The 108,197-nt window shown below is 45.9% G+C and overlaps 3 protein-coding genes and 1 non-coding gene across 6 annotated transcripts; all 4 read right to left on the bottom strand.

Annotated features, from left to right (window-relative positions):
- Window positions 1–970: 970 nt before the first annotated feature.
- Window positions 971–47,041, bottom strand: BAZ2A (bromodomain adjacent to zinc finger domain 2A). 2 transcript variants are annotated; one of them, XM_066258378.1, is made up of 30 exons: window positions 46,863–47,041; window positions 41,561–41,626; window positions 24,550–24,684; window positions 22,008–22,601; window positions 20,942–21,127; window positions 20,109–20,327; window positions 19,178–19,630; window positions 18,976–19,036; window positions 17,310–17,418; window positions 17,046–17,147; window positions 15,953–16,163; window positions 12,489–12,589; window positions 11,637–11,702; window positions 11,228–11,455; window positions 10,832–11,086; window positions 10,247–10,461; window positions 9,873–9,947; window positions 9,480–9,660; window positions 8,060–8,119; window positions 7,717–7,861; window positions 6,549–7,201; window positions 6,174–6,396; window positions 5,913–6,068; window positions 5,646–5,797; window positions 5,174–5,463; window positions 4,952–5,084; window positions 4,703–4,849; window positions 4,074–4,300; window positions 3,814–3,957; window positions 971–3,726 (listed from the first exon to the last, which is right to left on the bottom strand). In XM_066258378.1, exons 1-30 carry the CDS (start codon window positions 46,864–46,866, stop codon window positions 3,561–3,563), a joined length of 5,757 nt encoding a protein of 1,918 aa, XP_066114475.1. In that variant the 5' UTR covers window positions 46,867–47,041; the 3' UTR covers window positions 971–3,560. The 2 variants fall into 2 exon arrangements, with proteins under 2 accessions (XP_066114475.1, XP_066114476.1); XM_066258379.1 differs by having other exon boundaries at window positions 4,074–4,297.
- Window positions 47,042–48,667: 1,626 nt separating this feature from the next.
- Window positions 48,668–59,253, bottom strand: ATP5F1B (ATP synthase F1 subunit beta). The gene is made up of 10 exons (XM_066258380.1): window positions 59,089–59,253; window positions 58,454–58,636; window positions 58,038–58,212; window positions 56,035–56,156; window positions 54,857–55,041; window positions 53,209–53,367; window positions 52,827–52,949; window positions 51,441–51,653; window positions 50,814–51,015; window positions 48,668–48,920 (listed from the first exon to the last, which is right to left on the bottom strand). Exons 1-10 carry the CDS (start codon window positions 59,213–59,215, stop codon window positions 48,823–48,825), a joined length of 1,587 nt encoding a protein of 528 aa, XP_066114477.1. The 5' UTR covers window positions 59,216–59,253; the 3' UTR covers window positions 48,668–48,822.
- On the bottom strand, window positions 58,315–58,389 carry LOC136327449 (small nucleolar RNA SNORD59). The gene has a single exon (XR_010729663.1). It is a non-coding gene; the product is annotated as a small nucleolar RNA SNORD59 (small nucleolar RNA).
- Window positions 59,254–78,705: 19,452 nt separating the features above from the next.
- Window positions 78,706–107,936, bottom strand: PTGES3 (prostaglandin E synthase 3). Of its 2 annotated transcripts, XM_066258377.1 has the most exons (9): window positions 107,567–107,936; window positions 106,976–107,174; window positions 86,194–86,307; window positions 85,978–86,047; window positions 85,401–85,499; window positions 84,748–84,837; window positions 81,074–81,136; window positions 79,880–79,904; window positions 78,706–79,600 (listed from the first exon to the last, which is right to left on the bottom strand). In XM_066258377.1, the coding sequence occupies exons 2-9, from the start codon at window positions 107,023–107,025 to the stop codon at window positions 79,581–79,583; spliced, it is 531 nt and encodes a 176-aa protein (XP_066114474.1). In that variant the 5' UTR covers window positions 107,026–107,174; window positions 107,567–107,936; the 3' UTR covers window positions 78,706–79,580. The 2 variants fall into 2 exon arrangements, with proteins under 2 accessions (XP_066114474.1, XP_066114472.1); XM_066258375.1 differs by lacking the exon at window positions 106,976–107,174 and having other exon boundaries at window positions 107,567–107,932.
- Window positions 107,937–108,197: the final 261 nt, after the last annotated feature.

Below are 108,197 nucleotides of genomic sequence, written 5' to 3'. Positions count from 1 at the left end.
GGAGGGTTAGAAAGCTGGGGGCTAGAAAGGATTCATGATCAAGTGCAGGGTTGTTTCTGGTCACCCTAGAATAGTATGAACTCTTCAATTAGGCATCTCTGTGGCAGGCCAGGGAGACCAACCGTGTAATGATGGCCTGGACTAGGATATTAACTAATCCTTGGGAACCACCCCAGGAACACCAAGATTGGAGCAGAGCTCTAAGCAGATGTTCCTTCTTCTTATTCCAGTTAGAGGTTTCACCAAAATAAAACTTCTGACCTGGAGGGTGGTAAGATTTTCTAGCCTGAGTAAAGAAAGTCCTCGCCCATTACTGGTGTCCTACCCCCTAAAACACATACTTTTTGGGTGGTGGGTACTCTCTGGTGTGCACTTATGACCTTAGACAGGAAAAGTTTAATTTATACTCAAGTACATTTTGTACATTATTTATCCAGGGGCTTCTAGTTTTATAACCTCCCCATGTCTATGCCAATGTGATCCATATTCTTCTTTATCTGACCCTTGGGATTTTCATGTTCCTTTCCTACAATTTGGTGAAACTTCATTTAATCTTATTTCAATCTTTGTTTTGAAATAAAACACAAACATCTACCTCCTGGTTCCTTATCCATGGATGGAAGCTGTGGATGGGCCCGTGTGTGCTACTACAGGAATATGGCTGGCAGCTCAGGAAACTGAAGCCAGCTCGGCTCACAAGGTAGAGACTAGCACACTGAGCCCACATTGCTCTAGCACCAACCCAGAGACACCAACAGCCCTGCCAACCACAGGAGCAAAAACTCCATTCTGGATCCTCTTGCACAGGGAAGACAGGCAAACTTTAAGTTTTGAGATAATGGCCATATTGGTCTCCTGCCTGCTATCTCCTACCTATACCAAACCAGCCAACCCCCCCTAACTAATGCCCAGTGTTCCTTTTAGGCAAGTATGAGAACCTATGCTGAAGGAAAGAGAAATACACAGAGTCTTTTCAATCTCTATCAAATGTGGTTTTTATTCAACTGACAAGCACTTTTCTACAGCTGCACTTGTGGAACATCACATGGCAAAAACAAGTTTTTTCTCTAGATTTTTTTTCCTTTTTTTAACCTTATTAAAAATGAGATTGGTCCTAAAAATATAGAAAGAAATAAATTTAAATTCACAAAAAACTGTACATTATCAAAAAGTCACTAAAACACCACATTTGGTTATATAAAAAGTCAAGTCCCTTTTGATGTAAAAGAAACATGGAAACGTGTTGGTGTTGATGGTGTGGTTTCTTTTCTGTTACTAAACTGACGGGGGAGGGAAACAAGGGGTAGGTGTGTTGCTTCTTTTCACCTGCCTTCCCTACAAATACTCTTACTTATCAAGAAGAGAAGACCACCTCGCTCAGGAGGCAGTGAAGGTGAGGAGAGAAAAGTGAGAAATGGCCCCTCTGCTCATGCCCTCCCCCCCCCCCAGCCCCCACACTTCTTCAGACTGAGGCTAGGACTCCATCCCACCTTAAGAGTGCCTGGTCCCTCGGGAAAGAGATGGAGCTGGGAGAGGAACACAAAGTAGGAACAGTCAAGATTTCACTTCCCTGTCCACTTTGCCTCGGACAATAAAATTAATCTAGTATACCTTCTACCAGGGGAGACTGCTGTGGGGGAGAGTCCCAACTCTAACAATTCCAAACGTTTGACTAACACAGGGTTTGTTACAGCGCAGTTATTTAGATAAAATATAAATATTTATGCATAATATAAAGTCAATTCAAATATTCTTCAATCCACATCTTATTTTAAACAAAAAAAATCTCAAATAAAATTAAGTTTTGAGGTTTATCTGACAGAAAAGGCGACTTTAGAAATAGGTTATGGGGGAGAAGGGCCTAAAGGAATAAGAAAGGGGCTGCCCCAGGACCTGCAATGCCCCCCAGTGGCTATTCAGTGCTGCCAGATGCACAAGGAATGCTCCCCTCACCGGCACCCCCTTCCCTACCTATGGAACATTTCTTGGGTGCCTTAGCTCTCTGCTTGGGCCAGCCAGCGGCCACCTCCCCAGTGCAAGTACCCGTAATTCTGATGGGAGGGGCTCTGCTGAGCAGGAAAGCAGGGGCCAGGGGCCCATGGCTATAGCTGGGAGTTAAGCAGCTTTCCTCTCACATGCTGGGATTTAATCTGGGCATAGTCACATGTAGGGCAGTACCCAAAACCCCTCCTCCCTACTTTCTTGTGCTCCAGGGTCTCTGCTGCTGGGGAAGGGGTCCTTGGGTATGAAGTACAAAGGAGGGAAAGCACAACTAAACCCACAGAAGCTCATGGGATTAGGAAAAGATCCAGTTCTACCCCTCTCCTTGCAAAAGCTCAGAGCTATTGAAAGGAGAGGGAGTTCCTGCTGAAAGATTGCACAGTTTAGAGGCTGGAACAGAAATAACTGGGAGAGAGAGAGAAGAGACACAGCCTGTACCTGGGAAAACGGTTCCTGTGGTTTCCCAAAAACAAAAATATGATGGTTTGAAACTATGGGGAAGGCGGGAATAAAAACAGATACTTGGGGAAACTGAATGGATGCCTTCAAACAATACAGGAGCACAGGTAACAGCGCCCCCCCCCAAATACATTCACACTCACACACCACTCTCTTCCTCTCTCTCTCTCTCTCTGGCCAGTCGACTGCTACCTGGCCTCCATCTTGGGGTGTGCCCAAACTCAGCAGTAGTTGTCCCTGAGGAGTTCCCAAGAAGGAGGTTTGGGTAAGAGGTGGGGGAAGGAGCTGCAAGGTCCAGGGTCAAGGATGCCGCCCTGCCCTCCCCCAGCTACTGAGTTTCAGAAAAGGCTAGAAACTCACAGTGTGAGGAGTATCCAACATTATAGAGGAGATAGTTATTAGCGGAAGATGAGGACAGAGAGAAAGACAGGGACCTCTGACTTTTTTTTTCTTTGAAGGGAAAAAAGATTTGAAGAAGAATGAAGGAACCCGTACACGATAGTCTTACATTATTGGATGACAGAAAGTCTGAAAGGTGGGAGGGAAGATGAAGAGCTGAGAAAGAGGGAAGGGGGACTGAACATGGAAGCAGCATGTTCAGGGCCCAGTGTCCGGCTCGACACACTCGGGAATTAAGTCCACTTTACTGGCCGTCACTGCGGGTCCACACACAGTACAGAGTGTTTCTCGGTTTCACACATTCACTAGAACTATTGCTATTGTTAAACAGCCCCAGATCGCTGGGGCACAGACAGGGAAGGGGAGGAAGCGGGGGGGGGGGGGGGGGGGGGGGGTTCTTTCCTCCTCCTCCTTTTAAATTAGGAAATAAAACAAAAAGGAGAAATCATTTTTTTTCTTTCTTTTTTTGGCTTTCAGTCCAGAAGGACCTCATCTCTGCCCCTCTTATTTGAGGAGCAAGAGGAGGAAAGGGGTCCAGGGATAAGAGGACGTGGGTGCTGCCAAAGGTAGAGTCAGATATCAGGGATACATCTCTGACTTGAGTCAAGACTCAGAGGGCAGCATCAGCAGGTGAGAACGGCAGGGCTTTTTGTTTGGAAGGTGAGGGGAGATGCCACAGGTAATTCCCCACCACCTTTGCCTCACAGATTAGTCTGTTTTCCCTGATAAAACTCCTCCCAGCGGCTCTCAAAGAAGCGTCGCATGATGTGCCCAGCTTTGCCCACTTCAGAGTCATCCTCATTGAAGGTCTGGCAGTTGTCAAAGACCAGGAGCGCATCAGCTGCAAACTCCTCTGAGCTGGTGTACCTGGGCAAGGGAAGAGGCCACGCTGTGAGTCGTGTAAGAGTTAGAGCAGTGACAGAGGAGCTGGGACAGTTGCTGATGTCTACTCACCCTCCCCGGAGCAGCCGCTCTCGCATGGTGGAAAAATCCATAGGGTTTTTGATAATGCGCCGGTACCCACTCACCAAACGTGGGTTCACGGGCTCCAGAAAAGGCCAGGCTGCATCATGGGACTCCATCTCCATCAAGATAATCCTACCATTAAAGGGAAAGTAATGGCTACATCTCTGGAAGCAAATACACTGACTGCTCCCAGCCCTCTACTCCAGTAAAGGGTAGAGCCAATTGTCCCCAGAACTCACTGAACTCACTCGCAAAATGTGAGATCACTGTGGTGGTTCCGCATGGAGAGTCGCCGCCGCTTCGAGGGGGACAGCCCTTCCTCTGAGTACCGAGGTGCTGCTGGGCTTTCTCGGCCTCTTGACAACACCCGGCGCTGGCGGCCATCACCCTCTGGGAAGTTCAGCACATAACTGCTTTTCCGCTTCTGACCTCGTTTTGGGAGACCAGGCTTCTGAGTGAATTCTCCCTCTACCTGCTAATTACAGGAAAAAGATGAGCTCAGCAACATCCGATATGTACTCAGCTTGCCCTCTAGTTCATGACCATCCCGACACGTCTAAATGACTGAGAAGGCTTTCAAATACTTTCATACATAAGCCAGTACGTGTATTCATTCACATAACTCACTAGGTAGATAAAAGGGAAAGTATAATCACTCCTAATTTGTAGAATTGATGAAGCTATAGAATTTATGTGAATTGTCCAAAGAAGGACCAGAACTCAGGAACCCAGGTGTCCTAGCACACAGGCCAGAGATCCTTCCAAGGGAGGACTGAAGGCATGGCAGAAAGTTCTATTTGTAGGACTGGTAGTAAGTAGAAAGAGAAGAAAACCTGACTTCTGCTTGGGAGTGGGCATGAGAGAGCAAAAGGCTTACCTGGGCCAAACAGACAGCACAGAACCAATCTCCCTCTGGAACAGCCTTCATCTTGGGCTGATGGCAGTATATGTGGCAGCCACGGTCGCAGCCATCACAAAGCAGAAGAAACTCATCGTTGTCACCTTTCCGGCAGACTAAACAGATCTAGACCAAGGTTGTGAGGTGGCAGGGTGACCTGTCTGCCAGTGACCCCATCCACCAGGCTGCCTGGTTCCCCAGCCTTCCCAGGCTCTCCCAGCCTCTTACCACTTTGTTGACAGATTTCTCCCAGGCAATGGACCTCTCCAGCTGGCCCAGACACAAACACACCTGGGCTGCACTCCAGCACCGCTCAAGCGTCTGGCGCCAGGCCCGAATGCGAGGAGTGATCTCATATGATCTGAAGGGAGCAAGTGGTGATCTCTGGATGAACAGACTCCATTAAACTTATCCCTTTCTCCCCAGGACCAAGAATGGGGGGTCACTCACATCTCTGTAGTGGTGCCCTGAGGGGCAGCACTGGGTGTGCTGAGCAGGGCCTTCTCCAGTACAACCTCATGAGCTGGCCAGAGGGGCTCCCGCAGGTACCGCCGCTCCACATTCTGCTCCAGGGCAGCCAGTCGCATCACAGCCAAGTCCAGAGGGTTTGTGGCTTTACGCTGGGGTGCCAGTCCTTCCCTGACTCGACCTCTCCAGGTGATATCCTCCTGGGAGTTGGGGAGATGATCACAGTAGGCCAAGTCTTCACGAACAGAGTCTGGGCTAGGACATGTCCAACCCTGCAGAAGGGAGAGCAAAATAAACTCCTCATTTTAATAGAAGAAAATTAAGCATGGAAAAAAATGTGACCCATTAAAGTCATGGGAGATGACTTGTGGAGGAGGGACCCAATGGTTTTTTTCTTACAAAAGATTAACATCCTCCCTTCAAAAGCCCCTCCCCAGTGCCAGCCCCAGGGTACCCGAATCTGCAGGTCAGACAGGATGACCCGCTGTTCCAGCTCCTCTACCCACTGAAGCACAGCTAGGTCTGTCTCATACGTCTTCTCTTTGGGGGACCAGCTCATAATCCCTTCTTGAAAAGCAGGTAACTTACTGAACTCAAAGATGGAGTCTGAGGAGACAGAAGGCAGAAGGAAAGGCCCATGGGGCCATTGTCCATAGAAGCAGTTCAACATTTACCCTGGGCTAAATCTTTAGCTCAGGTGGGGTCTAATTATCTATCTTACCAGTTGAGGGCCGTAGGCAGACTTCTTTCAAGAAGTCCCTGTGCTTATTTAGGTGTTTGTGAAGTGCCTTTTCTCGGATGCCTCGGGGGTGCAAGGCCTTGAGCGTGGCATCCAGTGTCTCAGGATCTCGGATCCACCACCAGCCTGAACACATCTCTGCGAACAGTTTATGTATGTGGGGTGGGAACCAGCATGAACCATGTGGCCCACATCTGATGCTACTCCTGTCTTCTTACCCTACTGTACCCCAAGGTCACTCACCAGGGGGAACAGGCTGGGCTGCCAGCTGGTTTAAGTAACGCTGCTCCATCTGTTTGAAGAACTTACTGGGAGGTCTTCCTCTCCGTTTTGGCTGTCCCAGCCTTGTGGGACTCTGTGGTGTTTCACCAGGGTCTCCTGCTCGCCTCTTAGGAGCCACCCCAGGCAACGGGGCTGAAGAGAGCTGCACTGGAGAACAGGGGTTGGCAGCACTGGGTCTATTCACCTGTGCATGAGATGAAACATAAGAGGATGAGGGTTTATCGGACCCTAATAGCCCTCCATCACTATCCCCAATGTTAACAACAGCCCATAGCCAGGCAATGGAGCCTGTGGTAAGATGAAGTCAGGTGCATACCACTAATTCTGGCTACTTACTAGCTTGGAGGAGACAAGTAGCTGAAGGGAGGGAGTAGGTTGGTCCTCCAAAACTGCAGGGGGTGGTGTAGGGGCAGCATTGCAGGGCATCTGGGCTGAGAAGTTAAACCAGGGGGCTTGAGAATCAGGGTTGGATTCTGCCTTTTCAGGCTCTGGCTCCTCTGGGGGCTGTGATGGGGTTGGATCCAGTTTTCCAGGGCTGCTATCAGGTGTGAGGACTGAGCTGCTCAGCAGGGAGCCATGACTCTGAGTCTGACTTAGCCAAGACAGGAAGGCTGACTGGCTGAGGTCGTGTTGGCTCTGACCCAGAGATAAAAGGGAGCCTTCTGGCTCCAGGAACCCATTATGGGCTGGAGGATGGAACGGAAGCTGGGGTTGTGCATAAGCCTGAAGCTGAGGGTGGGTCTGAGTCTCGGGCTGAAGGTGGGCTAGGGGCTCTTCTGAACCCTGATCCTTGACAGTGGATTTAAGGTGCCTAGGTTGCATAAACCCAGGCTTAGTTTTCCGAGGTCGACCTCGGGCCCGGGCAGGAGAACTGGCAGAGGTGCTGGAGCCAGCTAACTCCCTCTTCACAGAAAAGGGGGCTGGGCTGGATGCTGAATGGGCTGCCACTTTCAAGGAGTCAGTTTCCTGCTTTATCATATCCTCAGGAACTGTAAAGAGAAGTAAAGAGCTTAAGACATACACTGATACATAAGGGGAAAGAAAGGGGGTGTATAAATACAGGAGACAAACTTTCTTTTGATTTTAATTCCCTTTTTTGAGGTTTTATTAGAACAACTTATATGTCAATGAACACAGTACCTGGGAAAGAAACACTATTCTCCCAAGTATTCATCATCAGCAGCACAATGGTAAGCTAACATTTTTGAAGAACCAACTTTGTGTTAAGCACCATTCTAAGAACATTAACTCGTTTAAGCCTGTCAGTGGCCCTGAATATACATAATATTATCATCTCTATCTTTTAAATTAAAAAACTGAACATATAGGTGATAAATGGCAGAGCAGGTAGGTAGGCAGTCTTTCTCCACAGCCTATGCTCTTAACCACTACGCTATGCTGATTCTCATAAAATGAAAGGCGCCTAAAATGATTAGGCAGAGAGAAAGGAACCATTTAACTTCTGTTCATTAAGTCTCAATTCATGCTCCGACAACACACCTACCTAAGCTCCCCTCTGTTCCTTCCACAAAGATACCAGCCAAGTAGGGCAACACCCAGTAGTGGCGCCTGTAGCGGTCCTGACCCAGGGAGAATGCCCGCAGCATCTGGGATGAGTGAAGCAGCTTTTTGCGAAAGAAGAGGTGACGCTGGGTAGACAATAGAAAAGGAAGATAAATAAAAAACACATTCCCAGAGTGACAATGGTGACTTCATCCAGTATATGGGAGAAGGGCAATGTCTCTCAACTTCCCTGTGAAGTTGATACTACCTGGGCCCAACTCATAAAGTGATCAATTCTCTCCCAGCCCATATCTCCAGCTCCTGGGAGGTTAGAAGCACAATACCTTGCTGAGTTTTTCTATCTGGCGTTCTAGCTCTGGGATACTAGATGCTGTGACATCAACCTGGAGAACAAGTAGACATCAAGAGAAAAGGAATTATCAGATTCGAGAAAGAGAAATGCAGTTGACCCTTGAACAATGAGGCGTTAAGGGGTGCTGACACCCTCCCCACCCACAGTCAAAAAATCATATAATATTTGACTCCCCCAAAACTAAACTACAATTGTCCCCAGGATCTGTAGGAGATTGGTTCCAGGATGCCTTCTGGGTACCAAAACCCATAGATGTTCAAGTCCCTTATATAAACTGGTGTAGAAGAATGCATATACTACTAGGACTCCCAACTGTGGATTGATAACATGTACTAAGCCTGACCAGGTGGTGGAGCAATGGACAGAGATTTGACCTGGGATGCTGAGGACCTAGGTTCAAAACCCCAAGGTCGCCAGCTTGAGCAAGGGCTCATCAACCTTGAGCATGGGATTATAGACATGACCCCAAAGTTGCTGGCTTGAGCCCAAGGTCACTGACTCGAGCAAGGGGTCACTGGCTTGGCTGAAGTCCCCCAGGCAAGGCACATATGAGAAAGCAATCAATGAATTAAGATGCCACAAGTTGATACTTCTCATCTCTCTCCCTTCCTTCCTTCTTGTCTGCCTCTTACTTAAAAAAAAAAGTACTGTTTTTGAACCACAGTTGGTTGACTCTGTAGATATAAAACTCCAGGCCCTGGCCAGTTGGCTCAGTGGTAGAGCGTCGGCCTGGTGTGCAGGAGTCTCGGGTTTGATTCCCTACCAGGACACACAGGAGAAGCGCCCATCTGCTTCTCCACCCCTCCCCCTCTCCTTCCTCTCTGTCTCTCTCTTCCCCTCCCACAGCCAAGGCTCCATTGGAGCAAAGATGGCCCGGGCACTGAGGATGGCTCTGTGGCCTCTGCCTCAGGCACTGGAATGGCTCTGTTGCAACAGAGCAACGCCCCAGATGGGCAGAGCATCGCCCCCTGGTGGGCATGCTGGGTGGATCCCGGTCAGGTGCATGCGGGAGTCTGCCTGCCTCCCGGTTTCCAACTTCAGGAAAAAAAAAACTACAAAAAAACCAAACAAAAAAGCCAAACAAAACCCATGGATACGAACGGCTGACTGTATACTTATTTTTAAAAATCTGCATGTAAGTGGACCAGCACAGTTCCATGTTCAATAATCAACCCTAGCCTTGGCCATAGTTCTGTTGGTTCCAATACACCAAGGCTGCAGGTCTGATCCCCAGCAAGAAACACACAAGATCAACCAATGAATGCATGAGTAAGTGGAACAACAAATCAAAGTTTCTCTCTCTTTTCCTTCCTCTCTCTAAAATCATTAAATAAAAGAGTTTACTATAGTCCATTTTCCAAGTTTAATCTTCGTTGGTCTGGAGCTAGTACCTCTCCATCTCTTCGACCCCTACGGCCATGGAAAGCTGCTGTACTCTCCTCCTCTTCATCCTCTTCCATGCCACTAGTCTCCTCCATGATCCGAGAACTGCGCCTTCGCACCAAGCCTTCCTCTGGCCCTTGCACCTCTACCTCAGTCCTCCCAGTTCTCTTGGCCAGAGCAGTTTTCAGTCTTGAAATAGAGATTAAGGGAAACTATAGTGAAGAATGTGATACTACCACAAATGAAACATCTGGAATCTAAGCCATTCTGAGCCCTGGGATTAGGTCCCAACCCCAGGGGAAAGACCAAGAGCATCAAGTTCCAGGCAAAAGTCCTGGCTATGCTTCACCCTTTCCCCCTTCTCGCCTCTCTCGGGACCCTGCCCTCTGTCCCATCCCTACCTCCGGAGCCGGCCTTCAACAATCCACTTGTTTTTCCTGTAGCTGGACATACTCTCCAAAGTCTTGTCAATCTCACTGCAGGGGAATAGGGAATGGGATTTTGAGGTAGAAGTGGCAGCACACACAAAAAAGAAGGGAGGCTCAAGGATAAAGGGGCTGAAGCTGAACAGGAAGTTTCAGCCTAAAGCTGAAAATGAGTGGCGGAGGAAAGCTTGGGTTCTCCCAGGGAAGGCACCGAGATTCGATTCCAAGTCACTCCAGCATCTCCAGAGTATGCAGCAGACACATTATCACCCAAGACTCTAGATGGCTAAACCCTCCTCATCGGATTCTAACCAAGGCTTACAATAACCATTCCCACCCTTGCCCCTCACTTGATGATAAGGGTGGAGCCACTGAGCTCATGTACAAGGAGGGCCAGGACAGCGGCTTTCTGTTGGGGAGGCTGAGCCTGAAAAGGCTGGGTGCGCAGGTTGTCACAGAGGGCTGGCTCCATTCCATAAGCCATGAGGAAGCAGCGTAGGATCTCAGATACATTGTCTCTTGTCAGTGAGATCTCCGACACCTTTTCCCCCAAGATCTTTAAGGACTGTTTGGAAGAGAACATAAAGGAAGAGTGAAAGTGAAACAATTCAAGTTGCATATATCTGGAACAAGAAAATAGAGGTGAGAACTGGGGTTTAATTAGGAAAAAAATCAAAGTTGCTACAACAAGATGAGAGAAGACAAAGGAAAGGTGCAAAAGAAAGAGTAAAAGGAAAATGAACAAAATAAGCAGAGGGAGGCCAGGAAGAAAAAGAAATAAGAAGGAAAAATATAAGGAAAACAGAAATTCCACTTCTCTTCACTTGTCCCAAACACTTTAGGTAGGGGCTTACATGTGTTTAACGTAAAAAAGCAAAACTGAGACAAAGCACTGGATCCCAGGCCCTCCCAGCCTGCCTTGCAAAGGACCTCACCTGACAGTAGGAGGGCAAGCCAGGATCACAGAGTGCAGCCTGCAGGAGCCGTACCAGCAGATCTTGCACCTCACCCATGCTGTCACCTTGACACAGGAGTCCCTCTTGCAGGACCCCTAGGCTAGGTACATCTTTGGCAGGGTCAAAGCCCAACACCTTGCCGAAGCTGTGCAAGAACTCCACAATGGTCAAGCAGTCTGAGAAGGCCTCACTAGGCAGGATCAGACCAGGGATGCGTGAGAAGTCAGGAAGAGGCTGGAAGGATAAAAGTGATAGGGGTTGGTCAAACAGACTGGAAGACAACAGTTTGGATATCTAGGAGGTCCTTCCTTAAATCCAAGTGTCTTCACAACTGGCCCCTCCAAGACCCAGGCCCCATTATTCTCCCCTCGCTACCTGGTGGTCAGTTAGACACATATCCTCTGTGGGTTTCTTCATCTCCTCCAAGATCATCTGCTGCCTCTGCTGCTCCTCCACACACCTCTGCGTAGCCAGGGTTCTATCTGCTTTACAGGCTAGCTTAGCTTTGGCTACTTCTTCCTTTTCCTTCCTTTTTACCTTCTCCTTCTTCTCCCTCTTGACTTTTTCCTTCAGTTTTTCCTGCTTTGTCTTTACCTTCTCAGCCTATGGACCCAAGGGAGAAAAGGAATCAAGAGTGCCATAAAGATTCCAGTCCCTACCTTCCCTGGTCCCCATCTTCCCACCCCAGAGCCAGAAACATTACTTTAAAAAAGACCAACTCACACATGCCTTGCAAAATCAGTTTGGTGACTTCAGAGTTACACTTATGAGTACATGCACCTACCTTGCATTTCTTCTTAGCTTCTTTCTGCTTTAAGCTCTTGGTCTCTTGTTTCCACTTGTTTCTGGCCTGTAAACCATAAGGGAAGGAAGTCATTTCTCCTCAAACTCTGAAAGGATCTCTGCTTGGGCTAGGACTCAAAAAAGACTTAATAAAAAAAAAAGAGCCCCCCAAAAAAGGAGTGGAGCGAGGGGGAGAAAGTAAAGAAAAACAGTAAAAAAAAAAAAAAAAAAAAAAAAGAGCCCTGGCCAGTTGGCTCAGTGGTAGAGCGTCGGCCTGGCATGCAGGAGTCCCAGGTTTGATTCCCGACCAGGGCACACAGGAGAAGCGCCCCTCTGCTTCTCCACCCCTCCCCCTCTCCTTCCTCTCTCTCTCTTCCCCTCCTGCAGCCAAGGCTCCATTGGAGCAAAGTTGGCCCGGGAGCTGAAGATGGCTCTATGGCCTCTGCCTCAGGCGCTAGAATGGCTCTGGTTGCAACAGAGTGATGCCCCAGATGGGCAGAGCATCGTCCCCTGGTGGGCATGCCGGGTGGATCCGGCCGGGCGCATGCGGGAGTCTGTCTGACTGCCTCCCCGTTTCCAACTTCAGAAAAATATAAAAAAAACCAACAAAGGTCCTGGGGAAGAGAGGTAAGAGTTGGGATAAGGGGTTGACAATGGATCACTTCTCTCACCTTGGAGATGCCCCCATTATTCTTGAACAAGCCCAACTCCCTAAATCAAGTCCCCCAGAATTCCAGGTAATCAAGGTGTGCTTGCTACATGGGGGGTGGCAGATGCAGGAAAAGGAAAAAGAGATAGACCTGGCTGTTAACAGGAAATGTTAACCCAACGTGTAATCTCTGATGTCCCTCACCTGCCCTTGGATAGTAGCCTGACGCTCTCCACGTTGTACCTTCTGCTTCAACTTCTTCCTGATTTTGCTTATCTTTATTTTATCTTCCTCACTCAGTGTTTCTGTGAGAGCAAAAAGAAAATTGGTGAGGCAGGCAGGCAGACCTATCTCCGGCATCCACAGCAGCACATGCCTGTCACAAAGCTGGCTTCCTGAGCAACTCCCTGAAGAACATAGTTCCCTGTTTCTTTTTTTTAAGTATACAAAATAAAACATTAGAGGGAGAGGGAATGTTGGAGAGGCACCTGTTATAGGGTAGAACAAAGAACTCAAATGCTATCTCTGGGCCAGAAGTACCAGTGCCTGGAACAGATGGCACTGCCTTAGAAGGGGTCCTAGAGGCCACGATGGCAGACCAGCCACATAGCCTCTCTCTCACCCTGGCTACCTGATAAGGGCAGCAACCCATAGACTGATTTTAGAACAGAAAACTAAACTGGCAGGGAAAGAGAGTGGTCTCCAGAATTCGAAGTACTGATTAACGAAGGAAGTACAAGAAAGTGCAATCAGATCAACACTGACATAGCTGTTGATTATGTTTAATTGCTAGATCTTGTTCCACAAAAAATTCTGAATTTCTTCCCCTTTGGAAGACTGAATATTGAAGTGTGATTCTGCAAACAATAGTGTTTTAAAATTGATGTTTTTGGGCCCTGGCCGGTTGGCTCAGCGGTAGAGCGTCGGCCTAGCGTGCGGAGGACCCGGGTTCGATTCCCGGCCAGGGCACACAGGAGAAGCGCCCATTTGCTTCTCCACCCCTCCGCCGCACCTTCCTCTCTGTCTCTCTCTTCCCCTCCCGCAGCCAAGGCTCCATTGGAGCAAAGATGGCCCGGGCGCTGGGGATGGCTCTGTGGCCTCTGCCTCAGGCGCTAGAGTGGCTCTGGTCGCAACATGGCGACGCCCAGGATGGGCAGAGCATCGCCCCCTGGTGGGCAGAGCGTCACCCCTGGTGGGCATGCCGGGTGGATCCCGGTCGGGCCCATGCGGGAGTCTGTCTGACTGTCTCTCCCTGTTTCCAGCTTCAGAAAAATGAAAAAAAAAAATTGATGTTTTTGATATGACAGTACCTATTCTATTTTGGCATAGAAAACACTACCACATCTGTACAACAACCCTCTGAGTTAGACATTTATTATGTGCAGATGAGCCATTATAAGGCTTCTCTTAAAATGTAAGTCACTTGTTCTAGGTCATACAGTCACAATCTTTGAATTAAGAGTCAGAAGACTCCAAATTTTTTCAAATTCTTCATACTATATAAGGGTAAATGCAATATTAACTTAAAAATTAGATATTTCCTGCCTGACCTGTGGTGGTGCAGTGGATAAAGCGTCGACCTGGAAATGCTGAGGTCGCCGGTTCGAAACCCTGGGCTTGCCTGGTCAAGGCACATATGGGAGTTGATGCTTCCAGCTCCTCCCCCCTTCTCTCTCTCTTTCTCTCTCTCCTCTCTAAAATGAATAAATAAAATTTTAAAAAAGTAAATAAATAAATTAATTAAAAAAAAAAATTAGATATTTCCTACCTGTCTATCCCATTAGCGATGCTGCCAATTATCTTTTGGATTTACATATGAATTATATTAATTCTGAACTTCTGTAATGGTGACAGTGGGTAAGAGTGTATAACCAAACCAGTAAGATAAATAAGAAGCTGAAACATGGTAAAAAGGCCCGCTCCTCTCTTAACTACTGGGGGACTGCCCAAGGCTCCACTAGTAAGAGCAACTCAAGGGAGAAACCGGCTGTTAAAGAAGTGCCACAAAAAAGTTGGGACCCTGCTGCTGCTTTCCAATGAGGGGGAGCATGATTCAGATTCACTCTGTCTAGACAATGTCAACCATGCTGAGAAACAGAGGCATTAGCAATTTAACAACATTTCAGAAACCTCATTAAGCAAGCAGAATCTCAAAGTAAGAAATGTCACTGACGATTCAAAATATTTTATTTTATTTATTTATTTTTTTTATTCACTTTAGAGAGGAGAGAGAGACAGGGGGGGAGGAGCTGGAAGCATCAACTCCCATATGTGCCTTGACCAGGCAAGCCCAGGGTTTCGAACCGGCAACCTCAGCATTTCCAGGTCGATGCTTTATCCCAAAATATTCATGTGGATATAAAGTACAGCACAGGGCAGCGATTTTCAACTGGTGTACTGCAAAAAAATTTTAAACATGCAGCGCCTGATTATTTACTCAGGGGCACTGACCTCTTTTCTCTTAAACTGTCAAATAAAAAATGACAACAGCCAACACAACCATAGCTCTTCAGTGTGAATGAATCAAAATTATACCTATTTATTTTTTGTCAGGTCTATAAAAACTATGCTTTTGGTGTGCTGCAGAATTTTAGTACATAATTTATGTGTGCCATGAGATGAAAAATGTTGAAAATTGCTGGCACAGGGAATATTGTAATAACTGTGTATGATGCCACGTGGGTACTAGAATTATTGGGAAGATCACTTCATAAATTGTTAACTGTCTAAACTAGTGGTTCTCAAAGTGTGTGCCAGGGCACACTGGTGTGCCCTAGAAGATTTCCAGGTGTACCCTATGGTATTCCAGAGAAATATGTGCCTGTTGGGGACCAAAAAACCAACAGGGTTTTTGGAGCTTAGATTTTTGGGGGACAGAATGTGGAGAATTGGCTGTAAGCTGACAGTCTGACCAACCCCTCACCTCACTTGCCTGATTAGGTTGCAAAAGGCTGTTAAGCTGTGGTGCTAGACTGTTTACACTACCCCCCATGTTCCCCGGAAAGACTGGAGGCAAGTTTCTTCTATCCTTTGTTTGGTTTAAAGTTACGATGATATGTATGGTGGGGGTTTTCTGCACTCAACACAATTAAGAATAAAAAGAGAGGAATTCTTCAATGTATTGACGAGAAAATGTGAGTTTCGGCCTTTCAAATATATGCCCAAATATTGAAGAAATAAATCACAAGAACACATCAGGCTCATGTTCCTCATAAACACAAGAATGAAAAAACACATTCGTGCTGGGACCTGCCAAATTTACTTAATCTTACTAAGAATGTAGCTATATATAGAGAAAGATAATTTGTCATTATTTTATTTTTTAACCCCTCTTTTTTATGAATTTTAAAAAGCATAATAAAAAATGTAACATAAAAATGTTTTTTAATGTCAGAATAACTTTAATTTTGTCATATTTATTTCATTTAATTATCATAAAAGCATGCTTGAACTTTATTTTTTTTCTTTAATATTTGACTTAATTATTAATAACATATTTCTCAGAAATTTGTATATAGTGTGCCTATAATTATTTGTAGGATTTTAAATGTGCTCCAACAATAAGTTTGAGAACCATTGGTCTAACCACTGTGCTGAACACTGAACCCAACAAAATAATACTGAATGTCAACTGTAATCGGAAAAAAAAAAGAGAAACATCACTGTACCTTGGGCCTCCAATTTCTTTAGGAGGCGGGTATCTGTCTTATTCAACAGCTCAGTGATTTTAACTTTGGGTGGCCGACCTCGGCCCCGTTTCACTTTGGGAACTTCCTTGGTCTTGGCCTTTTCAGTGTTTCGAGGTCGGCCCCGTTTTCCAGTAATTGCCTGAATTCTAGACGGGATCTCCTCTGCTGACAGTTGTATCCATTGCAAGCCCTAAGGTAATGAAGAAGACTGTTATAATGGGAGGGAACCAGTGCAAGCCACCCAGCCCTCTAAATCAGGGGTAGTCAACCTTTTTATACCTACCGCCTACTTCTGTATCTGTTAGTAGTAAAATTTTCTAACTGCCCACCGGTTCCATAGTAATGGTGATTTATAAAGTAAGTAAGTAACTTTATTTTATAAAATTTATAAAGCAGAGTTATAGCAAATTAAAGCATATAATAATAATTACTTACCAAGTACTTTATGTTGGATTTTCGCTAAATTTGGCAGAATAAATCTTTATAAAACAACTTAATGTAGTTAAATCTATCTTTTTATTTATACTTTGGTTGCTCCGCTACCGCCCACCATGAAAGCTAGAACGCCCACTAGTGGGCGATAGGGACCAGGTTGACTATCACTGCTCTAAACCATTCAATACCCCAGAACAGGGGTCCCCAAACTGCGGCCCCCTGAGGCCATTTATCCAGCCCCCGCCACACTTCCAGAAGGGGCACTCTTTCATTGGTGGTCAGTGAGAGGAGCACATTGACCATCTCATTAGCCAAAAGCAGGCCCATAGTTCCCATTGAAATACTGGCCAGTTTGTTGATTTAAATTTACTTGTTCTTTATTTTAAATACTGTATTTGTTCCCGTTTTGTTTTTTTATTTTAAAATAAGATATGTGCAGTGTGCACAGGGATTTGTTCATAGTATTTTTTATAGTCCAGCCCTCCAATGGTCTGAGGGACAGTGAACTGGCCTCCTGTGTAAAAAGTTTGGGGACTCCCTGCCCCAGAACATCCAAACTCTACAAAGGAAGCAAGCTACAGCTTTTCCACCAACCCTTTCTCAGGGACAAAGCATAATTTAACCCTTGGGTCTGCACCTCTGGTGTGTCTCTCTCTTCAAAGAAATCTCCAACAGGCATACGAGGACTGAAGCTGAAGTGCTCACGGCGAACGCTGTGCACCACATTGCGGTTTAGGTACTAAAAAGGAGATAAAGTGGCATTAATGAAGTCATAGCCCATACCAAGCTTTTGGCCAGCAATAGCATGAGAACAGCCCCAGAGTAGACAATGTCAGACTGTTGCCACTGAACCCAAGAAAAGCCTGTACTTCCCTTAAAAAGTCCATGAAAGCTAAATTACCTTTATCACTTCTGGGAACTGTTTCATCCTCTTCCCACAAGGGCCGTAATACCAGGTCTCCCCCTGCCATCGGTAGCTGCCCTTCTTGATGCGCACCTCTCTCCGCCACCTGCCAAAGAAGCACACGTGCCCTGCCGCCACGTCACACCCCTACCCACACTCAAGTCACCCAGGAGCCAAGCCCAATGAGCAGATGACCCTCTCCACTTCTTTTTCACTAAAACTGCAGGTAGATGCAAACACAGCATGAGACAGAAGCTAAGCTAGACAGCAGGCCTGAGCTCCACAAACCCCTCAGGGCCTCTGGGGAAAGCAAGACACTGAACTGCACAAGCCCAGAAAGCTTCCACCCCTCCCTTTGCACAAAGTCAGATAAGGGCAGCCAGAAACCCCCATCACCTATGCCATTCAGGGCAATTAGTGAGTTTCCAGTAAAGAGGATAAAGACCTAAGGGAATAAAGGCAGAAATGACAGAGGGTGGGGGCTGGGGAAGCAAAAGGAAGAGAAAACTCACTGCTGACTCCATGAAATAACTCCGCAGACCAGGGTTTAGTAAAGAACTCTGTGTTCTGAACAACAGATTATTCTAAGACTAAATCTTATCTTTCTCACAAAACTTTAAGCAGAACTCAGACTTGGTGACCACAAGTAGCCTAGAGGGGCAGGGGTGGGGAAGATCAGGAATGCATTGATTCTTACAAGGCCCCTGGTGTTAGATGGTTATTTATTCTGGTCATATCCTGTTCCTGCCCTTACCTCTCTGAAGAGCATTAAAAAAAAAAAATCCCAATTCATTGGGACTAAGCCACTCCCCATTCTGCTACCTGCTCTCTAAGCATCTAGGACAAGTCAGCTAATTTGAATACCTGAGCCCTAGGGTCACCACCAGCTAGGTTTGGAAACAATAGCTGTAGCACCCTGAGTAAAAAAACTGAGTGGCGCCTGATTGGGTGGTTGCGCAGTGGATAGAGCATGGGATTGGGACGCAGAGGATCCAGGTTCAAGACCCCGAGGTCACCAGCTTGAGTACAGGCTCATCTGGTTTGAGCAAAAGCTCACCAGTTTGAGCCCAAGGTCGCTGGCTCATTCAGTCTGCTGTAGCCCCCCAGTCAAGGCACATATGAGAAAGCAATCAGTGAACAACTAAGATGCCACAACGAAGAATTGATGCTTCTCATCTCTCTCCCTTCCTGTCTGTCCCTCTCTCTGACTCTCTGTCACAAAATTAATTAATTAATTAATTAAAAGAAAGAAAAAAAAACTGAGTGGCCACAACAGGAGGAAAGAATAGGTGAGGGGAGGTCCTGGCCGGGTTGCTCAGTTTGTTAGAGCCTCATCCCCATACGCCAAGGTCGCGGGTTCAATCCCCAGTCAGGGCACATAAAAGAAATCAACTAACAAATGCATATATAGGTGAAACAACAAACTGACGTCTCTCTCTCTCTAAAACCAATAAAAAATAAGAAAAAGGAAAGAACAGGTGAGGGGAGGCAGACTACGAGAGAAGGAAAACCCAGGAATCTCGTAAGAAACATTATCATTGCAGATAACTGTCTTGTCTAGCCTGTTCCGCCCCATCTCAGGTGAGGAGCTCCCTTTCCTTTTTCCTATAGTCATTCACTAAGTTTTCCAAGGTCAATGCATGTAGCAAATTAGAGCATTTACCCATGTTGGAGGGGAAGACGAACTTCTTCTGGGGTAGCAATTCGCCTTCTCAGGACATCACCTTGGGAGAAAAATAGGGGATACCTAAATTAAGAATTCAAGCAAATACTGAAACAACAGGCCAGTGGGGAAGGGCTAAATACCACATGGAACAGAAACTTCCTGGAACCAGCTAGGAGTGGAACCAGATCTGTACACTCACCAGCAGAAGTAGTGACTCCTTCTCCAGCGATCTCTTCCAGGTCAGCAGTAGTGTCGGGAAAGGTGCAGACATCCTTATTTGCTGGGGAGGCTGTTGGGAAGACAGCTGCAGGGGAAGCTGCAGTGCATGCTTTGGGGTAGGTCACTGGGGAGGCCCTCAAGGAAATTTCTGAAGAGGTTGGTGGGAAGGCTGGTGAGGAAGCTGGAGAGACTGTTGGGAAGGCTGCTGGGGAAACTGCCGGGGAGACTTCTGGAGAGATTCCCGGAGAGATTGCTGGAGAAAGCACCGGGGAGATTGCTGGGGGAGAGACTACTGGTGAGGTTGCTGGATGGAGCTGAAGAGTGCATGACTGGTCAGGGGCTGACTCAGTCAGAGGTGGCGGGAAGTCTGAAGCCCGAGTCTCCATTTCTTCCTGTTCTGCATCACTACCATTATTCAGGTCAAAGCTGTTATCTAGAATCCAAAAGGACAAGATGAGTAAAAGAAAAATGGTATTTCATAAAACAAGAGAATCTACTCAGTCAAACCTGGACTAAGATAAACAGGGTTACTTCAAGGACTTTTCCCTAGAGTTGGTAAAAGAGAATTAGTCTCTGGCAGTCTTCCCCAACCGCTCCTGAAGGTTAAAGGGCAAAAATGCTGCTGCTGTCACTGTGTGAAGAAATGTCTTATATTACCTGGAGCCAGTAAGGCCTCTGGCTTCCTTTTCATGCAAACTCCAAGTCTCACAAGTCCTTTTGGGCACAGGACAGAAGTCAGAGTAGAGCTGCCTGTGCCTTCTTTAGTCCCACCACACACTATCCCATAGTCTGCTCAGCTGCCAGCAAGGTGCTTTCATAGATCTCCCATGCCTAGTATCCTAACTATGGAGCATGTCCGCTCACCTTTTCCCAGGTCAAGGACTTTCTTTGTCCCACATCTCCTCACTTACCTTGCAGGACAGACTCCCCAAGGACAGGTGGAGAGGTGGGGTTGGCAAAGATAGAAGCTGAGGTTTGACTGTCATCTGCCAGGAGACTGAAGGCAGTGGCATTATTGAGGGAAGGACAATCAAGGGCAGAGATCACAGGGCTGTCCTCAAGAGGCAGCTTGTCCTCTGCATCCATGAGCTCCGTGTCATCTATACCATAGAGTCCTCCGCTTACTGCCTCTTCACAGGGGGTAGAATAATCAGAGAGCAAGATTTAAGAAATATTTGTGTGAATATATCTAATTCTAGTTCCCACAGTATGAAGGTTCTTTCTAATAATAAATTAGGGAAATTTTACAGCACTCTCATAAAAGAGTGAAGTCATTATGCAATAGGGATCATAAAAATTTGAAGTGGAAATGAAGGAAAAAGCATGGACCCTATAACAACCCATGACCAATGCAAATTCTAACATCTATCATAAAATAGGCTGTTCTTAAATTTCAGTGAGATAAAAGGTAACTGTTCACTAGCAAATGTCTTCTTTCTAGTTAGTAAGCACCCAAACAGCCCAACTGTGTGGTAATAAGTCCCTATTCAGTGAAATATTTAAGCTCAGGGCTCTTGGTCAAAGGAACATTAGGAGAGAATGTGTGAAATGAAGCAATTCAGCTCTGAGTACAGTAGGCCCAGGCAGACCAGTGGCATGAGACTGTGGTCTGCCACAGGAGTATCTGGAGGCCTCAATGCCTCAGATTCCAAAGTCCTTTCCCTAGTTTACTCTCTCTTCCAGATGACAGAAGCTGGCTGTTCTCTGCATGGTTAAGTTGAAGGGAGTCAGCCTCCAAGCCCACCTGGTGCCAGGGTGTTAAAGGGCTCCAGAGAGACTTCACTGAGGATTGGAGTGTCTTCCAGTTGATCAGGAAGATGTGAAGGATCATCTAAGCAGCTCACTGTGGGGTCAGGGACCAAGACTGAGACTTCCTGGTGTAATGATTCCACAGAAGGGATGGAACCATTGTAGCCACAAATCTTCAGTTCTAGGAAATACCAGGAAAGAGCAAAATTCAAAATCAATGCCTTCTCCTGGTTCCTTTAGCTATAGGAGGCAGTCAATCTTTTCAAAAGGGATGTTCATTCTTTCAACATTTATAGGTGTCAGTCTATGTTGGATACCAATCATAGCAAGATATTCTCTATAAGCAGAATACTTACTGAGTACTACTAAAATCCTACAGCAGGTAAAGAGAGGGAAAAGGAGTATGGGGCCCAAGACAAGACTCCCATCATGTTCGCAGCTATTTACTCCACTCAGTGGAAACAGGTGATAAACAGAAGAAACATCCTGTGATTTTACAGGGTGGTCACCCTTATACTTGGAATCAATAGCAAACTAAGCACTGATCTATTTAGAGGGAAAAGATGAAGGGAATGATCACATGTACCAAAGCTAACAACAAAAAAGGAAGGAAAATTGTGAGCAGACAAGCAATGGTTTGCTTTGCCTGCTTCCTTCCCTCCTTCAAGTGCCAGTCACTACTAGGGCTCAGGCCGCTTCAGCAGCCAGTCTAGGCCTGCCACAGACAGGTCAAACTGGCCTCAATGCCCTCTGCTAATGTCCCCATCCCTTCCTGTGTTTTAGAAGCCCTGACGCAGAGTGTCTGTTGGGGCTGTTTCAGGCTCGCCCACCTGCCCTCTCCAGGCCAGCAGCTCTGCATGAGCTTGAAATAATTTGCACTCCCACTCACGAGCTGGTGCTGCTGCCACAAAAACACCAGCCACTGGGGCTCTGCTAATCACCAACATGCAAATCAGCCTCCACTGCAGAGAGCTGGAAAGACAAGTTTTCCTCACCTCAAAGAGCCACTGCCCCCACAGCCGTTTTCCCTGTCCCAGCCCAGCTCACAGGCCCAGCTGTACCTGGCTGCTCTTCTTCCAGCTCCAGGCTGCCTACCAAGCCAGTGCCATTCTCAGCCACAACTGAAGTCAGCTCCTTTTCTGTCTCCTCATCAGGATGGATACCACTGCCTACCTCCTGGGCAGGTGCAAAAGTCTGGATGTTGGAGCCCAACATGGGAGAAGTCTGTGGGGAGGTGAAAAAACTAGGGGATCCATTGGGCATCACCTCAAAATTCTGGTCGGGAAAGGAATCATACAGTTCCTGTGAGTCAAAGTTAAGCCCCATGGGACTCTGGGTACCGTTGGCCCAGAATTCTTGGCTCCCAGCCCGAAGGTTAGTGTTGTGACTTGGGGATGAAGGTTGCCGGCTGCCCCCAAGGATGCCGTTGAGTGGGTACTGTCCCCCCGAGAACTGGGAGAGAAGGGGTGGGTCCTTGAGGTTGCTGCCAGGATTGGAAGATGGGTACTGTGAGTAGTTCCAGAGACAGTCGTAGGCCACATTGGGGTGATGGAGGTGTGAGGTGCTGGAGGAGTGGGGGGCAGAGTTCAAAATCCCTGAAGTAGTAGTGTGAGATACAGTAGATAAGCCATTAACATTCACATCCCCATTCAAACCTGGCAGAGAAGGAGGAAAACAGGTCAGTTACAGATATGTATGCAAGTCACTCTACCAAAAGAGTAGCATGGACTAGAAAAAGGGAAGGTGAAAGGGAGGGGGATTCCCTCACTGCTATATTTATAGCTTTTTTGGTCTCCAGGGAACACCCAACACAGATGCTCCTAGATGTATGTAAGCTTAGCAACTGCCACTAAGGCTGCTGAGTAGGGGGCTGGGTCTACCACAGGTGTGACCAGCAGAGAGCTGGCTACTGCTGGTGCTCAGGACTTTTTATTTTGTTTAAATGAAGCTGTTTGCAGACTCCCTACAGTAACTTGCATTCTTTCCCATCCTCATACCCTAGAGAAATTTTCCCCTGGAGTGGCATGACTGAATTATCCTGGCCCCTCTTTTCCCCAGTGCCTGCTTGGCCCCACAGTGGCACCAGAAGGGACAGCTTCCACCTCACAGGCACATGCAGATCCAGCACTTTGTGCTGGGCTAAGAATAGAATTGTAGTCACCACAAAGCAAGATCCCAGCTCAGCCTGACCAGGTGGTGGTGCAGTGGATAGAGCGTCGGACTGGGATGCGGAAGGACCCAGGTTCGAGACCCCGAGGTCACCAGCTTGAGCGTGGGCTCATCTGGCTTGAGCAAAGAGCTCACCAGCTTGGACCCAAGGTCGCTGGCTCCAACAGGGGGTTACTCGGTCTGCTGAAGGCCCACGGTCAAGGCACATGTGAGAAAGCAATCAATGAACAACTAAGAAGTCGCATCACGCAACCAGAAACTGATGATTGATGCTTCTCATCTCTCTCCGTTCCTGTCTGTCTGCCCCTGTCTATCTCTGTCTCTGTAAAAAAAAAAAAAAAAAAAAAAAAAAAAAAGCAAGATCCCAGCTCAAAAGACTGGGATTGGCCCTTACCCATAGGCACTAGAGTGTAATATGCAGGGCATTGGGGTGGGAAATCTCTGCATGATTAGTACTGCAGACTTCTGTTCTCAACAGCAATGGCACCCTCTAGACTGCAGGACAGTCAAATAAAAGAAACCAAGCTCTAAGGAAGCTGAAAGGGGAGGGAGTCCTCCAGTGAAATAAATGAGCCTCTATTCACCTGCAACCCCTCGTGGAGGACAGAAGGGAGAGGTGGGAAGTATAAGCTTATGATGGTATTTTTCTGCTGCAAGGAAGGAGAGAAGCATCTGGGCTTCTCTCTGTTTCCAAGTATAAAATACCTGAAACCCAGGCAAGATTAGTGAGGTACTTGGCAGAGTCATGATTCAGAGCAACTGATAAGTCAAATCCAGGAAAAGACCTGACCCTGGCAACAACATGTCTGTCAAGAATTGGATGTTACTCTCTGGGGAACTAGGTAAGTAAGCATTAAAAACTCCCTGTCCCTATCTTCCATCCTCAAGGTCAGGAGGTGGCACATGTATCTGCCTTCTTTTCTGTTGTACAAATTAAAATGCAACACATCCTAACCTTCACCCAATCCTCCACACACATCCCAGTCCTAGGGGTGGCTTCTTCAACCTCTAAATACAATTTCTCAGAGGGTAGGACCTTTATCTCTCTCATGTGTTCAACCAGGTTATCAGAAGCATTAGCCACCTCACCACTTTCTGGCAGTAGCCAGGGAACAGGGCTGACAGAAGAGCAGGCTAAGATGAAAAAGCCGGAAAGCCGGTATGTTTTTCTAATCCCTTCCAACCTTAAATCAAGACTAAAAAGTGTTGCATCCATAACCCCCTAGAGCTTATTATTAGAAGCTTGACTTCTGTCCAGCAGCTGGAATTCTGACGATTCCCTTCCTCTCCCCCTGGGACACAGCTGTTTGTGAGCTGGCTAGCCCAGAGGGGAGCCAAACCTATCCCATCAACCTGCTCTAAAGGAATATGCCCACTCCCCCCCTCCCCCCCCCCCCCCCCCCCCCCCCCCCGGTATGTGGCCCTCACACTCACTTTTCCCTTGCTGGGGGAAGTTCATGGGAGACCCGTTAGTGTAGAGGCCCTCCCCTGAGGGAGAGGGTTTCAGTCCTGAGGCAGCAGGTGCAGGGGGAAGGCCAGTAAAGTTAAAATGGTCGTTGGCCTCCATTTCTGTAGGAGGGGAGAGAAGAGGGAAAAAAATACTGGTGGTTAAACAAAGTTATGTCACCTGGAATTTTCTAGAAGGAATGCCCCCTCCCCTCTATCTTCTTACCCTTTCCTACATAAGTATGAGGGGGAGAGTAGAGGTTGGAAAACAGAAAAAGGAGGAAGAAACATACTCTTAACCTGGGCAATGACCCTGCAGAAATAGTCTTTTAAAGTCAGCCCTGTACAGATAAAAAGAGTGAGAAAAATCACACAAGCCTGCAGGAGTCCTCCTCTTGTGTTAGCCCCACACTTTTAACTCCTAGTGCAAGTTATTACCCTTCTATGTTAAATATTACACCCCTATTGTGACATATAACATTCTCCAGCCTTTGCTTTTTTTCCTCTGCAAGGTAAGGACAGAATCCCACAGAAGGTTCTCAAAGCCATCTCTTCGATAGGAAGCCATGGAAATGGAGGTATTGGCTGAAAAGCATATTTGATATATATCCTGCTTTATTTTATTATACTTGAGTTAAACAATTTCCAAGTTATTCTATCCATAGCCCTAGATATCTGAAGAAAATAATATTGTTACCATAGTAAAGGGATTTGGAAAGAAGAATCAGGAAACGTGACCATAATGGCAAAACTAAAATCATCAAGCAATACTGCTACTTTTTTTTTTTGTAAGTGAGAGGAAAGATAGTGAGACAGACTCCCACATGCGCCCCAACTGGGATCAACCCAGCAACCCGTCTGGGATCGATGCTCAAATCAATGAAGCTATTTTTAGCATCTAAAGCTGATGCTTGGACCCACTATCTTTAGTACGTGGGCCACTGTTCAAACCAATTGAGCCAACTGGCTGCAGGAGGGGAAGAGGGAAAGGAGGTGGAGAGAGAGGCAGAGAAAAGCAGATGGTCACTTCTTTTATGTGCCCTAACCACACAGAATTGAACCCAGAACATCCATACACCAAGCCGATGCTTTATCCACTGAGCCAAACGGCCAGGGTCAATACTGCTACTTTTTCCCACAGAAAAGTCCATACTCTCCAAGAATACAGCTCAGAAAAAGTGTGAGAGGTGGAAATAAGAGGATGAATCAGGGAATACAGTGTGTCCATAAAGTCATGGTACACTTTTTTTTTTTTTTTTGTATTTTTCTGAAGCTGGAAACGGGGAGAGACAGTCAGACAGACTCCCGCATGCGCCCGACCGGGATCCACCCGGCACGCCCACCAGGGGCAACGCTCTGCCCACCAGGGGGCGATGCTCTGCCCCTCCGGGGCGTCGCTCTGCCTCGACCAGAGCCACTCTAGCGCCTGGGGCAGAGACCAAGGAGCCATCCCCAGCGCCTGGGCCATCTTTGCTCCAATGGAGCCTTGGCTGCAGGAGGGGAAGAGAGAGACAGAGAGGAAGGAGGGGGGGTGGAGAAGCAAATGGGCGCTTCTCCTATGTGCCCTGGCCGGGAATCGAACCCGGGTCCCCCGCACGCCAGGCCGATACTCTACCGCTGAGCCAACTGGCCAGGGCCCATGGTACACTTTTGACCGGTCACAGGAAAGCAACAAAAGATGATAGAAATGTGAAATCTACACCAAAATAAAAGGAAAACCCTCCCAGTTTCTGTAGGATGATGTGGCAGCATGTATGCATGCGCAGATGACGTAACACCGTGTATACAGCGGAGCAGCCCACTGGGGCCATGCCAGTCGAGATGTGGACGGTACAGAGGAAAGTTCAGTGTGTTCTGTGGCTCGCTAAATTAGAATCTGTGACCAAAGTGCAACGTGAATATCAGTGCATTTATAACGAAGCACCACCACATAGGAATAACATTACTCAGTGGGATAAGCAGTTGAAGGAAACCAGCAGTTTGGTGGAGAAACCCGGTTCTGGTAGGCCATCAGTCAGTGACGAGTCTGTAGAGGCTCTATGGGATAGCTACTTAAGGAGCCCTAAAAAATCTGTGCGTGAGCCCACATCGAACTGCACTGAATAGGTATGAAACTGGGAGAGTTTTCCTGTTATTTGGTGCAGATTTCACATTTCTATCGTCTTTTGTTGCTTTCCTGTGACCAGTCAAAAGTGCACCATGACTTTATGGACACACTGTATTACTCTCTCATATCTACTATGGTTCATAATGTTGCGGTTTTGTGGCTTAAACATAAAAGGTCATGGAGAGAATAGCTGGATATTTATATCTGTAAAGTGCAATGACTCACTGGGAGATAGTAAGGTTAAAAAGCTTTTCATTCTCTCCTGAATATGAGGTGACATACTACTAGTAAAGTCCTTGATCAAAATTAAGTTTTTCACCTGACCTGTGGTGGCACAGTGGATGAAGCTTTGACCTGGAACACTGAGGTCGCTGGTTCAAAACCCTGGGCTTGCCTGGTTAAGGCACATATGGGAGTTGATGCTTCCTGCTGCTCCTCCAATCATATTCTCTCTCTCTCTCTCTCTCTCTCTCTCTCTCTCTCTCCCCCCTCTCTAAAATGAATAAAGTCTTAAAAAAATAAAAAATAAAGTAAAAAAAATAAAAGTAAAAAACATGAATAAATTGGTTAAGAATATATATGACCAGTACTGGAGGTTTAGAAGAGTTATGTTCCTGAATACGCTAGATAATGCAAATTAGACACCACTGTGTAACAAATGAATTTAATACAATTCTGAGCATGAAATATGAACCCTATATAGAATATAGCATGATAGCTATGAGATTTTCCAGGCTTAATACCATAATTAATAAAATTGACAAAAGTTTGACTTTTATCAATTTTAACTAAAATTTTTTAAAATAAAAGCAATTTGCATTTTGTTGATGTAAGGGGGAAAAGATTTTAGGATTGACTTATTTTCCTATCTCCACTCTAAAATAAGCAGCAAATCTAAATCTGCTTTCAATTAAGAACTGGGTCTCTAAAGAAAAAGATCTCAGGATTCTCCAGGATGTCTGTATACTTAAAGGCCACTCCTCAGCAGGAAGGGATCTAAAAAATAAACATCATGAGATTAATGACTCCGAAATGAAAAATAAAAGGAAGAAAGTTCATTCCCTAATTCTCTAGGTTAGGTTTCTTCCAAAGCTTACATCATAGACCAAAGAGGATATTTAGTTATTTATTTCAGAAGTCCTAGAAATGCTATGCCTGGACAGCCAATCTCCTCTGACCCCCATTATTTCCTCCCCAGTTTTATGTACAACCACAGCTCCCCTGGTGTTTCTGTGACACAAATACCTTCTCTGGACTATATCCTCCCAGTCAGTGATAGGTCACAGTACATTTTTCCATTTTCTATTTGAATCCATGAAGAACCTACTGATTTTCTCCTCTGCTACTCTGGGAGAGCACAGCATCTCCTGTTTCATAAATTATATATTAATAAGAATAAATGCATGGCTCACAAAAATCGGATAAGTAAAATAAATAAATGGGAAGTTATCTAGTGCCTGAGGTCTGTTTCTCTACTAGCCTCCACTGAAGGGTCATTAGGAACAAATCACTTCATTTACAAGAGGCCTCATGGAATCATAAAATAGTTTTTGTGCTATGCAGTGAGATCAGCACAACCCAGTGGACTCTAGGTTCAAGTACCAGCTCCATTACCACTAGTTGTGTAACCCTGGACAAATCACTTAATGTTGCTGAGCATCAGTTTCATCATTAGTAAGAACTTCAATACTCACCTCCAGGGCTTATAAGGATTAAATGAGAAAGTCTATATAAAGAACCTAACACATTGTCTGTTACCCAACAAGCACTCAAAAAATGTTAGCTGTTGCCCTGGCCAGATAGCTTGGTTGGTTAGAGAATTATCCTGAAGCACAGCAGTTGCTGTTTCAATTCCCAGTCAGGGAACATAGTGGGACAGATTGATATTCCTATCTATCTCTCTCTCTCTCTCTCTCTCCCCCCCCTACTTCCTCTCTCACTAAAATCAATTTTTAAAAAAAGTTAGTTTTGCCTGACCTGTGGTGGCTCAGTGGATAAAGCGTTGACCTGGAAATGCTGAGGTCCCCGGTTCGAAACCCTGGGCTTGCCTGGTCAAGGCACATATGGGAGTTGATGCTTCCAGCTCCTCCCCCCTTCTCTCTCTCTGTCTCTCTCTCCTCTCTCTCCCTCTCTGTCTCTTTCTCTCCCTCTCTCTCCTCTCTAAAAATGAATAAATAAAAATTTTTAAATCATTATAAAAAAAAAAAGTTAGTTTTAAAGAAAGATAATCAGATCGCCTGACCAGGCAGTGGCGCAGTGGATAGAGTGTCAGACACAGGTTCAAATCCCCAAGGTTGCTGGCTTGAGAACAAACTCATCCAGCTTGAATGTGGGCTCACCAGCTTGAGCGCAGGGTTGTTGGCTTGAGCGTGAGATCACAGATATGATCCCAAGGTCACTGGCTCAGCTGGAAACCCCTGGTGGAGGCACATATGGGAAAGCAATCAATGAACAACTAAAGAACCACAACCAGTTGATGCTTCTCATCTCTCTCCGTTCCTATTTGTCCCTGTCTCTCCTCTCTCTAAATAAAAAATAAAATAAAAAAAGAGAAGATAACCAGGTCAAAATATAATTTAAACCATTACCCAGCCAGACATCCTTATAAGGCAACTCAACTCTTGATTTCATTTTTTTATTGATTTTAGAGACAAAGAAGGGAGAGAAAGAGAGAGGAAAACATTCATTTGTTGTTCTACTTAGTTGTGCATTCATTGGTTGCTTCCTGTGAGCTCTGACTGAGATCAAACCTGCAACCTTGTTGTTTTGGAATAACGCTCTAAACTGACTGAACTAACTGGCCAAGGCCCTGATTCTTAATATTGAATGTCACTTAAATATGGGATCACAGTATGGAAATGCAAAGAAAATGTGGACAGCTCCTCTCAAGCAATAAGCCAGGGTTACTTCCTTTTAACTTTCCTACCCAAGATGCATTTCACAATAAAGCCTGAAAGTAAAGTTATGCCTTGCCATCTAGAACTACATAGTTAAGGACAACAGTAAAGCAAAGGAGAGTGTCTCCCTTTGAACTAATAGGATTTTGGCCAAATAAAAAAAGAAATAAGTCAGTGCCCAATCCCAAGAATAGCAGGCAGCTCTCATGACCAGAAAAAGTACATACAGTCAGGCCAGCACCCAGCCCAGTCCCAGCAGTATGTAAATAGATCTCTTAAGAGACTCTATGCTTCATTTATACAAGTTATAGGATGGTGCCCCTTAAGCTTGAAGCAGTAAAACCCTTACCATATAGCTAAACAGGCTGCTTTCTCTCAGTTACAACTGAGGAGTTATCACTCTGTGGACCTGTGACATGGTTTTAACAGAAAAAGGCTGACAATGCAGTGTTGAAATAAATATTAGACTTCAACACTGTTGCAGGCGCCCTGACCAATCCTAACCCTCAGATCTCTAAAAGCTACCCACAGAAAGGCCAGACATATTAAAATCATCCAGCCAAACACTTTGGCAGTCCCTAAAAAGCTCTTTAGTTCACTCTTTCCATACAGTATACCAAAATTCCACACATAGGTTTCTAATTCCTTTTTTTTTTCTTTTTTGAAGAGGTGGGGAGAGATTTCAAATATTTATCTTTACTAAACAGCAAATGCAAATTATGCTGTATAGTAAGTAAATCACACCACTATGTTTTAGCTTCATAATTGTGAATGTTATGAAGAATATTTCTTAAAGGTATACATCTCTGGATCTACCCACCAGACTCTAATATAGTAGTTCCCAACATGGGCGATTCTGCCCCCTGGGGGAATATTTAGTAATGACAAAAAGTATATGCTACTGGCAGCCAGTAAATAGAAGCTGAGGGTGCTCCTAATGACCCTGAAATACACAAAACAGCCCACAACAAAGAATCACCTGGCCCAGCATATCAGTAGTGCCAAGGATGAAAATCCCTGCTCCCATGTAAAAGCTGCCGCATTCCCCATTCCTATCCCACACCCCAGGGAGGTTCCAAAAGTTTTCAATATTCCCAGTTCCTGTGCTGCAAATAAGAATGCTTCAACTTTTGTATCTAAAAACTCCTTCTCTGAAGCCCTGGCCGGTTGGCTCAGTGGTAGAGCGTCGGCCTGGCGTGCAGGAGTCCTGAGTTAGATTCCCGGCCAGGGCACACAGGAGAAGTGCCCATCTGCTTCTCCACCCCTCCCCCTCTCCTTCCTCTCTGTCTCTCTCTTCCCCTCCCACAGCCAAGGCTCCATTGGAGCAAAGTTGGCCCGGGCGCTGAGGATGGCTCTATGGCCTCTGCCTCAGGCGCTAGAATGGCTCTGGTTACAACAGAGCGACGCCCTAGATGGGCAGAGCATCGCCCCCTGGTGGGTATGCCAGGTGGATCCCAGTAGGGCGCATGCGGGAGTCTGACTACCTCCCCGTTTCCAACTTCAGAAAAATACAAAAAAATAAATAAATAAAAACTCCTTCCCTGGAAAAAAAATGAAAATTAAAACCCCCTTCCCTGGCTAACCTGTCTTCCTTTTTCCAATACTGAGTTTCAAGTGCCACGTCACAAAATTGACAGGTTTTCACCTGGCTGGTGGTGGCACTGGATAGAGTGCAGATCTGGGACACTGAGGTCCCAGGTTCTAAACTCCACTGGCTTGAGTGCAGGCTCACCAGCTTGAGCACGGGGTCACTGGTTTGAACATGAGGTCATCGATATGATCCCATGGTCACTGGCTTGAGTCCAGAGATTGGTTGCTTAAAGCCCAAAGTTGCTGGCTTAAGCCCAAGGTCGCTGGCTTGAGCAAATGGTCACTGGCTCAGCTGGAAGCCCCCCCCAGCCCCCGTCAAGGCACGTATGGAAAGCAAACAATACAAAGCAAAAGCACCACAAGTATGAGCTGATGCTTCTCATGTCTCCCTTCCTGTCCCTGTCTCTCACACACATGAAAGAAAAAACTGACATGCTTTCTTCCCCATTCAACATAGCCCATTTTTACAGCCCTAGTAACAATCTTCCCTTCAAACTTTGATGCAAAGACTACAGCATGTATTGACTGAGGCTCATTCCCTCAAAATGTTCTTTCCTTATCCTCCTTTCCTAGTCAGGAGAGCAAGGCAGGAGCAAGATGATGAAAGGAAGATTATACCAAGGGGGGTGGGGCACTACTCAAAGACAACTGTCATGTCCAGGCTATTCAGAAGAACAGAGATGACTGTTCTCTGTCCTGATTTCGTCTAAACTATGTACATTCTACAGCATAAATCAGATACTAAGTTTTACCATTGGGTCTCCAGCACCTAACTTAGTGCTAAGTACATAAAAGAACCAAAAGAAATATGTATTTGTTGGACCCATTGATTGAAGAATGAATAGATCTTTTCTACCAGCTTACTCATCCAATAAAGATTGTGGTTTTTGCTCCTACTGTTCTCAGAGAACCAATAATTCAGTTTCATTCTTCACAGAGATAACAATTTCTAGAGGGAACAAAGGCCCCAAATCTTGATTATTTTATACAGCAGTACCTTGTAGAAAATAAGGCAAGAAAACAGGGAAGTACTGAAAATGTAAAAAGGCAATAAATTTAAACTCTAAATTAGTAAAACATCCTGCTTGATTTATTTGAATACTCAAGGCACAGAATAGGTTTTAAAATATTTGTTGACTGGCCTGGTCTGTGGTGGGCAGTGGATAAAAAGTGTTGACCTGGAATGCTGAGGTCACCAGTTTAAAACTCTGGGTTTGCCTAGTCAAGGCACATAGGGGAGTTGATGCTTCCTGCTCCTCCACCTCTCTCTCTCTCTCTCTCTCTCTCTCCTCTCTCTAAAATGGGAAGAAAAAAAAACTAAAAAATTTTTAACTGAATAAAGGAACCATTTAACAATATAGGCTAGCCTGACCACGAGGTGGCGCAGTGGATAGAGCCTCAGGCTGGGACGCAGAGGACCAAGATTTTAAACCCTGAGGTTGTTGGCTTGAGGGAGGGCTCATCTGGTTTAAGCAAGGCTCACCAGCTTGAGCCCAAGGTCACTGCCTTGAGCAAGGGGTCACTTGCTCTGTTGTAGCCCTGGTCAAGGCACATATGAGAAATCAATCAATGAACAACTAAGGTGCTGCAACAAAAAATTGATGCTACTCATCTCTCTCCCTTCCTGTCTGTCCCTCTCCCTGTCTCTGTCCCTGTAACAACAAAAATCTAGGCTAGATATTGTCATAGCTCTGGTCACTTGACTATCAGAGGACTAGAAATGCCTCTGAAATTGCAGGACACTAAAAACCACAATCCAGGGATTGTAACAAGGTTATTTCTCTTTTTCAGCTCTGATTCTCAGAAATTCAGCTCAAACAGGTAAGGACTTCATCCTTTCTTACAAGAAGATATCCCCATCCTTCCAAAAACCTGAGCTGAGCAGGCAGGCTTGAAATCCTGTTTGGTGAGGCAGGTTATAAAGTCTCTAATCCCAGGAACCAAAGTAGTAAGATTACCTGTCTCTTAAAAACCTTCATATTTTGCCTGGCAAGGTGGTGGCACAGTGGACAGAGCATTGGCCTGGGATGCTGAGGACCCAGGTTCAAAACCCCAAAGTCGCTGGCTTGAGTGTGGGATCATAGTCATGACCCCATGGTTGCTGGTTTGAGCCCAAGGTCACACTGGCTTGGACAAGGAGTCTCTGTAGCCTACTCCCTCAAGGCACATATGAGAAAGCAATCAATGAACAAACAAAATGCCACAAGTTAATGCTTCTCATCTCTCTCCCTTCCTGACTGTCCCTCTCTCAATTGCTGGAAAAAAGCCCTCATGGTTTTTTTTTGTTTTGTTTTGTTTTGTTTTGTTTTTTCATTTTTCTGAAGCTGGGAACAGGGAGAGACAGTCAGACAGACTCCCGCATGCGCCCGACCGGGATCCACCCGGCACGCCCACCAGGGGCGACGCTCTGCCCACCAGGGGGCGATGCTCTGCCCATCCTGGGCGTTGCCATATCACGACCAGAGCCACTCTAGCGCCTGGGGCAGAGGCCAAGGAGCCATCCCCAGCGCCCAGGCCATCTTTGCTCCACTAGAGCCTTGGCTGCGGGAGGGGAAGAGAGAGACAGAGAGGAAAGCGCGGCGGAGGGGTGGAGAAGCAAATGGGTGCTTCTCCTTTGTGCCCTGGCCGGGAATTGAACCCGGGTCCTCCGCACGCTAGGCTGACGCTCTACCGCTGAGCCAACCGGCCAGGGCTGAAAGCCCTCATGTTTTAATGTTTTGATAAATTTTTGGTAAGATTATATTATCCTTTTAGTCTGTATAATACCCTCCTTTTTTTTTTTTTTGGACAGAGACAGAGAAAATCAGAGAGGGACAGAGAGACAGAAAGGGAGAGAGATGAGAACCATCAATTCTTCATTGTGGCACCTTAGTTGTTCATTGATTGCTTTCTCATATGTGCCTTGATTGGGGGGCTACAGCAGGGCAAGTGACCCCTTGCTTAAGCCAGTGACCTGCGCTCAAGCTGGTGAGTTCATACTCAAGCCGGCAACCTTGGAGTTTTGAACCTGGTTCTTCCACATCACAGTCCGATGCTCTATCCACTGAGCAATCACTTGGTCAGGCTAAAGTACCCTCTTTTTTAAAAAAAAAACAACCCTCTTAATTATTCATTATAACTAGTAAAAGGACAAAAGACTCAGTAACTCAACAACACAATTCCATTTTTACTGCGAGTGACCCAATCCAAGAACAACCAAAGATCTTCAAAGCTTTCTGTTTTGCAGAATTTTATAAATTTCAAAATTATGCTGCTAGGCCTCTGGTGGCACAGTGGATAAAGCGTAAACCTGAAATGCTGAGGTCACTGGTTCAAAACCCTGGGCTTGCCTGGTTAAGGCACATATGACAAACAACCTTTCATCCCCACTCCCCCTCCTCTCTCTATAAAATCAATAAATACATCTTAAGAAAAAAATTATGCAGACTGAAAAAAAGCCTGACTTGGCCCTGGCCGGTTGGTAGAGCGTCGACCTGGTGTGCGGAAGTCCCGGGTTTGATTCCAGACTAGGGCACACAGGAGAGGCGCCCATCTGCTTCTCCACCCCTTCCCCTCTCCTTCCTCTCTGTCTCTCTCTTCCCCTCCCGCAGCTGAGGCTCAGTTGGAGCAAAAGATGGCCTGGGCGCTGGGGATGGCTCCGTGGCCTCTGCCCCAGGCGGCAGAGCGATGCCCCAGATGGGCAGAGCATCGCCCCCTGGTGGGCGTGCCAGGTGGATCCCGGTCGGGCGCATGCGGGAGTCTGTCTGACTACCTCCCCGTTTCCAGCTTCAGAGAAATACAAAAAAAAAAAAAAAGCCTGACTTGTGGTGGCACAGAAGATGGGGTGTCGACCTGGAACACTGAGGATGCTGGTTCAGGGCCCCCAACTTGCCCAGTCAAGACACATGAGAACGAGTTGATGATTCCCGCTCCTCCCTAACCCCTGCCTTTCTCTCTCTCTCCTCTCCGTAAAATCAATAAATAAAATCTCTTTAAAACATTATGCAGGGTGACAAGCTGGTGAAAAAATGGTCCTTTTGACCACTGTGTAACAATGCTGATAAAGTATTAATCTTGGGCTATGAGGTATACCAGTACATCCATATCCCAAGAAACAAATTAGGAAGATTATTTGACCCCAGGAAATACCTCAAGAGTTTTTTACTTCAGTCTTGTCTGTGGTGGCACAGTGGATAAGGTGTCAGCCTAGTACTCTTAGGTTGCTGCTTTGAAACCCTGGGTTTGCCCAGGTCATAGCACATATGAGGGAGGGTGGAAGGAAGCCTGACCAGGCGGTGGTGCAGTAGAAAGAGTGTCAGCCTGGGGTCTGGGACGCTGAGGAACCCAGATTTGAAACCCCAAGGTAGCCCACTAGAGTGAGGGCTCCCCAGCTTGATCTTGGAATCATAGCCATGACTCCATGGTGCCTGGCCTGAGCCCTCCCCCCTCATCAAGAAACATATGAGGGACCTGGCCGGTTGGCTCAGTGGTAGAGCGTCAGCCTGGCGTGCAGGAGTCCCAGGTTCGATTCCCAGCCAGGGCACACAGGAGAAGCGCCCATCTGCTTCTCCACCCTTCCCCCTCTCCTTCCTCTCTGTCTCTCTCTTCCCCTCCCGCAGCCAAGGCTCCATTGGAGCAAGGTTTGCCTGGGCGCTGAGGATGGCTCTGTGGCCTCTGCCTCAGGCGCTAGAATGGCTCTGATTGCGGCAGAGCAACGCCCCAGATGGGCAGAGCATTGTCCCCTGGTGGGCATGCCGGGTGGATTCCGGTTGGGCGCATGCGGGAGTCTAACTGACTGCCTCCCTGTTTCCAACTTCAGAAAAATACAAAAAATAAGTAAATAAAAGAAACATATGAGAAAGCAATCAGTAAACAACTAAGGTGCCACAACTATACCGCTCACAAAAATTAGGAGATATTTCAAAATGAATATGAGCAATGTATGAGTTGATGCTTCTCATCTCTCTCCCTTCCTGTGTCTGTTCCTCCCTCTCTCACCAAAAAAAAAATGTTTTAAACTTCACTCTATGTCCTAGGACATAAAACTTTGGCTCACTGAACACATCTCACACAAGGTCAAACATCGTATCAGTTATTGGACTAACTGCACACTATTTTAACAGTAAAAGAATATAGCGGTCCACTTCCGAGGTGAGGTGATAAGGTCTACAGCAGCAAGAAAGTCAGTAATCCTAACAAGCTTTTCTTCTCTCTTGGCAAGACCTGATTCCAGAACCACAAGACTGCAAAATGAGCTTCTTTGGGTATTCTAGATTTCTGATTGGCTCTGAGGTCATCCCATATGGTTCTATCTATACTTAAAAATTTTTGCCTTTAGAGAAAGAGGAGAAAAAAAGGTTAATATTAAGAAATCCACTTCTCGGCCCTGGCCGGTTGTATCAGCGGTAGAGCGTCGGCCTAGCGTGCGGGGGACCCGGGTTCGATTCCCGGCCAGGGCACACAAGAGAAGCGCCCATTTGCTTCTCCACCCCTCCGCCGCGCTTTCCTCTCTGTCTCTCTCTTCCCCTCCCGCAGCCGAGGCTCCATTGGAGCAAGGATGGCCCGGGCGCTGGCGATGGCTCTGTGGCCTCTGCCTCAGGCGCTAGAGTGGCTCTAGTCGCAACATGGCGACGCCCAGGATGGGCAGAGCATCGCCCCCTGGTGGGCAGAGCATCGCCCCTGGTGGGCATGCCGGGTGGATCCCGGTCGGGCGCATGCGGGAGTCTGTCTGACTGTCTCTCCCTGTTTCCAGCTTCAGAAAAATGGAAAAAAAAAAAAAAAAATCCACTTCTCTGATAGAAAAATGCATCCATTTTAAAAGAAGGCAATGAGGCCCTGGCCAGTTGGCTCAGCGGTAGAGCGTCGGCCTGGCTTGCGGGGGACCCGGGTTCGATTCCTGGCCAGGGCACATAGGAGAAGCGCCCATTTGCTTCTCCACCCCCCCCTTCCTCTCTGTCTCTCTCTTCCCCTCCCGCAGCCAAGGCTCCATTGGAGCAAAGATGGCCCGGGCATTGGGGATGGCTCCTTGGCCTCTGCCCCAGGCGCTGGAGTGGCTCTGGTCACGGCAGAGCGACGCGACGCCCCGGAGGGGCAGAGCATCGCCCCCTGGTGGGCAGAGCGTAGCCCCTGGTGGGTGTACCGGGTGGATCCCGATCAGGCGCAAGCGGGAGTCTGTCTGACTGTCTCTCCCCGTTTCCAGCTTCAGAAAAAAAAAAAAAAGGCAATGAAAGGTTTATTTCATTCAGCTTTCTGATCAACTATGTATCAAATGAAGTCAGTATCTTTCTCAAAATCAATTTCTATTTCTTTTAAAGAGTCCAAAGAAAAGAGTGGTCTTTCTTCTTCACTCTTATAACCACCAACAGGGAAAATCAATTTACTATTCTGTCAAGTCCCAATTTAGATAAACAAAGGTTGAAAAAAGGGAAATCTAAAGTCAGTCAAATCAAATCAACCCTATCACCAATCCACCCCTCAAACCAGCCAGTCAAGCAGCAGAAGGGTAAGAAAAAGGACAATGACATGGGACTTGTTCTTACTGTTTCCAGGATATCAATCCCAACAGCCCCAGTGAAAAAAGCAAGGATGCTATCTTAAAAGTGATGACGCTGCTGTCACATAATCGTATGCTTATCTGTTTGTATCCCAGACCTTTATTCGAGGAATCGACAGTTCAGGTGGGTAGTTTATGACTGAAAAATAATGAAAAGTTGCCCTGGCTGGACAGCTCAGGCAGTTAGTGTCATCCCAATACACAGAGATTGCCTATTTGATTTCGGGTCAGAGCACACACAGAAACAGATCAATGTTTCTCTCTCTCTCTCTAAAAATCAATAAAAAATTTTTTTAAACTTCAAAAACAAAATCAATATTGAAATAAAGGCCCTGGCCGGTTGGCTCAGAGGTAGAGCGTCGGCCTGGCGTGCAGGGGACCCGGGTTCGATTCCCGGCCAGGGCACATAGGAGAAGCGCCCATTTGCTTCTCCACCCCCGCCCCCTCCTTCCTCTCTGTCTCTCTCTTCCCCTCCCGCAGCCAAGGCTCCACTGGAGCAAAGATGGCCCAGGCACTGGGGATGGCTCCTTGGCCTCTGCCTCAGGCGCTAGAGTGGCTCTGGTCGCAACATGGCGACGCCCAGGATGGGCAGAGCGTGGCCCCTGGTGGGCATGCCGGGTGGATCCCAGTCGGGCGCATGCAGGAGTCTGTCTGACTGTCTCTCCCCGTTTCCAGCTTCAGAAAAATACAAAAAAAAAAAAAAAAAAAAGATTGAAATAAAATTGCTGCCCGACCAGGTGGTAGAGCAGTGGATAGAGTGTTGGCCTAGAATGCTGAGGACCCAGGTCTGAAACCCCAAGGTCGCCGAGTGCAGGCTCATAGACATAACCTGATGGTCACTGGCTTGGGCACAAAGGTCACTGGCTTGAACCCAAGGTCACTGGCTTTAGTCCAAGGTTGCTGGCTTGAGCAAGGGGACACTGGCTCAGCTGGAGCCCCATCCCTCCAGGCACATATGCAACTAAGGTGCCACAACTATGAGTTGATGCTTCTCATCTCTCTCCCTTCCTATCTGTCCCTGTCTCTCTCTCAAAAAATAAAAAAGGAGGCCTGTGGTGGCGCAGTGGATAAAGCATCGACCTGGAAATGCTGAGGTCGCCGGTTCGAAACCCTGGGCTTGCCTGGTCAAGGCACATGTGGGAGTTGATGCTTCCAGCTCCTCCCCTCTGTCTCTCCTCTCTCTCTCTCTGTCTCTCCCTCTCCCTCTCCCTCTCCCTCTAAAATGAATAAATAAATAAATAAATAAAAATTTTAAAAAGACTGAAATAAAATTGTTAAAAAAATAATGGAAAGTTTATTTAAATGCCAGATTTAAGCAGTATTCAGCACAATCCAAATGATCTCAATGCCTCATCTCCCAAAATATAAAATCCTGTGGCCAATTCATTTCTAACCCAACCCAGTGTCTAACAAAGTGCCTGTGTGGACATAGCACACTCTCTCCACCACTATATGCTACAGTAGAAATCTCCTGGAGCTATCAGGAGAAAGAGAAAACCTGGATACATGACTGACTGTACATGAGAGAAAAAGCTTACCCCTCCCCAAGAAAGGTAATAAGACAGACCGTGTCTTTTATAGGCTGAAGAGTCAGATGACAGCTAACTCCCATAATTAGTAGAGTCTGCAGAAGGTAAATTCTCTAGTACCCTGTCAACTCAAGGCTTCCCACGGGGACAATCTTTAGGCTAGAATCACCAGTGAAGAACAGGCCGACCACCCTTGCTCTACAAATCAAATCCCACTCATTTAAAATCTTCTTCCGCCTCTTGGAATCCACACCTCACTTCAGAGGCTCACTTGCTCAGGTGCTATGCAATACAGAAACTGTCATACTTAATATATTCAGCAGGATTCAACAGAGCCACTCCTCTCATGCTACAAAAGACTCCGTGAAGTCCTCCAGACAGTTCTTGACGCTGTGGGAATTTGCATCACTCATACTTAAAGTATAACCCTGCTGGTGGATGACTGTTTGCTATTCTACTACTCTACAACCTCTAGCTGGGGGGGCGGGGGGGGGTTAATAATCAAGAGGGAGACAGAGATGCGGGGGGGGGGGGAGGGATCAGTGGGTCAACTTCCAGTTGATAAAGTTTACAAAAAAAAAAAAAAAGTCGAACGAAAGGGCTCTCAGACCACATGGCTGGCAGGATGCAAGCTTGCCCAGAAGGCCTCAGAAAATGAAACCAAATCTGATTAAAATGGACATTTCAAAACAAGAGACGCAGCAGCAAACACACAGCTGCCATTTCCCGGCCACTTCCTGCGGGAGGCTTGGGGGAGGGGCTGTTTGTGTACAGGCGGAGGTGGAAGTCACCCCCTGTCGCCCCCCCCAGGATGCAAATCTCTCACTCCAATATATTCTACAAAGGATGACTGCTATTGGCGTTGCCTTCCCCTGAAAACTGAGAACATCGGGAAAGAAAGGGATGATGCGGGGATTATCTTTTCCGCCAAGGAAATGGGGATCCCCTTTGGTGAGGGATCCCCCTTGGAAAAGGAATCTCTCTTTCTTCTTCCCTTCAGTCCCTAAGCCCAGCTCCAATACGGATGCTTCAGCATTAGCCCTCATCAACCTCGATCCTGAAGTGGGCGATCCTCCCGTGACGGGAGGGCCCCACGCCGCGCGCAGCATCACCCCAGAAAGGCCCTGTCCCACCGGCCACGCTGCAGAGAACGTGTAGACACCCACCCCGAGGGAGACACCCCGAGAAACCTGGACATCCCGTCCACCCTCCACTCACCGCTGCCAAAACGCCTCGTCCCCACGACCGGGGCGGTGAATCCACCCAGGGAAGCCCCGTCGCCTGCCCTTCCACTCGGGCAATCCCCACCTCCACCCCTCGAGGCGGTGGAGCCCCTCCCAGGGAATCCGCCCCGGGTCCCCCACAGAAGTCATCGCCACCAGCCAGGCAGCTCCTCCGCCTCGTCATCTTCACCGTCCTCGTTGTCGCTGCGGTCGCCATCGTCCCTGCCACCGCCACAGCTGGGAGCCTCCGCAGCTCCTCCTGCTCCCGCCGCCCTGTCCCGGGTCCTGAGCAGACCTGCCAGCCCCCTTCTCCTCCCACCCTCTCGGGCAGGGTGACCCCCGAAAGGGGCCGGACCCTAACTGGAGATAACTTGAGTCAGCTCCTCTCCTCAGGAGAAGCTCTAAGCGGCTGCTGAGCCCCGGCTACCGGAGAGAAGCCACTGATGGAAGTAGGACTGCCTCCCCTCAGGCCCCCGGCCGCAGACCCCACAGACCTGAGACGGCGGCGGCGTCCTGCCGGACTCGGGGCTGGTCTCTACCCAGGGGACCAGGGCACCGGCGGTTCACATGGCCACGCTCCGGGTGCCAGGAGGGGGAGGGGACCGCGGGGGAGGGGGCTTGGGGTCTGGGAGGGGGGAGGGGGACGCGGCTCAACCGCGGGGCCCAGGAGGAGCCAACATGGCCGGCAGGGGAGGAGTGAGTCAAAGCCTGAGGGGGCGGGGAAGCTGCGGTCTACGGAGAGCCGCCCTTGCGGCCTGGGCGCACCCGGTCCTAGCGCCAGGCGTTCTGTCTTCCCCGATCCTGACCTGGGTCCTAGCGCCGTCGTTTCCCCCTAGTCTACCCCTCAACTCCCTCTGCACCGCGTTTCGTTGTGGCCAGCTATAACCCTGCTTCACACTGAACAACTGAAAGGCGTGCTATGGTCCCAAGGTTAACCTTATTGCCCAAATTTCTAGGATCAAGGCATGTGCCAACTTCCCTATGGGGCAGGGGGGCGGTTGGAGATCATTTTCGAGGGAGTTATTTCCCAGGCTGGGTGGTGGAAAAGCGGAAAGGTTAGTCAGCAAAGTTCAGTCGTGGTAAAGAGGTAGAGAAAGGCACGGCGCCTGCTGCCCACTCACCTCTGTCTTGTGGGGACAGCCTGGTCCTTCCTGGATCACCACTTTTCCAATGGCATCTGCAGAGCCCTGCGGGTCAGGAAGATTCCTGTGCGTAGGAAAAGGACGCTCCGCTCCGGGGCCAGACAGGGAACACAGGAGTCTAGCCTTAACCTGGTCAGAGGTGCAGGGATGAGTGGGAAAACTGACAAGCAAGTAAGATGCCCCAAATGTCCACCTATTCTATTGTTCCATCACTTGTTTTGATAAAGCTGACTGTGTGAAACCTAATGAAAATAGGAAATAAAAATCTAGCAGAGGATTCAAGTGTGGCTATCATCTGTTTACTGATGGGCCCCAGGTGGGGAACAGTGTCACATATGATGTTAGAATTTAGAGAATTTCTAGTTCAACCTTCTCTTGTTCGGTAGATAAAAAAAATTAAGGCCAGAGAGATTAACCGACTTGTTCAAGGTCAAATAGATAAAATGTGACTAGAAACCTGTTTTCCTTTCCTTGCAACTCAACAGGCTTTGCAGGCTTCAATTCAATGCAATGCAATGCAGTTTTACAAACAATTGCCTAAACTGTGCAAAACTGAGGCTGAATATCCTGGAAGAGGGACAGACACCATGGGGATCATGAAACTCTGGCAGGTTTGGGGAATCAACAAATACCTTTCCTCTGGGATCTGGAAAGGAAGGAGATCTGAAAATTGGGTAGGGACAGGGAATGGCCAAATATAATCCATCAATCAAGATTGGATTTCCTGCCTGACCCAGCGGTGGCACTGTGGATAGAGTGCCGGAACTGGGACTGACTGGGACACAGAGGACCCAGGCTCCAAACACTGAGGTCACCAGCTTGAGCGTGGGCTCACCAGCTTGAGTGTGGGGTCTCCATCTGGAGTGTGGGATCATAGACATGACCCCATGGTCGCTGGCTTGAGCAAAGGATCACTGGCTCTAAAGTAGTCTCCCCTACCCCCAAGGCACATATGAGAAAGCAATCAATGAACAACTAAGGTGCTACAATGAGTCGATGTTTCTCATCTCTATCTCTCACTAAAAAAAAAAAAAAAAAAAAAAAAAAATTGGATTTCCTTACTCCTCAGAGTGCTCTCTCTGAGTTTTGGGGACTCCACTACCCACTACAAAAAGCTCAGAGAGACTAAGAAAGAAGCGGAAGCGAGCTTCTGCTTGTGGGCCAGGGAAAGAAAGGAAGCTAAGAAGACTTTCTCTCCCTCTCCTGAGAAAAGCAGATTACCACGGGAAAGGGGTAGACAGGTAGAAATGAAAACTCTTCTCTCCTAAGTAACAGCTTGGTCCTCTTAGAGAAAAAAAGATAAAAGACCCTCCAACAGCCTGCTGAGCTCAAGTCCCTGAGTAAAATAGGGGCCACACTGAAGGGAGAGAAATCCTTCTGAAGAAAGCAGAGATCCAGCAAATTTCTGCTAAGGAATGTCCATCCTCCCCCCCAAAAATAAATATAAATAAATAAATAAAGGTAGGTGAGGAAGAGCGCTCAGGGCAAGGAACTAGCTTCTTAAAGGGCCAGGAGAGAGAGCGGCATCCTTTTTTTTTTTTTTTTTTTTGCTTCTCTTTTCCAGGGCAGATGAGGGAGCATCTTCCTACCTCCCACCCCCAATCATACAGCTGGCCTGTAGGAGACAGGGGGCAGGGGAGGAGCCTGTGCCAGTCAGACGGGTATAGCCACGCCCCTTCCTCCACCACACACCCACACACACCCACCCACTGGCTTGGCTTCGCTCCGGAAGAGCCGGTTACTCCTGTGCCTTACTTGACTGCTCCCACCCCTTCCGAGCCTCAGGCCTAGTCTCCAGGGCAACCCCTAGCACCATCCCAACCAGGAGCTGCTGGGAAGAGGGGTGTTGGATAGGAGAGGGCCACCTGGGTTTAGAGTAGAAAGTGGGGCAAGATCCATTCTTCCATCAGATGCTCAAAGTCTAGTCACCTTCCTTCCTAAATGAGACCCCTCCTCATCCCATTTAATCGGAGATCTTACTTGCTCTTTGAGAAAGGATGAGATGTCAATATGCCCAAAAACTGAGTGTTCACTTCTTGCCAGAAACCACCACAGGCAGCCCCTAGGCTTTTCTCCACATCCAGACGACAGAGGGCAGACTGACCCCATATGTCCCCAAACATTCCTCAATCCCATCAGATGAGGCCAATCACCCACCCTATTTCCCTCTAGAAAGCTACTAAAAAGGGAAAGGAGTAAATGATCATTTTTTTTCTAGCAACCTGTGAGAAATGGTACCCGCTAGGGAATACTCCAAACCCTTCTCAAACCAGGACAGTGGGCGGGTAATGAAAGAAATGGGAAGGGAGAAATTAGCACCTGCTCTCCCTTTCTCACCCTGTGTTCCTGCTGCACCACCCTGACTCTGGGGTCAGTTGTCACAGTGCCTGGCTCCACTCTGGAGCCAGATGGCTAGGGCTGGGGGAAAGAAGATAAAAAGGGAGTGATAAGGGGATTCGTTTGCATCCCCCTACCTTCCTCCTTCTTCCCCTTCAGATACTCCTGGAATTTAATCCCAAAACTGGCCACCCCCTCCTCCCCCCAAGCTTCCTCCCAGCCCATAGGACAAGACTCAGAGAAGATTCTGCAACAAATTCAGACACCTTGTCCTCTCATTTCTGGAAGGGGGGGGGGGGGGTAGTGAGGGCACAAAAAGAGAAGGGGCAGCCTGACCTGTGGTGGCGCAGTGGATAAAGCATCGACCTGGAAATGCTGAGGTCACTGGTTCGAAACCCTGGGCTTGCCTGGTCAAGGCACATATGGGAGTTGATGCTTCCAGCTCCTCCCCCCTTCTCTCTCTCTGTCTCTCTCTCTCCTCTGTCTCTCTCCTCTCTAAAAATGAATAAATAAAATAAAATAAAATAAAGCCTTTAATCCTCATAGAGACCATACAAAGTTTAAAAAAAAAAAAAAAAGGAGAAGGGGCAGAGCTGAGGGAGCAGCTGGACTTGGAGGGGGGGAGAATGGTTTTACTGGTTGAATGGTTCATAATGTTGACAGGGTCTAGTAAGGAGAGGACCCTCAACCCTGTAACCATTTTACCTTGTCCCCCCTCCATCTCCAGGTTAGTGCAAAACACCTTCTTCCTCTCTATATTTTGGGGAGGCTAGATTCTCCTATAACAGCAAAAAGACCATAACCCCTTCTCTTCAAGTTGGTATGTGCTCCCTCTGATTCAGGCACAATCCTGTTTCAAACACAGCAACTAGCTTCACCATGACATCTCAGGAGAGATTGAAGAAAGCCCTAATTTCCTTAGGGGTGGGAACTTCCTTTGCATCTGAATAGTGAAGGCTGGCTTCCTTCACCTTTCCCACCATCATAATACCCTTATAGAGTTAGTTCCAGCCCCTCCCTCACCCAGTATCGCCCAACAGCCTCTTAAGCCCAGAATCACAAGATTTGGGTGTAACACCCCCTCCCCCCACCCCGCCAATTCCCTAACTTCGGGGTAGGTGCGTTCCTAGGCTGGAGGGCCTTTCCCTGGGCTGGTTTCCTGATGCTGAGGTTCGGACCCCCAAACTCCAGGAGTGGTGGGATGAGGTGACAGCTACAGAAAAGCTTTAGATGACTTAGTTGGACTTGAAGGACTAAATGGAGCAGGGCCAGAAAGTGAATGTATTCTATCTATGCTAATCCCCCAACCCCCTTACTACGGAGGCGAGGAGTTGGGGTGACGATTATTCCCCTCCCATTGGAGGTTAGAATGGCGTGGGAAAGAGTTGGTTCCAGAGGAGAGGAGACGAAACCCAGACCGCGGGAGTTTTTCCCGGCGGGGAAGGGGGTGATCCTGGGTCCAGTATATGTAGGAGGGATACCCGGGAGAGGTTAGCCGAGAGGCGTGGGAAGCCTCGAGATTCCAGTCGCAGAGGACAGGGAAGAAATTGGCAAGTAGATAGTGCGGGGGAGAGAGGAAGGGCAGCTCCCGTAGGGGGATGGTCAAATCCTGAGTCCTGGGCATTGGGACCGCAGGAGCGGCCCGCCTAGGTACTCCAGGACCGGACGTGGGTGTCAGGCCTCACCTGGAGCACGGTCGGGAGGCGGTGGCGGCGCAGGTGGCCGAGCCGGGCGGCGGCGGCGCCTCCTCCCCCAGCTCTGGGCCCCCGGCGGCCGTGGAGGCGGGGGTGGGGGGTGCAGGAGAAGAGCGCTTAAAGTGGCAGGAGCTACTGGGGTAAGGACGAGCCCTTGGGTAGGACTGTCGCGAAGAATACGCTGGGGGATGGGGAAGGGGTGGCGTCTCCTAGGGGCCAGAACCAGGAAGGATCCCAGATGGAGGAAGAGAACAGGTCCCAGGAAGAGACAGAAACTTCTGCGGTGACGTGGGGAATGGCGGTGGGTCCCAACCGGAGGACTTGGATGGGCTCCGCCTGCGCTCCCGGGGCACCGGCAAAGATCTTTTCACAAAGCAGGGCGGGGAAGGTAGTGAGAGTCACGACTCCAAGGAGGAATGGGAGGTGCCGGAGAGGGAACTCAGGGCTGATCCTGCTGGGGGTAACGCGCAACGGCCCTACTAGGTGAACAGGTTCGCTGTGTTTCGGCTCCTCGGGGCTCCATCCTATAGCTGTAGAAAGGCCTGACACAGTCTCCTTACCCCGGCACTGCCCAAGTTTAAAAGCCTATGGAGTCAGGAAGCCACGAGGGCAAAAACCTCCTAGGCCTTTCAGCCACAATCCTGCCTCTCAGTATTCTCAGTGATGGGGGGGGGGGGGGGGGGGGAGTTATAGCAGCCCTAGTAAGGCTGATGTGGGACAGTGAGAATCGGCTTTATTCAGGTTGTTTTCCCCCAACCACCACCACCACTACCCTTGCAGCAACCTCTGGGGCAACAGGAAACAGCTGCGCAGTGCAGCCCCCACCTGGTGGAGGGTCACGGTGGGGGAGGAGAGAAAACAGCCTGGGAGGAAAGACACCTTAAAAACCCTCCAACGCGTCCAAAAGTGGGCTTTACTTTTGGAGCGAGGCCAGCAGTGGTAACTATAAAATATTAACTTGAATCTCAGCAGCTAAATGGGAAGGAGTAAGGGGCTGGGGGTGGGGGGGAGCGTGACGTGGGGAGAGCCGCGACCCTAAATGCAGAGTCTCAAGGCTCTTCTTTGGAGCTGGATCTTGCCAATCCTGATCCTTTGGTCGGCAGCTTCATCGGCCGAGCTCTGTGCCCCTATAGTTCCTTTTCTCCTTCACCCCCTAAAAGAGCAAAGGTTAGGCCCCACCCCTGCTGAGTCAGCCAGAGAGGGAGGCAGGCATCCCTCAGGCCTTCCCGGGGGCTGGTCCTCAAACTTACCCATGTCAGGGTGGCAGGGCTCCAGGGCTGGGACCACCTAGCTCCTCGCTGCCCTTGGTTCCCCCTTCACCCGAAGGCTGGCGGCGTTAGATCTTCCCAAACTGAGCTGGGAACTAGCACGAATCAATAAGCAATGTATGCTTCCTACAAACCACGGCCTGAACTGCTGTAGGGTGATGTCCCTGTGTGACAGACTGGGGTGGAGAGGGAGGAGGGAAGGGCGGGGCTTTCTCTGGGTGGAGAGGGAGGGGGAGGCGAGGACTGGGCAGAACCGGGAGAAATATGGAGGAAGGTTACATCTGTGTTGTTGACACTCCAGTGGCGTTGTAAAAAAAGAGTGGTGAAGGGGGAAGGAAATAAATAGTTGCAGCTAGTAAAAGGGAGAAGGCTCTCGATTAATGCTCAGGGGTGGGGGTGGAAGGATATAAATGACCTATGGTCTGCATCTGGGTAACATGTGAAAATCAAAACAGAAAGAGCTGACCCTTGGGCCTCTGGACCAGATTCTTAACCCACTCCAGAGGAAGGACCTCACCGCCACAACTCAGCATTTCCCCAAATCCAGGTTTTTCTGGGAGCAAACTATTGGGCACAGGCGGCTCAGGGGCTCCACCTTCTGTCCAGAACATGACACAGAGCAGAGTGGTGCCAAGGACGTCATAAGGCAGACGGGAGGCAACTTCCCCACCCCGGGCACTTCTCCCAACGTCCCTCCCCAACCTTCAGCCCCTACGGGGCCTTTAATTGGCATGTTTGTCCCCGCCCTGTTTCTACCCGACTGGAAAGCCTCAAGGGTGGAGCTTATATATGCAGACTCCTCCTCAGAACAAAAAGCCCCAGCTGGTTTGTAAACAGTCATTAGCAAAGAAGCACATCCTAGCAAATGGCCTTCAGGATTTCAAAATGGTGAGATCAGTTCTTGCCGTCTCCAGTCCTACCACCAGAGGGTAGTAGGAGATGGGTCTGGACCCATAAACCTTTAGGGGCACCAAATCTGACCTTGAACTAACAGGCACTTGTTTCAAACTGAAATAGATGTCCTTGTGGCCTCATTCTAATCCTTCATCTTTTAGTGACCTAAATCAAAGGGAAAACTATATAATTGCATTATTATAGTTCAGAAGCCCAAGCCCTGCAACCCTGAAAATTTGTTCTCCTCTTTCCCCAACTTTGGTATGAGATTTTAGCAGCATTCAGGATAGACCTGATAGCATTTTAGCATTTTTTTTTTAAATTGATTTTTAGAGGAGAGGGTGAGAGAGAGAAAGGGGAGGAGCAGGAAGCATCAACTCCCATATGTGCCTTGACCAGGCAAGCCCAGGGTTTTGAACCGGCGACCTCAGCGTTCCAGGTCGACGCTTTATCCCACTGCACCACCACAGGTCCTGATAGCATTTTATAACCTGTGTTGTCTCAATCTCAAACATACAAGTCAAAGCTTGCCCAAAATGTAAATCAGGAAACACAGCCCATTCTGAAAAAAGAATGAAGGCATAGGTAAGACAGAGGAAGCCCTTCACTCAATTTTTGCCGATATTACTCCTCCAGGGCACACATCATTTCCTAAAAATTAAATTCACTTCATCCACTAATTAAACCTTACCTTGTTTTAAAATAAGTTATTTCTAAACCCAACCCATTTTTCCCAGTGTGCACTTCTAACAAGACCCACAATTGTCCATCAATCCAAGACTGGCTTGATTCATTTCAAACATATGGCCTATTTTGTGCCGTTTCTTGTGGCCACTCTAAAATTACTGTTAAAAACTTCAGTGTTGGCTGTTGTTAGAACCAAGAAAAACAGATTCTGAAGGATGTACATTTTATTGGAAACCTTAAATACTCTTCAGACAGAATACAATGTCTTCAATCAAGGCTCTCATGTGGTTTACAGAGAAAACATATTTTGGAATTAGGAACAAGGAGAGGGATAGCTTGGAGTAAGAATGTTGGGACCCCCTCATGAATGCTCTTCAGCCAGCTTATCAGCTTTTGCCACAGCTTCTTCAATGGGTCCCACCATATAGAAGGCCTGTTCTGGGAGATGGTCATATTCACCTGTACAGGAAAAAAAAAAACACCCAATTGGTGAGTAGAGAGATATCAACTTTCTGCAGTGTATACATACCTTACCCTTGAGGTCACCAGTCAGAATGTGATAAATTCATGTCATCTAAGAAATCTTTTCTTCCTTCACAAATCCAATCTTTGATACAGCCTGACCTGTAAGGCATCAACCTAGAATGCTGAGGTCACCGGTTTGAAACCCCAGGCTTGCCTGGTCAAGGTACATATGGGAGTTGATGCTTCCTGATCCTCCCCCCTTCTCTTTCTCTGTCTTCTCTCTAAAGTGAATAAATAAAATCTTAAGAGGCCCTGGCCAGTTTGCTCAGTGGTAGAGCGTCGGCCTGGTGTGCAGGAGTCCCGGGTTCGATTCCCGGCCAGGGCACACAGGAGAAGCACCCATCTGCTTCTCCACCCCTCCCCCTCTCCTTCCTCTCTGTCTCTCTCTTCCCCTCCCGCAGCAGAGGCTCTATTGGAGCAAAGATGGCCCGGGCACTAAGGATGGCTCTGTGGCCTCTGCCTCAGGAACTAGAATGGCTCTGGATGCAACAGAGCGATGCCTCAGAAGGGCAGAACATCGCCCCCTGGTGGGCATGCCGAGTGGATCCCAGTCGGGCGCTTGCGGGAGTGAGTCTGACTGCCTTCCAGTTTCCAGCTTTGGAAAAGTGCAAAAAAAAGAAAAAAAAATCTTAAAAGAAAAAGAGCCTGACTGGGCGGTGGCGCAGTGGATAGAGCGTCAAACTGGGATGCGGAAGACCCAGGTTGGAGACCCCAAGGTTGCCAGCTTGAGCGAGGGTTCATCTGGTTTGAGCGAGGGCTCATCTGATTTGAGCAAAAAGCTCACCAGCTTGAGCCCAAGGTCGCTGGCTCAAGCAAGGGGTTACTCGGTCTGCTGAAGGCCCGCGGTCAAGGCACGTATGAGAAGGCAATTAATGAACAATTACAGTGTTACAATGCGCAACAAAAAAGTAATGATTGATTAGTTCTTCTAATCTCTCCGTTCCTGTCTGTCTGTCCCTGTCTATCCCTCTCTCTGACTCTGTAAAAAAAAAAAAAAAAGACAGCCTGACCTGTGGTGGCGCAGTGGATAAAGCATCGACCTGGAAATGCTGAGGTCGCCGGTTCAAAACCCTGGGCTTGCCTGGTCAAGGCACATATGGGAGTTGATGCTTCTAGCTCCTGCCCCCTTCTCTCTCTCTCTCTCTCTCTCTCTCTCTCTCTCTCTCTCTCTCTCCTCTCTCTCTGTATCTCCCTCTCTAAAATGAATAAATAAATAAAGACAATACAGTATGGGCTAAGAACATATGGTCTGGAGCCATGAAAACTGGATTCAAATTCTTCCTCTCTACTTTGGTTGTGTGATATTGGGACTGGTTATTTTAAACTTTTCTGTGCTACAAGTCTCCTAATTTGTAAAACAGAATAATACTGCCCTCTTCCTAAGGACGGTATTTCACTTACAACATTAGCTAACACTAAACGTACTAAGTGTTGGCTGACAAGAATCAAGTAATACATGTCTCACTCAGTAGTAGAGTATTTCCAAAGAGAAGTAATGGGAAATAGCTTGTTTTATATTTAAAAAGAATTATATAATTAGGCATAATATATTTATATATTGACAGCTGCTAGAATGGGAACACAGCAAAGCAAGCATTCAAGAGATTTCATTTTCCCTGCCATTTATGTTCATTTTTAAAAAATTGATTCTGGAGAGAGGAAAAAGCAGCACTGATTTGTTGTTCCACATTTATGCATTCATTGGTTGATTCTTGTATATGCCCTGATAGGGGTTCAAACCCACACTTTGACAAAAAAAAATGACAATGCTCTAACCAACTGAGCTCCTTGGCCAGGGCCTATTCAACTTTATACTTGAAATCTCACCTGCCAAAATCTGCTGGAATCCTTTGATAGTCTCCTTCAGGGGTACTAGCTTCCCCATATGACCTGTGAAGACCTCAGCAACTTGGAATGGCTGGGATAAGAAACGCTGTATTTTCCGTGCACGAGACACAGTTAACTTGTCTTCCTCAGAAAGTTCATCCATACCCAGGATGGCAATGATGTCCTGGAGGGATTTGTAATCCTGTGAGAAAACAAGAGAGCCTGGAGTAAATATTCACATTCCTTTAATTTGGACCAAAAAATTGCCTTACATTCATACTACGTTTTGTACAAAGCACTTTAGCACCATTACCTCACTCTATTAAAGTCAAACAAGCTAGTGGAGGAAAAGGTACATACTCAGTCGTCATGAGAGCCCTGAGCTGAGATCAGTGTCTTGTTTCTCCTGATCCTAGTCTGGTACTGTTAGATAAAACTGGATTCCGAAGACCAAGTACCTAGAAACCCCAGAGACCCCATTACACGCACTAACTAGACTGTTTGTCTCATCTCTCCCGGGTCTAGAACAAATCATACGAGTCACCAGGAAAGATCTGGTTCTAATAAAGTCCCCAAATTCTCTTACATGATTTTATGAACACTAATCTCAGCTGCAATAATACTCACCTGTAAGATCTTTTGCACCCCACGGGCAACATCATAATGCTCACTGCCAACAATGTTGGGATCCATGATGCGAGATGTGGAGTCTAAAGGATCTACAGCTGGGTAGATGCCCAGTTCAGCAATAGCACGGGACAACACAGTGGTAGCATCCAAATGGGCAAAGGTAGTGGCAGGGGCTGGGTCGGTCAAGTCATCAGCAGGCACATAGATAGCCTAAAGTGAGTCAAGAAGCCATAAGGAGCAACAGAAAGCCAAGTACTCTACTTAAGCCATCCCGTTTCCAACATCTTTTCATTCTCACCCTATCTTCTAACATTCAAGAGTCTACCTCAAGCCTGACCAGGCGGTGGTGCAGTGGATGGAGCGTCGGACTGGGATGCAGAGGACCCAGGTTCGAGACCCCAAGGTCGTCAGCTTGAGCGCAGGCTCATCTGGTTTGAGCAAAAAGCTCACCAGCTTGGACCCAAGGTCACTGGCTCAAGCAAGGGGTTACTTGGTCTGCTGAAGGCCCGTGGTCAAGGCACATATGAGAAAGCAATCAATGAACAACTAAGGTGTCGCAACGAAAAACTGGTAATTGATGCTTCTCATCTCTCTCTGTTCCTGTCTGTCCCTATCTATCCCTCTCTCTGACTCTCTCTGTCCCTGTAAAAAAAAAAAAAAAATCTACCTCAAACAAACCCTTTCTTACCACCCCTAATAGCTGAGTTATCTAGTTCCTCCAAGATATGAATTTTCATGGTCATTCCTTTTACTTTTCATTCTACATTTTAACTCTATTATAGTCATACCCACTTTTTGAGTTAAAAATAAGAAAACCTAAAATAAATAAATAAATAAATAAATAAGAAAACCTAGCCTGACCAGGCGGCAGCACAGTGGATAGATCGTCGGACTGGGATGCAGAGGACCCAGGTTCGAGACCCCGAGGTCGCCAGTTTGAGCGCGGGCTCATCTGGTTTGAGCAAAAAGCTCACCAGTTTGGACCCAAGGTCGCTGGCTTGAGCAAGGGGTTACTTGGTCTGCTGAAGGCCCGCAGTCAAGGCACATATGAGAAAGCAATCAATGAACAACTAAGGTGTCACAACGAAAAACTGATTGATGCTTCTCATCTCTCTTTGTTCCTGCCTGTCTATCCCTATCTATCCCTCTCTCTGACTCTCTGTCCCTGTTAAAAAAAAAAAGAAAAGAAAACAAAACCTTGCACCACCATAATAGTTCACTAGGAAAATGAAATATGAAAGTTACCACACAATTTAGACATTTTCAGTAAATTTTACTATGTTTATGCATTATTTCAGGGAGCACATAGGATGTAAATAGATATATTTTATACCTCTGTACATGCATTTATACAAATGAGACCATGTATTTAATTGTTCTTACCTGTACAGAAGTGATAGACCCCTTCTTGGTGGTGGTGATCCTTTCCTGCATGGTACCCATATCAGTGGCCAGGGTAGGCTGATAGCCTACAGCAGAAGGTATTCTGCCCAATAAAGCAGACACCTTAAAAAAGAGAGAGACTATGCTAAGGTTACCAGTTCAAAATCCTGGGCTTGTCCAGTCATGGCACATATAGGAAGCAACTACTATGAGGTGATGCTTCCCGCTTCTCCCCGCGTGCTCTCTCTCCTCTATCGAAAAATCAGTAAGAAAAAAAAATGACTGAAAATAAAAGGTCTTAGGTGTCTACATCTTTAGCCTCATCTGCATCATTCTAGAGAAAGGTCAAAGGAACCAGGTCCTCTCAGGTGCTCTCTCTTACCTCGGAGCCAGCCTGGGTGAAGCGAAAGATGTTATCAATAAACAGCAGTACATCTTGACCTTCTTGATCTCTGAAGTATTCCGCTACAGTCAGTCCAGTCAGAGCTACACGGGCACGAGCACCAGGTGGTTCATTCATCTGACCGTATACCAACGCTACCTGAAGTAATTACACACCATCAGAAAACCTGATCAGACTGGTGGTGGTGCAGTGAATAGAGCATAAACCCAGGATGCTGAGGTCCCAGTTTTGAAACATTGAGGTTGCTGGCTTGAACATAGGTTTGCCAGCTTGAGCACAGGGTCACCAGCTTAAGCAGGGGATCACTGAAATGATCCCATGAGTGCTGGCTTGAAGCCCAAGGTCACTGGCTTGAGCCCCCAAGGCACAAATGAGAAGCAATCATCGAACAACTCAAGTGACACAACTACAAGCTGACATTTCTCATCCCTCTCCCTTCCTGTTTCTCTCACAAACAAAAACAAAAACCTGGAGGTGGAGTCAGGGGTTATGTATGTGTGGGTTCCAAAGGCAGATTTATCCAAATGTGGGAAACTCAACTGCATACTATGTGGTAGTGGGGGACTGCATTTGCACTCTCCCTGGCAAAAAAAAGGAAAAAGAAAACCAGACAGAGGAGTATGGAAACCATATGCGAAACTACGAAAACACCCTCCTCCTCAGAAGGAGTTCATGTTTTGGGTTTTTTAAATGTTTAATATGATTTTAGAGAGAGAGAGACAGGAACATCAATCTGTTCCTGTATGTGCCCTAATCAGGGATGTAACTGGCAACCTCTGTGCTTCTGGACAAGGCTCTAAACAACCAAGCTAATCTGGCCAGGGCAAGGTGTTAATGTTTTTGTTTTTTTTTCCCCCTGTATTTTTCTGAAACCGGAAACGGGGAGAGACAGTCAGACAGACTCCCGCATGCGCCTGACCTGGGATCCACCCAGCACGCCCACCAGGGGGCATGCTCTGCCCCTCCGGGGCATTGCTCTATTGCTACCAGAGCCACTCTAGTGCCTGGGGCAGAGGCCAAGAAGCCATCCCCAGCGCGCCCAGGGCCATCTTTGCTCCAGTGGAGCCTCGGCTGCGGGAGGGGAAGAGAGAGACAGAGAGGAAGGGGAGGGGGAGGGGTAGAGAAGCAGATGGGCGCTTCTCCTGTGTGCCCTGGCCGGGAATCAAACCCAGGACTTCTGCAAGCCAGGCCGACACTTTACCACTGAGCCAACCGGCCAGGGCCGTTAAATGTTTTTATTTGCAAATTTTGTTCCTCTTTTAGGGCTGCAGTTCAAAACACAGAAGATACTTTCTTGTATTACTGAGATAAAGGTCTGTAAATTACTGAGGTATTAGGAAGTAAATAAAGGGTTATATGAGACATAAGAACAACCTCCAACTCCCCTCAAAATTAGCTTTCAAATGATGGACCCAAAGAGTCTGGAAATGTAACCTAGTATCAAAAAGAAAATAAAAATGTGCACTAGCATATTAGAAATTGGGGCAAAAACACGGACAGAAATTTCCTTTGTAATCCTGGGAAACTAAAATGAAAACGAAGACCATGGCTTCAGCTAGCAATGCTGTCAACTGCAGTACTTTCCTAGCAAAACTACTATATGGACATCAGTCAGTTCAGTGCTCACCTTGGAGGTAGCATCTTTTAAGTTGATAACACCAGATTCAATCATTTCATGGTATAAGTCATTGCCTTCACGGGTTCTCTCACCAACACCAGCAAACACAGAATAACCACCATGGGCTTTGGCAACATTGTTGATTAACTCCATGATCAGTACAGTCTTGCCAACTCCCGCACCACCAAAGAGCCCTGGGAGAGATGAAGGAAAAAAAGAACAGTTAAAGAACTTGGTGTAGCCCTGGCCGGTTGGCTCAGTGGTAGAGCGTCGGCCTAGCGTGCGGAGGACCGGGGTTCGATTCCCGGCCAGGGCACATAGGAGAAGCACCCATTTGCTTCTCCACCCCTCCGCCGCGCTTTCCTCTCTGTCTCTCTCTTCCCCTCCCGCAGTCAAGGCTCCATTGGAGCAAAGATGGCCCGGGCGCTGGGCATGGCTCTGTGGCCTCTGCCTCAGGCGCTAGAGTGCCTCTGGTCGCAATATGGCGACGCCCAGGATGGGCAGAGCGTCGCCCCTGGTGGGCGTGCCGGGTGGATCCTGGTCGGGCGCATGCGGGAGTCTGTCTGACTGTCTCTCCGTTTCCAGCTTCAGAAAAATGAAAAAAAAAAAAAAAAAAAAAAAAAAAAGAACTTGGTGTTCCTGGCCCTGGCTGGTTGGCTCAGTGGTAGTAGAGTGTCAGCCTGGTGTGTGGAAGTCCCAGGTTCAATTCCTGGTCAGGGCACACAGGAAAAGCGACCATTTGCTTCTCCACCCCTCCTCCTTCTCTCTCTTTTCCCACTGCCAAGACTCAATTAGAGCAAGCTGGCCCTGGGCGCTGAGGATGGCTCCATGGCCTCACCTCAGGCGGTAAAATAGCCCGGTTGCTGAGCAACAAAGCAGCTACCCCAGATAGTCAGAGCATCGCCCTGTAGGGGGGCTTGCCAGGTGGATCCCGGTTGGGGCACATGCAAAAGTCTGTCCCTCTGCCTCCCTGCCTGTAAGTAAAAGGGGGAAAAAAATAATCCAGTGTTCCCTCTCACCCACCCCCCCCACCAAAAAAAAAGGTTCTATCTTTCTCCTCCTTAGGAATGACATTCAGCTTCAGCAAACTCAGAACAATAGAGATCATCTCAGTACCCACTCATAACATGGTAAGAGTTTTCCTTCCCACATTAGGTTTGGGAAATATGTACCCACCACTAACATACCAATTTTGCCACCCTTGGCATAGGGAGCCAGGAGATCCACAACCTTGATGCCAGTAACCAAAATTTCCTGCTCAACACTCATCTCCATGAACTCAGGAGCCTCAGCATGAATAGGAGCAAATCTGCAAAGGCAAAAGATCAGTGTCTATACATTTTGTCGAAAGGTTCCTCAAATCTAATCTTTTACCCATAATCTCATTTCTTTTTTAAAAAAAAGTGTTTATGATTTTAGAGAGAGAGGAAAAGGGAGAAACATTGGTTTGTTGTTTCACTTATTTATGCATTCATTGATTGATTCTTGTATGTGTCCTGACTAGGAATCAAACCTGCAACTGTGGCATATGGGAACAACACTGACCAACTGAGGTATCGAACAAGAATAGTCTCAGCTTCTCTTATAAAGGGGACTTCGTTATCTCAGTAAGTAATAATCCCTTTCCCCGACAAAAAAAAATTATTATTTTATTAAGTGAGAGGTGGGGGTGCAGGGAGGCAGAGAGACTCCCGCAAGCACCTGGACTGGTATCCACCTGGCAAGCCCACTAGGGGGCAATACTCTGCCCATCTGGGGCCGCTGCTCCATTGCTCTGAACGGAGCTATTTCAGTGCCTGAGGACAAGCTACAGAGCCATCCTCAGAGCCCAGGGCTAAACAGCTGGAACCATTTGAGCCATGGCTAGTGGGAGAGGGAGAGAGATAGAGAGAGAGAGAGAGAGAAGCGACAGGAGGAGGGGTGGAGAAGCAAATGGGCACTTCTCCTGTGTGCCCTGACTGGGAATCAAACCTGGGACATCCACATGCCCGGCCAACACTCTACCACTGAGCCAACCAGCCAGGGCAGGAGAATCTTTATGACAGTTAAATTTGTCAGGCCCTAACTAGCTGGTTCAGCGGTAGAGCATCAGCCCAGTGTGTGGATATCCCAGGTTCAACTCCCAGACACACAAGAGAAGCACCCATCTGCTTTTCCACCCCTCCCCCTCTCGCTTCTCTCTCTCTCTTCTCCTCCTGCAGTCATGGCTCAACTGGAGAGTTGGCCTCAAGTGCTAAGGATGGCTCCATGGCCACCTCAGGCACTAGGAAAGAGCTCGGTTGCAAGCAATGCCCCAGATGGGCAGGGGACCAGGTGGATCTGTCAGGGCACGAGCAAGAGTCTGTCTCTGCCTCCCCTCCTCTAAATTAAAAAAAGAAAAAGAGCCTGACCAGGTGGTGGTGCAGTGGATAGAACATCGGACTGGGATGTGAAAGACCCAGGTTAGAGACCCCGAGATCGCCAGCTTGAGCAAGGGGTCACTTGGTCTGAAGGCCCACAGTTAAAGCACATGTGAGAAAGCAATTAATGAATTAAGATGTCGCAACACACAATGAAAAAAAAAAAAAGATTTTCCTTTTACTGAGTCCTAACAGCATTTCTTCACATAGGAATAGGAAATACAAGACATGGAAGTTCTGGAAATCCCACAATATAAGCCATTGGTATTAAAACTCAAGTAATCACTTGGGTACTAAGTAGCAGGTTTTTACAATAAGAATTTCTGCATCCTTCATTTTTTTTCAGAAGAAACTGCATCATGTGGCTTTATTTTATTTATTTATTTTAAGGCACACTCTTAGGTAAGAGGTGCTTTTTTTTTTTTCATTTTTAGAGGAGAGGGAGGGAGGGAGGGAGGGAGGGAGGGAGGGAGGGAGGGAGGGAGGGAGAGAGAGAGAGAGAGAGAGGAGAGACAGAGCGAGAAGGAGGGGAGGAGCTGGAAGCATCAACTCCCATATATGTGCCTTGACCAGGCAAGCCCAGGGTTTCAAACCGGCAACCTCAGCATTTCCAGGTTGACGCTTTATCCACTGTGCCACCACAGGTCAGGCAGCGTGGCTTTAATATGGTACATATCAGTATTTTAAGTATTCTCCACAGGAAAATTCTGCCATACTAAAAGGTACCACCTAATGTGTAACACTGCAAGAGCAGTAGTTCCTTTGTATGTAGAGGCAAGCGGAATACTTACTGTTTGGTTTTGATGGGTCCTCTCTCATCAATAGGTTCTCCAATGACATTCATAATTCTGCCCAAGGTCTCAGGACCAACGGGAATTTTGATTGGCGCACCAGAATCCAGGACTTTCTGGCCTCTAACCAAGCCTTCTGTACCATCCATGGCGATGGTCCTTACTGTGCTCTCACCTGTCAGATAAAGGCAATACTACAGGATGATACATAAAACAAGTTGTCTTCATGGTTTTAACGAAGTGTAGGTGGCATGAAAGATCTAAATCAACCAAGATTCCTTCTCAGTACCTAAATGTGGCTTCAGCAGACTCAGAAGAACGAAAGTCACTTTGATAAAATCATCATAGAAGGAAGACCGCCTGGCTTCGGGGGATATTTAGGCTAAAACAAACTATTCCTAACAAATTCTACTTACCCAAATGCTGGGCCACCTCCAAAACCAGCCTGGTCTCCCTGCCTTGCACTTCTAGAGCATTTAGGATCGGTGGTAGTCCCTCATCAAATTGGACGTCCACCACTGCACCGATGACGGCCACGATCCGCCCTGTGGCAGCGCCTGCCTTTGGCGAAGGAGACGTTTGGGCAGCATAGTCTCTGGCTAATAGACAAAACAGATATTGGAAGAAGCTGGGGTTAGAGCAGTTAAAGGTCATTGGAAGCCCGGACGTAATTACATGTACTGGTGAATTCAGGCCAGGCCCGGCCTCCTTGCCGCTCGCAGAGAAGGCGTGTCCAGAGGGCCGCGCAGAAATCAAGAAAGCGCCCCCACAAGCCTGGTATTCGAGCACTCGCTTCCCCCGTCCCACGGAAAGGTCGCTGCACCTCCCCGCACTTTTCCATCCGTGCCCCCTTTGCAAAATTCGACGTAACTAAATCGAAAAAAGCTCCCAGGGTGAACTGTTCTTGTTCTCCAGACGTGACAGGGCAGAGGGCTTGCCGGCCCTGCCGTGTTTCTAGCACCAGACACCGTCAGCCTGCGCGACGATCTACCCCAGGCTCAAGGTCATAGGGCGGCAGAAACAAAGCCAGCTCCTAGCAAAAGGCACTTACCAGGCTGAAGCGCTGCCGGGGCGGCACGCAGGAACAGCTGAGCTTGGGGTAAAGGCGCTGTAGGGCTGAGTCCCCGCAAGGCCCCCGAGGCCGAGACTGCGGCCACACGACCCACAAGACCCAACATGGCGGAGTCCAAGTGGAGACTGAACGCAGCAGCAACAGCGGCTGCCAAAAACATCCCGCATTGGGGCGAGGCCTACTCTGCAATCGCCGCGTCCATTGGATGAGTTTGCTGCTCATCATCCTTAGCGCTGTTTCTATAGGTTAATAATTCCTCATCTTTTCAAGCATTGGTCAAAATTGGTGCTAGCGGAACTACGTTTAGGAAAGGGGCCGAGTTCCTGTTGGGAAGCACGTGGGCGGTCTGGCTGTCCTTGAGCTCTCTACTGAGATAGGACCTTGAGCTGGGAGGTAGTCTCCGGGGCGGGGGTTAGGGAAGTGTTCTGTCTTGAAGCTGATGGTGACCTTGATGAAGTCAGGGCCCTTCTCCAAGAACGAAAGCACGATGTTTCTTTTGCAGTAGTGAGATTGGACGTTTGTAGACAGCTCAGCAGGTCAGGAATCCAGACAATTTCTAACACATAAAGTTGTACAATGAAAGAAATTAATGTAACCAGTCATTCAACAGGTGTATACTAGACATTGAGGAGCTCCGTTTTAAGAAAGGGGAAATAAAGAGGAGCAAACAAAAAAGTATGGTGGACGCAGGTTAAGTGGGTGCGCAAAGGAGGGGGGAAATTTTGGGTCACCTAAAGAAGTAGGGGAATTGCCTCAAAGTGGAGGAGGCTAATAAGCATGTTGTGAAACAGAAGTAGATATTCCTACGGTAAATAGGAAGGAGGAATTTTCCAAGCATATGTTTGTGTGAAACAGCATGTTCCTTTTTGTGACAATAGGTGAGGAAGGCCTGACCTGTGGTGGCACAGTGGGATAAAGCGTCGACCTGGAACACTGAGGTTGCTGGTTCGAAACCTTGGGCTTGCCTGGTCAAGGCACATATGGAAGTTGATGCATCCTGCTCCTCCCCCTTCTCTCTGTCTCTCTCTCTCTCACTCCTCTCTCTCTAAAAAATCAATAAATAAAATATAAAAAAAATAAGGTGAGGAAGGTTGGAGGTGAGGAAGGGGAGATGGGGGTAATAAAGAGATGAGTATAAAAAGAAGCAGTAGCTAGGTCTCAGGGCTTTGAATGGGAGTGGAGGCTAGAAAGAGGTAGGTATGTGGAAGTGTTCCTTGAGTATGGAAAATCACAGAATAAACAAGGCATCCTTTTCTGTAGTATTGATTTTATTCAGAGTTATTTAGGGGCAGGATGGGAGACACTCGTAATCTGTTAGAACAAACATGACCATATGGAGTAGTTTAGCTACCTTCCCAAACTCTCCCAACCAGCCCACATTAGTTACTGTTTTTCTGCATTTAGTGAAAAAAGTTTCCTGTCTGGCAGTGTAGAGCTAGCTATTGAAAGATTTAAAGGAGAAAACGGGAAGAGAAGAGAATGTTAAATTTGAAGGGCCTATGGTAATCTTGCCTAGTAAGAGGGATAGAACCCAAGAAAAAAAACAACATGTATAGAGCAGGCAGAGAAAAATGAACCAGCAAAGAAGCAACAGAGGCCCTGGCTGGGAAGTGTAAGGTTTTGGTTCAGAGTGGCTTTTAAAACCAGAGCCCCCATTAAAACTAAAATTCCCCTCAACCAGTTTCTTTGTTTTTGTTTTTTAAAGACTTTATTCAATTTTCAGAGAGGAGAGAGAGGGAAAGAGGGAGAGAGAAAGAGAGAGAAGGGGGAGGAGCAGGAAGCATCAACTCCCATATGTGCCTTGACCAGGCAAGCCAGGGTTTTGAACCGGCAACCTCAGTGTTCCAAATCTACGCTTTATCCCACTGTGCCACCACAGGTCAGGCAGCTCACCCAATTTCTTACCCAGGCTCAAAGCAGCACATTTTCCTCCTTCACTGTGAGGTTGTAGTTGATTGGCTTACTATTCTCTCCCTTAATGGTTTCCTGGCCTACATACACTTTGAAATGTAGAAATGTCAGGGAAAGCTTACATTGGGAAGAGACTTGACAATTAGAAAAGTTTAAATTACAATAAAAGCCAGGCTATAGACCCAGAGGTTCAGCCTTCTGATGGTAGCCTTCTAAGGGATCAGCCCCCACCCCACCCCACCCATTCCAAGGGCAGTGCAATCCAGTGGGAGGAGGGGGCACTGGCTTGCCTGAAGCCTCGGCCTGCCTGGCCAGCTTGGGACCTTTTGAACTACTAGCACAGGCCTCCTTAGACAGTGGAGCCGGGAGAGAAACAGTTTGGAGAAACTGTGGCGCCTCTCCAATCCACACACACAAATATATTACTTTGTACCTATAGAGGCAGTGACATCAGCCACTTTTTCCAAGACCCCTGACTAAACTATAAATACCCTATTCCAACCCTCCCTAGGGCTGACATGGCATTTGGGTTCATCTTGGCACACTTGCACTCAAGAATTTTAAGTAAATAATCCTTTTGGAATACACTAGCCTTGTGTTTTCAGTTCAACTCTCCTTGATGCCTACCCATAGACCCAGGAAGGGGTTTAGCCTGTCAGCTATCTCACATGGGATAGGCAAGTCTACTGGAGTTCTCTCCAGGTCAGACCTAGTCAGAGGTTGATACTGACGTGCCAATTGCCAAGAGAAGCTGAAAGGAGGCTTTCCCCTTTGCCAGTAAACTGGGCTCTCACAGCTCTAACCTAATAGGTAGCTAGCTCAGTTGGTTAGAGCATTGTCCCAATGTGCCAAGGTTGAGGGTTCAATCCCCAGTCAGGGTGCATATAAGAATCAACCTGCCTGGCCTGACTAGGCTGTGGCGCAGTGGATAGAGCATTGGACTGGGATGCAGAGGACCCAAGTTCGAGACCTCGAGGTCGCCAGCTTGAGCGTGGGGCTCATCTGGTTTGAGCAAAAGCCCACTAGCTTGAACCCAAGGTCGCTGGCTCCAGCAAGGGGTTACTCAGTCTGCTGAAGGCCTGCCTCCCCCATCAAGGCACATACGAGAAAGCAATCAATGAAAAACTAAGGTGTCGCAACGTGCAATGAAGAACTGATGACTGATACTTCTCATTTCTCTCCGTTCCTGTCTGTCTGTCCCTGTCTGTCCCTCTCTCTGACTCACTCTCTGTCTCTGTAAAAAATAAATAAATAAATAAAATAAAATAAAAATAAATCAGTTAAAAAAAAAAAGATCAACCCGCCTGACCGGGTGGTGTCACAGTGATAGAGCATCGGATTGGGATGCGGAAGACCCAGGTTCGAGACCCCAAGGTCGCCAGCTTGAGCACAGGCTCATCTGGTTTGAGCAAAGCTCATCAGCTGGGACCCAAGGTCACTGGCTTGAGCAAGGGATTACTCGGTCTGCTGTAGCCCTGCCTCCCCCATCAAGGCACATATGAGAAAGCAATCAATGAACAACTAAGGTGTCGCAGCGAAAAACTAATGATTGATGCTTCTCATCTCTCTTCGTTCCTGTCTATCTATCCCTCTCTCTCCGACTCTCTCTCTGTCTCTGTAAAAATAAAAAGAATCAACCAATGAGTACATAAATAAGTGGAACAACAAATCGATGTTTCTCTCTCTATCCCTTCCTCTCTATATAAAATCAATAAATTTTAAAAGTTTAAAAAATCCTCTGTCCATCCCTTTCTTCTTCATCAATAAAAGAAGATTAAGCCTGACCAGGTGGTGGCACAGTGGCTAGAGCGTCGGACTGGGATGTGGAGGACTCAGGTTCGAGACCCCGGAGGTCGCCAGCTTGAGCGCAGGCTCATCTGGTTTGAGCAAAGCTCACCGGCTTGGACCCAAGGTCACTGGCTCGAGCAAGGGGTCACTCGCTCTGCTGTAGCCCCACGGTCAAGACACATATGAGAAAGTAATCAATGAACAACTAAGGTGTCGCAACGAGAAACTAATGATTGATGCTTCTCATCTCTCTCCGTTCCTGTCTGTCCCTATCTATCCTCTCTCTGACTCTCTCTCTCTCTGTAAAAAAAAAAAAAAAAAAAAAAAAAAAAAAAAAAGGATTAAGTAAATAGATTAATACATGAAAGAAGCATTTAGAACAATGCCTGAAGCCCTGGCCGGTTGGCTCAGTGGTAGAGCGTTGGTCTGGCGTGCAGAAGTCGCGGGTTCGATTCCTGGCCAGGGCACACAGGAGAAGCACCCATCTGCTTCTCCACCCTTCCCCCTCTCCTTCCTCTCTGTCTCTCTCTTCCCCTCCCGCAGCCGAGGCTCCATTGGAGCAAGGATGGCCCGGGCGCTGGGGATGGCTCCTTGGCCTCTGCCCCAGGCGCTAGAGTGGCTCTGGTCGCAACAGAGCGACACCCCGGAGGGGCAGAGCATCGCCCCCTGGTGGGCAGAGCATCGCCCCTGGTGGGCGTGCCGGGTGGATCACGGTCGGGCGCATGCGGGAGTCTGTCTGACTGTCTCTCCCTGTTTCCAGCTTCAGAAAAATACCAAAAACAAAACAAAACAAAAAAATAATAATAAAATAAATAAATAAATAGAACAATGCCTGACATTTATCACTATTTGTATTAACTAGTATTTTTAATTTATTTTTGCAGAAGGTTTCACATTTATTGGTTTAAATACAGTACCTAACATTTTCTAAACATTCATTTCACAGTTATTGGTCACATTTCCACAGGCAGTCAATTCACAGAAGAAGGCCCATCCCTGGCCAGCTGGCAGAGTGGGAGGTAGCAGAAGGCCTGGGTAGCCTACAGAGCCCACCAACTCTCATTTGGTCATGCAAGGTTGATGGAGTCAGGCTGGCAGGCAGACCTTGGCCGGCCCTTTGGGGACAAGGACTCAGAGACATCCTGTTTACTTGATTCCTACAGAGGACTGTGGGTAGAGGTGGACCTCGGACAGGTAGCCCAGGGATAGGCTTGTGGATACATGTGCCATCAGAGCCCTTAACAGTAGGGTTGTACTTTCTGTGCCTTGCATCATAGAAAGGAAATAGAGGCTTCTTCATGTGTGTGGCTAGTCCCTGGCTGGGCAGATGAAGGACTCCCTAGACACAGCCCAGACATTACAATATACCCACAAGCCCCTGTCGCAGGCCGGGATGGCTGCACAGACAAAAAACACCAACACCCCAGGGCAGGCAGGGTTCCTCTCCGGACAGAAACATGTAAACAGAGCAGGAGCTACAGTATTATTTTCCCACAGGATTTCTCAAAGAGGAATCAACCAGGATGTCTCTCAAGAGGTAGTATTTTGTGTGTTTTTTTTCTTTTTCATGGAAATTTGAGTCAACAACATTATCACCTATTATAAAACATTTCAGAAAAAGAAAATAATGATCACCAAAGGGCAAAAATGATACATTGGCTGGCACAGGTGGCTCCAGAATTTGGAAAACTAACCTCCACCAGGAACACAACTTTTTTCTTCGGCTTAGAGCAAGCTCTGGCTAACTCATAGCTTCCCTCTGAGCCTGCATTTGATTTCTGAGCAGGCAGTGGCCCATTTAGGGCTGTAGGCCCAGAGGAGGCAGACCAGACAGGGACTAGTTTGGGCAGAAGGACCAGGCATCTTATGAACAGGCCGGGCCACTGTGGCTCATGTTCCAGGACATCCAGGGGTCAAGTCTCAAGGCAGCCCAGGAATGGCTAGACAGGAAACCCCAGTTACACGCAGACTTGGTCTGCTCTCTGGGGCTTCTGCCTCTGAGGAAACAGTCCAGATCTGGCTTCCAAGCCCAGAAAAGAAGCTGTTGCTTGTGGCAGCCAAGAAAGGGGTTTCTGGGGACCTCGTAATTAAAGACACATCCTTAAGCTGTGGCCCTAGAAACCCTTGCCTCAAAGCTAACCAGTTTCCAGCACCTAGGGGAATGATTGTCATTTCTCATCCTGAAAAAAAAAGATAAAGTATAATTTCATAGACACTAGACACTGCTGTTTCAAGCTGAGGAGAAAGGGAGGAATGATCAATTGCAAAGGCAGTGGGGAGTGCAGTGGGGACACTCATAGATCAATCTGGAAAAGTAAGAATAGTGGGTTTTTGTTCTTTCGTTTTTACACTTTTAAGAAAATCAAAAAAGAAAACAAAAGGGCTAGTCTGAAAGACTGGATTTTTAAAAACAATTACATTTTAAAAAGCAACTAGGAAAAAATACATAGACCAGGGGTTCAGAGCTAAAGACTTAGAACTACTACTTAACTTCCTGCCCTACTGGGAGACCAGGGTCCTTTTATTTAGGCCAACCTTTGCCATGGCTTATCTGTATCCATCTGTTCTATTCCCCAAGAAATCAAGGACAAACTAAGGTAAGAAATGGATAGCAAGCCCTGGCCGGTTGGCTCAGCGGTAGAGCGTCGGCCTAGCGTGCGGAGGACCCGGGTTCGATTCCCGGCCAGGGCACACAGGGGAAGCGCCCATTTGCTTCTCCACCCCTCCGCCGCGCTTTCCTCTCTGTCTCTCTCTTCCCCTCCCGCAGCCAAGGCTCCATTGGAGCAAAGATGGCCCGGGCGCTGGGGATGGCTCTGTGGCCTCTGCCCCAGGCGCTAGAGTGGCTCTGGTCGCAACATGGCGACGCCCAGGATGGGCAGAGCATCGCCCCCTGGTGGGCAGAGCCTCGCCCCATGGTGGGCATGCCGGGTGGTTCCCGGTCGGGCGCATGCGGGAGTCTGTCTGACTGTCTCTCCCCGTTTCCAGCTTCAGAAAAATGAAAAAGAAAAAAAAAAAAAAAGAAATGGATAGCAGCCTGACCTGTGATGGCACAGTGGATAAAGCGTCGACCTGGAAATGCTGAGGTCGCTGGTTCGAAACCCTGGGCTTGCCTGGTCAAGGCACATATGGGAGTTGATGCTTCCAGCTCCTCCCCCCTGTCTCTCTCTCTCCTTTCCCTCTCTCTCTCTCTGTCTCTCTCTCTCACCTCTCTAAAATGAATAAATAAAAAATTAAAAAAAAAAAAAGAAATGGATAGCATGCAACAGAATTGAATGACAAGATAACCTGGACATGTTTTCTTTGAATATATGTACCCTGATTTATTGATGTCACCCCATTAAAATAAAAATTTATTTATAAAAAAAAAATCGGTAGCAGAACAAGGCAGCTTAGTGGTAAGATCCTTTGGTCTTGGCCAAAATTTTATTAACCATCAGAGTTAAACTGACACTTCACTTAATCCAGGTGTCAAAATTTTTCACATAAATTTCCAGGTAATTGAAGCTCATCACTTTTTGAAAAGTATCACATGTTTGTCTTCTTAGCATGTTATCAGGTAATTTAAACTTTTTCTTGTACATTTGAGTTATTAAATCTTTGTATCAGACCGCAAAGCTAAATGCTTAAATGTTACTGATGTGGATGTATAGAGTCATTTCTCCATTATGCTCGTTTTGAACTTTTTTTTTTTTTTGGTGATAAAGACAGAGAGACAGAGAGAGGGACAGATAGGACAGACAGGAAGAGAGAGATGAAAAGCATCAATTTTTTGTTGCAGTATCTTAGTTGTTCATTGATTGCTTCTCATATGTGTCTTGACCAGGGGACTACAGCAGAGCAAGTGACCCCTTGCTCACGCCAGTGACCTTGGGCTCAACCCAGTGACCTTGGGCTTCAAGCCAGTGACCTTTGGGCTCAAGCCAGTGACCATGGGGTCATGTCTATAATCCCACGCTCAAGCCAGTGACCCCATGCTCAAGCTGGTAGGCCCGTGCTCAAACCAGCGACCCTGGGGTTTTGAACCTGGGTCCTCTGTGTCCCAGTCTGATGCTCCATCCACTGTGCCACCACCTACCTGGTCAGGCTAATTTTGAACTTTGTATTTTTCTTTTTTTTTTTTAACTGAGAGAAAAGGAGATAAAGAGACAGATTCCCACATGTACCCAACCAGATCCACCTGGCAACCCCTGTCTGGGGCCAAATGTCAAATCAACAGAACTATTCTCAGCACCTAAGGCTGACGCTCAGACCAATTGAGCCACTGGCTGAAAGGGGAAGAGAGAGAAGGGGGAGAGGGAGGAGAAGCCGATGGTCACTTCTTACGTGTGTCCTGACCAGGGATCGAACCCAGGATGTCCGCATGCCAGGCCAATGCTCTATCCACTGAGCCAGCTGGCCAGGGCCATATTTTTCCGATTCCTTTGCTGTCAGTATTTGCCCTCAGTAATTTCCTATCATCTCCTGAAATCAGATTGCCTGCTAAATTTGTAAGTAATACTGTCTAAAATAAAAGTAAATATGGCCCTGGCCGGTTGGCTCAGTGGTAGAGCATCGGCCTGGCGTGCAGAGGTCCCGGGTTCGATTCCTGGCCAGGGCACACAGGAGAAGCACCCATCTGCTTCTCCACCCCTCCACCTCTCCTTCCTCTCTGTCTCTCTCTTCCCCTCCCGCAGCCAAGGCTCCATTGGAGCAAAGATGGCCCGGGCGCTGGGGATGGCTCCTTGGCCTCTGCCCCAGGCGCTAGAGTGGCTCTGGTCGCAACAGAGCGACGCCCTGGAGGGGCAGAACATCGCCCCCTGGTGGGCAGAGCGTTGCCCCCTGGTGGGCATGCCAGGTGGATCCCAGTCGGGCGCATGCGGGAGTCTGTCTGACTGTCTCTCCCCGTTTCCAGCTTCAGAAAAATACAAAAAAAAAAAAAAAGAAAAATAAAAGTAAATAAACTTGACTAGCTTGGCTTGAGATAGGCCTTAGTCTTTCTTTAAAAAAAAAAGAAAATGTCATTTAGGCCATGGTCAGTTGGTTCAGTGGATAAAGTGTCAACCTGGTGTGCGGACATCCCAAGTTTGATCCCTGATCAAGGCACATATGAGAGACAACCATTTGCTTCTCTTCCCCTGTCTCTCCTCCTCTCACAGCTAGTTGCTCAGTTGGTTTTGAGCATCAGCCCCAAGCGATGAGGATAGCTCAGTTGATTCGAGTATTGGCCCAGACAGGGATTGCCTGGTGGATCCCAGTCGGGCCACATGTGGGAGCCTGTCTCTCTGCCTCTCACTTAATAAAAAAATAAAAAATAAAATAAATGTTATTTAGAGTTATGACAAGTATGGTCCTACTTCATATTTCTTTTTTTTTTTTTTAGGCAGGGAGGCAGAGACAGACTCCCACATGCGTCCCAACCAGCATCCACCCATCAAGCCCCCTATGGGGCAAAGCTCTGCCCATCTGGGGCCGCTGCTCCATTGCTCAGTAACCGAGCTATTTTAGCACCTGAGGCAAGGCCATGGAGCTATCCTGTATCTGGGGCCAACTTTGCTTGAGCCATTCAAGCCATGGCTGTGGGAGGAGGAGAGAGAGGGAAATAAGAGGGGGAAGGGTGGAGAAGCAGATGGGTGCTTCTCTTGTGTTCCCTGACAGAGAATTGAACTTCCACACGCCAGGCTGATGCTTTACTGCTGAGCCAACTGACCAGGGCAACATTTTTTAAAAAAACTTATTGATTGATCTTAAAGAGAGAGGAAGAGAGAGAGAAACATCTATTTGTTGTTCCACTTATTTATGCATTCATTTGTCATATGTGCACTGACCAGGGATCAAACCTGCAACCTTGGCATATCTAGATGATGTGCTAATCAACTGAGCTACCTGGCTAAGGCTACTTCATACTTCTTGATTCCCAGTTATCAGGTAATATGTTATGTAAAATACAAGTTACTTTACATGGGACAGTAAGAACCACAAAGATTTGATCTGATTTCTTACCTGAAGTTAATTTCAAATGACTGATCCCATAATTTATGACTGACAACATTTCAATGTTATCTTAAGGTGAAAGTGCATTTTCCACTGACTCCATTTTACTGCCATACACTATGGTCATGCTCCACATTCTTCCTGTAGTCTGGTAATTGGTAGAATATCTTTTGTCTCTACTACATTTTTTTTCTTTGCAAGAGAGACAGACAGGAAGGGAGAGAGATGAGAAGTAAAACTTACAGTTGTGACACCTTAGTTGCTCATTGATTGCTTTCTCATATGTGCCTTGATGGGCTCCATGGGGTCATGTCTATGATCCCATGCTCAAGCCAGCGACACTGTGCTCAAGCCGGATGAGCCTGCACTCAAACTGGTGGCTTTGGGGTTTCAAACCTGGGTCCTAAGCATCCCAGGCCAACGCTCTATCCACTGCGCCACTGCCTGGTCAGGCAATTACTACATTTCTTTTTTTTTTTTTTTTTTTTTTTTTTTTACATTTCTTGACAATCATTTTGGGCAGTGGTCGGCAAACTCATTAGTCAACAGAGCCAAATATCAACAGTACAATGATGGAAATTTCTTTTGAGAGCCAAATGTTTTAAACTTAAACTATATAGGTAGGTACATTCCTTATCGAGGTAGCGCCCGCATGTGGTATTTCGTGGAAGAGCCACACTCAAAGGGCCAAAGAGCCACATGTGGCTCGCATGCCGCAGTTTGCCAACCAAGGATCTTGGGTGATTTCAAATTCCATGAAGATAAGCCATTCATTACTGTAGTTTCAGTTGTTTTTTGTTTTTCTGTTGTTGTTTTTTTTCATTTTTCTGAAGCTGGAAACAGGGAGAGACAGTCAGACAGACTCCCGCATGCGCCCGACCGGGATCCACCCGGCACGCCCACCAGGGGCGACGCTCTGCCCACCAGGGGGCGATGCTCTGCCCATCTAGGGCGTCGCCATGTTGCGACCAGAGCCACTCTAGCGCCTGGGGCAGAGGCCACAGAGCCATCCCCAGCGCCCGGGCCATCTTTGCTCCAATGGAGCCTTGGCTGCGGGAGGGGAAGAGAGAGACAGAGAGGAAAGCGCGGCGGAGGGGTGGAGAAGCAAATGGGCGCTTCCCCTGTGTGCCCTGGCCGGGAATCGAACCCTGGTCCTCCGCACGCTAGGCCGACGCTCTACCGCTGAGCCAACCAGCCAGGGCCTCAGTTGTTTTTTTGTAAAGATTTTATTTATTGATTTTACAGAGAAAGGAGGGGGGTAGGGAACAAAAAGTAGTCACTTCAGTCTAGCTGTTCATTGGTTGCTTGTTGTATGTGCCTTGACTAGGCAAGCCCAGGGTCTCCAACCGGTGACCTCAGTATTCCAGGTTGGTGCTCTATCCCAGGCCAGTTTTTTATTATTATTTATTTATTTATTTATTTTATTTATTTTTTTTGTATCCCTTCGAGGTTGGAAACGGGGAGGCAGTCAGACAGACTCCCGCATGCACCCGACTGGGATCCACCTGGCATGTCCACCAGGGGGCGATGCTCCGCCCATCTGGGGCCTCGCTCTGCCGCAATCAGAGTCATTCAAGCGCCTGAGGCAGAGGCCACAGAGCCATCATCAGCGCCCAGGCAAACCTTGCTCCAGTGGAGCTTTGGCTACAGGAAGGGAAGAGAGAGACAGAGAGGAAGGAGAGGGGGAGGGGTGGAGAAGCAGATGGGCACTTCTCCTGTGTGCCCTGGCCGGGAATCGAACCTGGGACTCTCGCACGCCAGGCGGACGCTCTACCATTGAGCCAACCGGCCAGGGTCACAGTTTTTTGTGTTTTTTTTTAATTGATTTTAGAGAGAGAGGGAGAGAAACATTAATTTTTGTCCCACTTATTTATGCATTTATTGAGTAGTGCTTGTATGTGCTCTGACAGGATCAAAACTGCAACCTTGGTATATCGGGTGAATCAGCTGAGCCAGCTAGCTGGACGACACTCCAATCACCTGGCTGAGTGACCTGGCCAGGGCACAAGGCTTTTTTGATTACTATATTTTGGAGAACTTTTTTTTTTGCATTTTTCTGAAGCTGGAAACGGGGAGGCAGTCAGACAGACTCCCGTATGCGCCCGACCGGGATCCACCTGGCACGCCCACTAGGGGGTGATGCTCTGCCCATCTTGGGGCGTCGCTCTGTTGCAATCAGACCCATTCTAGCGCCTGAGGTAGAGGCCACAAAGCCATCCCCAGCACCCGGGCCATATTTGCTCCCATGAAACCTTGGCTGTGGGAGGGGAAGAGACAGACAGAGAGGAAGGAGAGGGGGAGGAGTGGAGAAGCAGATGGACACTTCTCCTGTGTGCCCTGGCCAGAATCGAACCCGGGACCTCCGCACGCCAGGCCGACGCTCTACCACTGAGCCAACCAGCCAGGGCCTGGAGAACTTTTTGTGTCAGTACATTTATGTTTACTTTATCAATCATGAGTGCACATAACGCCATAAGAATGTGTAATAGTTTACTCCATTAATGGTAATTTGGATTGTGTCAAATGACTATTACTTGTAATATTGATTAAAGAAGGAAATCTTTATTTTATTAATTTTTTTATTTAAGTGAGAGGAAGGGAGATAGACTCCTGCATGTGCCCTGACTAGGACCCACTCAGTGACCCTCATCTGAGGCCAATGCTCTGCCCATCTGGGGCCATGCTCACAACTGAGCTATTTTTAGTGCCTGAGATGGAGGCTCCACGGAGCCATCCTCAGCACCAGGGGCCAATGTACTGAAATCAATCAAGCCATGGCCGCGGAAGAGGAAGAGAGAAAGAGTAGGGGGGAGGGGAAGAGAAGCAAATGGTCATTTCTCCTGTGTCCCTGACCAGGAATTGAAACTGGGACCTTCACATGCTAGTTGATGCTCTGCCACTGAGCCAACAGGCCAGGGCTGAAAAGAGAGATCTTGTACACAACATCATTGTGTAAACCATCTAGTACTTAATATTAGATTCCTAGAAATAAAATGTTGGCTTAAAATTATGTTCCTTTAAACAAAAACAAAAAAATTGTTTTTTTTTAGCTGTGGCTGGTTAGCTCAGTCAGTTAGAGCATTGTCCTGAAATGCCAAGGTTGTTGGTTTGTTCCTGGTAAGGGCACATTCTGAAAGCAACCAATGAATGCACAACTAAGTAGAATAACAAATGGATGCTTCTCTCTCCCCTTTTCCTCTGTCTCTCTAAAATTAAGCAACTTAAAAAAAAAAAAAAGCCTGACCTGTGGTGGCGCAGTGGATAAAGCGTCAACCTGGAAACGCTGAGGTTGCTGGTTCAAAATCCAGGGCTTGCCTGGTCAAGGCACATATGGGAGTTGATGCTTCCTGCTCCTCCCCCCTTCTCTCTCTCTCTCCCCTCTCTATAATGAATAAATAAAATCTTTTAAAAAAAATGTTCATTTAAATGAGATTCTGCCAAATGGCCTTCTAAAACCATCTTGCTAATTTACCAGGTCCCCAGAATCCTTGCCAAAATTAAAAAAAAATGTGGCGAACATTAAATAAAATTACTTTGATTAGATTTGCCTTTCTCCAATTTCTAAGATGGAATACTTTAATGGTTATTGGTCACTTATTTCTTCAGTGAAATACTGTCCCTACCTTTTGCCGGTTTCCCCTCTATAGGCTTGTCATAGTGATTATAAATGATCTTCAAACACCTGACTGGTGGTGGCACAGTGGATAGAGCGTCCACTTTGGAACTCTGGTTCAAAACCCTGAGGTTGCAGCTTGAGCTCTGGGTCACCAGCTTGAGTGTGGGGTTGCTGGCTTGAGTATAGGATCATCGACATGATCCCATGGTCGCTGGCTTGAGCCTAAAGATTGTTGGCTTAGCTTGAGCCCGCCAGTCAAGGAACATATGAGAAGCAAACAATGAACAACTAAAAGTGACACAACTACACTGCTCACAAAAATTAGGTGATCAGGGAACGTGCAGATACTCTAGTACTTTCAGTCTGGTATAGTGCATTTTCATCAATGAAATTAAAGTTGGTTTTGCATCTTATTTGCATAATTGAATAACTTTCTTTGACTTGTTCTAATGTTCTTTTTTTTTTTTTTTTTTTTTTTTTTTTTTTTTTTTTTTCATTTTTCTGAAACTGGAAACAGGGAGAGACAGTCAGACAGACTCCCGCATGCACCCGACCGGGATCCACCCGGCACGCCCACCATGGGGCGACGCTCTGCCCACCAGGGGGCGATGCTCTGCCCATCCTGGGCGTCGCCATGTTGCGACCAGAGCCACTCTAGCACCTGGGGCAGCGGCCAAGGAGCCATCCCCAGTGCCCGGGCCATCTTTGCTCCAATGGAGCCTTGGCTGCGGGAGGGGAAGAGAGAGACAGAGAGGAAAGCGCAGCGGAGGGGTGGAGAAGCAAATGGGCGCTTCTCCTGTGTGCCCTGGCCGGGAATCAAACCCGGGTCCTCCGCACGCTAGGCCGACGCTCTACCGCTGAGCCAACCGGCCAGGGCTGTTCTAATGTTCTTAATAAAAAAAGCCAAATGCTTTTTTATCACTTCATATTCATTTTGAAATATCCTCTAATTTTTGTGAACAGTAGATGAATTAATGCACCTTGTCTCTCTCCCTTCCTATCACCAAAAAAAAACAAACTTGGTTAAGTATGTTGTAAATATTTTCTAGTATGTTACTTCTCTTTTAACCCAATAGTATCTTTGATCTATGTAACTTTATTTTATTTTTAAAATTTTATTTATTCATTTTTAGAGAGGAGAGAGAGAGACAGAGAGAGAGAGAAGGGGGGAGGAGCTGGAAGCATCAACTCCCATATGTGCCTTGACCAGGCAAGCCCAGGGTTTTGAACCGGCGACCTCAGCATTTCCAGGTCGATGCTTTATCCACTGCGCCACCACAGGTCAGGCCTGATCTATGTAATTTTATTTTATTTTATTTTAATTATTATTTTTTTTGTATTTTTCTGAAGCTGGAAACGGGGAGAGACAGTCCAACACACTCCCGCATGCGCCCGACCGGGATCCACCCAGCACGCCCACCAGGGGGCGATGCTCTGCCCCTCTGGGGCGTTGCTCTGTTGCGACCAGAGCCATTCCAGCGCCTGGGGCAGAGGCCAAGGAGCCATCCCCAGTGCCTGGGCCATCTTTGCTCCAATGGAGCCTTGCTGCAGGAGGGGAAGAGAGAGACAGAGAGGAAGGAGAGGGGGAGGGGTGGAGAAGCAGATGGGCGCTTCTCCTGTGTGCCCTGGCCGGGAATCGAACCCGGGACTTCTGCACGCCAGGCCGATGCTCTACCACTGAGCCAACCGGCCAGGGCCAGATCTATGTAATTTTATTATTATTATTATTATTTTTAGAGAGGAGAGAGAGAGGGAGAGAGACAGACAGAGAGGGAGAGAGAGGAGAGAGAGACAAAGAAGGGGGGAGGAGCTGGAAGCATCAACTCCCATATGTGCCTTGACCAGGCAAGCCCAGGGTTTCGAACTGGCAACCTCAGCATTTCCAGGTCAACACTTTATCCACTGCGCCACCACAGGTCAGGCTGTAATTTTAAATGTAAGATTAAACATTTTATTTGTAGCTTCTAGATTTTTTCGTATCGTACTTCGATTTCCCCCTATCATTAGGTAAGAATTTGATTAATGAACTTTTTTTTTTCTATGAGTGGGCCAGGAACTACCTGCATCTGGTAATCAATAGCTAGATAGAGTTATTGAAATTGTTTCTCAGTGGCACTACCCACATTTCAGATCCTCAATAGCTCTATGTGGCTGGTAGCTACTCTATCAGACGATAGATTTCTTTCCTCACAAAAACTCACATTGTAAAGCACTGATATCTCAGCAGGACCAAATGATTCAGAATCTGCATTTTAGATCTAAAACAGTGGTTGTCATACTTAAAATCAGAACACCTAGTGAACCTGACTAGTTGTGGCACAGTATGATAGAGCATCGACCTGGGACACTGAGGTCCCCAGTTCAAAACCTCGAGTACAGGCTTGAGTGCAGGCTTGCCAGCCTGAGCATGGGAATCACTGACATGATCCGAAGGTCGCTGGCCTGAGCAAGGTGTCACAGGCTCAGTTGGAGCCCCCGGGTCATGGCATGTATGAGAAGCAATCAATAACTAAAGTGAAGCAACGAGTTGATGCTTCTCATCTTTCTCCTCCCTCTCTCTCAAATTAATAATAAAAAAAAAAAATCACCTAGAGCAGCGGTTCTCAACCTGTGGGTCGCGACCCACAGGTTGAGAACCGCTGACCTAGAGTTTTAGACAGATCACTGGACTCTACCAAAGTTTCTGATTGAGTAGGCCTGTTTTGGGGGGCCTAGAATTTATATTTCTAACCATTTCATATGTGGGACTGATGCTGCTAGTCTGGGGACCACACTTCAATCAGATCTCAAGTATCAGTTAAATTGCAAATTCCTGGGCCCCACATGCACCTAATGCCTCTTAGGGTTAAGACCTAGGAATCCACATCATCAGAGACCATGATTTTCATCCAGAACCACTGGGTTCAGCCTGACCAGGCGGTTGCGCAGTGGATAGAGCGTCACACTGGGATGCGTAAGACCCAGGTTTGAGACCCCGAGGTCACCAGCTTGAGCGCAGGCTCATCTGGCTTGAGCAAAAAAGCTCACCAGCTTGGACCCAAGGTTGCTGGCTCAAGCAAGGGGTTACTCAGTCTGCTGAAGGCCCGCGGTCAAGGCACATATGAAAAAGCAATCAATGAACAACTAAGGTGTTGCAAAACGCAACGAAAAACTAATGATTGATGCTTCTTATCTCTCCGTTCCTGTCTGTCCTGTCTATCCATTTCTGAAAAAAAGAAAAAAAAAAAAAGAAAAAAACCCCCAACAGAACCACTGGGTTCAAAATGAGCCAGAGGGCTAGAGATAGGGAACTAGACCTAAGAGGCTAATTAATTGTGAGAAAAGAACAATGGTCGAGGAACAGGTATACTCTTTTTTTTTTGTATTGATATTTTTCTGAAGTTGGAAACGGGGAGGCAGTCAGACAGACTCCCGCATGCGCCTGACCAGGATCCACCTGGCACGCCCACCAGGGGGCGATGCTCTACCCATCTGGGGCATCACTCTGTTGCAACCAGAGCCATTCTAGTGCCTGAGGCAGAGGCCACAGAGCCATCCTCACACGCGGGCCAACTTTGCTCCAATGGAGCCTTGGCTGCAGGAGGGGAAGAGCGACAAGAGGAAGGAGAGGGGGAGGGGTGGAGAAACAGATGGGCGTTTCTCCCGTGTGCCCTGGCCAGAAATCGAACTCAGGACTCCTGCATGCCAGGCTGACGCTTTACCATTGAGCCACCAGCCAGGGCCACATACTCTTCATGGAAGCTGTTAGTGTAGGGGAAGCAGCTTTCTAGTTCCCTCCTGAATTTAGGATTATTATGATACAGTCAAGGAAGTGTTGCTAAATACAGTATGGAAGTGAAGGTCACTGATTTGAGGCTAAGAAATTTATGCTAGAGTTCTAGATAGGTTCTTCACATAAACAATGAAATTATTTATGCTGACAATATAACTTGTAAGCAAGTTACGTGATTTGGTTTTCACTTTGGTAAAGACTGTTAAGTATTAAAAAAGCAAAGCAAGACAGGCCAAATCTTATTTGACCAGCTACGTATTTCTGGAATACGCCTCTCCAGATCTGCCAGTGCCTAAGTTTACCTCTTTACTAAACTTTTGCTACTTGAATTGCTGCACTAACTTGTTTCCTTGCCTCCAGACCTACTCACCAAACATTACCCACAGATATTCCTGAAATATTTACTGAATTTTTGCGTCGTGTTATCCTAAGGGGTAGAGATTTAATGGTGATGATATACATTCTTCTCTGTTTTGGTAGGAATATTAGTTTTTTGTTGCGACACCTTAGTTGTTCATTGATTGCTTTCTCATATGTGCCTTGACCGTGGGCCTTCAGCAGACCAAGTAACCCCTTGCTTGAGCCAACGACCTTGGGTCCAAGCTGGTGAGCTTTGCTCAAGCCAGATGAGCCCGTGCTCAAGCTGGTGACCTTGGGGTCTTGAACCCGGGTCCTCCACATCCCAGTCTGATGCTCTATCCACTGCGCCACCGCCTGGTCAGGCTGAAAAAGAACCTTTGAAAGACAGATGGAATTAGAAATCCATCCAGCTATACCTGAATTTGCTATAGTCCAATGGCTGGCAGTAAGCCAAGGGTCCTTAATGAAACTTTTAATTTCCAGATCCAACTGAGTTTTTTGGCTCTAGCTCAGTGTATAAAGTATTGTGCCAGCATGCCAGAGGTCACGGGTTCAACCCCTGGTAACAGAAAAAGCAGTCAATGAATACACAGATAAATGGAACTAAGTGAAATGAGGTGATGCTTCTCTCTCCCTCCTCCCCAAACCAATGGGGAATAAATTTTTTTCAATTACAAAACTGGGGAGATCTCAGCAGGCCAAGGATGTCAGATCTCACTCTCACCCTAGTCCTTGGATCCTCCCCTGAAGCCCTTCAATAAAATGATTTGATCCCTAACCCCAAAATAGTTTTCAAAGAAAAACAAACTAAAAATTGATTTTTCAGCTTTTAAAGTTTTCCTCTGAAGACCTGTGGCAGCACAGTGGATAAAGTATTGACTTGGAACTCTGCGCTTGCAGGTTTGAAACCTCGGGCTTGCCCCATTAAGGCACATATGAGAAGCGACTACTTTGAGTTGATGCTTCCTTGTCTTCTCCCCTGCCTTTCTCTCTTCCCTCTTGAAAATCCTTGAAAATCAAAAAAATCTTTTAAAAAAATTTTCCTCTGAAGCTAAGAACTACACTACCTACCAGTTATACCAGTATGGCTGGCATGCTCCAAAGCAAGGAAACCATGCTTGTTTGTTTATAAAAAAATTTTTTTCTGTTGGTCTCACTGAGCGAGGGAAAAACAGCAACATTAGAGCTGCTCCTGTATGCCGACTGCAGAACGGATCAGCAACCTTTGTACTTTGGGACAATCCACTAAGCAACTGAGTTATCCAGCCAGGGCTCCATGTTTAATACATTCTTAAAATTTTTTTAAGACTTTATTAATTTTAGAGAAGAGAGAGAAGGGGGGAGGAGCAGAAAGCATCCACTCCCATATGTGCCTTGCCCGGGCAAGCCCAGGGTTTCAAACTGGCGACCTCAGCATTCCAGGTTGATGCTTTATCCACCGTGCCACCACAGGTAGTATGTTAAGTTCAAACATACCTCCCCCAATGTGGAATAACCTAGGACTTTGAGGAAACTGCAACCCCTTAAGAGAACAAGAACCCAAGTTACTCCTGTCACATAACAGAGTTGAATATCAAACGTTCTGCTGCCCTAGGGCTCCTGAAAAGTAGATTTTCTAGTTGTAGCATTTTAAGAATATAGTGTTAAATATCACTCTGAACAGTCATAACAGGGGAAGGGAAAAGGTTGTTTCATGCCCTATGCACACCTATTACCATACTTCCCATTAACCTAGTTTTGGTCCAATGTTTGTTCCCCAGCCTTACCTGTGAGCTCCGAACACAGCAATTACCTAGAAGATTAATCTTTGTAACACCAGCACTTAACACAGGTATGAAGCACAGAAGTACTGAAATATGAAGTTTTTCTAGGCTATGACAAATATGCAGAAGCTGGAGAAAATAAAAAACTGCCAAAATGCAGAATCTCAAAAATTTAGAGGAGGACAACACATTCTGTTTTATTTTAATCAAATCACACTTTCTTTTCCAACTGCTGCGAAGTGCATCTACAATTTGCTATTACAGATCCACTTTTAAAAGTTTTTCTGTGATATTACAGCAAACCTTTTTTCAAACAGAGAAATAATCCCAAATTCTCCCTCAAGTAAAAATAACTTCAGTCCAGTAAATAATATACATGAAATTACAGTAAAGCAGACACTTAAAAAGACAGCCAAGAAGTCTTCCAACAGTTTATTAGAAAGAATGTAGACATTAAAAAAAATCCCCACTGTCATGAACATAAATTGAGGTTTTCAGCCGTGGTACAAGCTGGATCCAAAAAAAGAAATAAAAAATCCAATAGTGTATTAACATTTTTTCACTCATTTGCCATACTGACAGTGCAAATACAAATTTGGTCTAAATGTACAGACTCTCAAGCAACAATGTACAGCCTTTCTTTGTCCTCCATGCTAAGAGATGTAAAAGTTCAAGGGTCAAACAATACCAAATGTATAGGCTTCAAAAACCATCTAAGTTTTTAGGGCATTCACTAGTTTTAGCTAAGATACATTTGGAACACTGACAAGTGATCACTTATGTACAATAATGTGAAGTAAATTTTTGAAAAATAAACTTTAGTGGAACAATCCTGAAGAATATATCAAAGGGAACAAAGGTTACCAGTTTAAGGTATCAACCAATTTGTGTCAGCCAGTTTGAGTCATGTTCTAAAATCTAAAACTTAGTTATCTTTCTGTAATCCAAGAGCTTCCTATCATGTCAGTATATATGTTATGAAGTAAAGGAGACTTAGATGAAATGTTTTTATCACAACTGCTGTATCAATTGCCTAGGACCTCAACAGCGTGATGAAAATCTGAGAAATGTTCATGCATAAGGTTACTACCTTAGCTGACTTAAAATTGCCCCATACAATGGTACTTATCAACCCTTACTGAAGCCTTTAAAAAAAACAGGTTGAAAAATGGGTTAAAGGTGGCAAATGTATCATCTGCCTTTAGAGCTATCAACTCAGGAATTCTCTCAATTATGAAATCTTGCAGGGAAGTTAATTTTCTTTCTCAAAATCCGGTGATGACAACATTCCTTACTCCAGATCTGGCATTTCTGAAAGGATTTTAAAAAAGATTAGTATAAAGCACAAGGAAATGATACACCAAATTCAAAGTCTTAGAGGAAAAGCAGACAGCAACAGTTCAATAGTTTCCTATTTTTTTAAAAATTGAGTCTCAAATCATTCAAATTTCTGCGTTAGCTGTTTTATTAGCAGCCATAAAAAAATAATCATTTTTCTAAAAATAAATTATAAGAAAGTTAACTTATTTGAGTTTGATCTTTGATGTGAAATATCACTGTGTAAAATATACTTTTTACAAAGACACTTACTTTCGTCATCACTGTCTTGTGAATCCTGCAGAAGGGGAAATAAAAAAAAAAATTACCAAGTTGATCAAACATTACTCTGCTAACTGAACAGTTTGCCTTAAAAATCTGAAGCACTGTACTTTTCATTAAAGTAACAAAGATATGTTACATCAGGCTTATGAACTTAATCAGTTGACTTAATAATAAGTTTATTGAAAACAAACAGATGTACAGCTGAGATGTGTGCCTTTTGGTAGGAATTGAGCCCACCCTTTAAATTCCTCCCTATCAACCAGACTGAATCTTGGTATAAAATGGTTTCTCTCCTCTCTTGACAATCAATGAAAGAAGAAAATGGCTCAATACAAAGACCACTGAACTGATAGAAGACAATGAACTCTAATCACAGCTGGTAAATCAATCGTCTAAGTATTTTTTCCTAACTGTATTGAACAAATTTCATAATGATCTTAACAGAATGCCAGAGGGGGGGAATGTTTAGAATGAACCAGTACTTCCTCTTATAGATTCACAACAACCATATGCTTACTATAATCTCTGACCAATCCTTTTATAAAACCTATTTTGCAAAAACAATCCCTAAACTTACTCTTAATCAAATAAAGTATATGTATGTCTCTATGCAATGATTCTTCTGAAATCTGGTCCTGGCCCTGGCCGGTTAGCTCAGTGGTAGAGTGTTGGCCTGGGGTGTGGATGTCCCAGGTTCAATTCCAACAGGGCACACAGGAGAAGTAACCATCTGCTTCACTACCTCTCCCCCATCTCTCTCTTTCTCCACCCATCTCACCCCCACAGCCATAGCTCAACTGGTTCCAGTGAGTTGGTCCTTGTGCTGAGGATGGCTCCCTGGAGCCTCCCCCTCAAGCACTAAAAATAGCTCAGTTGCCGAGTATCATCCAGCAGGAGGCTTGCCGGGTGGATCCTGGTGGGGTGCATATGGGAGTCTGTCTCTCTGTCCTCCCTCCTCTCACTTAATAAATAAATAATAATAATAATTACAAAAGAAGAAAAAGAGAAAAGAAAATCTGGTTCCTTGAGACACTAGGTTCCCTAAGGTACCCATCCCTCAAAAATAAGCACATTTTAAAACTGGTTTTCCTTCTGTTAGAACAAAAATACCCTATATCAAACACCTATAAATACATTGTTTCTTACTATTAAAAGTAAACAGAAAAGATTTTACAGACTTACATCATCTGCTCCATCTACTTCTGGTAAATCTACATCCTCATCACCACCCATGTTGTTCATCATCTATTTAAAGTATAAAAATTAGTTTTAAAAATAATGTTAAATTAAGCCTTAATTATTACCTTGCATGTCCAGAATAAACCTTATGTCTGCCATAGATTTCCATCAATAAAAAAAGCAAAACATTAAGTACCTTCCTTTCTGGAAAAGGTAGATTACAAGTAATTATATAAAATCCTGAAAAGCTGTAGGAAAAGTCAAAACTAAGTTCCATCAAAGAAAAGTGAAGTTATTAAAATTCATTCAGCAAGATAATCTAAGTATGATACAGAAATCAAACACCTAAATCCTCCTGAATAGCTGTTACCACTGATGGCTAAGGAAGAGAATGGGATTCATTTGTACTTGTAAAGTTTTTGTTTTTAGGCAGAGAGAGAAAAGGGAGGGAGACACACAAATAGGAAGGGAGAGAGATGAGGAACATCAACTCAAAGTTTCATCACATTAGTTGTTCATTGATTGCTTCTCCTATGTGCCTTGCCAGGGGTGGGGGTGGGGAGACCCTCCAGCTGAGCCAGTCACCTTGGGATTCAAGTCAGTGACCTTTGGGCTCAAGCTACCAACCATAGCGTCATGTCTATGATCAAGCCAGCGACCTCAGGGTTTCGAACCTGGGTCCCCAATGTCCCAGGCTCTATCCATCGCAACACCGCCTGGTCAGGCTGTATATGTAGTTGTTAAGTTTTGTATTCTAAGCTATCTGATATATATATATATATGTATTATGGTATTCTCATTATAGTTTTGAATATTGTGAAGAACTAATAAATGATCTATAATAAAGTCCTTCAGGATGATTAATTTGCATTAAAGGCCTGAAAACTGAATCAAAGGTCAAACAGCAATAACTAAGTTAGAAATAGAAAATAAACATAAAAGGTACACACAGTAGAAAATAACCTTGCATATATACATACCATGTTTTCTTAAAACCAACTGGGACCAACAACAACATATGTACTTATATGAAGTACTAGTTTCCCATCTTTAGTTGTCTCTCACTTTCTTTTTTTTTTAGTTGTTTCTCATCATAAAGCAAGTAGTGTATTATTTAAAGAGGTACAAATAGTCAAAGATGAAACTACCTATATTATCAGATGGGGAAAATCTTATCTTAAGTTAACACTTTTCTGTATGGTTTAAACCTTTAACAATTTAAAATATTTACCAACCATGTATAACTTTGTAAATAAAAATCAAGACTTCAAAAATATATGCTTTGACCCTGGGTAGTTCAGCTATTTAGCGGATCGTCTCAGTATGCCCTGGTTGCGGGTTCAATCCCCAGTCAGGGCACATACAAGAATTAATCAATGAGTGCATAAATAAATAGAACAAATCAATGTTTCTCTCTCTCTCCCCCTCCCTCCCTCTCTAAAATCAACAAATTAAAAAATATATATTGCTCACAAAAATTAGGGGATATTTCAAGGCTTCATATGTATTTTGAAATATCCCCTAATTTTTGTGAGCAGTGTATATGTGCTTACCTGGACTGCAGAGTTAAATACCTAGTCAAATTTCTCAGTATAAAAATTCTGGGCAATCCAGTCAAATATGAGCAATTAGTAAATCTTCCCTATGTCTGAAGACAGTGTTGAACACCTTGGTTAAGTTTCTTACAGCAGGAAAAATGCTCAAAATGTGCCAGGCGCAATGTGAGATGCTGAGGACACAATGGCAATAGATATAGATGCAGTAAAAATTATACTGAATAGAAAGGCAGTGAAAGAGAACAGTATTAAGAAGTTGTTACTTGCACAACTGGGAAAATGATGGCACCAATTACTCAGGTAAGAAATAGTGGAGTTGAGGGAAATCACATGAATATCCTCCCTTCCTTCTTTTGAAATTAAGGGAATAGGGAAGAGGGAAAGAGAAACACCGATTTATTGTTCCACCATCTATGCATCCATTGGATGATTCTCTTTTTAAAATTTTTGACAAGATAGAGAGGCGGACAGACAGGAAGGGAGAGAGAAATGAGAAGCATCAATTCTTCGTTGCGGCACATTAGTTGTTCACTGGTTGCTTTCTCATAATGTGCCTTGAGGGGGGGGAGGGCTATAGCAGAGAGAGTGACCCCTTGCTCAAGCCAGTGACTTTGGGCTGAAGCTAGTGACCCCATGCTCAGCTGGTGAACCTGTGCTCCAGCTGGTGACCTCGCGGTTTCAAACCTGGGTCCTTCGCATCCCAGTCTGACACTCTATCCACTGCACCACCATCAGGTCAGGCCATTGATTGATTCTTGTATATAACCTGACCAGGGATGGAATCTATTACCTTGGCATACTGAGATAACACTCTAACCAACTGAGCTATTTGGCCAGGGCCTCACCATGATTCTTGTGTTTAAAGGTTTATATTCATATCACATGGCTCCAAAATGCTAGCCAATTACTATACTCATGGTCAAAAAAAAAAAAAAAAAAAATCTGTTCCAGTGTTGAAATAAAAACCAGCTTCATGGCACTGATTGACTATATGGTTTATTTTTGGTCTTTATATATATACTTTTTTAAAAATTTGATTTTAGAGAAAGAGAAGGAGAGAGGAAGGGCAGACAAGGAGGGAGGGAGATAGAGGTAGGGAGAGAAGAGGGAGGGATAGAGATATAATTATTGAAATTCATGTATTCATTGGTTGACCACTGCATATGCCTTGACTGGGGATTGAACCCACAATCTTGGCACATCAGAACAATGCTTCAACTAACTGAGCTATCAAGGTTTTATACATCAATTTTAGAACATAACACTAGTATGTATGTATGTATGTATTATTTATTTATTGGCAGAGACAGAGAGAGGGACAGATAAGGACATACAGAGAGGAAGGGAGAGAGATGAGAAACATCAGTTCTACATTGTGGCTCCTTGTTCATTGATTGCTTTCTCATATGTGCCTTGACCAGGGGGCTACAGCAGAGCGAGTGACCCCTTGCTAGAGCCAGCAACCTTGCGCTCGAGCTGGTAACCTCGGGGTCTCAAACCTGGGTCCTCCACATCCCAGTCTGACATTCTATCCACTGCGCCACCGTCTGGTCAGGCAGAACTTAACACTAGTATTAAAAAAACTGTACATTTTAGGATTAAATGACTATTGTTAAGGTCTTATTTAGGCCTGACCAGGCGGTGGCGCAGTGGATAGAGCGTTGGACTGGGATGCAGAAGACCCGGGTTCAAGACCCCAAGGTCACCAGCTTGAGTGCGGGCTCATCTGGTTTGAGGAAAAGCCCACCAGCTTGAACCCAAGGAAGCTGGCTCCAGCAAGGGGTTACTCGGTCTGCTGAAGGCCCGCGGTCAAGGCACATATGAGAAAGCAATCAATGAACAACTAAGGTGTCGCAACGTGCAATGAAAAACTAATGATTGATGCTTCTCATCTCTCTCCGTTCCTGTCTGTCCGTCCCTGTCTATCCCTCTCTCTGACTCACTCTCTGTCTCTGTAAAAAAAAAAAAAAAAAGATCTTATTTAGTTTTACTGTAGAATGGCTTTCAAAGTAAAGTAATGCTATGGGTTAAATAACACTAAATGCCTTCAAACCAAATTAAATTCACCACTCAGAAATATATTGGGAAGGAAGGCAGAAGAATGTATTTAAAAGAACTTACCTCAGAGAAACGATCAAAATTAGACATGTCTTCATCTGAATCATCTTCCCAGTCTTTCCAATTATTGAAGTCCACACTAAGCCAATTAAGCTATAGACCAATACAAATATCACACTATGGTTAGGTTAACTAGCATTCATTGAGGTACCTTAAAACTACATTTTTTTGAACTGTGGGTTCATACACACTAGTGAGTCATGAAATTAGCACAAAACAACAGACTAGAAAAATCAAAGTGAAATCAATACAGTTTCATGAAGCTTTTTAAAAACAAACCTACTTTTCAAAGCTACAACACAGATTCACTGGTAGGAACTATGCTAAGATACCTGGTTAACTTATTTTATTTGGTAGTACCAAAATATGCTCCCTGTGTAAGTAAGAAAGGCATCTAAGTCAAGTCTGCCTCTTGAATGCAAAAGATTCTGCATCAACTAATGACTGATCTTATTCTGACCACACCAGGCCTTCAGTTAAAATGAATTAAATCTCAAAATAGAGAAAAACACAGAACACAAGACTGGTAATACTTAACTATGAAACAAACACTATGTTCCTTATACAAAACAAATGTATTTCTTATTAAAGTAAAACCATCAAACTTTCAATAATAATAATAATAATAATAAAAAAAAAAAGAAAAAGAAACCTACCTTTGCCCTTTCTTTTGTTAACCTTGGCCATGACTGGCCAGATTCCCCTTTTCGTAAACAACATAAAATTGACCTGTCCGTTCTTTTATGCTTGGAATCCTAAAAACAAAAATGAAAGCACTATCATACCACTTATCTCTCCAGTATCACTATAAGAAGAAGCTTGTCATTCCTCACCTCTTTTTCTTTCCCTACATTTTCCCTGAACTCTGAAACAACCTCTAACTACTAAAAATTTCACAAGCTATCCAATTGCAAAAGAGTCCATTTTCTTCCCCATACAAGGTGAATAGAATGAAAACTTAAAAAAAAAAAAAATCGAATATGGCATAATCATAGAACAGTTAAGATTCCATACTTAGATAAGTATGGCCCTGAGTCTAATAATGAAAAGAAAAACAAAATGAGTATGCAGAAAAGAGGTTAGAAGGGGGAAAACATCACAAAATATAAATAAATATACCTAGTTAGCTCTCTGAACTGTTAAAAAAAAAATTGCTTACTGATAAAAAGAGTAATTGACATTATGTCTACACTTCATGATTTAAATCAATATTAAAGCATCAAGACTACTTACATTTGGATCAATACAGTGAAAAAGATCAATTTCATTTAAATGTTTAAAATTATCACTTCCTCCAAGACAACTGTGAAAAAAAAAGAAAAAAAATGAGCCTCTTCAAAGAGGTAAAGATTAGTAAAATTAACTTCAGTGAAAACACAAAACAAGCAAGCCAAAGTTATTCAATTGTCTGAAATAAGATTTACCCAATTATGTAAAATGGAAATCTACCTGAATGTAAGTTTGGATTTTTCAAAATTTACATTAACATCTTTACTGTCTTCAACACAAAATTCAATGAAGACATAGTCCCTTCGATCGTACCACTTTGCAGAAGCAGGCTGCCTAAAAGGGATAAAATTAGACAAAGCTGAAATTCATTAACTGAATATTTACATAACCTCCAAAGTTTGGCATATAAATAACATTTCTCTATTCCATTAGAGCATTAACTACTTTGAGGCAGTTTACTACAATTTCTTTTCTTAAAACATTTAAAAAAATTGATTTTAGTGAGAGAGGGGAAGAGAGAGGAACATAGATCTGTTCCTGTATATACCCTGACAGGGGGTCAAATGGCAACCTCTGAACTTCTAAACTATGCTCTAACACAGTGGTCCCAACCCCCAGGCCACGGACCAGTGCCGGTCCGTGGGCCATTTGGTACCAGTCCACAGAGAAAGAATAAATAACTTACATTATTTCCGTTTTATTTACATTTAAGTCTGAACGATGTTTTATTTTTTTAAAATGACCAGATTCCCTCTGTTATATCCGTCTAAGACTCAACTCTTGACGCTTGTCTCAGTTACGTGATACATTTATCCGTCCCACCCTAAAGGCCTGTCCGTGAAAATATTTTTTTTTAATTTTTTAAAAAAATTTTATTTATTCATTTTTAGAGAGGAGAGAGAGAGGGAGAAAGAGAGACAGAGAGGGAGAGAGAGGAGGGGGGAGGAGCTGGAAGCATCAACTCCCATATGTGCCTTGACCAGGCAAGCCCAGGGTTTCGAACCGGCGACCTCAGCATTTCCAGGTCGACGCTTTATCCACTGCGCCACCACAGGTCAGGCGAAAATATTTTCTGACATTAAACCGGTCTGTGGCCCAAAAAAGGTTGGGGACCACTGTTCTAACAAATAAAACTATCCAGCCAGGGCATTTATTACAATTTCTAAAGAAAACTAAATATTTACTCTAACAGCTACTTTTCAAGTTAAAACACAATGACACTGACTTGTAAAAAAAAAAGGATTTCAAATTAAAACAATGCTCAGTAGAGTTAACTATTTAGGTAGCCCTGTCAAATTTTGTAAACATTCCTTCAGAGTCCTGCTTCTAATATTAAACTTCACAGAATTAAAAAGTTATAACTAATCCACTGTCAAATAGTACATGTAGTAGTCAACATTTTTACTTACAACGAATACTAGAAACTATGGGAATTGAAATTTAAAAGTATGAGAAAAGACAGTAATTATTCTCAAACAAGTTCTCACCTGAGCTTACTTCTGACTATGAAAGGCAGCCATTTTTCCCCCCTGGGCAAACAAATCTTTCTAACAAACTTATGATTCTAAATGATGACATTACAACTCCTGGCTGGGTAGCTCACTTGGTTTAAGTGTCTTCCTGATACCCAAGGTTGTGGGTTCAATCCCCAGTGGTGAGTGCACATACAAGCAGCAACCAACAAACACATAAATAAGTGGAACAATAAATCAATGTTTCTTTCTCTCCCCCCAACCCTCTTAGAATCAATCAATAAAAAATTTTGCCTGACCAGTAGTGACACAGTGGATAGAGCATCAACCTGGGATGCCGAGGTCTTAGGTTCCAAAACCTCATGTCACTGGCCTAAGTGCAAAACCATTGACATGATCCCGAGGTTGCTGGCTTGAGCAAGGGGTCAATGGCTCAGCTGTAGCCCCCCAGTCAAGGCACATATGAGAAGCAATGAATGAACAACTAAGGTGCCGCAACTACGAATTGATGCTTCTCATCTCTCCCTTCCCATTTCTATAAAAAAAAAAAAAAAAGGAAAAAAAATTAAATGACATTAGGTGAATTAAATTTCTTTACAGCCTCACCTTTATACTATCTATACATGTACTCAATATATTAGAGTATTTGCCTTTTCCTTATTATTCATGTGCTCCTGTTCTTTGTAATACAGTATCATCCCTGTCTTCAAAGTGTCAGCTGCCTAGAGCTCTACTTATCCATTAAAATATGGCTAAAAAACTGCTAAAAGTGCCTGGCCTACGGTGGCAGTGTAGATAAAGTGTCGACCTCGAACACTGAGGTTGCCAGTTTGAAACCTTGGGCATGCCTAGTTCAAGGTATATATGACAAGCAAGAAAGGAACAATTAAACTGAAGCAACTATGAGTTGATACTTCTCTCTTCTCCCCTGTAAAATCAATATACAGCTAGTGCTTGACTTACGACCACGATTGGTTCCAACAGACCAGTCATAACACAATTTGGTCGTAAGTTGAGTAGGCTATACGTACAGTACTGTGAAATGATGTTATAAAAATCTTTAAGTCGGCCCTGGCCGGTTGGCTCAGTGGTAGAGTGTCAGCCTGGCATGCAGGAGTCCCGGGTTCGATTCCTAGCCAGGGCACACAGGAGAAGCGCCCATCTGCTTCTCCACCCCTCCCCCTCTCCTTCCTCTCTGTCTCTCTCTTCCCCTCCAGCAGCCAAAGCTCCACTGGAGCAAAGTCTGCCCAGGCGCTGAGGATGGCTCCATGGCCTCACCTCAGGTGCTAGAATGACTCTGGTTGCAACAGAGCATCGGCCCCTGGTGGGCATGCAGGGGAGGGAGGGATCCCGATCGGGCGCATGCAGGAGTCTGTCTGCCTCCCTGTTTCCAACTTCAGAAAAATACAAATAATAATAATAATAATAAAAAATCTTTAAGTCATATTTTATAATAATTTTTCATTATTGTTATATATAATTTTCTTTGTTCATTTTATGCCATTTGTATCATCTCTATACCATTTTGTTTCTTATTTTTATATTTGTCAGGTTTAAGTAAAACACTGCATTACCAGTACAACTGGTTTAATATTTGCAAAGACAATTTCCACTTGGCAGACATCTTGGGAGGGGTTTGATGAAAAATATCCAAGACACAAAACACAAATTGCTGTACTGAGTCTGGGATGACAGTTGAAATGGTGCACATGGAGATGGTAGTGCTGCTGGAAGCTTGTCCATACTGTCCATGAGCCCAGCTGGGCAACACTTGCACTGCCAGACACGGAGCAGTCGTGGCTAGTGATTGTGGTCGTAAAGTCAAATGGTCGTAAGTTGCATAGGTTGTAAATCGATCAGTATTTGTATATATATATTTAAAGCAAGAGAGAGACAGACAAAAAGGACAAAAGACGAAAAGCATCAACTCATAGTTGAGGCACCTTAGTTGTTCATTGATTGCTTTCTCATATGTACCTTGACGGGGAGTGTGTGTAGGGGGAAGCCCTCCAGCCAAGCCAAGTAATCCCTTGCTCAAAGATGAGCCCCTCAAGCCTGCGACCTGGGGTTTTGAACCTGGGTCCTTAGTGTTCCAGGCTGACACTCTATCCACTGCACCACTGCCTGGCCAGGCAATAAATAAAACCTTAAAAAAAATGCTAGAAGCAAATATAATTGACTAATAGTTGATAAACATTGTACGTGATGGCCCTGGCTGAATGGCTTAGTTGGTTTAGTGCATTGTTCTGATATGAAAAGTTGCGGATTCAATCCCTGATCAGGGCATATCAATAAATTAAAAGAAAAATTATATGTGATAAATACTTCAATTTTTCTGTACACCTAAGATTATTTCAAAATAAAAGTTAAAGCCCTGGCTGGGTAGCTCAGTTAGAGCGTCATCCCAATACACTAAGGCTGTGAGTTTGATCCCCAGTCAGGGCACATACAAGAATCAACCAGTAAATAAACAGATGGGTGGAACAATAAACTGGTCTCTTAAAAAAAAAAAATCCAGCATAATAAAATTTAATTTTTTTTTTTTTACAGAGTCAGAGAGTCAGAGTGAGGGATAGACAGGGACAGACAGGCATAATAAAATTTAAAAGTATTAGTTATTGTATGTTAAAATACTACTCATAAATCAACTCAATTGAAAAAAAAACTGTTGTGTTACGAAGCTCTGAAATTCTCAGCCCTAAGGAGTAGCAGTTTAAAGTCCCTTTTACAAATAAAAGTTGAAATTAACTGTTCATCAATATTTTTACACAACTGTTAAACTTGACTAGTCACTCTATTCTGGAAAACTGGTATCAGATCTAAAGTAAACTAAGAATTACAATGGCAGTCTCCAAAATCTAAATACCAGCAAATCAGCAAGGGTGAATCTACTTTTTAAGGCATCTGTTGGTTGGTTAAAAAAAAAAAAAGACTTTTAAATGCCTCTGAAAAAGATGTCTAACCAAACTTCTATGAACTATGGAATCACAATCTCTAATGTATTTTTTTTTAACTTTTATTGATTTAAGAGAGAGGAGAGAGAGAGAGAGAAGGGGTGGGGGAGCGGGAAGCATCAACTCATAGTAGTTGCTTCCTGTATGTGCCTTGACCAGGCAAGCCTGGAGTTTTGAACTGGCAACCTCAGCATTCCAGGTCAAGGCTTTATCGACTGTACCACCACAGGTCAGGCTAATGTGAGTGTGTTAGTAATACTGGACCCTGTGAGGCAAAAGTAGGTTAACAGTTGTTTGTATGAAAACTAAATACAATTAATAAATACAAGAATAAAGCATGAGCTTCATGTATTCACAAATGTACACCTATTTTAGCCCCACCCTGCATAACCAATATATAATTTTACAGTTTTTTGTTTTTTTTGCATTTTTCTGAAGCTGGAAACAGGGAGAGACAGTCAGACAGACTCCCGCATGTGCCCGACCGGGATCCACCCGGCACGCCCACCAGGGGCGATGCTCTGCCCATCCTGGGCGTCGCCATGTTGCGACCAGAGCCACTCTAGCACCTGAGGCAGAGGCCACAGAGCCATCCCCAGCGCCCGGGCCATCTTTGCTCCAATGGAGCCTTGGCTGCGGGAGGGGAAGAGAGAGACAGAGAGGAAGGCGCGGCGGAGGGGTGGAGAAGCAAATGGGCGCTTCTCCTGTGTGCCCTGGCCGGAATTGAACCCGGGTCCTCCGCACGCTTAATTTTACAGTTTTATGAATAGGTCACACATTATTTCTACTCATTTTCTTGCCCAAACAGTAATTCTCAATATGTGGTAACATAGTTTTTTTTTTTTTAAATAATGTTCTTTTTATTTTTTAATTTTTATTTATTTATTTTTTACAGAGACAGAGTCAGAGAGAGGGATAGACAGGGACAGACAGACAGGAACAGAGAGAGATGAGAAGCATCAATCATTAGTTTTTCATTGTGCATTGCAACACCTTAGTTGTTCATTGATTGCTCTCCCTTATGTGCCTTGACCGCGGGCCTAAAGCAGACTGAGTAACCCCTTGCTGGAGCCAGGGACCTTGGATTCAAGCTGGTGGGCTTTTCCTCAAACCAGATGAGCCCGTGCTCAAGCTGGCGACCTCAGGGTCTCGAACCCGGGTCTTCTGCATCCCAGTCCGACGCTCTATCCACTGCGCCAAAGCCTGGTCAGGCAACATAGTTCTTTAATTGAAAATATTTGCTAACTTAATAATTAAACTTTAAATGACTAGGTTTATGGACTTTCAAATTCAAGTAACCAGATAAGCCCTATTTTAAAAAAGCACTAATGATAACAATCTGGGGCAATGAACAGATTAATTTCATTATTTCAATACTACTATGTATTTCTAACTAAAAGAAACCAGAATTCCTACAGAGAGATGGCTGATCTCAGGCCTGAGGTGGGAAATATAGATGACCTTGAGACATCTTGTGCAAATAAGGGTAGTAAGGAAGAGGTCAGTCAAAACAAGAGGCAACCCCCCCAAAAAAAAACCCAAGAGGCAATAATTAAGGTCTCCCACATTGGCCAATGACAATTTCAGCATCAGAAAGAATGATGCAAATTGATTCAATACACTGAATATAAAACTCAAGTCATATTAACAAAAGAAAAAAGACAAACTACTACCTATAATTTTATATCACTAAAAGATGATACAGGCTCCAATTTTTTTATAGATTGGTAATTAAAGAGAATCAAGTACTGTCCCTACTTTCCCTTTATGAACCTTTATTAATAACTGAATAGGGCCAGTTAACAAAGGAAACTTCTTTACAGAATTCCAGCTTTAGTGTGGACTAAAACAAGGGGGGGGAATCACTATTTTGCAGCCCTTTGACTTGGCAGTGAACATCAATGGATAAAATGATTAACAACAGCAACAAGACTAACAACTGATAAAGAACTTAAGATCTCAGCATCACTGAAAGTGAGACAACCAAACACATTCCTTTTAATTTGATGTAACATGATTCATTCCACAGTAAACTTAATTTCAGTCTACAGAAAGGAAAGGAACAAGTTAAATGATACCACAAAGAGCCTGACCAGTGGTGGCCTAGTAGATAGAGCATTGACTGACCTGGGACACCGAGGTCGCTGGCTTGAGCGTGAGATCATCGATGTGATCCCATGGTCATTGGCTTGAGCACCAAAAGCCACTGGCTAGGCTGGAGCCCCTGTCCCCCATCCACATCTGAGAGCAACCAATGAAAAATTCAAGTCCTGCAACTATAAGTTGATGCTTCTCATCTCTCACTTCCTGTTTATCTGTCCCCCTTCTCTCTCGCTAAAAAAGACACCATTAAAGAGGGAAGATCCTGGCCTGACCTGTGGTGGTGCAGTGGATAAAGCGTCGACCTGGAAATGCTGAGGTTGCCGGTTCAAAACCCTGAGCTTGCCTGGTCAAGGCACATATGGGAGTTGATGCTTCCAGCTCCTCCCCCCCTTCTCTCTCTCTGTCTCTCCGTCTCCTCTCTAAAATGAATAAAAATAAAATATTTTTTAAAAAAAATTAAAAAAAAAAAAAAAAGACCCTGAGAAAACACAGAACATAGTTATCTGCAACCTAAGGGAAGCTAAGAAGTGGGGCCTCAGAAGAAACTGACCCTGCTGACACCCTGATCTCAAACTAACACCTTCCAGAATTGTGAAAAAATACACTGCTTACCTCACCCAGTCTCTGGCACTTCAATATGGCAGCCTTAGCTAATACAATCATTTTCACAATAATAAAAACAAAATTAAAGACCTAAACCATAGGAGCCAAAAATGTTTTTTTATATTTTTAAAGAGTTGAAAAGCAGCCCTGGCTGGTTGGCTCAGTGGTAGAGCATCGGCCTGGCTTGTAGGAGTCCCGGGTTCGATTCCCGGCCAGGGCACACAGGAGAAGCGCCCATTTGCTTCTCCACCCCCCCCCCTTCCTCTCTGTCTCTCTCTTCCCCTCCCGCAGCCAAGGCTCCATTGGAGCAAGGATGGCCCGGGCGCTGGGGATGGCTCCTTGGCCTCTGCTCCAGGCGCCAGAGTGGCTCTGGTTGCAACAGAGCGACGCCCTGGAGGGGCAGAGCATCGCCCCCTGGTGGGCGTGCCAGGTGGATCCCGGTCGGGCGCATGCGGGAGTCTGACTGTCTCTCCCCGTTTCCAGCTTCAGAAAAATACAAAAAAAAAAAAAATCTCCATAGTTTTAACTAGTATTTCTTAGCTTGTCTTAAAAGGAGGTCCTTTTAAGACAAGGTCATGAGCCTGGCCTGTGGTGGCGCAGTGGCTAAAGTGTTAACCTGGAATGCTGAGGTCACAGGTTTGAAACCCTGGGCTTGCAACAAGCAATCAATGAACAATTAAAGTGGAGCAACTATGAGTGATACTTCTCACTCTCCCCCCTTCTCTCTGTAAAATCAATAAAATCTTTTTAAGACAAGGTCATGAGGGCAGAGCCCTTATGAATGGGATTAGTGCCTCATAAAAGACTATAGCAGTATGTAGATTGATTTGAGCTAAAGGCAACTTTAGCAGCATACATGGGAGAAACTTCTGCCTTTACCCTTGATTGCCTGGAAGGTTCTGAATTAGAGGCCAGGCCTGGCCTGGCCTTGCCTATAAGAGATAACTTCTTTTTTTTCTTTTTTTTCTTAAATTTTTTTTCTTTTTTCTGAAGCTGGAAATGGGGAGAGACAGACAGACTCCCGCATGCGCCCTGACCGGGATCCACGGCACGCCCACCAGGGGCGATGCTCTGCCCACCAGGGGGCAATGCTCTGCCCCTCTGGGGCGTCGCTCTCCCGCGACCAGAGCCACTCCAGCGACCAGAGCCACTCCAGCGCCTGGGGCAGAGGCCAAGGAGCCATCCCCAGCGCCAGGGCCATCTTTGCTCCAATGGAACCTTGGCTGTGGGAGGGGAAGAGAGAGACAGACAGGAAGGAGGGGGGGTGGAGAAGCAAATGGGCGCTTCTCCCATGTGCCCTGGCCAGGAATCGAACCCGGGTCCCCCGCACGCCAGGCCGACGCTCTACCGCTGAGCCAACCGGCCAGGGCTGGATAACTTCTTTTTTTTTTTTTTTTTTTCCCCCCAGAGAGAGAGAGGGATAGACAGGGATAGACAGACAGGAACGGAGAGAGATGAGAAGCATTAATCATTAGTTTTTAATTGCGTGTTCCAACACCTTAGTTGTTCATTGATTGCTTTTTCATATGTGCCTTGACCGTGGGCCTTCAGCAGACTGAGTAACCCCTTGCTGGAGCCAGCAACCTTGGGTTCAAGCTGGTGGGCTTTTAGCTCAAACCAGATGAGCCCACGCTCAATCTGGTGACCTCAGGGTCTCGAACCTGGGTCCTCTTCATCCCAGTCCAATGCTCTATCCACTGCGCCACCGCCTGGTCAGGCAACTTCTTTTGATCTATCCATAGAGAAGGGCATACATCTATTTACTGAAGGTCTGCTCTTAGCATCCTTCAATGACCTTCTAAAGCTCCAAATGCTCAGCTCAGAATGTCTTATAGGCCCTGGCTGGTTGGCTCAGTGTTAGAGCATTGGCATAATAATAACAGACAAAATACCTCAAGTCTTTTATGAACTAGTAGGACAGGCATATTATACTTAATTTGGGGTAAATTCATAAAGCTTAAGGTTGAAAACAAAGTTAGCACTAGCTCATGAAGTCCTTGAAGACAACAGAAAGGATATCATTTTATCCTAGTTTTAAAAAAACATTAATTGCAGCCCTCATCCTTTTTGAACTCTGGAAATCTTGCAGGCGGTGTGTGTGTGTGTGTGTGTGTGTGTGTGTGAGTGTGATTCCATATATAATAGAATTCTACAGCATATGACTTGTCTCTGTAAGCAACACTATAATTAAAGCTTCAACATTTTCATTTTTCTCTCTCAGAAATTCCACAGTTCAAAAGTTAAAAACATTTTTTTAATTTATCAATTTTAGAGGGAAGAGGAGGGGGGAAGATCGCCCTGGTGTGCGCCCTGACTGGGAATCAAAAAACCTTTGTGCATCGGGACAATGCTCGAACCAACAGGGCTATCCAGCCAGGGCCAGAGTTTTTGTGTTTTGTTTAAAATTGACTTTAGAGACAAAGAAAGGAAGAGAAACACTGATTTGTTCTTACACTTATTTATGCATTCACTGGTTGATTCTTGTATGTGCCCTGACCAGGAATTGAACCTACAATCTTGGCATATTGGGGTCATGCTCCAACCAACTGAGCTTTCCAGCTCAGGCAGAAATGCTCTACTTTTCTAAAAGTATTTAAGGGACTGCAAAATGTGACGCAAGGAAGTGTTTTATAAATATTTAAAAATCTATTAATTTTATTTTCAATTAATGGCCTTGTGCCCTGGCCGGTTGGCTCAGCGGTAGAGCGTCGGCCTAGCGTGTGGAGGACCCGGGTTCGATTCCCGGCCGGGGCACAGGAGAAGCACCCATTTGCTTCTCCACCCCTCCGCCGCGCTTTCCTCTCTCTCTCTTCCCCTCCCGCAGCCAAGGCTCCATTGGAGCAAAGACGGCCCGGGCGCTGGGGATGGCTCTGTGGCCTCTGCCCCAGGCGCTAGAGTGGCTCTGGTCGCAACATGGCGAAGCCCAGGATGGGCAGAGCATCGCCCCCTGGTGGGCGTGCCGGGTGGATCCCGGTCGGGCGCATGCGGGAGTCTGTCTGACTGTCTCTCCCTGTTTCCAGCTTCAGAAAAATGAAAAAAAAAAAAAAAAAAAAAGAATAAAAAAAAATGGCCTTGTACATAAATTGAACAAAAATAGTAGGGGAAAAAGGATTAATTTTGACTGAAAATCCAACCTCTGTAGATTTTTTAATAAATGGGGGACACAAAGAAACATTGGTCTGTCCTGTATGTGCCTGACTGGTGGTCAAAACCAGCTTCCACATTACCAGGACAACGTGCTATCCTGCCAGGGCTTGAATGCAAACTTCGTAAGGGCTGGGATTTTTGTCTATTTAGTTAACTGCTGTTATCTAGAACAATTCCTGGCTGCATGTTTAATGAGTATTTGTTTTTTGAATAACATTCAAACTCTAAATTTATTTGAGCTATTAAGGCTTGCTTGACATAGTGTGGTTTGTGGGTGGCTCTGGGGTCTCCTATTGGTCCTGTATTCTGCTGACATTTTCAGTTAAATTTAACTATATCTCAGATATATTATTGGTAGGCAGTATTTTTTTTTTTTACAGAGACAGAAAGAGAGTCAGAGAGAGGGATAGATAGGGACAGACAGGAATGGAGAGAGATGAGAAGCATCAATCATAAATTTTTCGTGGCGATACCTTAGTTATTCATTGATTGCTTTCTCATATGTGCCTTGACCATGGGCCTTCAGCAGACCGAGTACCTTGACCCTCAAGCCAGCGACCTTGGGTCCAAGCTGGTGAGTTTTGTTCAAACCAGATGAGTCCGCACTCAAGCTGGGGACCTCGGGGTCTCGATCCTGGGTCCTCCACATCCCAGTCCGATGCTTTACCCACTGCACCACCACCTGGTCAGGCTGGTAGGCAATATTGAAAAATAAAGTTGGTGAGTGCCATCTATAAATCAAATCTCTGATTTTATATTCTGTTAATTGAGGCTTTGCAAAACTGGGGGAAATCTGAAAAAGAACTACCAAATCAGTGTATACACTCAAAATACACTTTTGTTTGTGAGCCATTTTGGGAATGTTTATTGTAAGGAATAGTTTATTGGTCAGACTGATCATTCCTCCTATCTGTAGATAATTACCATTGGTTCTCTCTTCCTTCCTATGTCTCTCTACAAAAAAATAAAATAAAATAATAATAATTACTACACTTTGAATTCTAAAATAGAAATTAGAAGACTAGCTTTTCACTACAGCTCAATAACACAGTAAATATCTTCTAGGTTCAGGAATAAGCTAAACATTATTCCTACTAAGTGAAAAGCCTATATTCACTAATATTTTTGTGTGACAGAGACAGAGAGAGGGACAGACAGACAGGAAGGGAGAGAGATGAAAAGCATCAATTCTTCATTGTGGCACCTTAGTTGTTCATTGATTGCTTTCTCATATTTGCCTTGGGGGAGCACTACAGTAAACCAAGTGACCCCTTGCTCAAGCCAGCGAGCCTTGCTCAAACCAGATGAACCCACACTCAAGCTGGTGACCTTGGGGTTTCGAACCTGGGTCCTCTGCACCCAAGTCTGACGCTTTATCCAATGTGCCACCGCCTGGTCAGGCAGTATTATCTTTTTTTAAATTAATTTATTTATTTTAGAGAAAGAGGAAGGGAGAAAGCAAGTGAGAGAGAGAGAGACAGGAACATCCTTCTGTTCCTGCATGTGCCCTGGCCGGGGGTCGAACCAGCAACCTCTAAGCTTCAGGATGATGCTTCAATGAACTGAGCTATCCAGCCAGGGCGGGCAGTAATATTTTTTACATCCAAGAGTATCTTTTTTTTTTTTTTTTAATGAGAAGCATCAGTGCTTCGTTGCAGCACCTTAGTTGTTAGTTGTTAATTGATTGCTTTCTCATATGTGCCTTGATCGCGGCTGTCAGCAGACCGAGTGACCCCTTGCTCGAGCCAGCGACCTTGGGTCCAAACTGGTGAGCTTTGCTCAATCCAGATGAGCCCTAGCTCAAGCTGGCAACCTCAGGGACTTGAACCTGGGTCCTCCGCATCACAGTCCAACGCTCTATCCACTGCGCCACTGCCTGGTCAGGTCCAAGAGTATCTTTTAAATACCAAGTGTTATAGAAAAAACTCATTAAAACTAATTATGGAAATGATATGAAAACATAAAAATTCTTCTACAGAAAGGGAAAAAGTAGTTCCAGGTTCACAGACTAAGCCATTTTTTCTTAAATATTATGAAAAGTCCTGTCTAAAATGTCTAAAACCAACTCACACATATTCTTTGCTCAGATAAACCCAAAATATGCTTCTCATAATTTTAGATGTTCTGTATGTCAGTTTTACCATGTAAAACTTTCTGGAAAGGTGACCTAAACAGACACGCTAGTCCAGTGGTTCACAATTATATGCCAAGATGCATCAGGGCCCTGTGGAGAAACTTACAAGGTTGCCAAAGGATATTTTAAATTTGAGAGGAATTCAACTGCAATGAAAACACTAAGTGGTTCATCCTCATGCACTGTTGGTGGGAATGCAGACTGGTGCAGCCACTATGGAAAACAGTATAAAGGGTCCTCAAGAAATTAAAAATGGAACTGCCTTATGACCCAGCGACTCTGGGTGCATAGGTGAAGAAACCCAAAACACTAATTAGAGAATACATGTACCCCTATGTTCATTGCAGCATTATTTACAATAGCCAAAATGTGGAAGCAACCCAAGTGCCCAGCAACAGAGGACTGACTGCTAATAAAACTGTGCTACATATATACATATGTATATATAAAATGGGATATTACTCGGCTGCCAAAAAAAAAAAAAAAAAAAGAAAATGAAATCTCACCATTTGCCACAACATGGATGACGCTAGAAGGTATTATGCTAAGTGAAATAAATCTGTCAGAAAAAGAAAAATGCTACATAACGTGGAATATAAAGAACAAAATAAACAAACAAAAACTTGAACACCCACTGACACAGAGAACTGACTGATAGTTGCCAGAGGAGAGGGGGTTTTAAGTGATTGGGTGGAAAAAGTAAAGGGATTAATACAAATTGGCAGTATGGGGATATAAAGTACAGCATAGGGAATATGGAATGTAGTCAATAATTATATAATAACTATGTATGGTGCCAGGTGGGTATTGGAAATATTGAGAACACTTTGTAAAGTATATGATTAGCTAACCTAGCTAACCACTATGCTGTACACCTGAGATTAATAAAAAATAATACTGAATGTAAACTGTAATTGAAAAAATATAAAAACAAAACAAAAAACAAGAATAAGTGGTTCAATTTCTTTAAAAAAAACTTTCCCTCGCCCTGGTTGGTTGGCTCAGTGGTGGAGCATCGGGCTGGTGTTCGATTCCCGGAGTCCTGGGTTCGATTCCTGGCCAGGGCACATAGGAGAAGCGCCCATCTGTTTCTCCACCCCTTCCCCCCTCCTTCCTCTCTGGTCTCTCTCTTCCTCTCCCGCAGTCGAGGCTCCATTGGAGCAAAGTTGGCCCAGGCGCTGAGGATGGCTCTGTGGCCTCTGCCTCAGGCACTAGAATGGCTCTGGTCGCAACAGAGCGACGCACCGATGGGCAGAGCATCGCCCCCTGGTGGGCATGCCGGGTGGATCATGGTTGGGTGCATGCGGGAGTCTGTCTGCCTCCCCGTTTCCAGCTTCGGAAAAATGCAAAAACAAACAAACAAACAAACAAAAAACTTTCCCCCTTAGCAAGAGCAACACACACACACACACACACACACACACACACACACACAAGATTGACAGAAAGAGAGAGATGAAAAGTATCAACTCGTAGTTGCAGCAATTTAGTTGTTCATTGATTGCTTCTCATATATGCCTTGATGGGGTTGGGTGGGGGGTAGAATGGTGGGGGGGGGGTCCTCCAACTGAGCCAGTGAACTCTTCGTTGCTCAAGCCCGAGACTATGGAATCATGTTGATGATCCCACAGGCTCAAGCCAGCAGTTTCGGGGTTTCAAATCTGGGACCTCAGCATCCCAAATCAATGCTCTATCCACTGTGCCATCACAATGGTCAGGCCTAAGCGGCTCAATTTCAATAGTAGATTGTGTTATATCTGTCTCTATTAGGTTGTATCGCTGCAAAACTGGGTTTTTTTTTATGAGTGGGGAAGGGGGATAGGGAGGGGGTCAAAAGGGAGAGGGAGGAGGAGAGAAAGCAATGACTTGTTGCTCCACTTAGTTGTGCCCTGACTGGGGCTCAAAGCAGCGACCCAGGGATCAAGTTGGTAACCTTGGCACTCCAGGAGACTCTATCCACAGAACCACTGGCCAGTGTAAAGGTTAAAATTTTAAAGGTAACATCCCTCCCCCTGGCAAGATAGCTTAGTTGGTTAGCATCATGCCCCACAAGGCTGGGGGCTAATCCCCAGTCAGGGCACAAACAAGAATCAACCAATAAATGCATAAATAAGCATAACAACAAATCAGTGTTTCTTTCTCTCCCTTTTTCTCTAAAAATCAGTAAGTCAACTCCCTCCAGAAATAGTTAAGAGAAAGAGAGAAGGGGAGAGGAGCAGGAAAGCATCAACTCCCGTATGTGCCTGACCAGGAAAACAGGGAGTTTCGAACTAGCAACCTCAGTGTTCCAGGTCAACACTTTATCCACTGCACCACCACACGTCAGGCCCCTCCAAAAATACTTAGTGCCTTTCTTCCAAGCAGTTCTATTACTTTTTTTTACATTCCCATTGTGTGCATACATCCCCAAAGCAGATAAAACAATTTTTCTTCATATAAGACTCAAAATCAACCTCTCACTGTCTCCATTACAAATTTTAGCTTTAATGTTTCATTACCACATGCCAAGAAGTGGCACAGATTTTAAAAGTAGTAGCAGTTTAGATTATATAATAGAACTAAACCAGAAATGGTTATTTTCTTGGAAAAGGACCACCTGAAAAATTACTCTTCCTGGGAAAAATAAGCCCTCTTTCAGTAATGCTGCATTCCTGAATATGGTTCCAATCCTATTTGGGACAGCCCTGTATGCTAATTATAATTAGCACAGCATGAACTGATATTTGAAGAGCTAGATCCTGAAATTCCATATTAAAAAACAATGCCTGAAAAAAATAATAAAAAATAAATAAATAAATAAAAATAAAAAACAAAGCCTGACCAGGCGGTGGCGCAATGGATAGTGTCAGACTGGGATGCAAAAAACCCAGGTTCGAGACCCTAAGGTCGCCAGCTTGAGTGCAGGCTCATCTGGTTTGATTAAAATCCCACCAGCTTGGACCCAAGGTCGCTCGCTCAAGCAAGGGGTTACTCAAGTCTGCTGAAGGCCCGCGGTCAAGGCACATATGAGAAAGCAATCAATGAACAACTAAGGTGTTGCAACGCGCAATGAGAAACTGATAATTAATGCTTCTCATCTCTCTCCGTCCCTGTCTTTCCCTTTCTCTGACTCACTGTCTCTGTAAAAAATAAATAAAAATTTATAAAAAAAACCAAAAAACGAAAAAACACATAACTATTTGTGATTTAGATCCTTCAGAACACAAAATAATTAAACATATAGAGTTGGAAAAGGTCCTGACATAAACATGTTTTAGCAATAAAGTATGGCTACATGTGAAGATCAGCTACTGCACAGAAAGCCCATGACAGCACTTTTTTTTTTCTGAAGTTGGAAACAAGAAGGCAGTCAGACAGACTCCAGCATACGCCCAACCGGGATCCACCCGGCATGCCCACCAGGGGGTGATGCTCTGTCCATCTGGGGCGTTGCTCTGTCACGACCAGAGCCATTCTAGTGCCTGAGGCAGAGGCCACAGAGCTGTCCTCAGCGCCCAGGTCAACTTTGCTCCAATGGAGCCTTGGCTGCGGGAGGGGAAAAGAGAGACTGAGAGGAAGGAGAGGGGGAGGGGTGTAGAAGCAGATGGGCACCTTTCATGTGTGCCCTGGCCGGGAATCGAACCCAGGACTCCTGTACACCAGGCCGACGCTCTACCACTGAGCCAACCAGCCAGGGTCGATATCACATTTTATTTGACTTTGAAATACAACATGAGGGAGGACATACTGCACAAGGTAAGCTTTAAAGTGAATGGCCCTAACCTGACCTGTGGTGGTGCAGTGGATAGAGCATCAACCTGGAATGCTGAGGTTGCTGGTTCAAAACCCTGTACTTGTCTGGTCAAGGCACATATGAGAGTTGATGCTTCCTGCTCCTTCCCCTTTTCTCTCTCTTCTCTAAAATGAATAAATAAATAAGAAAATTTTTTTAAAAAATAAATAAAGTGAATGGCCTTGGGAAATGAGGATGACAGCCTCAATTTAAAATGGCACTGCCGCATGACTGGGCGGTGGCACAGGGGATAGAGCGTCAGACTGGGATGCGGAGGACCCAGGTTCGAGACCCCAAGGTCGCCAGCTTGAGCGTGGACTCATCTGGTTTGAGCAAAGCTCACCAGCTTGGACTCAAGGTCAAGACACATACAAGAAGCAACTACTACTGATGCTTCCCACTCCTCACCACCCTTTTCTCTCTCTCCTCTCTCTAAAATCAATAAACAAAAATCTTAAGCCTGACTAGGTTGTGGCACAGTGAATAGAGCATTGGACTGGGACGCTGAGGACCCAGATTCGAAACTCCGAGATTGCCAGCTTGAGCACGGGCTCACCAGCTTAAGTGCTGGGTCGCTGGCTTGAGACCAAAGGTTGCTGGCTTAAGCAAGGGGTCACTCGCTCTGCTGTAGCCCCCCAGTCAAGGCACTTATGAGAAAAATCAATGAACAACTAAGGTGTCACAACAAAGACTGGTGCTTCTCATCTCTTTCCATTCCTGTCTGTCCCTCTCTCTGTCATACACACACACACACAACTCTAAAAAAGTTTACAACTTAATAGTTCTGTAACAAAATATACTAAACGCAACTCTCAATGTTAAGAACTTAAAATAAGACTTTAAGCATTAAAGATGCTGATTGTAAACATACTAAAGATACCAACTTTTCTCAAAAAGTGACAATCACTAACCCTGAGACCCCAAAATAATATAGATTCTAGATTTTAAACTAGAAAATACAATTAAACAGAAGAATCTTAATTAACAATACAGTACACACTGGTCTGCACTTCAGTGATTTGTCAATTCCAGTTTCTACTGCCTTCTAGTTAAAGTCTAACTAAGTATGAGGGGACAGTTGCCAAGTTACAGTGGTTAGGTGATAAACGTTTAACAAAGGCCATCATTGGTTACTCTTCCTTATAGAGGAATTACAGAAATTAACTACATACTCACCTGACCAGGCAGTGGAACAGCGGTTAGAAAATCATCAGCGTGGGATGCAGAGGACCCAGGTTCAAAACCCCCGAGGTGCCCTGGCCGGTTGGCTCAGTGGTAGAGCGTCTGCCTGGCGTGCGGGGGGCCCAGGTTCGATTCCCAGCCAGGGCACATAGGAGAAGTGCCCATTTGCTTCTCCACCCCCACCCCCCTCCTTCCTCTCTGTCTCTCTCTTCCCCTCCCGCAGCAAAGGCTCCACTGGAGCAAAGATGGCCCCGGCGCTGGGGATGGCTCCTTGGCCTCTGCCCCAGGCGCTAGAGTGGCTCTGGTCACGGCAGAGCGACACCCTGGAGGGGCACAGCATCGCCCCTGGTGGGTGTGCCGGGTGGATCCCAGTCGGGCGAATGCAGGAGTCTGTCTGTCTCTCTCCCCATTTCCAGCTTCAGAAAAATACAAAACAAAAACAAAAAAAAAAACCCCGAGGTCACTGGCTTGAGCAAGGGGTTACCTCCCCATCAAAGCAAATATGAGAAAGCATTCAATAAACTAAAGTGCTGCAATGAAAAATTGATGCTTCTCATCTCTCTCCCTTCCTGTTTGTCCCTCTCTCGCAGAAACAAAAGAATAAACAAAGCCAAAAAGAAATGAACAATATACTCATTATTACTTCTGGAGCCTAAAGACTGATGATTTTATTTGGGGGACTCAATCCTACAAAGCTGAGTGATGGCAAAGACTTTAATCAATGTTATAGAGAGTAACAGTATGTTTCTAGACAGTTTATTAGTTTACAAGACACCAGAATTAGAGGTAGGGGGACAGAGGGAAAAATATAAGGTGCCAGAAAATAATTTGATTTTTCAATGTATACAACATAAACAATTAGTTTAAATGCCATAGAAATGTTTACCTGAAGCTTATGTACTTTTTAATACAATTTTTAAAAATTTATCTATTTTAGTGAGAAGAGAGAGAAAGAAGGGGGAAGGGGAGTAAGAAGCATCAACTTGCAGTAGTTGCTTCTCATATGTGCCTTGACCAGGCAAGCCTGGGGTTTGGAACCAGCAACCTCAGCATTAAAGGTCCACGCTTTATCCACAGGCCAGGCGTATGTACTCTTTTTTTTTTTTAGAGTCAGAAAGAGGAACAGACAAACAGGAAGGTAGAGAGAGATGAGAAGCATCAATTCTTCATTGCAGTTCCTTAGTTGTTCATCGATTGTGTTCTCATATGTGCCTTGACAGGGGGCTACAGCAGACTGAGTGACCCCTTGCTCAAGCCAGCAACCCAGCACACTCAAGACTGCGACCTTGGGGCTTTGAACATGTGTCCTCTGCGTCCCAGTCTGTCGTTCAATCCATTGTGCCACCACCTGGTCAGGACAGGCCTATGTACTCTTATTGATCAATGTCACCCTGTTAAATTTTCTTAAAAAAAAAAAAAAAAAGACACCAGAATTACTTCAAATAGCTCAAAACTAATAGAACATTCTACTTTGTACCTATTGCTAAGGAGTCCAACTTATAATTAGAACCATCCACAACAGCTAATTTAAAAAAAAGCTGTCTGACCTGTGGTGGTACAATGGATAAAGCATGGACCCGGAATGCTGAGGTCACCAGTTCGAAACCCTGGGTTTGTCTGATCAAGGCACATATGGGAAGCGACTACTATGAGTTGATGCTTTACGCTCCTTTTCACTGCCTCTCTCTTTCCTCTCTCTTTTTTTTTTCTTGTGGGAGAGACAGAGAGAGTCAGAGAGAGGGATAGATAGGGACAGACAGACAGGAAGGGAGGGAGAGAGATGAAAAACATCAATTCTTCGTTGCGGTTCCTTAGTTGTTCATTGATTGATTTCTCCTATGTGCCTTGACCATGGGGTTACAGCAGACCGAGGGACCCCTTGCTCGAGCCGGCGACCTTGGGCTCAAGCTGGCGACCTCAGGGTCTCAAACCTGGGTCCTCCACATCCCAGTCCGACACTCTATCCACTGCACCACGGCCGGGTCAGGCACCCCTCTTAAAAAAAAGAAAAAAAAAAAAAAAAAAGACACCATTACTCTGCCCCCACCCCCCATAATTGATTGTGCAGGACTTAAAATACCAGAGGAAGGTCCTAAATTCCCAGACCTCTCCAAGATAGATGAGAGATCAAGAACTTTTATGTAAACTACTAAACAAAACTTTAAAAAACATGATTCAAAGAAATTTACCTAGGAAATCACTACTAAAGAGCATTCAAATAAAAAACAGACATTAAAACCCTTAAAATACCCAGCATGTCTCTCTCCACGTTTTAAAAAAAAGTCTGTATCAGACATCAACAACATGAATCCTTAGCCAGATTCTTCCTAGGACTGGATGACCCATTGAGTTTTCTCCAACGAGCCTGATTTGTGGTGGTGTAGTGGATAGGGCATGAACCTGGAATGCTGAGGTTGCTGGTTGAAAACTCCGGGCTTACCTGGTCAAGGCATATACCAGAACCAAATACAAGTTGATGCTTCCTGCTCCTCCACTCCCTCTTAATCTCTCTCTAAAATTCAATAAAGTTTTTTTCCAACTCAACTCATAATATTTTCCTCCCCCATAATATTCATCTTATAAACCCCCCAAAGAATTTGCAAGGACACATGTATTAAATCTTTTTAAAGAGAATGAGATTTGTGTGCTCTTCATTTTTGAAACTATATAAACTGCGTTTTGGAATACTGATTGTTAGTTACACTTTTCATCTCACTTTTTAATATACTCACAAATTGAACTTTTCTTATTTTAAGTAACTTCCCCAAAATGTTTCTATTTCAAACTATATTAAACAATGGTATTTCTTTGCAAAAAGATAATTTTGTTTGGCTACACTAATCTATTAAGAGTTGGTAATACTTTATCTGAGGATAAATTTTCTATTCACAGATATTTTAAGATTGACAATCCTACTACATTATTTGGAATAGAGATTTTTCAGGGGAAAAAAAGGTATTTAACATAAAGTATAATTTTCTATTGGATACCATTTTCTTGGGGAAAAAATTCCTTCCAAAATTCTTCAGGCTTGTTCTCTGACATCAACTGACTGGGTGTATACTGTCTACTTAGAATTCTAGCCCAATATACTTACCATCAATGTTATTATTTTATTAAGCAAACCCTTGAAAGTATGTTACTTTTTAAAGGAATTAAAACAGTTCCCCTTCAACTGGTCTCCATACATAACTTTAAGGGAGCAGTTAGTACCAAAACTATATAAAACTGACAATTCCCACATTCGAAAAGGTAAAGCTTTTCCTGAAAGAATGTTTAAGGCCTGGAAGTGGCAGTGCCGAGAATTTTTATTTGGCTAAAATGACCAAAGTTTTCCTTAATTATAACAAAACTGAGATTGCTTAAGAATCTATAGTAAGTCATTTAAGCTCTTTAAGACAAGAAGAAAGCAATTACATGCCTATTTCATCTCTAAATTATGATAGGACAATGAAGCCTCGCCTCAAGTTTAACACTGATTACAGAACATATCCACAAGTATCCTTCGGCCCGACACGTGCAGAACCACCTGCTCTACGATAACTGCTCGCTGCTAGGGACCCCGCTGAGTTCTGGCACCTTCCCTGCCATCACGAGAGAGAGCGGAGTTAGGAGAGGGCCCGGAAAGACTCACACTGGAGAAATCACGGCACTCGAGAGGAGACTATGTTGTAGTGACGGCATAGCTGACCTCCCGTTGCTTAGCAGTCCCTGTCGCTCAGGGGGGAGACCCGCATGGTGCTCCACGCGCGGCCCCACCAGCCTCGGGTAGCACCCACCACCGGGGCACTCGGCCCGGGGCCTGGTGGCGGCATCGGAGCGGTGGAACCGGACTGCCCAAGAAACGAAGTGGCCATTCAAGAAGGTCCACGCCTCCAGGGCGCCGCACGGCAGAGCTCACCAGAGACTAATGCCTAAGACTCAGTTCGGAGAGTTAGGAGTGAGCCGGTCTGCCAAGGGGGAAAAAGTGGGATTTCCGGCACGGGGAGTCTGAGGGACAGCTGAGAGGTGGGGGAACCGGATAGCTGGTAGAAAAATGTCCACCCACCAACGGTAACCGGAATAATGGCACTAGACCTCCCACCCCCAGGCGAGAACGACAGCCACCATTGAGGGAAGAAAGCCTAGCGGCGAGAGCGAGGGTGAGGGCTACTTCCCCAGCAGCCCCCGGCGCGGCCTCGTCCTCTGTCCGGGCAACCTTTCCATGGCGAGCTGTCGCACTCACATCGTGAACGGGCAGCGGGACGGGTGAGTGGGTGGGCGGGCCTCTCCGGTGGTAGATGCTGGGCAGTGGACGCCTCTCCCGTGGCGACTACCGCGTTTTCTCCCTGGTGCGGCCTCTCCTTGCTTCTCTCAGGCGACGGTGGCGGCAGCGGGCCGAACCTGAGTCCCCAGAATGCACCGCGCGGAGAGAGCGCTGCTCGGTTGGGGAGAAGAGGAAAGTGGAGGAAAAGGGGCGCGAGGACAGAGAAGGAACGTGCGTGCGTGCGTCCGTGCGAGCGAGCTAGAGCTGGTGAGGCCGGGCGGCGGCTGGTGACGCAGCAAAATGCCCGGGCCCTGCCGCCGCGCCTGCGCACTCTTTGTTTTCGGGCTCCTGCGCGGCTTTCTAGAGATATCTACGGAAGGGGCGGGGCTTTCCAGCTCTTCGCTCTCCTTACTGGCGCTGACTGGTCCCCTCGCTGGCTCCCCCAGAGCCGGCTTCTTCCGGCCTCTCCTCCAGCGCTCCCCTTCTTCCGGCCTCTCCTCCAGCGCTCCCCCTCGCGTTGGAAAACCGTTGGCCGTTTAATCGCCCCGCCACACGCTGTTGGCCATGTCCCCGGGAAACAGCTGCGTGGACAGTGGTGGGGAGGGAGAGG

Source organism: Saccopteryx bilineata, chromosome 2 (genome assembly GCF_036850765.1).
Source record: "Saccopteryx bilineata isolate mSacBil1 chromosome 2, mSacBil1_pri_phased_curated, whole genome shotgun sequence".
Taxonomy (NCBI): domain Eukaryota; kingdom Metazoa; phylum Chordata; class Mammalia; order Chiroptera; family Emballonuridae; genus Saccopteryx; species Saccopteryx bilineata.
The sequence above is the reverse complement of the archived record's forward strand: the minus strand, read 5'-3'. Positions and strand labels throughout refer to the sequence as shown.

Excerpts from the sequence above, each read along its gene's own strand:
- BAZ2A (XM_066258378.1), bottom strand. Across the intron at positions 11,087-11,227 it reads TGTGTCTAACTGACCACCAG|CCTCTTCCTGACTTCTCACG; the intron begins GTAGCGAGGGGA and ends TTATCCTTCCAG. Across the intron at positions 7,202-7,716 it reads AGGAACAGAGGGGAGCTTAG|TTCCTGAGGATATGATAAAG; the intron begins GTAGGTGTGTTG and ends TTCTCTTTACAG.
- ATP5F1B (XM_066258380.1), bottom strand. The coding sequence starts at position 59,215 with ATGTTGGGTCTTGTGGGTCGTGTGGCCGCAGTCTCGGCCTCGGGGGCC. Across the intron at positions 58,213-58,453 it reads GGAGGTGGCCCAGCATTTGG|GTGAGAGCACAGTAAGGACC; the intron begins GTAAGTAGAATT and ends TTTATCTGACAG. Across the intron at positions 52,950-53,208 it reads TCACCCAGGCTGGCTCCGAG|GTGTCTGCTTTATTGGGCAG; the intron begins GTAAGAGAGAGC and ends CTCTTTTTTAAG.
- PTGES3 (XM_066258377.1), bottom strand. The coding sequence starts at position 107,025 with ATGCCGTCACTACAACATAGTCTCCTCTCGAGTGCCGTGATTTCTCCA. Across the intron at positions 86,048-86,193 it reads AAATCCAAACTTACATTCAG|TTGTCTTGGAGGAAGTGATA; the intron begins GTAGATTTCCAT and ends TTTTTTTCACAG. Across the intron at positions 81,137-84,747 it reads ATTTTGATCGTTTCTCTGAG|ATGATGAACAACATGGGTGG; the intron begins GTAAGTTCTTTT and ends TACTTTAAATAG.